We start from the raw sequence: 144,179 nt of genomic DNA, 5'->3' as shown, positions 1-144,179 counted from the left end.
ATATTAAACCTAAACTTAAAGTCGGTGATTATGTCAGAAATGCTGATAAACGTAATATCTTTTCAAAAAGGATACACTTCTAATTGGAAAAGAGAATTGTTTGAAGTTAATGAAGTAAAAAAACCCAACCACCAACATATAAGATAGAAGACGTGAATGGAGAGATAATAGAAGGCAAATATTAACAGGCGTTATTAAAATCCGAGTTTGATTTTGAATCTATTAATATATTTATAGAATCACTTTGAAACTTTCTCAATATAATAATAATAAGAAATAGATTTAACCAAGCCAAACAACAAACTAGAACAACAATCAGTTCACCCAACCATCTAACAATTAGTAAAGCTCATCAATTATTCTTAGAAGGTGGTAAAAATATTGATATGAGAAAATATATAATCAAAAACTTACATCCACCAATTGATATGAAAGATGCTGTTAATAAAGAATATTGTGATAATAACTTATTATCATCTAATAATAAGACGGAATATAACTGAATTAAGGAAAGGTGAATTTGAAGAAGTTACAACTGGTCAACTAAATGCAAACATTATCCGACTACCATCATCTACAACCAATGGTGGCTCTGTATCGATTGATGATCAGACAGTTGAACTAGTTCCTCTTAACTTAGAAAATTTAGGCACATTAGCCAATAAGATAACTGAAACTAATATTGTTCGATTTGGTAATAAAATTTTCGCTGATACAATTTCTAGATATAATGAATTTAAACTAGAGTTTGATAACCATAAGTATGATCAGACAATTACTAATATTCACATAGGTGAAGCATGTGTTGATAGATGGAGAAGTTTAAGGAAAAATCACATATTATGATAAAGATTGTTATAAAATAAATAATTGCTAGATAACTTGAGTGTGAGTTACTTGATAATAAAGAACAAGCAAGACTAGAGATGCATTATGATTTTAATCAAGAAGATATAATGAAAGAAATAAAGTTATTTTACTAATGAAAATGAGTCAACCAACAGCACCGAGTGAGAGATTACTATATCCAAACTTATCGGCGGAGTCGCCGTTTCGCGGATCAACTGTTAATGAAAACAAAATTTCTATTAAGAAATAAAATTATCAAGTATTCGCAAATGTATATTTTAAGTAAACAGTTTAGTGAAAAGTTTAGTAAACTATACACTTAATCAATTAATGATAAAAAATAGATAATGATGAATATAATGAATTAGTCAATGTATATGAAAAATATAAGAACCAGAAAAATAAGTTAAGTGTTTTTTTAAACTGAAGTTAATGGTGATAGTGATAATACTATATTTAGTAATAATAATAGTAGTATTAATATTTGTCGGGGAACCTGCTTCGCAGATAAATAGATCTAGATATAGAGTTTTAACTAAAGCATTAGTTATAACCATAGCTACCACTAAACTATCTTTTCTTAGTACCTAAGTATAACCCTCTTCCTTTTTGTACTACTCTTATACCTTCACCAATAGTTGCAAATTTAATTAAATCGGGTGTGACTGATAAAGCAGCTCTACCTGCAGCTGCACTTCCTATTTTACTTGCTAATTCTAATGCTCTTACTGGATTATTAGCAGCTTTCTTTACAAAGTTAACTGTAGCCTTACCTACACTCTTTCAATCCCTCAGCTTCTATTGTTGCATCACTGACCGTCAATGACTTATTCCTTCTACACATTGTACAGGAACCCCTTAACTTCTTAGTTCCTTTATTAGTAATAATCCCTTGAATATTAAAAGTACCACTAAAATGTCTACCACCAACACAAAATGAATTGGTTTTAAACTTATTAAAGTTACTCATATTTCTATATATAAAAAATAATGGAAGTTAAAAAATATAATCGCTTTGTTGTTAAACCTAAACCCAAACCCAAAATTAAACCTACAGCCAAACCACTACACAAGCCTAAACCTAAACCCAAGACTAAGCTTCAAGCAAAAGGTTTGGGAACCAAGGGCGAAGCCCCTTTGTCTCTAGAGAATAAAAAAGAAATTAGATATTATTTATGCTGAGGGCTTTGTTAAGACTAGTAGGAAATAGATTAGAGCTAGAACTATAGCATTGACCATAACGATTACTCTAACTGTAACTAAGATATGATATCAACCATCTTATTACCATCACAATAAACATTAATAAGCTTTCTAGTTAATACTAATGCATGACATAACATCTGCTACTGCAGCACTGAAATTAAAATAAAATTGTATTGCTTGTGGATCTATATGATCATTTTGATATCTAGTATCAAATATATATACTCTAAAACAACGTTTGAATGTTTAAATTTATAATCTTTATCAAAATTAATAATCTCTTTAAAAGCCTCATTATAATTATTAGTACCAAAAGTAATATTCATTCGGGATAAAGCTCGCTACCAATCTTACAATAACATTCAGTAACATTCATTATATCAAATGTACTTGCATCATGAGATCGTTCATTATTATTATTATTTTCAAAACCAATTATTATACATTGTGGTCTTTCCATGCCACTTTCCATACCAAGATCAAATAAAAAGTTAGTAGCATTGGGTACGTTCTTATAAAATGTCTTTCATTCATAATAACTAAAATCAATATTCTTTTTATTTAATCCTTTCTGTACAATAATTTTATTGTCATTACTAGGATCAAAACTAGGTACACAACATATATCTCTAATATCTATAATACCATCATTTGCAACTGCGCCAGGATTAGCATTAACTCTAAATAGAGCTCTAACATTATTGTTTCTTTTTAATATTAGTTCAAATCCTAAACCATATATAAACTTTTCTAAATCATTTACAAACCCAAATAGATCACTCATCTTAACCATCATATACGTATGACTTCGTTCTGCAGCAATATGATCGCTCTTAAGTTGACTATCTATATTACCTTGATTTCTACCAAAACCACTCTCATATCATCAGTACTAGTTAATAACTTATATATTAATAGATTAGGATGGCAATGATCTATAAATTCAACAGTCCTACCACCACTAGTTTTAAGCTTAACTGAACAAAAATAATGGCATCATACTATAATGAAATAATCTAATATTAGCATCGTTAGCAAAAACAACAACAGCATTAACTGATATAACAAACTTAATCTCTAGATATCAATCACGCAAATTTAAATGATTCTCTTCTCTATTGAGAATGATATTAATATTAGTATTAACCGTATTCATATAAGCTAGATTATTAGGTATATATTTTATAATCTTACTCTTATGTTTATCATTATTATAACCATATGTCGTATCCAAAAAAGTCAATTTTTATAGTTAAAATATAGATATATATCTAGATATTTATCTTAACAAAATGACTAACCACAACCTCATCTTATGGGAACTACAAAAGATAATTACGAGTTAACCAAAACTAAAGATGAACATAATCTTAACTTTAGAATGAAAAGACCAACAGAACGATTTCATTTCAAAGAACCTATACTTAAAATATCGAAGTTAGGTTTACTTAGTATATCTGTTTATAATTCTGTTTTAAAATAACAAAGAAATAATAATTTTATATTTAGTAACATTGGTTTTATACCACCTGGTGCATATGAGTTAGTTGATATAGCAGATATATAGTAAAACAAGAAACAAATTATAATGTTTAAATACAGGCGGACAAAAATAGAAATGTGAAACAGAAGTGTTACAAGACGTAATTAGCTTTGATGTAGATAACTCAGTATGATCATTACTAGGATTTGATAGACAAATATATTCAACAGGTATGCATTTAGCAACTAAGATTGCTGATATTATGGGTTTTATTACTAATAACATTCACTTTAATATTATATCTGGTGTTAAAGATAATGGTAATGACACAGACATACTATATACTTTTAATCTAGTAGAACCACCAGGTTACATGATAAACATTATACCAAATGATGTACTATATCAAAAAGTTACAAAAGATAATAGAATGCAATGAATTTCGTATTAAAGATGAGTATGGAAGACCTATAGACTTAAATGGCGATGTAATGAGTTTTACTTTACATCTGATTTAATCCCTATCTATAATAATAGTTTTAATCATAGATATAGGTATAGCTTTAGATATATACATAGATATAGACTTAGATTGAGTCAAAGATATAGATTTGGTCATAGATGTAGATATAGACTTAGACTTAGTCATAGTCATAGACTTAGACTTAACCATAGTCATAGTCATAGATATAGACTTAGATTTAGTTATAAACATAGACTTAGTGATAGACCTAGACTTAGAGATAGACCTAGACTTTGTGATAGACCTAGACTTAATGATAGACTTAGACTTAGTTATAGACATAGAATTAGTCAAAAATATAATTGGACTACAAAACTCTCCGATCCCAATTAATTCTTAGTTTACCATTAACATTTTTATTTTTAGATATACCAATGACTGTAATTATAAGGCTCTTTCCATACCTTATTACATACATTAGCAAAATCATTATAGCTAAGTTCAACATTATTAAAGAAATCTTTATTATTAATTAGAGGACTTTACCTCTGTGTTCAAACAAAATAAATAGATTACAATTCTCTCTAACATTCTGTCTATCTATTGTGAACAGATTTTGAATAAGATATATCATATTACAATTATTATGTCTACCGCTACAAAAGTATTCATAAATAACTGGTTCCTTAGCTCTAACTTCATCAAATATCATTAGTTTCTTTAGGTAGTTTATCAGGAGGGTAAATATTTTAATCAACTCAAAATCTGCTTTATCATTAATTCTCTCTACCCCCCTCATATTGATTACCAGTACGACCAATGATGTATAGCTTATCAAAGTATACTCTAGCCATAAATAATCTTTAATAAGAATGTCTTACCACATTCACTAGGGCCAGATATTATACATCTAAAGTTTTCTGGGAGTGTAGCTTCGATAATTATATTCTCATCATCTAACCATGATAGTAGATCTTCAATTATATTAATGGCAATAGGTTTTGTTTGGATTATACTATTTCTGGGGGTGATATATCCCCCTGATCATAACTACTTCGTAGATAAGGGAACGTGCTTTGCTGATCAGTGAAACCGCTTCGCGGATCATAACTACTTCGTAGATTAGGACTACTACTCTGATTATAACTACTTTCCTGATTACAACTACTTCTCCTATCAAAACTGCTTCGCTGATAGGCAATCTTATCATTCTCAGTAACATTATCACTGCCATTGGCATTATCATTGCCATTGACATTATCATTGTCATTGTCATTATCAACGTCATTGTCATTAACTTTAACTTTATTAACATTAACTTTATTTTTACAACCACAACACAAACACTCATCATACAATCCTGGATATTTACATTCAATAACTAGAATATTGTAAGCACTCCTTATTCTAAATCCTCTATCAATTAGATAGATCATATATAAACAATAATCCCCACAATAAGATTCATCATGTTGTTGTAATCCCTCATTACAGCCTGGATCAACATATTCTTCTAGGAATATTGCAGGAGTCTCAACACCAAAACTATCAAAGTAATACACAGGACCACCTTCTCTTCTTATAACTAAAACCCAATGTGTAACATCAGTTGGATGTAGATTTACAATGATGTTGAAGTTAAGTTCACGGATCTGCGAAGCAGGTTCCCAGATGCTATCAGGTGTCTGATCTCTCATTACTATTTCTATTGGTATTAGACTTATATCTCTACCTATATCTTCTATTTTGATATTACTCATAGCTTTATTATCAAAAACAAATTTATTATTGAATTCCTCAAAAATTAAGACAAGCATTTTTATATGATAAAAAATGGAGACGGGTTGTGCAATTTTTATATTTATTTTCGTAATTATGTTATGTTATATGATATATAAATCAATACCAAGTAAACATACAAAACTAAAGTTTTGGTGGATTTATAAATGGAAGTCTAATTAGATTTGAATATGAAAAGTCACCATTACATACTATTGTTTATGGTGGAACTGGTACGGGTAAAACAAATTTTGTTAGAAAATGCTTGAAGTTATACCAAGACCGAGATCAAGATCAGCACCAAGATCAAGATCAAAATCAAGATAAAAAAATCTAATCATTGTATGCAAGGATGATAGGGATTGGATCGATCCTGAGACTGGTGAATTTTATACTGGATTTAATACATGTGATATATCTTCGTAAATGACTTGCCAGACTCTGTCTTTGCAAACCGCTCATATTTGCAAAAGACCTAAAAACTCTCTCAATCAATAGTTTCTACGAAACACAGAATGACTTAGATGCCATTGAAACTTGTGTCCGAAGCAACAAGTTGGAACCAGCGAAGGACAAATGTGCAAAATTAGTTTTCAGAGACGATCACACTTTGACCCTGATGAGAACAACCCTAAAAATGAAAGTTTTAAGGACCTAAGAGTTCACAAAACTAGGGACCTATCATGGCGAACTCACATTGAAGAGGTCAAAGAAAGCAAACAAAGTATTCTACACGCTCAAGAGAAATGTTGCGTACCGAGCAAGAACAGTAACCAAATTGGGCCTCTACAGTTCTCTAATTTTAGCTGTACTTCTTAACGGTTTTTCATGTGTGGAAACAACACGATCAGTCATGCAAACGCGTGAAAGCTTCCGAAAAAAGACTGTTAGATGGATAACCGGCAACAAAGCGTCATCCTAAATTAGTCAATTAAGGTTGTTAAACATCCTTCCCCTTCCAATGTTGCCGCAGCTAAATAGTTTGCTTTACGTTATAAATCAAATGAGCCAGCAAGAAGAGCTCCTACCCGGACGTACAATTGGGATACGCCAGCATCAGAGACACGTCAATGAATATTGAGATAGGTCAGCATAACAAGTTCAAAGGGTCGAAAAAACCGTTTGTTAATTTTATAAGGAAATTTGTCAAGTCAATATTTCATGAACAAAATCTCTGCTCGTGGAAATTGTTCTGCGACTGTCATCTGTACACAAAAACAGGCATAAGTCTTTAAACAAAGACGACAGCTACTTACTTATCCCTGGCAACTGCAAAAAACACCAACAACTTAGTGTTGTGCAAAAAACACCAACAAATTATTTTGATTTCAGGGACATAATCTTTGTAATTTTTATTAAACATTTGCGTTTTGCCTGCATTCTTTCTGTAGTCTTATGGCTTAGTCTGGTTAATTTAAAGTGCAACTAGCTTCATAAAGAGGATGAACTGAACCTATCTAAAAATTTGTATGCATACCTAATAGCTGTTAAGACAATGGAAGTACCAATGGAAGTACCCATACACAACTGAAGCGTTACCCGCTTAATACGCTCATTTCTGTGACCCTTGAGGTCAGTCCCACTAATCAGAGGTCCCATATTCTTAATATTGGATCAAAATAGTCTGGATTGCGGTTTTATTTCTCAATATTGGGTTCTATGAAGATGCAATGAATTTATAATTTCTTCTGATTTTTATATTTTTATTCAAATTTTGTTCTCTCTAAGTCTTTAACCATTTTCACTTATCTATTTAATGAAAGAATACAAATAATAATTGAAACATTAATCTATAATATTCAGATAATAGCTGATGATTTCTTTGTATTTTGTTTGTAAACTTTACTCTTTCTGTATCTGTAATTATTTTGCAGCCCTCTCGTATGGCTTCGTCTTGCCAGCGACAACGCCCATTGGTTTCGTACGGACTTATAGATTAAATTATCCAGAATTTGTTCACTTGAAATTTTTATGACTTGTGAGATTATTTAATTTAAAATTCGACAAATTTGTGAACTTTGCGCCAATACTTTGGCCATACCATCAAACGAAAAGTCATCTATTCCTGTCGGAAAAACCTCTCACATCGTCAAAGGTAAGAATAAATTATTAACAGAGTTAAAACTTAATTAGTCTTAAAACAGTTTACATTTGTAACTTACATTTGGGTCAATCCATGAAAATGGCTGCAACCAACACAATTATTTCAAAAGTACAAAATGAACAGGTCTGAGCTCCATTTTATGACAATTCAAAGATTGTCATAAAATGGAGCTCACTGTTTGCAGAAACAGCAATTGGTTGTTCTTGAAGGAAATAGGAGGAGCGATTCAAAACAATTGATCACTATGCTTGTCAAAAAATACCGAGCAAATCAAAAGAGATCTGTATAAAAGCACACTTAACTGATTTGTTCTGGCAGATAGGTTATTGATCAATTTCTCTTAAAAAGTTATCTTCAAAAAGTAGTTAAGAGAACTGAAGCTTTTCGGCTTTACAAATAGGAAAACTTGTATGCTGAATTAAAGCATTTCCAAGCATTTCCTTTTGTGCTATATCTGTTTTCTTTCGTTTCTTTTTGTTAAAACGCTGATCAATTTGAAGACTTTTTAAAAGCCAAACCCGCTTTTCAATCTAATGAACTTTCTGAAAGTTTAGGATTGAAAGTTTCAGTCAGCAAAAATTAATACATAAAACTTTGCATATTTGAGCGGAATTGAAAAACTCTAAGACTGGCAACCAACAATTATATACTTTAATTTTGAAAATATTACGATATGAAACCCGCATTTTTCTGATAGTTTTGCAGTACTTTTTAACTACAATTTGGTAAATTTAGGCTACCACTTTGATAAAGAACCCCAGAACGGAGCTTAAAAATCCCACAGATACCAATAATGTGTCCACAAGGTTCATAAAGGGGGAAAATCAAATGCTGGTGCTTAAATTGTCAACAATTCTCCCAATAGCGAGCTAGAATTCTAGAAAGGATTTTTAAAAAACGATGGTGGAAGTACGTTGATCAACGAAAACCCTTCTGCTCTCTAAAAGCTAAAATAAAGACATGACTGTCCAATTAAACGGAAATCACGACCTTAACTTCATACGACAATTTTTAAACTTATTGAAAATGTCGCTAAAAATGAAATCTAATGAGAAAAAACAAAATTAAAAATTTAATTACACGAAAAAAATTGAAAAAATTTGTCAGCTTTATCGGCATCATACCTCTTATTCCTAAAAAACGTCTTGTCAATAGTCACGAGCGTTCATCATTACTTCTCTTTCAAAAAAGAGCTTATTATGACTGCCGAATAGGCGGCACAGTTGCTTCAAAATCAAACACAAGGCTTTCCGATATTTTCAATTGAACAATTTCCATAGAAAGGAGTCCACTTCTTGCCAAAAATATTATCTGGTTGTTCTCGAAAGAAATAACAGACAATCAAAATAATTGATCCTTATGGTTCTCAACAATTACCAGCCATTTCAAGAGATCCGTTTGAAAGCACGCTTAACCGATTTGTGCCGGCCAAAAATCTTATTGACAAAAAATTTTGGTTTGAAAGTGATCTTTAGAAAGAAGTAAGAATACTAATAATCTTGTCTAATTTTCAGCCTGAGCTCTTAAGGCTCTTCGGAGTGGTGGATCACGGTTTTCTTCTCTTTAAAACAACCAACTATTCTCAAGACTTTATTCTCTGTCTCTATTATAATTCAATGGCTTTCAGTAAGTTACATTTGCTATGTATATTCATTAAATATTTATCCGGATTCAACAGAGGCATATAAGGGCATTGAGTACAGTAGTTTACAGCATAGTAAATTTAACAACAAATATACTTGTATAATTTAAATGTACCGGTTAAGAAATGTAAATTAAGACAACCAAATGTTTATTAACTCTATGATCATCAAAACAATCCTTTTTAGGACTACTTGATATCCAAGGATATCACACTAGCTCCCTCTTTTTTTGCTTTCAGCATATTATTTTTTTAAAAAAAATTTAAGAATATACGGCTACAGATATGTCATTACACCAATTTACCACAGCTTAATTGAGTCCAAATTTTTTGAAATATTAATGAATGATTTAGAGAAAGTTTCAAATATAGAAGGATAGATTTTATAAATGAATAATTTACACATTGACTTCTTCGAAGTCGTTTATGGAGTCACCTTTTGTATATACCGAGCATAGACTTTTTCTCCGCTCCGTAAGCTCTTCCTCCCTTTCATTGTCAGGGGCTCTAAGGCTGTTTTCCGATTTAGACTTTTTCATGACAACATGTGCACGCTTTTCCCACTTATCTCTCTCTCTCCTGCTATTTTTCGAAAGTGAGTTCTGTCCACTACGACCATTGGTTTGACTGGAACCTTTTGTTTACCGACCTTCATAAAGTTCGGGACTAAACGGCGTACAGAGCTAAATCTGTGATAAAGATACATGCATAGTAAGTGCAAGGCCAATGAAACTAGGAATGATACCACTCCCATAAGGAGCGCGTATTTAAACGGCATGTAGCTCTCAAAGGTGTTACTCAAGACAGGTTTCAAATGTGTCATTTGAATGGCGATTGGCTTGGCTATCTGTGCAAGGTTTTCTGTTTTTCTCATTGACGGCATTTTTATTAATTTTTCTTACACTTGTCTAATAAGAGTAAGACTGGCCTGATCTTTATTGTTGAAATATGGGAGTTGGTCTATTTCTGGCACTTCAGTCAATAAATGCTTGAGGGTCAGAAAGTTCTACTTGAATTTTAATTGCTGGAATCTTGTGACAGCTTCCTAGGTCAGATCTAATTTTCAAGTGCGGAGTCGTAATTTGCTTACCACATTCCAATGTGATAATACATATTTGGCAACCAGGGTAAGTTCTGACTTGGAGAGCGTTTGAACTATCCATGGAAGACTCTCGCATGGTAAATGTGTCCGTCGCTGACAAGATTACCCAGATACCATATCCTAGGTTTTCTGCTGCCTCTATCACTGGTAAAACAACATTTTCGGTTGGACACGTTACTAAGGCGTCCATAGTCGTTCCGAAAAAAAAGTGTGGCTAGACATGAGGAGTGTCCCAACTCCGTTGGAATTGTCTCATGACAAATTCTGTAGTCGGAAGATCCTAAACATTTTCCTAGTTGATCTTTGCTTAGCACTGCTGTTTCCATAGAGTCCTCTGATACGGCTAAGTATGGAGCTTCTAGTTTCCATCTAATTGCACTTCCAGTGTCTTTTTGTGGCATTGGTACAATTTTTGCAGTAAAAACTGTGAAAACTGTTTGACGAGAAGCCAACGGGATCGCAAGGGTTAAAAGTAGCCCTTCCTTAATCGATAGTGCATCCGTCAACAGTTCTGCATTATAGTAAGACAGGAGATCATCCATGGGAATTGCTAGGGTCAGTCGGTCACGAGCGTTCATCTGTTCGCGTGCAACATAGTCTAGAATTTTCATTAGGGAATCTCGAGGTACTAAGGACATCGGTAATCTTTTCTGTAACAGTGTTGGTATTGAATTGAGTAGATTCATGCGATATCCTGTAAGTGCAGCTCTATAGCTTTTGACATCTGAGTATATCATATTGAGTAACGATGCCGCAGTGTCAAAATTAAAGTTTATCTGCTGATTTGAAAAAAGTAATTGATCACAATCTTGGAGCAATCTAATGTTTTTCTCGAAAACTTTGAACTGCTTTTGAATTATTTCCCAGTTTCTGTTCTGGTTCTCAATAAGTTCATTTTGAATCTTGTGCAGAGTGGCCAGTTCATTCGAAATGAGAAAGAATTTGTCGTCTGTCTCTGATTTAACAAGTGAGACGTAGGTCGCTATCTGTTCTGTATAGTCGGCCAGTTTTTGAATGTTTTCTGCATTTTTCTTCGCTTTATCGTGACATCCTCCAAATACTCCAATAATTCCACAGCTGCCTGATGATCCGAATGCAATTCCTCCTCCAAAAAGTCCGATTGCTGCCAAACCTGCTAGAACTACTGGCGCTGCTCGTTTTTTGCGATTAGGAACTGTGTTTTTCAATGCTTCCAAAAAGTGCTGTGTCTCATTATGCAGGTAGCTAACCTCTGTTCTAGCAATTGCCACCTCATTTTCAATTTTTTGCAGAATCCAGTCTACGTTGAAATCAGTTGTATTAGATTGAAAATTGGAGGAAATGTTAAGAGGACAATTATAAGTCGGTTGTTGCCACATATTTTTGAGATCTCGTAGGAGCTTACGAAGCTCGGCCTTCATTGTAAAGTTGTATTTTGGAAATGGAAATCACAAGAATTTAAGCTTTTTCGCCTTCGTGAACAGGAAAACTTGCCTACTGTATTGGAGCGTTTTGCTTCAGTGCAATTAACTTTCAGATTTTCCCCCCAAAATAGTAATCAGTTTGAAGTCTTTTTGATGGCCACATCTGCTTTTCAATCCATTGAATTTTCGAAATAAAACCTGTGATTTAAATTGTCTTAATCCGGCGTAATTAATTAACAGAAATATCCCAGAAAAGCTTCTCACGAGCAATGAGCATACCAAAGAATTACGGAAACCCAGAGAGTCGTCTCTGCAAAAATTACTTGTCCTTTCAAAAACTAGTACCTACTAGTATCTAACAAAACCACTATTGCGAACTTGAAAAATGTAAGTCACTTCATGAAAATAAGATCTTAAAAACAACTTGAAATTGGAACAAGAAAAACTAAAAAATTTTCAATATTAGACGGGCAAATGAAGCCAAACACATACTTTCAACCAACAAAAATGCCCCCATTGGAAAGCTCGCAAAACAATAAGCAAGTAATAAAAGGCTAGGAAACTTTTCTAAGATCAGAGAAAAACAAAAAATTCAGAAATGTTTAAAACTTCACAATTTTTGCCATTTGTCACAAAAAGTCTTAATATCAACAAAATTGTAACTAAACAAAACCACTATAGAAAAATTATTCTGGTACATGTTAATTCAAAATTTTGTCAACCCCGACAACTAAAATATAAGACAAGATAGGAATGAGAGTAAAAACTCCTTTTCAGGAAAGGAAAATACCCGCAAATTTCAAACTCAGTAATAAAGATGTATTAAATGTAAATAAAATGTTGTCAATGTAATTTTACTGCAAATAATTTGAAAAAATCGTTGTTACTTTAACTCATTTCGTAGAACTCGATAGATAAAGTCAATGACAAGTATATATAGTTTGTAAATAATTTTCGATTGTGAATCAGTTTTAAGTAAAATTGATGATGAACGCAAGGTTCGAAAACGTTCGTTTTGTTAAAAATCGAATTAACTTTTAATTAAAAAAACTCAGTTTCTCAACAAAATTGTAATTATTTCGTATCTAAAGACTCCTCAAATAATAACCGTGTTTTAAAATCCGACTGAAGGCAGTAAAACAAAACAATGAGCGGAAAATGGCTCAACTTCGCATAAAAACCATAAAAACAGGAGGACAACCTCTAAATTAGCACAGAATTCATATTATTACCAGAAACATTCGAATCACGATCCAAATCAGGCAAAAATTAATACAATATCATAATCGAACCTCTTCACGAAAAATGAAGAAAAAAAACTGCCTCACAAAGCAACATGGACAAAAAAATATTGCGCGCTCATACTTTTTTTGCTCGCTTATCGAAAGCTTGAAAAAATAGCCTTTCAAAAAACAAGTATCTACTGACGATGCATGATAACAGAGAAAACAACAATATTAAGTCAAAACAATATAAAAATAGGCCAAAGTAAATTAGAGTGAAGAATTATAGAAATTCAATTTCTTTTCCATAAAGTAGGAGCAATAAGAAGTATATAGCAATAGTAAGTCAAAAAAATCTCTAATTTCGTAAAAGGAACAGTAAAAATGGAAAGAAATTGACAAAGTCCCATTTTTTTCGAAAAAAACTTTGTAGAAAAAAACTGCTTTGAACCAAAATAATTTCCTTCAATTCGTACAAGAAAATAAGAAGGAGCGATCGGCATCAATTCAACTAGGAGCGTTCGGCATCAATCAATTAAATTTTATGCCTTCGGAATAACAATAAAATAAAACAATTCAATGGCAAAAGCAGCCTAAAAATCCGCAAAATAGTTTAAAAAGATCCAAATTAAGGTAAAACCCCTGTTAATTACCGACGGACCTCAAAATACCATGAGAGCAACCAAAATATTATTCCTGAAATATATAACCGTTTAGACAAAATTGAAAAAGTAGAAAAACAGCTCGAAAAAGCCGCACGTGAACAAATATCGGCTCGCTTAACGGAAGGAAACTTTTTCACGCCTACATTTGTTGCTCTGATTTAAAAACAATCTTTTCTCCACTCTCAAAACTTATTTGCCAAAACAACTTTTTTCTTTTCTCCACTCTCAAAAATTTGTTTGCCAAAATAACTTTTAAAACTTCATTCACTCCCTGAACTTCCGATTTTTTCGCTTGCTCATGTCGATTTGAACTAGTCTCTTTTACATGAAAAAAGAGAAAACCATAACTCCTCTTCGAGTGCTAAAAAACAGCAAATCATAACTCCTCTTCGAGTCGTAAAAAGAAACTTCTCCAATACTCTTCTTCCAGTCGTAATAATCAAATGCTGTTTCCGAATGTGTAAATAATAGCAGTCAAGATAGATTGGATGGATTTCCATTTTTTTAACTTCCATCTTTTAGAAATTTACAAATCTATCCCCTTTTTAAGCTGTTTGCTATGGCTAACAGTCCCTGTAATAGTTCAGAGATGTTTCAGAGACTGATAACTAATACAGAAGTTTGTATAAACAGTAACCACAAAAGAAAAACCAAAAACTCAAAAGTTTCACCATTGGACTTGAAACTGCGGAAACTGGTGTCGTAATTTCATTTTTCAAAGATAAGAACTAGACCAACAGGGACATCGTCAGGCTCAGGGGCATGGAATAGGGGTATTTTATGTTAAGTGCGGTCTCGTTGGAGAGATATTATACCCATACTACCTTTTCACATCGTTCCCTCGGCCATGTTATCTTAATGTCTATCGCATTTTCAATAAAACTGAAGATGCAGCTCACATCATAAGGTGATGATGTTTCATATTTTGAAAGCAGTTTTCAACATCATCAACAATACCAATCCGACTCAAGCTATCAGCAGTGGCACTATCCTGCTCTAAATTCTGCCAGGATGCGAGCAGTGGGTGGCACTGTTATTTTCACGCGTCACAAATCTCGGTTTTTTCCCCTTCTATTAATTATCTTCCTCGCTTGCTTCATTTTATTACTAATTATTCAACTGAAGCTTCTAAAGTTCATCGCTAGAAGGCCTCTGATATTCCAAAGAAACCTCAAATGAAATTCTAGCAGCTGTAGCCAACTTTGGGGCCTAAAGTTTACCTAATACTCTTTATTATATGAATGCACTGTTTTCCATTTACTTTTAAAACTAATTTATTTTCTAATTTTCTATTTTCATTAGTATTAATTTCCATTAGTCAAAAGTTATTTCTGTTAGGAGCACCAAGTTATCGACAAAAAATTGTGCTCAAACGCGAAGATTGAAAAATTAACAACGCATAATGTACATCTCTAGGACATTAGAACTTGTTGTATTCTGCTTTTGATCGACCGACAATTTTGATGCCCACTGCTAAAAAACCTCGGACCTTCTCAAGAGTGAAACAAAACAAGCTTTTACGGTTCTATGAAAAAAATTTGAGCAACAAGATTTCACGTAAATCAATGTTATCGTTGGATGCGCATTAGCTGATAGACGCATCAGTTTCGCCTATATATCTTTTAATCGAAATAAAATAAGCAATGAAATATTTTAAAATATTAGAAAAAGCACCATTGCTTTTGAAAACGATATGCTGTTTTAAGCAGAGAGCTAAAATCGATACTTTTTAAAGTTCTGAAAATGACTGAGAAGATTAAGTCTTTAGATCTTTAAATCAAGTCCAAATGATATTCTAAAGCCATAGAGAATGAAATTCTCAAATTCTAGAATAGTTTTCCAGAAAGATGCCATTTAGATGTGAAAACGGAACACTGTATTCCTCCTAATATCTGTAAAATTGCAGTCATAGCAAAAATTATGAGATAGTCAGTGTAGATAACTAATTGTTCCGACCCCTCTTGAGGGGGGAGGAACTATATACTCAACTGAGTTTTTTTTTATTCAGTCAATTTTGGCCGATCGATATATTCATCGTAGAGAGTTGAGACTGATATCATTAGAAGGCCTGTCCAGCGCAGAATATGAAATTAAAAAGATTTTTTCGATTTTCGTTTTTGACAGGGAGATATCGAGGTTTAAACTTTCGAGAAAATAAGAGTGAATTCCGTTGATTTCATTCACCTTTTTTCGGAATTTTTGACTAAAATTTTGCCAATTTTGATAAAAATTTTTAAAAAAATTCATGAAACTGTTGTTGATTTTACGTTAAAAGACAAAATACATTTTCGGCTATTTTCATTGAATTTTTTTGTCAAAAATTCCGGCTAAAAACAAAATTCAGACTTTTTCATCAAAAACAGCACGAAATAAGTTTCTTTAGTCCACTCTGATTAAATTAGCAGGAAGTGCACACCCAAACACCACTAACACAATCTTTTTAGAATGAAAAGGAGGCTAATTCCACTTCATCTTCCGTTGACAGTGCTCTGTAAATAAAACTTTGCCGTTTTTTGGTAACTTTATTCGTTGATTATCAAAAACGCAGCATTTACTTTTGATTTTTTTAACAAACAAAACATCTATATCAATGACATTCCAAAAATTAAATATTCCTAATGGACAATCAACATTAGCAGAACTAGTTCTGAACCAATCTTGGACCGTTACAATCCAAAAATAATTCGGATTGTCATCAGTCGGTTTTTTATTAAAAAAAAATCGATATTTTTTATATTAATTAAACAACAGAACATTTCAAATCAAAGCTCACTAGTGATAGGTCCTATTGGCTTCCTAATAAGCTTGAAATTAGTTTATCTAGTTGATTGCTTGAAAGCTTATGGTCGTTTTGACTTTTGAAATATTTGATTTTTGTATAAAAAATGGCTTATTGAACTTTGCCTCCATTTTTCTCTTACTTTGGTCACCTTGTAGCTTAGTGTCAGCAATCAAAAAGTGCTCCTTTTTTCTGAATTCAAATTTAGTCTTTATTGCAGTTTTACGCCTTAAGTTATTGTGTTCTGGCACTGATACTACTAGATTTCGCAAATTTTTTAAATTTTTAGGTATTTGCCCATATTTCATGTTTTCTAATTTTGTCAGATTATCACGTTATTGTCAATTCATATATCACATTTTTCGCGTTCAAATTAACCCACAATTAAAAATATTTAAATCCTCAAAGATATAGATTGTGGTTCTTTACCGCTTCGACAATACTTTTGCGAAGAATTTAATTGAATTTTTTAATTTTGTCTTTAACTGTCGTTTTTACTGTCTTTCTAGTCGTATCTAATTTCCTGTACAATGACCCGGTTTGATTGGTTTTTCCTGGAACATTGGATGAGCCGACGTTCTGATATTAGAAGATAGATAATGACTTTCATGACTTTGAAAACAATTGTTTTCCAAAAAGAAAAAAAAATATTTCAACATCGCAATTTTGTTCCTTTTATTGTCTGTTTGTTACCTGGTCTCGTTAATTAAAGGCTAAAAATGACATTATTTTTGTCAAAGGAAGGTGTCAAAAGGGATTGGTGTCACAAAATCTAATGTTTTTAAAGAATTCGTTATGAATTTACTGGCTTCGACACTGGTTTTTCACAGAAAGTGAATTAATTTTTGATTTTCGTCATATTTGACGTTCTTTTTGTAGAAGTAAGACAGATTCTGGATAATTGCAGGTCTCAAGGGCTTCCTTTGGAAGAATGGACGAACCTATTCAACTTTTTCATTTTGTAATTAATGGCTTTCATGTCTTTGGAAATTAATTTTTTTCGAAAGAAAACAAGTATCACATAATTTTGCATTTTTTCTTTTTTTTCTAATTTTTGCTTATTTTCATTAATGAGCGGCCACATAATACAGTATCCGTGTTCGACGAAAGTGCAATCGAACATACTTTGGGGGCCAAAGTATGGCTTTACGGCTACCAAAGCATTTTCTAGCGGGTTTTAATTGATTTTTTGTTTGTTGTCTATTTGTTGCTCTTTTTGTACCTGCATAAAAAATTGAATACCAAGAGCTCTTAATTCCCTACTATAGAAGCATTGGTAATTGTAAACCTATGGGATATCTTAGTTGATTCCTAATGGTTTTCATTACTTTGTAATTGTTTTTTTTTAAATTCAGCGAATTTTCTAACTTTAAAGTTTTTGTTCTTTTTTGTCCAATTGTAACCAAGCTTTATTATGAACTGGTGAATAAGCATGTTTTTCTGGTGAACTAAAAGTTATTTGGTTTATTTTCAGTTTTATCTGACGCTATTTTGACTTTGTTATTAAGTTTTGTTTTTTAAAACGGACATAAATTCTTTAATTAATGTTTGCTGTTGTTGTTTGATTCTGCCGTTCGTCTTCGCTCGCTTTCTTAATATCGGAATATCTCATCAATCGAATGCATCATTTTTTACTCCAATGAGTTATTTGCTTTGGAGGCTATCTTTTCGTTCATACACCAGCTTTTTTTAAAAAAAAATACTTGAGATTTTTTTGTGTTTTTCTGTTTGTTCCTCATTTGGTAGACAATTATGCAAAAATTGTGGATGAGTGGGATCGGAACCTTATGTGCGACCGCACATTACCGAGCCGCCTTGGTTAGTATAAACAAAGAAAACGAGCAAAGAAATACGAGCATTGGGTAGTAGATATTGTCCCCCTATTTCTTCATATCACAAAAAGCCTGGATTCCAATCCTTTCTTCCATCAAAATTAAGTAAACATTTGCAACCTTATTATCTGGAAAGCCAAAAGTCTACGAGAGTTAAAATCAGAAGAAAATCTTCAATCCATTCAAGTTTTCAAGGGCTTTTTTCTACTGACAACACCTTTGTATCTCTCCTCAAAACATATCGAAGAAAATTGGTTAAACAAAAAAGGGCTGGCATAAAGTTCCTATACCCGGTTTCATGGAGGGTTGGAGCAATCATCAATTTCTTACCTGATCTTCGTCCCGTCGACGTAGCTTATCTTGAAAGTTTTTGATCGTGAACATGATTCACTCACATCTCGTCTGAAAAGATTCCCTTCAAAAGAATTCAGACTAATTTTTGCCGGATGTCATCAATAATGGCATAATTGATGCCGTGTAGATAGATTATTTACCACATGCGCGTTGTTTTGGATAGTCAAGTTGTCATAATATATCGAGAAAATTATCAAGAACTGCTGATTTTATACAAAGATGAAAACAGCAAAACTGAAAAGTGATTAATTTAATATAAACCAATCTACTTCATTTTAAATCCATTCAATCAAATCAATCTCCCAAAGCTTTTCAGGCGACCAACGCAAGTATAACTAAAAATAACGTGAATAAGTCGTAAGTTTTACAGCCGATTATAGCTAACTCGAAAGAGAAGCACCGTAAAATTTTGAAACCCTAAGTTTAGTGGCACAGAGGCTAAACACTTCCGTACAATTCCCTCGTAGAAAGATGGCATTCTAAACTGCACTTTAAGAAACCGAAGAGCATCGTGAGCCAATAAAAATCTTCCAAACCAAGTTGGATTATTTTTGATCCATCATCAAGTAATCACGGTCGTCTCCACTTGACAATTACTTCAAACTCAAAACACTAAACAATTTAAATCTGATAATGCCTGATTAGAGGAACATTAACTCGACTAAAAGAAAGAACAAACAACATAATCAGATAAAAGCAACAAGCATCAGTAACTATATAAAAAAACTTAAAAGCAAAGTCAACATAGCGTCCGATAAAACCTATACTAAACTAACTTGCATTTCAACAGAAAAGATCTGGGACCTGTCTTTAGTGAAAATTATTAAGTAGAAAAAAAAACAAAAATGCCAAAGTTACAAAATAAATTATTACGTTTAAAGTTATCACCGTTCAAAGTCATATGAAAACCAATAGATATCAGCTAAAATCAGCAAGTAGCGTCATTAAAGCCTCCCTAGGAAGACATTAAGGTCTGCCAATATCCAGAATGTCATATTACAACAAAAAGAAATAATACAGGCATAATCAAGTCAATTACAATTTACTTTTAAGTTTTTGTTCTTTTTTGTCCAATTGTAACCAAGCTTTATTATGAACTGGTGAATAACCATGTTTTTCTGGTGAATTACAAGTTATTTTGTTTATTTTCAGTTTTATCTGACGCTATTTGACTTTGTTATTAAGATTTGTTTTTTTAAAACGGACATTAATTCTTTAATTAATGTTTGTTGTTGTTTGATTCTGCCGTTCGTCTTCGCTCGCTTTCTTAATATCGGAATATCTCATCAATCGAATGCATCATTTTTCACTCCAATGAGTTATTTGCTTTGGAGGCTATCTTTTCGTTCATACACCAGCTTTTTTTTAAAAAAAATACTTGAGATTTTTTTGTGTTTTTCTGTTTGTTCCTCATTTGGTAGACAATTATGCAAAAATTGTGGATGAGTGGGATCGGAACCTTATGTGCGACCGCACATTACCGAGCCGCCTTGGTTAGTATAAACAAAGAAAACGAGCAAAGAAATACGAGCATTGGGTAGTAGATATTGTCCCCCTATTTCTTCATATCACAAAAAGCCTGGATTCCAATCCTTTCTTCCATCAAAATTAAGTAGACATTTGCAACCTTATTATCTGGAAAGACAAAAGTCTACGAGAGTTAAAATCTGAAGAAAATCTTCAATCCATTTAAGTTTTCAAGGGCTTTTTTCTAATGACAAAAAAAACTATTTAAAAAAAACTAATTTAAATCTATTTAAAAAAACTTAAAAGCAAAGTCAACATAGCGTCCGATAAAACCTATACTAAACTAACTTGCATTTCAACAGAAAAGATCTGGGACCTGTCTTTAGTGAAAATGATTAAGTAGAAAAAAAAACAAAAATGCCAAAGATACAAAATAAATTATTACGTTTAAAGTTATCACCGTTCAAAGTCATATGAAAACCAATAGACATCAGCTAAAATCAGCAAGTAGCGTCATTAAAGCCTCCCTAGGAAGACATTAAGGTCTGCCAATATCCAGAATGTCATATTACAACAAAAAATAATACAGGCATAATCAAGTCAATTACAATTTGCGAGAAAACGGTGTCGCAGCCGTTTATATCAATATCCATTGAATAAAAACATAACAAATAACCAATTGCACCTTCTTTCAATGACACTAGTGTGATATTGGACCAAACATTAATGTTAAGTGACACAACAAAGATGAAGAAACCAAAAAATATGAAAAACACGTAGTATCAAAACCAGAAACAACAATAAGATGAAAAATAGAACAGCAAGAAAAAATTCTCATGGCTGACTACACGTCAAGGTGAGAAAAATAAGAAAAAAGTGCCCCGAGCTGAGAAAAAACTTTGATTTTTAGAAAACGGATTTTTAAAAAAAAAATTTCAACTAAAAATACTAAACAGATTATAATTGTAACTTTATTGTCAAATTATCAACGCTAAGTCAAACCAATTTGTTATCAATTAAATAGGATAAAAGATCAAATTAGGCAAAAATTGATGCAAGTTTACAGGAATTTTTCCAGTTACCAGCATATAAAGTGATTGATTTCTTTTGAAGTTGCAGTTTTGGAATATTAATCTTTAAGAATTGTTGATTGTTTTGATGGAGATCCATTTTTCGGTAATTCAATTTTGTATCTGTCAAAAAAGTTTAAATTTCAAATTAACGCTAAAAGCTGTCTCATAACTGGAAAGTTTCGATTATAAAAAATTTTAGATTGTAAAAATCCAGGATTAGAGCAAAACTATTATCCTTTTATTGCTGCTCATCAAATAAAAGAAATAATTCCTCCAAAATTTTGCGAAACAGTTAAATTGAAACAGAAAAAGTCTAAATCAAAATCAAATTAATGATTTTGGATAATATTCGAGTTAGATTAGCAAGAAATCATTAGGTGTCAACAGAAAGCGTTAGATAATTTCAGCAATAGATCCCTAGATAGGGATCTGACCTTTGATTATTTAGACTGAATACATTCTATCTCTCATCGATTGAATATGTAAATGAGAAAGACTACATGAAATTGTTTGCAATTGGGAGGAAAAATTTTAAAACATTTCAAAAAACATTTCAAAAAGAACAGAACCAAAATAAAATCCAACACTTACACTTTTTAATTGCAAAATTTAAGGATGAGACCAAAACTTGCTTTGATATCACTGCTCGGCCCTCAAAAGAACTTAACTGTTCCAAACAGTTGCGTAATAGATTGTTTGGCAAACGATAATTTTAATATTAAAAAAATAAATCATGCATTTTTGATAAATATCGAAATCAGCCAAATTGTTGGTTCCAGAAAGCATTCTTAGGAACTGGAGGTAAAAAAGCCCTAGTATGAGAACAAGATTACTGTGTTAGCAGTTTTCATCTGCATAAAGCGGGCTAGTGAAACATATTTGGTGCCATTTTTCAATAAAAACGAAAAAGCTGAATTTTAAAAATTATTTACCCGAAAGAAACCGTTCAAACAATTCAGTAACTCTGTTTTCAAAAGTAAACCCAATTAGAGGATCATTATCAATCTTATCATAATTTTTTTCAAAATTGATCAAAATTCCTGACAAATTACGAAACATTTGAACAAAACAACGGAAGTCTAACATTCAGAAAACTCAATGACTAATCAGAAAAAGCAAAATTCAAAAAAAAAAAATTTAATTTGATATTCTACGCTTGGTAAGATGTCTAATGATACCACTCACAGTTGAGCATATAGATTCCTCCCCCACTAAAGCGGGTCGGAACAAAAATTGGAGACACCCCTAGCCAAAGACGACGCTCAAATTCTGCCCTCCGCCCCGCCCCACTTATATAAACACATAGAACTCCATTTCCACAAAAATCTAAAGTACCAGTTTGCTAAAAAAAGATGATACCAAATAAATGCATAGTTGTTATTTGCGCGCCAACATTGCATCCGGAAATTTTTCTGAAATGCTTTTTGGAGATTAAATTAAACAAAAGTACAAAACTAAAATATCACAAAAATCGAACTTCTCGCACGAAAAACTGCCGATTATAGTTAAAAAAACTAGCAGAGTGATAGGTCAAAAATAGAAAGAAAACAATATGACCTTTTGTATATCACCCTCATCATTGATGATACAAATCAAAAATGAATGTGCTACATATCAATATTTTTGAAGGAGAGAGACAACGAAAATTGGTTTAGAAAATTTTAAATTACAGAGCCAAAACTGAACTCACGTAGTTGTGCGTTCAACCTACGTTGTATAAAATTATGTTCGTGCAGCATTCTTGACGACTCCACTCATGAGAAAAAGTAACGCCAGTGAAGTTAATTCTCGTCTAAACTTTAAAGTAAAATATAATTTAATTGCCTCTTCTTTTCACGACTTTCTGTTTCATAATAGAGCGCTTATTCCAGCCTTGTCCATTAATGATATGCATCATGTTGGAAATTTTTGTACATGAAAAGACATACAGTTGGCTTCTTTGAAGAAACAAAATTGAGAATTTCATAGAGTAACTGTAGTTGAAAAATAAATGCGCTTCATATTATGTTGAATTCAATATTGTCTATGTCGTTTTCAGTCACGAGGTTAATTGAATCCTAATTCCACCACAGAAACTTTTGCACACAGTTTTAATAAAATCTTGTCGAAAACATAAATACGCAAAATACCCAAGCCTCAAAAATGTCACATTAAATATTCATTTTTAATGCTGTATCTGTTTCTATTACGAAACTACATTTACATAGAATACCATTAAACATCCTTAACAAATTTGAGACAGAAAGAAAGAAAATCAAAGACCAATGAATAGCGCTAAGCTATCGCTATACCAACTGTTGCTATTACCCAACGAATTATTTTCTGATACTCATAATCTAGTAATTGATTTGAAAGTTTGATGTTAAAGGGTTCAGCAATGAACGATTCTCAAATCCCAGCACTTATCGCCAGCGCCACGAAAAAAATACTTTAAGCAAAGTTGACAAATCGTTTTTCTGCTCGAATTTCTGATCATAAGTTTTCGACGACAATTTATCTTAAACGCAGGACTTAGTCTGTGATATTATTCAACAATAGTGCTTTCGAAGGGACAGATACATTATAGGTACTAACAACAACTTTCTTCAATCTCTAAATCAGGTCAGCGCGGATCAATGACAGCGCATCCCATACCAAACTCCAACGTTTATCAGTACGAGGGACGTCTAAACGCAAGAATTAATTTGTTTTTCAGTTTTGGGGAAGTCTTACAAGTCTTGACTAAGACTTAAGTAACAATTGCAAGTTGATTTCCAAATCCAAATTTCAATTGAAGGTTTAATAACGTCCCACGCTTTCGGGACTACATTTCACCATTTTCCGGGATCCTTGCAAACTGCTATCAAAAGCTTAAAGAGGACAGCGAGAAGTTAAATAAGCACAGATTGCGTTCTTGTGATGTGATTTCACTTGTTTGAGCCCAAAACGACCGAAATTTGCAGATAACCCAAATATCGATCCGAGGGAAAATTGATTAAAAGGGGACAACTGAGGGCCACTTTGATGCCCCGAGGCTCTGCCATCAGACACCTAGTCCACGTTTTTGCCAATTTCCAGGTCATTTTTGATTATTTCTCGACCAATTTCTGTAGATTTCTCGGCTAATTTTCACGAGCCATTTTAAACGTTTTGTCTCGTAATTTACGCGTTTCCGGACCTATTTTGGAGTTTTTTCAGACATGCCATGTCTTGGCCAAGACTTCAATTTAGACTTGCCAAGTCCTGGATTTAGATAATCATAGCTGAGATCGGTACAGAACTTGAGAGTTGCCCAGCACTGAAATTGACTAGGCAAGAAAAAGATTGCATCTCAAAATTTTGCAAAAATGGTTACCCCAATTTGTATGCATTTAGCTAATACTATCATTTTGATGAATCCTGTACAGTTGCAGAAACTCGGCCTAGCACAGCTGTTTGGTAAATTGCTCAAATGTGGGGAAAATGGGCGACTTTTGCTACCGTCATATTACTTCTATTCCATTAATCCATGTCTGAAAAATTTGATTCGCGCTTCAAGATTGTTGTTCCAACTGTTTCATTATTAAAAATTATTTTGAAAAAGCTCAATATTTGCTACTGCAGTTAGCCTGTCTTTTACGAAAAAAATTCAGAACTTCCATTTTTCTTACCACAGTTTTCTCCTATAAGAGGAAAATGACGCGCTTTCTTTCAAAAAACGCAATTTTGGGTCCCCGCTCTATGGGTTCTTGCGAGAAAATATGAGCAATTTGGGGAGAAAAGCCAATATACCGGGCAGATTGCCGGAAAACAGCTCATATAACCCCGATTATAGAAAAAACAGAAAAATTAATTTTTGTACAAAAACATTTTAAAAAAGCAAATTATTTTGATGTCATTTCATAAATAGACGTACTCGAGTCTCCTAATGACAAAATAGTATTACCACCAATAACCATTTAAGATTGTAGCAATGAACGAAAAGTTCAAAGTTCAAGCGACGGGCATCGAAAATTTGGCTTTATCCCGTTTCTATTTTCATTTCGTTTTCAATACTGACTGTGTTGATTCTAGACAATTAATTCTGGAGCAACTGCTGCTTATAGGCACTTATGGGCAGAATGAGAGAAGAGTGAAATTAGCTTAGAGAAGACGAATGATTTCAGGCAAAATGTTGATGAAGTGCAGAACTAGGGTAGAGCAAAATAATGTAAAGAATAGAATAAGGACCTGACAATCAACATCATAATCTGATATTAAACACAACATGATCTTAAATGCGCAAAAAAATCCTGAAAACAATTGATTTTTTTGCTAAAACTAGAAAAATAAAACATCAATTGAAACAACACATCATATAACTATTGACACTACACGCCCTTAGAATGTGTACACAAAACAACAGTAATAGAGAAATCAATAGCAAACAGTGCGAGAAAACTCTAATTAATCAGACTAAAAGCTAAAACAACAAAAATAACTACAACACTGGGCAAACTGAAACAAAACTTGAACTCATTTGAAAACAAGTTTCACAAATTATTAAAAACCTCTAGATGTCAATTGAAACTATTAAACAGCATCTAAAACGCGTCATTAGAGACCCATTGAGACCAAGAAACCGGTTAAAAGTACAAAAAAATTGCAAATATTTTTCAACTGAACTGTGTCTAGGTCAAAAACAGCATTGACTGCACTTTGATGACATTAAAAAGTCAAAAACGTGTGAATAAGCCTTAGGAAAACATAGCAGGACAAGTCCTAAAATACAATTAAAAGTATTTTAGCATACTAAACAACAAAAAAGACCTAAAAAAGAATAGGACTGGATTTAAAATAACCGTTTAGATAAACCGATAAAAAAGCCGGACAAAAAGTAAAAATTGAAACCAAATTGCCATACGTGCGCAAAAACGCGCAATCGAGAAAGCAAATTTTTGTTCAAACGTCAATTTCTCACTTTACTTTCAAATTAGTGTGAACAAATTTCACGCCGCAAAACTACTCGATTTTTCGCTCCAATTCCAGTTTCAATATGTCTCCAATCAGTTCTCCAATTTGTCTACAAGGATCACGACAAAACTACAGATCTTAAAAAAATAGCCCGAAGCACTCCAGAAAAAGTCAAAGTCGTCTGCGCTAAAAAATCTAACTTTCAAATATTTATCATTTAAAAAAATAGCGAGAAGCATTCCAGAAAAAAATCAAAGTCGTCTGCGCCAAAAAATCTGACTTTCAAATAATTATTATTCAATAAAATAACGAGAAGCATTCCACGAACAAATCAAAGTCGTCTGCGCCAATAAAATCTAACATTCAAATCAAGTCGAAATTCAATATTATTTGTATGTAGTATTTTTTTACATATAGAAATGAAAAACCTTCGTTCATGCTATGGAGACCAAAGCAAATGACACATAATATGAGGCAAGCCATAGTAAGCTCACAAGTATCTCTCATTTTGAAAAAAGATCTGTAGAAATTGAGAAGGAAAATTAAAAACAAAATTTTCTAATTTTTTTGACAGAATTCTCAGAAAAAAATGATTTCTTACAAAAATTTAGAAAATCAGTTACCACTGGAGCATCTATCACGCCTCATTAGAGAACCATTGAGACCAAGAAGCCGGACACAAAACCAAGAAAGAGAAAAAAAATCGCAGAAATTTTTTTTTATTAAACTGTGTCTGAGTCAAAACAGCATTGACTGCACTTTGATGGCATAAATGACTGGATTAAAAACAACCATTTAGGTAACCCAATAAAAGAAGCCGGACAAACAGTAAAAATCAAAGTCAAATTGAGATACGTGCGCAAAAACGCGCAATCGAGAAAGCAAATTTTTGTTCAAACGTCAATTTCTCACTTTACTTTCAAATTAGTGTGAACAAATTTCACGCCGCAAAACTACTCGATTTTTCGCTCCAATTCCAGTTTCAATATGTCTCCAATCAGTTCTCCAATTTGTCTACAAGGATCACGACAAAACTACAGATCTTAAAAAAATAGCCCGAAGCACTCCAGAAAAAGTCAAAGTCGTCTGCGCTAAAAAATCTAACTTTCAAATATTTATCATTTAAAAAAATAGCGAGAAGCATTCCAGAAAAAAATCAAAGTCGTCTGCGCCAAAAAATCTGACTTTCAAATAATTATTATTCAATAAAATAACGAGAAGCATTCCACGAACAAATCAAAGTCGTCTGCGCCAATAAAATCTAACATTCAAATCAAGTCGAAATTCAATATTATTTGTATGTAGTATTTTTTTACATATAGAAATGAAAAACCTTCGTTCATGCTATGGAGACCAAAGCAAATGACACATAATATGAGGCAAGCCATAGTAAGCTCACAAGTATCTCTCATTTTGAAAAAAGATCTGTAGAAATTGAGAAGGAAAATTAAAAACAAAATTTTCTAATTTTTTTGACAGAATTCTCAGAAAAAAATGATTTCTTACAAAAATTTAGAAAATCAGTTACCACTGGAGCATCTATCACGCCTCATTAGAGAACCATTGAGACCAAGAAGCCGGACACAAAACCAAGAAAGAGAAAAAAAATCGCAGAAATTTTTTTTTATTAAACTGTGTCTGAGTCAAAACAGCATTGACTGCACTTTGATGGCATAAATGACTGGATTAAAAACAACCATTTAGGTAACCCAATAAAAGAAGCCGGACAAACAGTAAAAATCAAAGTCAAATTGAGATACGTGCGCAAAAACGCGCAATCGAGAAAGCAAATTTTGTTCAAACGTCAATTTCTCACTTTACTTTCAAATTAGTGTGAACAAATTTCACGCCGCAAAACTGCTCGCTTTTTCGCTCCAATTCCAGTTTCAACATGACTCCAGTCAGTTCTCCAATTTGACTAAAAGGATCATGAAAAAAGTAGATCTTAAAAAATAGCCCGAAGCATTCCAGAAAAAAAATCAAAATCGTCTGCGCTAAAAATCTAACTTTCAAATAATTCTCATTTTTAAAAAAAGCGAGAAGCATTCCAGAAACAAATCCAAGTCATCTGCGTGAAAAAAATTAACTTTCAAATAATTATTATCTAAAAAATAGCCAGAATCATTCCAGAAACAAATCAAAGTCGTCTGCACCAAAAATCTAACTTTCAAATAATTTTCATTTAAAGAAATAGCGAGAACCATTCCAGAAACTAATCAAAGTCGTCTGCGCCAAACAAAATCTAATTATCAAATAATTATTATCTTATGAGAGAACGCATCAGAGGAGAAAAACGACCATTGTAATGCAAAGAAGAAGGGAAGCACCGAAAAGCAAATTAACATAAAGTAGGAGAAATTCAATATTATTTGCATGTAGTAATTATATGTAGAATATATTTTGTACATATAGAAAAGAAAAAACTTCGTTCATGCTATGGAAACAAAGCAAATGACACATAATATGAGGCAAGCCATACTAAGCTCACAAGTATCTCTCGTTTTGAAAAAAAAAGATCTGGAGAAATCGAAAAAAATTAAAACCAAACTTTTTTGTCAAAATTCTTAGCAAAAAAACAGTTTTATTGAAATAATATATTTAGAAAATAAATTACTGCTAGAGTTAGCTTTCGGTCCACTTGACAGTAAATGTATACAAAACTAACAACGGACAACAAAAATTGATAAAGCATCTCCAATGAATTTCCTTACAAGTTACCACCCAAAAAAAAGAAATGCGAAAGACCTTGCAATACGGTCAGAGTTTGTTCGACAACCAATTGACAGCATGACAAACAAAAAAAAAACTCATATACAGAACATCGATGAAAAGTAAACGAAATGAAGGACAAAATCAAAAAAAATTGCTGCAAAGTTATCGGACAGAATTATCCACAAAATGCTTAAATGCTATCAGCCAGCCATTCTTTGAAAAAAGTTCTTAATCCTCATGCTCAAGCATTCCAACCACCCAACTACATGCAGAAACATATTGTTATACAAAGGAGGAAAATTAGAAATGTATAATTTAATTCATTTAAAAGTACGCTGTCAATTTTCGAATGGCACCTTTTAGAAGGAAAATCTATAGAATAGGAATGATATAGAAAACATTATAGCGAGAAGCATAAAAATAGGCAGAAATAGAAAAATATTGAAAAACATGCCATACACACTGAAACATAACCGACTAACGTCGGAAGAACTGCTCTCGAACGATTAGGTGGAGCTCTAACTTATTGCACTGGAACATAAATCACTATGAGGGCTTCAAATGACGTCCATAGAGGTTATTATATACCACTATAGTAACTAATAAAAATTAAAGTTGAAAAATTACACCCTTTTCGGCACACTTTTCATTTGACTTTTAGTAAAGAACTGCCGCCACTTGAAATCAGCTGCTGAAAATTGCGAATGAGAGAGAATTTTAAGTAACGCAAAAAAGTCAAGGTCGCAGAATTCACTCGAAAACTCAAATCGATCAAGCGAAAATTTTGTATAAAAAAGAACCAACACGTTTACAATAATTAACTCAAACTTGGTTCGAGAGCAATTAGAAAAAGCAACTCAAAATTAAAAACGCAATCTTAAAAAAACAACTCAGAATTACTATCAATTAAATCGAAAGGCAGCCAAAACAGCTATAGCTACTAATTTTAGCAAAAGAACTCCCCAAAAGCTATAAAAATTCAGAAGAAGTACACAAAAACTGCTAGGAAGAGTCCAACATGGCAAAATGGTAACAACAGCTCAAAACAATCCAAAAGTGAATTATTTGCATCAGATAATCAAAACGGCCTGCAAACTCACTATTAGAATTTTAGATCACTGACAAACAGTTTTAACCGAAATAACTGAAGTATAAACTAAAGAACTTTAAAAATGCCGAACGCAAGGACAAAATGCAATTAAAAACTACTCACAGAGAAATAGGCAGTCTTTCCAGGGTCACAAACTTCTCTATTTGAAGAAACAATTTTATCGGAACATGCTTCAAATTATTATTACAGCATGCTCAAACCTCGTTTAACTCAAACTCTCAAAACGTTTAAAAAACTGATTGAAGAAGCCGCACGTTAGCAAAAACTGTCTATCGCATACAGAAAAATTTTTAAAAACGAGTTTCCCGCTCTCTCAAAAATAGCGATAAAAACTCTTTTCGCTCCACTAACTATTTTTTTCAACAATTAAACCACTTAAATTTTGCACGGGTTCCTTTCCGGCTCCAAAATTCACTCCAAAATCATTGCTTAAAAAACTTCTCAAATAATCCTCTTCGAGCTGTAAAAAGACAACCCCCTAATACAAATCAAATTCTTTGGACGGTAAAAAAAATAGACCGCTATAATAGCCGGCTAAGATTAGGGAGGCTATTTAAAAAGGCAGGAAAAATTGAGGGGCTCTGACAGCTGTTCACGCAAGTAAAGGTAACTTGCAATTAAAGCAAGTTGAAGAGCAAAAAAGTGCCGTTTGATTAAAACAGGCGAACACGACTATTTGTTCACATTCCAAATTGTTACGCTTTTTATTCGAACATAATCCGCCAAATCATTCGTTAAAAATTCATCTGAATTAAAATGTATCAGGAAAAAAGGGTTGAAAAAGATTTTTAACTTATACAAGATTAAATTTACACCAACTAATTTCATAACTGAATTAAATTAAATATCAATAGAAACTACATTGGAAAAATCTCCTTTCCTTTGAAAAGAGTCAACGCCTCTAATAACGAAGGAAACTTTCCCAGGTGTCAAGTTTGTCAACATGCACTGCATTGGAAGCACTAAAGCATTAATTGTTTCCACGAGTAACCATGTTCGATTTCCATTTGAACTATTGTAGGCAAGTAATTCGTATTTCTCTACTTTGTAATTATGCAACTTTTGAGAGCTAAGAAAGTAGCTCCACGTTAAAGTCGCCCCTTTCATTTTCTTATCGGCCGTTTTCTCAGCCTTCAATTCCAGTCTGGGTGGTAAACTGTATTTGAGAGATGCAGGGTTCTTTGAGATCTTTTCCCTTCCTTGGGTCACGGGCGCGGGCGGAAGATCCGAGGCGCTGTTGGACCTGGGAATCCTGGAGGAGCTTGAGGCCGTTGAGTGGTTCGGAAGTCGAGACAATTCCAACCTTGAATTCCGGACTGCCGATGCCATCTTTGTAGATTGGACACTCGGACGAGTGGCGGGGTATAGGTGATGTTGTTGTTGGGGTCTAATCGAGCGACCAGAGGAGGCTGACACGATGGCATCTTTAACAGAACTAAAACACTTGGCAAACGGCTCAAAAACGTTTTCGAACCGAACCCTAACCACTGTGATATATCGAGACGTTTAGATCTCAGTCTTAAAGTTACTCCTTCCAAATGACACTTTTTTACCTGACAAACTCTGACGAACTAAAAACTCAATTCTAACCCACAGAAACCGATTCTAACATCCATTGACCTCAAACTGATGAATTCGCTCTAACTAAGCCGATTATAATTCTCATGATGAATGCAAAATAACGTCCACTAGGACAAGGCCCAAATCTTCTTAACCCAATCACGTAATAAAAATATTTTTAGTTAATCCAAAATTCTTAGTATATTTTCACATATTAAGTTTTATATATACTATCTCAAATTTGTATTTTTTCCATTCAAAAATTAATTCAAAATTCAGCTTATTGAATTCTTTTGACTCGTGCTCGAGACCACGACAACTACTCCAAAAAATATTCTGTAAATACAATCAATACAGGGAGACCATCAAAATTGGGAACTATGTTCAAACAAACATTTACATTTAGATTCTATTACCTGAATTTGCCTTTATGTGGATTCACTAGGTCATTAACAGTGAAGGTATGCACTAGGCTTCGATGAGGTTATGTTTGCTGCTCACAGATCAGGGTATAAATGTACATGTGAAAAACGGATTAAAATTTTGAAAAACGCTAATTTCATCAAATTACTAAGAAACGACGGATCTATTCTATCTCCACCTCCCCGGGGAATAGATCCGAAAGGACATTCGCACACGCAATTTATTGTGAGGACTGAATTTTTGTTCCCACCCCCTTGTTAGTGGGGTTTTTCCCGTTATAGCCCCTCAGCTTAGTGGTCAGATAACGTATAGCCCCCACCTCCATCCCCCGCGGCATGGCAATTACACCATAATGGGCATTATAATTTCGTTGGGGGCTATAATGGGAAATACCCTTCATTGGGAGGGAGTAACTATATGCACAACTTCTTTATGTTCAGTCAAGTTTGGCCGATTGATATAATTATCAAAGAATTTTAAGTGGTATCACTAGAAAGCTCGTCAAGCGTAGAGTATTGAGTTGAAAAGTTTTTTCTTTATCAAATTTTGGGATTTTTCGGCGAGATATTATGGTTTAAATTTTGGATCCTTTCCGTTTGTGCCTCCCAGTACGTTATGCAAACCCGAGCTACAGAGCACGTGCCATTAAATAGTAATTCATCATGTGAAAATATGACACGTGCGTCTGGGGGGGGGGGGGCACCAACGGAAAATATCCCGAATTTGTTTGTGAACATTTGAAATTTAAGTGGTTTTGTCTACATTTATGATAATTTTAGGTGATTTTGTTAATTTTTACCTCATTATGTTAGCATTTTTAGAAGCTTTTCCAAGCCTCTCAAAGGCTTTTAATTATCCGCTCTTCTTTTTGCAATCAAAAGAATCCGAATTGTATTGGTGCTCTGTCGCGATTTTTCGCAAGATATGTTAGATTGATTATGTTATCTATAATTTTGAGCTCAAAAAAAGGGATAAACAGGCAAATGCCAGTGCGCAATTTCAATAGCAGACATCAGCTGTCTTTAGAAGCCTTTGAATTGCGCTAAAGCCTTTGAATTGAACCAAAGCCTTTGAATGTGCTAAAGCTGCTGTGAATTCCTAAATTCAATGTAAAAACGTCTTTTTCTCCAGCTTTTCGCGCCCAAAACTGTGCAGATTTCAACTTTTTTCTAGTTTTTTTGTTAAATGGGACTTGATTTGAAGCGGCGCAAATTTCATAAGGTGATGTGTATAATTTTGAATTTGTTGACGTCTGTTTCAATTTTTGACGAGGTATTTTCATTGGTAATGTTAACTTAAAAAAAAACTTGTGAATTTGGCAACGTTTCCAATAAGAATTTTTTATTACTTGTTGAGTCCATTTTAGTTTCTCCAAAGCTTGTGTTTGCATTATTGGGTCAATTTTCACAGTATCTATTGGCATTTGAGGACATTAGGTTCGAGAACTTACGCAACCTTTCAGTGATTTTTTACCAATTTTCCAAAAGAGTTTTAAATTTCTATTGTTCGTGGTTTCCATTTTCTCTTAGGTTTAATAGGTTTCTGATAGTTTGCAAGTCAAATGTTTTCTTGTTAATAGTTCGACAAAATGTATCTTTTATGCCTCAAATAAAAAAAAATTGACATATTTGGAATGTTTTCAATCTTTTTTCAAGTCTTTTCCATTTACTGGTTACTTTCATGCCATCCGAGTTCAAGTCGTCAATTAAATTTGTTTTTGAGCACAATTTGACGCGGAGATTTTTGTTATGAAGACATTTGCACCAAAAAGATCTATCGAAAATTTGGTATTTTTTATTCAAATTTATGTTTCCGCCTCCGCTGGCATCTTCGTACAGGTATGCAAGTAGTTCCAATGTGATCTGCTTTTGCACTCTGAGATTTAATTTTCAAAAACTTTGAAATCAACACCTGTTCTAAAAATTGCCCACAACTTTAGATCATATTTCTTTTATTTGTCAAAATTTGTTGTACTGTTTTTGTCTGATTATCTTGTTTAATTGATCTGCAGGGCAGACAAAGACCATTTGTTTTTAATTAATGCTTCGGAATGTGTTTCCTTTTCCTGTTTTTTCCTGTTGTTCTTTGAAGTTCAAAGAAATCTACTTTTATTAGTGCACAGTCCTTATTTGAGATCCGTTCAGTTTTTCCACTTTATGTTGTCAATGAATAAAAAAAATTAAAGTAGTCATTAAAGTCTAACTGCTTTAGTAAGAATATCAAAGAAGTTAAGTAATTTACGTACTGGCATTTTAAAAAGAACATCTGATTGGAATGAGAAAATGATGCTTGAACTTAATTTTCGCTCAATAAAAACAAAACATTTAAAGTGCCGAACTCGACTCACAATTTCGCTGTTTGTTCTCCTCAATCTCTTAACCAATAACACAAAATTGTCAAACCCGACGTGTTCTCCGAGTTATAGTTGTATCTTTCAAATTTATAACATAACCGACTAACGTTGGCCGAATTGCTCTCAAACAACGGGCAAGCGGTTGGCTTCGTCAGTAGCTAGCCACACTTTAGTGAAGCTAGCTTTAGCTTGATTCGACTATTTCTAGCCTTTTTAGTAAATAAATCAAAAACTGATATTTTAAAAAACTGCAAAATATTGCAAAGTTTTTTTTAAAAAGCTTCCAAAATTTGAAGAGAAAATGTTCAAAACTATTTTTTCTCTGGATTTATGTCAAGTAACTCATCTGCTTGACTTGAAAAGCATCGTTGGCCAGTAATGATCGTAGAAGGACAAAAATATTCAAAAATTTTGAAAATCGCAAATTTTACCAAAATCTTGCTGAAATTCAATACATTAAAATCTTTAGAACAATTTCATTTTCTCGAGAGACAATGCAGTATCCTATTTTAAGCTTTAAATAGTTTCACTGGCTCATAAAGATTCATAAACTGGGAAAAAAAATAATTTTCCGAAAATTTGACAAAAATTAAATTGCTAGAGAATTGCTAAAGCTGGAGTCATTAAAATATTGAAGATCATTCCATTAGCTCTGGAAACTATGTAACAGCCTATCATCAAACCTTGGAGGAGAACTAGGAGCCTGATGCCGGAAAAATGATAAAAAATTCAAAAAGATTAAAAAAACTTGAAAAAATTGCAAATATTGTAAAATTGTTGATATTAAAATCTTGAAAAACATTCAATGACATCTAAAAGCTATTTAGTAATATTCAAACGCTCGAGGAGGTTCGCTGACCCTTCAGATTGGAGAAACCTAAAAAAATGACAAAGTTTCAAAAAACTTGAAAAAATTGCAGATTTTGTCAAAAAAATTGCTAAAATTCGTGACAGTAAAATATTGAAAAACCATTCCATTACCACTAGAAACAATGCAGTAACCTATGATCTAACCCGGGTGGAGGTTGGCTGGCCCTTGAGGTTGGAGAAACCTAAAAATGACAAAACATTTAAAAAAAATTTGAAAAAAATTGCAAGTTTCATAATAAAATTGCTAAAATTCGTGATGTTAAAATATTGAATACTCTTCTATTACCACTAGAACATATGCAGTAACATATTATCAAACCCTGCAGGAGGTTCGTTGGCCCTTGAGGTTGGAGAAACCTAAAAACTGACAAAAACTTCAGAAAAATTGCAAGTTTAATCAAAATCTTAATAAAATTTGTAAAAATAAAATGATGAAAACCATTCCATGGCCAATAAAAATTTTTAATACCCTATTATCAAACGCTATAGGAGACTTTCTGGCTCCTGGGTCTCGGAAAACTTAGATAATGACAATAAATTTTATAAATTTGAAAAAAAAAATTGCAAGTTTCATTAAAAAAATTGCCAAAGTTCGTGATGTTAAAACGCTGAATACCATTCTATTACCACTAGAAGCAATGCAGTAGCCTTTTCCCAAACCCTGCAGGATGTTCGCTGGCTCTTGAGACCTGAAAACATGAAATGCTGGCTCTTTAAAAACATAAAAAGCAAGTTTTATAAAAAAAAAACTGCTCAAATTTGTCATATTAAAAAATTGAAAGCTATTACATGGCAAAAAAATTTTCAGTAACTTATTTTCAAATCCTTAAGGAAGTTTTCTGCCGCCTGCATCCGAAAAGACGTGAATTATGGAAAATGAATGGAAAAAATTAAATTTGCACGTTTTGTCAAATGCTAAAATTCGTGATGTTAAAATTGTTGAAACAATTGCATTACCATTAGAAACAATGCAGTAACCTATTATAAAACCCTAGAAGAGGTTTCTTGACACCCAGGGCTGAAAGAACTCAAAAACCGACAAAAATTTTCAAAAAGCTTGAAAAAAATTGCAAAAATTAGTATAAAATTGCATGTTTTAAGCGATAGGTTGTTCGTCAGTAGCCACCGGGGGGGGGGGGGGGGGGGTGCACTGGGGGCTGAAGGGGAGGGAGGGGGGTTGGGCAACAGTGATATGGGGGGCAACAGCGCCGGTGGGGGGCGGGGGCAATAGTGGGGGTCAACAGTGGGGGTGGGGTGTCTTCAACCTCTAAGAACCGCTCTTCACACCATAAGTATAAGTCTCCAAAACCGTTTGAGCTGAAAGGCTCTAAGAGCACTTAATGCCCGCTGGGCGCTAACTGTTTATCCCGTTTTTGAGGACGAAAAGACAAAAGCGTCAGACGAAAAATCGGTCAGGCGAAAAATCGACGCACATAAAAAAGACCGACAGGACTAATATAATTGCTACAAACTTCGTTTGAGAGCAATTAACAAGAGCAGATAGTCGTTTTTATGAATTACACGCCGTTTGTTTTCTTAAAATGTAACTTTCTGTTGGCTTTCATGATATTGTTTCCCGCCTGTTTTCTAATCCAAAAGATTCCTAGCCTTTTTAATAGGCTGTAATTATAGCTATTTAATGATTTCAACTGAATTCTATAATGTCATTAATTACTTTGTCACAAACGTTTTTGAAAAAATATTAGTGATTTTTTTGGATCTCACTAAATTCTTTAGCTCTTTTTGTTGCCCTGTCCTTAAGTCTTTTTATTGAGAGGTCTCAACAGGCTATCTAATGTTGCATCGTTCCAGTTATTTACTGACTTCAGTTCATACCAAATGACTTTACTATTTGGACCCTACATCTCTTCAAAAAAATATACGTCACTTTCAGTTTCGCCCTTTTCGATTCTTTTTGTTGTGCTGTCAGTTAATCTGGTTAAATAGTTTTTCACGTCACTCTAACGAAATTTAATAGACGCTTTTTCAGAGCTTCATTCGATAACAAAAGGTTTTAACAAACTTGTCAAATGAGTTTTAGATTTTTGCGCGAAGTGATTATTTTATTGACTTCTCATATGAATCTAGTCTCCTTTATAAATCTAAAGAGAAAATCAATGATCTGATTGTGATTGATTTCTGTATCTATTTTGTCTGGTAAAATTAATTGTTACATGAATTGAAAACTGTTTTTTTTAATTGTCAAAATTTCATTAGAGTTGTTTTTTTGTCTTTCGTTTTGTTTGTACTAACGTTTATTCTAGTGAACTAAACAACTTTGATTTTACTTATCGTATATTAAACCGTTTTTGTATGCACGTCAGTTCTTTTTATGAATCTGTCAAAATGTAGGTAAAAAATTTTTAACTACTTTCTTTATATTTTATAGTGGTCTGCCTCTGCCTTATTTGACAGACAATTACGCCACGAATGTCGATTTGAGGGGTCGCAATATTATGTGGCAATACACATTAGTGGCCCTCCTTTTTATATTTTAAACCTTCATTAGATGTATAGAAGTCAAATGAACTAACATGGCCTGAAAAATTTTAGAAGTCAAAGCAGAGAAAACTTAAATCACAATCCAAAGAAAGATGGCTGGCAGATAGCCGAATACTAGCAGCGAAACAAACCTTCCGTTGAAACGAAGTGATCAAAGAGAAAACAAACGATTAAATCCAAAGAAATTAAGTTGGTAATACCATTTCTGCCATTGAATTCAGATATTTCAAACGTCTCAAACTCGTAAGTATTAAAGCATACAATGTTGGGCTCAATTTAGGTGCAGCGCTGTATTGGAATTCAATTAGTTTGTATTTATTTTAAACTCAACCAAGTGAGAGCAGAACTCCATTGCTTTAAAATGTACAAACCATATAAACAACCGGCTAACAAACTCGAGGCACCCCCTTCACACCATGATTTTATGTCTCCAAAAGCGTTTTGGTGAATCGCATACTTGGAGTATAGTAAGCCGAAAGGCTTTTAGGGAACTTAATACACTTCGGGTGCTTTTATCTAGTTTTTAAGGAAAAAGTCAAAAGGGTCAGACGAAAAATTGGTCAGGCGTAAAATCGCATAAAAAAGATCAAAGGACTAAAATAATTGCTAAACTTCGCTCGAGAGCAATTAAAAAGCCACGAAAAATAGCGTTCAAATGCATTCAAGCACAGAAACTCGTTTGCTGGGCGGCAGAAGTAACTGAACAGGATTGTTTAGCATTATTAATCGCGATCAAATGGTAAACTTAAAGCGGGTTAAGTCCCGTATGTAAGTTCAGAGAAGTACCTGAGCAGAACATAGTCGAAGAAATTTTGGAATACTTTTGAAAACAAACAAAAAAAATAGGAAACATAACCGACTAAACGTCGGCAGAATTGCTCTCGAACGACTAGTGGGAGCTCTAATCAATTGCAGCCTGCTTCAGTCGGGGGGGGGGGGGGGGGGGTGGAAGGGGAGGAGGGAGGGAGGGGGAGCCTAAATAGGACTAAGAAGTTCAATAGTCAAATAACCACATTAAGAGGTTAACATATACCACTGTTAAGATTTAAAGTGAAAATGGCACCAGTTTCGGCGCACATTTCAGTTGACTTTTAGTATTAAATTGCCGCCAATTGAGTTCAGCTGCTTGAAATTTTGATTGGAGGAAATTTTAGATCACGCGAAACGCAAAAATTCAAGGACGTGAAAGCCACTCGAAAAGTCAAAACTGTCCAGCAAAAATTTTGCATAAAAAGACACACGTTTACAATAATTTCTATGAACTTCGTTCAAGAGCAATTAAAAACCGGTTTTTCAAACATCTGATAAACTATATGCCTAGAAACAATCGATAAAAAGCGTTGTTAGAAAATACACACAACTTTCCATTCACTTCGATTAGAAAAAAAACAGCGAAACCGAATTCAATCCGATACACGTGAGCGAAAAATACTTGAAAATTGAAACCCAAGCTGCTTTTTTAAAACTCCTTTATTAATGTACTTGCTATGTCGCTCCCTTTACGATTAGGACAAGAGTAAACGAATCACTCAAACCGGACTGCCGATGTATTTCAAACATACCCGGCAGATTGCCGGAAAACAGCCGCCGTTGATTCCAATAAGCATGATTGTGATCGAAAGAATAGATATTGAAAAAAAAAAAGATTTTGGTACAAAAACAGTTTTTAAGTCCGAATTACTTTGATGGCATTTCGTAGTTGAACATACTTCTGTTTCTTAGAGAGAGGCTACAGGGGCTACTATCAACACCAATAAGCATTAGAGGTGGTAACTAAGACTTATAGGAACGACGTTCAAATAGCGGGCATCTAAAATTGGGCTTTATGGGTTTATCCCGTTTCTATTTCTGACTTCAATTTTTATACCGACTCTGTTCATTTTGAATTGCTTTGCTTAGCAACTGATGTTCAAATTCACTTTTAGCAGAATGAGAGAAGAGAGAAACTAGCCTAGAGAAGTCAAAAAGATTTCACGCAAAATGTCGAAAAAGCGGCAAAATGGTAAAGCGAAAAAAAGTTTGACGAAGTAAAAAAAAAAATACGAGCGCAATAATAGCCGGCTGAGAAGATGAGGGCGGCTATTAAAAAGAACCTATAAGTGAGTACCCAAATGTTGTATGCAAGGTAAATTCTTTGGATTCTCATCTGTTATACGAGTAATTATAGCCCTCACTATTGCTATGCGGCTATTTATTATATATGGGCCTATTAATTTTGAAACCGATCAGCCGACCAAATGTTGTTGCTTTTATAAAACATTGCTTTAAAAAGAAGCCCAAAGACAATAAGAAGGATAAAAGTCGCTAAATGTTTTTGTTTCAAAGCTTTGTACACCGATTTTGGATCCTGTTAAACATTGTGATGTCTCTCACATACTGATTCAGTGCATAATTGTTGCATCTCATACACGTTGACATTAGTTACACGGAAAAAATTCTTGATAGAACCTGGTGCAATTCTGAAAAATATCCGGCAGATTACCGGAAAATAGCCGTCGCTGATTCCTAAAATCAGAGTTTTTATATAATTTCGTGGTTAGACATACTCCTGTTCCTTAATGAGAGGATACAGGGGATAGTATCAATACCAATAAGCATTAGAGATGGTTTCGGCTAGCTTTAGCTTCTTTGAGGGGAATTGGGATGAGCGGTGGGGGGGGGCACAGAGTGGAAGCTTACAGGGGTAGGCGGTTTCGAGCGCCCTGAATTACATGTAGAACATATGCAGGGGTTGGGGATTGTGCAGGGGTTTAACATATGCAGTTGAAATTCATGGTCAAAAGGTTAATTTGAAATGTTTTCTTTGCATAACAGTCCAACCCTATTCAAACAACAGACAACCTCACCTACATCCCCCCAAACTGCCTACTCCTCCCCCACCAAGACCCCCCAGCCAGCCAACCTCACCTACATCCCCCAACCTACCTAATCCTCCCCCAACAAGACCCCCAGCCAGCCAGCCAACCCCACCCCCCACCAGTCACCTAACCACGCCCTTAAACTGAAATCTGTTGCTACAGTTTGTAAAACGCGTTCTTTTCTACAGCTTCACTTAGCAATTGGTTGAACTTAACTTTCATTATCCGGTTACTTAAAAAACACTGCTCAAAATTCATACAGTCAACTTTCAAACATTAAACATAGCCGGCAGATTGCCGGAAAATAGCCTCGATAGACGCTTGTGGCCTACCATGAACTGAAATAACTAAAGAAATAAGATTGACAGATCGACCACCAACTTTTTAATAGACCACGAGACTTTTTGGGTTAGATTCGGACTGTCATTTTTATGAGACACATTTGCTCTACAAGGAAAAAGCCCTAATGGATCTTTTTTAAGAACATACCCGGCAGATTGCCGGAAAACAGCCGCCGTTGATTCCAATAAGCATGATTGTGATCGAAAGAATAGATATTGAAAAAAAAAAGATTTTGGTACAAAAACAGTTTTTAAGTCCGAATTACTTTGATGGCATTTCGTAGTTGAACATACTTCTGTTTCTAAGAGAGAGGCTACAGGGGCTACTATCAATACCAATAAGCATTAGAGATGGTAACTAAGACTTATAGGAACGACGTTCAAATAGCGGTTTATACCGTTTCTATTTCTGACTCAATTTCTAATTCAACTGACTGTTCATTTTGAATTGCTTTGCTGAGCAACTGATGTTCAAAATCACTTTTAGCAGAATGAGCGAAGAGAGAAACTAGCCTAGAGAAGTCAAAAAAATTTCACTCAAAATGTTGAAACAGCGGCAAAATGAGGTAAAGCGAAACATTTGTGTTCGACGAAGTAAAAAAACGTAGCAGGACAAGTCCTGACGCACAATTCAAAGAATTTTCATTGAATAAACAAAAAACAAGACCTAGAACGGACTATGAATGGATTGGGAAAACCATTTAGAAATAATCCAATCAAAAAAATTGAAAAAGTAAAAATCAAAGTGAAATTGCCGCATGTGAACAAAAAAACCACCAGCGAGAAAGCAAATTTCTGTTCAAACTACGTTTTCTCACTCTACTTTAAAATAAGAGCAAAAAAATTTCACGCCGCCTAACCACTCGCTTTTTCGCTCCACTTCATGTTTCGTGACCAAAATCACGACTCCAATTTGACTTCAAAAATAATGAAAATGTGTGAACAGATCTTAAAAAAAACATAGCCGGAATAATTCCGGAAACAACTCGAAGGAAAAAATTGCCCATACTTCTGACTACACAACTAGAACAACTATTGTGAACGCTGAACATCCACAAACGCCATAAAAAAATAAGGAAGAATAGAAACGGCACTCAAAAACAAATTGAATAAAAAAATTAGAAAAACTTAATGAGTTTTTTTAATAGTACAAGGAAACATAGAGCCGAGTAAAATTCCTTTCAAATAAGGGCAATGGAAAGCTCGCAAAACAATGGGCAACGCATAATAGGCTAAAAAACTTGTCTAAGACTAAGAAAAACTGCAAAAAATGAAAAAAATGGTTTAAAATTTCTCAATTTTTCTGTCAATTTTCCGAAGAAAAGAATGATTTCAACCAAAAAAAATTTAGTCAATTGTTAGCTGAATATTCCTTAAGTAACAAGCAAGCTTCCATTCAAATCCCACTTACAGCATTAATACAAAAAACAGGCAAAAAATCATTAAATTTCATCTAAAAATCAGCAAAACTGATCAAAACCCTCCAAATTAGCATTAATCTCAGAATTAACTACTTGAAACCTTCAATTCCTATCAAAACAAGCCTAAAACTAATACAGTATCAAACTGATTGCCAGAAAATAGACGCCGTTGTCCTGCCCTTGACTGTCAACTTGACTGAAACATTTGTCACAAGGAAAAGTATAAAATAAAAATCGAAAAAAATTAAGTTTCCTATTTGTTCCGACCCACTTGTGGGCGAGGAACTATATACTCAAATGGGTTTTTTTTGTTCAGACAATTTTGGCCGATCGATATATTCATCGTAGAGAGTTGAGACTGGTATTATTAGAAAGCTACTCTAGCTTAGAACAGGGAATTAAAAAGATTTACTCAATTTTCGTTTTTTACAGGGAGTTAGGGAGGTTTAAACTTTTGAGAAAAGTAGAGTGAATTCCGTTGTTTTTATTCCCATTTTTTGTCAATTTGCACCAAATTTTCTTCAATTTTGCTTGTTTATTAAATAAGTTAGATTGAAATTGATACCCTACCCTCGTATGCCATAGTAAACGAGAAATAAAACACCTTTTTTGTTCCGACCCCCACTTTAGCGGGGAGGGAGGAATATATACTCAAATGGGTTATTTTGTTCAGTGAATTTTGGCTGATCGATATATTCATCGTAGAGTTGTGAGTGGTATCAATAAAACTACCTATATCGTAGAATATGAAATTAAAAAGAGTTTTTCGATTTTCTTCTTTTACAGGGAGTTATCGAGGTTTAAATTTTATGAATATTCGACAGTTTTTACTCAAATTTTCAGTAATTTAGCTAAAATTTGAAACAAATCTGCTAATATAACTTAAATTAAGTTAAAGTTTTCAACGGTAGAGTGTTATTGTTACAGTAAAAGATGGAAGAGTGTTGCTGAAAGTTGGAAAGCAGTTTCTTTAGCTAAATATTTTGATAAAACTTTCAAAATTCTGACTTTTTTCATCAAAAGTTGCACAAAATATGATTTCTTGGTCCACTTTTTTTAACGCGTTCCATTTCCCGCTTCGAAAATCACTCCAATAAAATTGATTTAAAAAAAGGACTTCTCCAATACTCCTCTTCGGGTCGTAAAAAGACAGCGCCCCAATACAATTCAAATTCTTTGAATTGTAAAAAATTAGGAGCACTATAATAGCCGGCTGAGATGATTAGGGCGGCTATTAATTAATATTCGATATTAAAATTCAAGACTATTACTCAGGAATTAGGGCATATAAGTTTAGCACTACTTAGATGCACACTATTGACCGTTAATTAGTAAATGTTCATGAGATTTCAAGTTCCATTAAGTGAGTTCAGAAGTCATTTTTTGAGTGAGGTAAGTCACGCAATTGACCTAAAAGCAGAAATGACGTCACGAGCACAAATTTCAACTGCAAAGCAGTAGAAGTCACCGAAGTCATTGGAAAGGTCAATTCCAAGAAGTCAGGGTAAGACGAAACAAAATCTGTTAGACAATAAAAAAATTAGGAGCGCAATAATAGCCGACTGAAATTGCTGACGCGGCTATTAATCAAAGCATAGTAAAAATTGACGTGAATCAGACCTGGATTAATTTGATTCCTGGGTGCAAACTGTCGATATCCTTGCTGGCTTTGTGCAAACTGACTTGGAATAGCTGCCGCTCGAGTACTTCCATTCATGGCAGAAGGTTCCTCGTCATCCGAAGCCAGGTCAATCAACTCGGCACCAGCGACTGCTTCTTGTTGCGGTAACTGCATACCATTCTGGCTCATCAACACAGCTTGCTGCTTTTGTGCAGGGTCCAAGAACATCTGCCCCGTATTACTTTGTGTTGGGTTATAAGCATTTGAGGAGCCGTTTTGCAGGTAAGAAGATTGCGGTACAAGAGTTTCCATTGGAATGCTAGGACTTAATATGCTCGGCTGGTTAGCAAATTGCTTTAATTGTTCATTCGGTCTTACAGAATTTGTTGTCCGATTATCAACGGGGATTAACCTTGGCACGACAGCGCTTTGATTGACATTGGGCTTAGAATTTCCAGTTGTCTGAGGCGCAATGCTAACGGGTACTAAACTGTACTGTGGAATTCTCGGAGGACCATTACCATTGTTGGAGACCTGCGATGATGAGCTTCCCCTGTTGAGAGTCTTCTGAAACACGCAGCACAAGCCGTTCAAACTAGACAAAAGTTATTCAAAGTATGGACCTAAAAAGTACATACACAAAAGGTCTGAAAATTGAAAATATATCGACTTATCGTTAAATATAATAAGTAGGAAGAAATGAGTAAGAAGGAAGACATGAGTTGGAAGAAACGATACTTCCTCGGTTTTCGAGAAGACACAGCCCATAGGCTTCCAAATATCAGCGGCAAAAAATGCATGACGTTGAAATTAGAACAAACACAAAAATAAACTAAATGCATCGATATCGCTAAGAAAACTTTAATAAACTTGAAGCGAAAATTTTCTTGTACGTTGAACCCACCCCCTTAAAAACCTTAGCACTACAGATTTTTATTTAACAAAATTAGATAAAATTACAGAGTGCAGAAGTCATCTTGTGAGTAAGATAAGTCCTGTACGATCAACGTGTTGACCAAATAGTGATAACGCAAATGAGCTAAAATCGAGAAAGAGAGAGAGAGAGAGAGAGAGAGAGAGAGAGAGCGAACGGGAGTGCGAGTATTTTTAAACATAGCTGGCATATTTCCAGCAAATAGCCACCATAGCTTCGTAGATCTGCAGTTTCAAAAAGATAGTAAAAGAAACAGACCAAATAAGAAACCTTTTTTAAAATACTGAGATGCTATTTTTGAATTAAGAATCTGTTTAACTTATTGCTGCTTCTATTAGCTGCCCTCAATTACCCTTCAATTAGAGTGACACGCAAATACCCTTATCTCTTTGAATTAAAATGAGGAAAAGTCAATTTCAGAGTGAGGACGTCATTGAGTGAGGTCGTGTCGTCATATGGTCGTAACAATAATCGTGTTGACGAAATTAAAAACACAACAGGACAAGTCCTGAAATACAATTCAAAGAATTGAATTAACTAATGACCCGACAATTAGAATTCTTAGAGCTATATCAAGGTAAGACATGCAACAATGCCCCTTACCCTATATGCGCAAAAAAATCTAAAAACAAGATTTAGTGTTCTAAAAGTCCCTAAAGATAACAATTTATGAAGTAAAGTCTCCATGCGTCCTTAGTATCATTAAACAAAAACCTTCTGAGAATAGGGCAGATGAAACAAAAAACTGGCAAATGAAATTGGCAAAAATCGACTTGGCAAAGATTACTCGTGGAAGTAAGTGGCGTCAAAGTAAGAAAAACAGATAACTAAATGCCAATATTTTTAACTACAACATAACATAAAACTTTAGAAATCAGAAATACCTTTAAGGGGATCTAATGTCTGAAAAACTAGCAATAGAACAAATGAAGACTCAAAATCACAAACATTTCGAAAACTAATGGCATCTCTGTAAAATGTTGGCAGAAAGTTGGAGTCAATAAATTGAATAAGCTGACGCCGTACAACAAGGTCAATAAGAAGTTACCGTTTTTTCAGACTAATCAATCAGACCAAAAAAAACAAAGACGTAAGACCAAAGAACCAACTAATATTTTTGATACCACGTGTAAAAAGTGTTTGCTACAGGTGCCAAAAACGATTGCTACAAACTCAAGAGACTAACTAGATTCACCTATCACTTAATAGCAACAATTAAATTGGCCATTAATGAGATGAAGAGATAATAAAGCAGTAAGTACAATAAAACTGGAAAATCAGTAAAGTTTTCTGGAAACGAAAAGCGTAAAAGTAAACAAAAAACAGCAAACTGACGCGATATATTGAATTAATTTAGGAAGCCCTAGCAAAAACGAGCCCTGTCATTAAGGAGACTAGACAACAAAGAGAGAGAGAGAGAGAGAGAGAGAGAGAGAGAGAGAGAAAGTTAATTTATCCTCGCTTGTAAAGTATAAATACAGAACAGCATCGATTTAGTAGAAAAAAAGAACAACGAAGTTTACAATAGAATAGCAAAGTACAGCAGAACGATCAGCATAGTATTATTTATCTTCAAGCAAGGAAAGGACACGCAACGAGGTCGTTTGACCTACTTCACAGCGTGCCCAGATGTATACAACATAGATGATAAACTTATTAACAACTTCAAAATTTTTTTCTTTTTCATTTCTTAACAATGATGCAAAAACATAACACAGAACTTAAATGGTAACTTTGAACAATTAACTACTAGATGCCCTCTTCTATGGCATACTTTTGCATGCTCACGCGAACATCCAGACTTCGCCAACTTTGAAAAAAGAAGAGAAAAATAAGTTCTTTATATAAAAAAAAAACTCGAATTGAAGAAACATTGTTAAAACTATCTTTAGAATTTAGAAAAATCAAATTTTGACAGCAAAAAATGAATCGCGCTGCCTTCTACAAAGGCAACGCCACAATTTTCGCGTAGATTTTCGTTATTTTGTAAAGAAAGCATCTAGAATTACAGGGTTTTGGAAATTTTGCAGAAAAACACCTTTCGAATGAGTTCCTCATTTCCAAAAATATAAGATTCTTTTAAATTATGATAGGTCATTGATATTTGGCTATAAGTTGAGCTCCCAATAGAGTCAGGCAAGAGTCCTTGAATTTTCAAAACATTGAATAATGTTGAAGCCCGACGACTTATCGAATTTTGCTCCAATTTAGATCTGCATAACGGCACTTTTAGTAACATGTGTTTTGCTCGTCTTGTTGTTAAAATATGTCTTTCAAAATGAAATATACTGTTTAGATAGTCTTCGGCATGGAAACTGTTAATCGATTTTAAAACAAACTTAAGCAGCTCATATACATGTAATTCAAAAACTGTTAGAATTTTTTTTGCACAGAATAGATGTTCGCTTTATCGAACCGACTCTTAAAGTAAATTAATTTAAGAATTTTCTTCTGTAGCAGATGGACTGGAGCTAAAGACATGAAACTAGAGCATCCATACACCAAAATTCCATAATGTATGATAGGACATATGACACTCTTGTAATATTCTATTAACTGGTACCTTGGAGCGAAGTGTCTTAATTTTGATATTATACCACATTGCCTACTAAGTCTTCCTATGACAAGATCTATATGAGAACTAAACAACAACTTTGAATCAACTATTATGCCTAAATATTTACATGATGGTTCCAATTTAATTTCTTCTGATGCGATGTGGAATCGCTCACTGGAAGCACTTGTTTTTAAATTTAATTGAACCGTTTTTAGCATATTGAGCTTAAGTTTATTTGCATTTAACCAAGCGGCTACACTATCTAAGTCATCTTGGATAGCTATTCTTGAGCAACCTAAACTGCAAAGGTTGGTGTCGTCAGCAAAAAGATGGACACTAAGTTGATTACACACTCTTGGTAAATCGTTTATACAAAATTAAAAACAACAGTGGTCCAAGTATAGAGCCCTGATGGACACCACAAGTTTTATTTAACAAAGTTGATGTCACACCGGCCACAAAAACTCTCTGAGTTCTATTAGATAAATAGCTTTTAAACCATTCTAGGCGCTTATGACGAATACCATAACTTTCTAGCCTACAGAGCAAAATTTGATGATCTAGTGTATCAAATTCCTTCTGTAGATCCAGAAAAAAGTTGACAACTTTGAATTGGCTTACTCTTATTCTTTCAGTTAATTCTGCCAATGCATCTATGGTGGAATGCATTTTTGCGAAAACCAAATTGCTTGCGATAGAGAAGATTAAAATGTTCCAGGTGTTCGTAAATTCTAGAGAACATTGCCCGCTCGTATATTTTACTCCAAACATTTAACAGAAAAATTGGCCTATAATTGTTCTCTTCTAGTCTTGATCCCTCTTTATGCAATGGAATGACTTTTGCTTTTTTGAGCTCAGTGGGAAAAACTCCTTCACGAAATCATTGATTAATTAACGATGTGGGGTATTTCGTGACAACAAATTTTGCTGTCTTCACTACAATATTACTAATCTCATCTTCACCGGATGAAGATTTGTCCGGAAATGAATCAATAATTGCACTCATTTCAGTATCAGAAACTGGATATACTTTCAATGACATATTAACATCAGCCAGGGGTGTGCCTGCCGCGGAAGGAATACTACGCTGAATATTTTTGCCAATACTAGAAAAAAACTCATTAAATTTCTCAGCTACTTGAAGATTAGATGAGTTAGGTGCAGTATCCGACATGCATGAGGAAAGCTTTGGAACTGCAATATTTACCAAATGTTTTCCTGACAGCTCATTTAGAAGTTTAAATGTTTGTCTTGAGTCTCCGATACATCTTTCGAACATGTTTCGATAAAAAACCTTTTTCGCCGTTTTAATACTTTTTTCTAATTAAAGTCTAATATCTGTAAACTTCTTGCGCAGAGAGCCATTTGACTTGTCTGCTTTCCATTTCCTGTGAATAAAATTCCGCTGCGTACGTATGTTTTTTATTTTGTTGTCGAACCATTTATGTGTAGAATTTCGATTGTGCGGGGTGATACGTTTTAGTGGAGCGTACTGCTCAGTAACCGTAGAGAAAAGACAACAAATAGAGCAATAAAATCTCAACCCCAAAAATTCGATAATTCTTGTAAACAATGAATGTCAAAGGCAAATAAACAATTAGCTTTGAACTGAACGAAACTTAATCCGTTTGAAATGAAAGAAATTAAAATAGTCCATATTATCAACCTAGGAGACATGTCCTTAATCAGATTAATCAATAAGAGCTCAAAAAGTACGACAAATGCTCCCATAACTCGAACAAATAGTGTAGAAGTCTAGAAAACCATCCAGAATAAACTCGAAAAGAAAACTTAATTAGCTTCATTTATTCCTCATTAGCTATCACTGATACTGTCATTTAAGACAAGGTGGTACGACAATAATAAAAAAGGGGGCGAACATCAAATTTTCAATAATATTTTATGACAACAAATAGTGTCAAAGTAAAAAAATCATTAGACCGTCGATGAGTTCAATCAAATGCAAATAGGCGCCATTAGAATAAATAATATCATACTAGGAACAGTCAAGAGAATAAACGCTGAAAAAAGTAGTCAAATTGACGCACGTTAACAAAATTTCGCTTCCAAAAGCATAACATTTGTTCAAATACCAAATTCTGACTCCACTCTATAAAGTTACTTCGAAAAAAAAATCACTCTTCAAATCTACTCGCTTTTTCGTTTCCTTTACTACTACAAAGGTGGTACGACAAAATATGCAAAAAACCAAGAGAAGGCAAATAATAGCCTCAGCTATTGCTTTCCGGTTATTAATATAAGATAAGTTTTCAACAATTTTCTTTATATTTGGACAACCGTACATCATAAGTACTGTCTGCGCGTAGGTACAGTAATTCAGCAAAAAAGTTCCAGGTCAGCATGGCGTTTGACAGATGAACACAACGGTGTATGAGCAAATAGTTAGATATTGAATAAAATTTACTGCCTGATTGGTAACCAGTGAAGCCGTTTTCAGCAGACCGATGTCGGTGTGCACCGTGCCAGATCAAAAATCAAGCAGTCTCCAGACTTCTTTGTTCTCGGAGGCGTCGACAGCAAACTATTTGGCAAGCCATAATACAAAAGAGTTGCAAAAATCAAGACACAAATACCATAACTCAAGGCCAATTCTCAATTTTTTTGCTTTGATTTGCCTCTCAATTAAATTTACGTCGTTAAGAATAAGAGCTAAAAAAGCTAATTCAGTTTAAATAGAAACAAGGTAATGACCAAGACCACAAAAACAGTTACAAGGTACCACAAAAACAACTACGACAATAGTCAGAAACCATACAAAAAATCCGCACATAACTCAAAATTTCATTTAAAAAAAACATCTGTTAAGGTTAAAAACGGCCAAAACTCTTAAGATGGACAAGTACAGATAGCCTTAAAACCCCTACCGCCCTGAAAATTGTGCCATGATGTGAAAAAACATCAAAGACATCAAAAAACTAACAGGTAAAAAATTTTTCATGGCAGGTCAATAATCATGGCGTACAGAAACATGTCACTCAAAATTTTCAAAAATAAGACCAAAAAATTCTCAGTGCTGCACTATGTTGAATTAAATCAACTGCAAATAATGAAAAAAAAACAAAAAATAAATATAGTTATTCAATTTTGACCAACTAATAAATATAGAGTAAATAAAAATATTCTTAAACGATGCAGGCTAGAATAAGGAGAGACAAAGTGTAGTAAAACAGAACATAACCGACTAATTCCGGGCGCGAATTCAATTCGCGCCCGGACTAATTCAAACGACCGGTTGGCTCCGGTAGTAGCCAGCTTAGGAGGGATGCTAGCATTAGGGGGGGGGGGGTGACCGGTGTATGTGTGTGTGGGTGTGTGTGGGGTCAATGAGAGGGGGTTCAAATCGACAGGTGAGAATTGGGACTGTTGGGGGAGGGGGGCTGATGGCGGGTGACTGCGAGGTCAAACTTCTAATATTAGGAACCGCCCTTCAAACTAAGAAACTGTTTCCTCAAAACAGTTTTGATGAATCGCATTCTTAGAGTATAGTAACGCTTAGGAGAACTTAATGGCCTCCGAGCGCTACCAGTTTATCCAGTATTTTGAGGACGAAAAGTCAAATGGGTCAGACAGAAAATCGGTCAAGCGAAAATCGCATAAAAAGACCACAGGACAAATATTATTGCTACAAACTTTGTTTGAGAGCAATTAAACATCCACCGACGGACGAATTGCGCTCGAAAAACTGTTGTGGCGATGTAATTTAGAGGGGGAACAGGCTACATAACTTTATGCGCTCAAAAACTTCTGACACTAAAATCAAACTGCCGGCTTCTAAAAGCAATGAAAAATGTTCTCGACGAAAACGATCGAGCAAAACTTTGCATAAAAACACACGTATATTTACAATACTTAAAACTTCGTTAGAGAGCAATTAATTAAAAGACTACCTCGTAATTGAAAATATTGAAGCAGAATAAAGACTTTTAATTTTTTAGCATCCGAGTCGCAAAGAAAAATCGTTCTGTCTAAATGAAAGAAATTAAAAACAGCGTTAAGAGGTTCGAAACAATCAAATTTTGCAAATAAACAGCAAAAAAAATTAAATTTCTAATGAAACAAACATTCACGGAATTGCAAAGTCTTATCGTGAAAAATTACTAATACCGCAAAAATTAAATTTCTGACAGTGCGCAGAAACACCTTTTCTAGTATTTAAACACAAAAAATACAAACATCAGAAACAGCAAATTTTGGACAAAAACAGCCAAAATCGGAATAGTATGTGTAATAGAAACTTTATAAAAACACAGAAAACTCACGTCAAAAAGAGACGTTCATTGCACGAATTATCAAAGGGAAAATGCCGTTAAAAAATCCGTTAAACTATAGAAAACAAAAAAAAACATAGCCGGCAGATTGCCGGAAAATAGCCGCGATAGACGCTTGGGGTCTTCCATGAATTGAAACAAATAAAGAGATTAGATAGACAGATCGACCACCAGTCCTTTAATAGACCACTAGACTTTTTGGGTTAGCTTTGGACTGTTGGGTCAGCTTAGTGGGCGCATAGGCTAGAACGGACTATGAATGGATTGGGAAAACCATTTAGAAAAAAAATCCGAGAAAACAGTAAAAATCAAATTGAAATTGCCGCATGTGAACAAAAAACCACTAGCGAGAAAGCGAATTTTTGTTCAAGCACCGTTTTCTCACTCTGCTTTAAATTTAGAGCGAAAAAAATTCAAGCCGCAAAACCACTAGCTTTTTCGCTCCACTTCCTGTTTCGGCGTGACCAAAACCACTACTCCAATTTGACTTCAAAAATCATAAAAATGTGTGAACAGATCTTAAAAAACAGACAGCGCCCCAATACAATTCAAATTCTTTGAATTGTAAAAATTTAGGAGCGCGATAATAGCCGCCTAGAATTGAGGACGCGGCTATTAATGACAATAAGATAGTGAAATATGTTCAGTATTTGCCCTTGAGATGAATTATCCAGCTCTCAAAAATACTGCCGCATCATTTTCAGAGGTTTACATATTAATGCAGTATCGATCAAGAACAATTTTTACACAAAACCAAATTATAAACAAAAGAAATAGAGCCAAATGGACAAAAAAAACGTCTAGAAACGGTAAGCTATATGCGCCATTCTCCCAAATACGCTTTTTAAAATGGATAAGTAGTTCCCTGAACGCAGTGCGCCATCAAAAAATTTTCTCGGTCAGCACTGCAATTTTACCAACTTTTGCTCTTAGGTCAACATGCCGTATGAAAAGTACTTCCGGTTTTAAAAAAACCTCAAGAAAACCAATGCTTCTCTTCGAGTCGTAAAAAGACAGCACCCCAGAACGAATCAAAATATTTGAATAGTAAAAAAGGAAATCGCTTAAATAACAGCTGTTGAGAGGCTGATGTCGGCTATTAATAAAATGTACCGCGTTCAAGAAAACTATGATCTCGAAATCCTTCACTTAAAATAGTCCACTCACAATGGGCTTTGTATTATATCATACTAGTCATATCTCATCTTTATGTGAAATACATAAATCGGTCATAAGTGGGAAACAAAAATAACCGTACTCAACTAAAGTGTGGTGAAACGACAGCACTCCAGAGCAATTTAAAAACATTTGAATTGTAAAAAAGGAGAGCGCTTAAATAAAAGCTGTTGAGAGGATGACAGCGGCTAAATATATAAATCGGTCAAAAGTGGGTAACAAAAACAACCGAAACCAAAACGACCGGCGAGCGTCTGCCTTCGTTAGCCAGCTGGGGCTCAGGGATTCTAGCACTAGGGAGGGGGATTGAAGCGTTGGGGCGAAAAGCATTGACTACACTGTCTAGAACTTAGGGAATCATGCAATGTTTACTTTGTTCCACGAGCTAACAAACGAACCTTTGGCGCAACTCCAAGAGCAAAGTTTGGCCTAATTATTGGCTGAGGTACTGGACTGTTAGATGTTCCTCTGCCGGAATTGGGAGGCCGTCCTCGCCTTTTCTGACCAATTTGCCCGGGCGCCAGGTTCGCGGTTCCGTTTGTAACCATTTCACTATGGCTAATATGGTTCTGGTGGTTGTATGACACACTTGGGGTGGGCAAGGGAAAATTTGATTGAACAGAGTTTGCAAGTGATGCTGCAGTTTGAACAGATCCATTCTGACCCGTCATATTCGCCACTAATTCACTTTGGCTTACACCCATGGCGGCAAAATTTTGCTGCGATGTTAAATTCACTCCTGTTCCCACTCGATTGATTTCTGCAGCTTTGGACACAAATTGAGGGTTGTTTATTTGGCTTGCAGCATTTAGCGAATTGTAATCAGAGGGTTGCTGAACAATTGAAGCTGGTGAAGAAATAAACGGCGAGCTATTAGAGTCGACCTGGTTAGCACCAATGTTAGGCAACTGATTGTTCGATCGGGCTTGGAACTGTTTGAATGCTGTAATTAGATTTCCCTCCTGAAAGAAAAGACAGTTTTACACTGTTCACAAGAAAAAGATCTGACCACTCTAATCATCAAACTACAATAAACTCGTAACACTTAGAGAATCTTCAATGTTCGACGAAGGTCATCTAACACAATATTTTGACCGAATTTCGCGTTCATAGTGAAACTTTTTTATGACAATTTCGCGTTCATAGTAAAATATTTTATGGCAATAAGCTCCTGTTATATTGACTAATTGATAGGTACATTTACTAATCAACAATGATAGTTTCTTTTTTAGGTCGACATTTGACGTCATAATTTGAATCTTGAGAAAAAATAGCCAGACAAAAAACTGCGTTTAAAAGAACGCGGTTGTAGAAATCGAGTAAATAACTTCATCATTTATCATTAATCAATAAAACTTTGCAACCAACATCAGAAAATAGCAAAAAACTAAATTTTGAATTTGGTTATAATGAAAGAATTAAGGTATAGAAAAATGAGCCTCCTTCATACATACAAAACTAAAAAACTCTATATTATCGAGTTACACAATAAAGCACATATACCTTTTGGTTTTTGTTGAAATTCAGTAATTCTTAGAATAGTTTTATAAGTTCAAAACTCTATATTATCGAGTTACACAATAAAGCACATACACCTTTTGGTTTTTGTTGAAATTCAGTAATTCTTAGAATAATTTTATAAGTTCAAAACTCTATATTATCGAGTTACACAATAAAGCACATATACCTTTTGGTTTTTGTTGAAATTCAGTAATTCTTAGAATAATTTTATTAGTTAACTTTCTCCGCTTTCTCCATCAAGTTTTTAATGTTCCTTAGGATATACTGATACTTGGCTCTAGTCTAACGTTTATTGTCCTTCAATTTGAGGCTGAATTCACCATATTTATGGAATCTAATGAAACTGCGGGACAAATTAGAACACTTTTGACACTTGTCTCAATTTTTTCGTTTTTTTTTGTGTGTTTTCAATCACAAAATCGGCAGTGGGGTCAGCAGCCGCTATTTTCCGGCTATTTTGTCGGCTATGTTTAGCTTACCAACAAAGTGGAGAAAGTTTACGTATTAATTATTTGGAGAATAATTGTTTCAAAAGTAAAGTTTCTCCACTTTGCTGGTTAGTTAAAGATAGCACAGAAAATGACGGAAATAGCCGCCGCTGACCCCATTGCCCTCGTTGTGATTGAAGCCATTCAAACAATAACGATAGAAATGACGACGGCATATTTTTTTGTAAACACGGCATATTTTTTGTGAACACTTTTGACTATGTCAAAAGTGTTCTAATTTGTCCCGCAGTTTCATTAGATTCCATAAATATGGTGAATTCAGCCTCAAATTGAAGGACAATAAACGTTAGACTAGAGCCAAGTATCAGTATATGCTAAAAAACATTGATAACTCGATGCAGTTTTCAACCCTTAGAACTTCTTGCCCGTGCTTCATCCCATTTCTACTGAAATCGCATTCTGACGTTGACCGTGTTTACAAAAAATGCCTAAATTCCATTCAGTTGAAACAGAATGAGTTAACTCAAAACTCAAACTTGAAAGTGTTGACTTATGAAAAAAAGGTGAAGCACATAAAACATAGGCGGCCTGTAGACTGTACCAAAATTAGCCATCCTCACAGACCAAATGCACCTCCAACCCAATTATACCAGAATTGAGTAAAAGGAAAGAAGATGAAGAAGAAAACATAGCTGGCAGATTGCCAGAAAATAGCCGCAATAGATTCGTAGATCGGCAGTCTAAAAAACAGTAAAAAAGACAGACCAAAAAAATTCGTCTTTTCATTGAAGGCTGATCTGTTATATTTTGATTAAAAATCTGTATAAGTTATTGCTGCCTCTATTAGCTGATCTCAAATAACCTTCATTTAGAGTGATACATACCCATTTGACCTTATCTCTTTGAATTAAAGTAAATAAAAACCAATTTCAAAGTGAGGAAATCATTTTTGAGAGTGAGGTAAGTCAAGTGTGACCAAAAATTTAATCACGCGCATGAACAAAAAAACTCGCTCCACTAAGAGCGAAAAATGACGTCACACATGCAATTCAGTTGAAATTGCATGAACGAATGAACAAAAAATGGCTGTGACGTCATATGGTCGTAACAAAAATCATGACGACGAAACAAAAAAAAATAGCCGGAAGAATTCCGGAAGCGACTCGAAGCACCACAAAAACTTCACGAAAAGCTGAAGCCATTACCTTTTGTATTAAACCATTAACTCATTACCTCACCCCGGGTCTGATCTATAAATCGGTGAAATTTAAACCACTGTCACCAAGAGAGAAAAAATGCAGCAAAATTTTATTATTGAAAACGTTTGGTAACGTTAAAAAAGTCTGAAATTTTTAGGATGGTCAAAAAACTGATAGCCTGACAAAGCTGAGAGGGCCATCAATTGCCCTCAGATAATTAATGATTCTAATCTCAAAGATCGCGAAAGCAAACGCCAGATAACTTTTCAAAAAAGACAGAAAAGTCAAAATTATACAAAAAAAGTGCTTAAAATTAAGAATCAGAGAACCACTCGGCTGATAGCCTGACAAAGCTGAGAGGGCCATCAATTGCCCTCAGATAATTAATGATTCTAATCTCAAAGATCGCGAAAGCAAACGGCAGATAAAAACTTTTCAAAAAAGACAGGAAAGTCAAAATTATTCAAAAAAGTGCTTAAAATTAAGAATCAGAGAACCACTACAATTAGATTTCTAGTCACGGCAATTAAGATAAAAATAATACATAATTCTTCCTTGTTGTATATATGCTAGACAACGTGATTTCATGCTAATTCAAAAATTAAATTAATCAGAAAAAAAAAGCAACAGAGTAATATTCAAAGGCAAAAAATCGTCTAAAAACAATACCAAGCCCGGAAGAAAATTGAAATGAATAGTAATAAGTAAGATGTTGGAAAAGACTTTCTAGCAAAGTCCCAGTGCTGCCTTATTTTGAATTAAATCAATTGCAAACCGAAGAAACCAAGATCTAAGAAAAAACTGAATTCATTCAATTTTTTAACAACTGAAAAAATCAATATAACGAATAAAAAAGTAGGTGCCAGGACAAAACTAGAATGACATAAACGAGAATGTGAAGAATATGGACACAATGTTAGGAACACCGTAACAAAAAGACCAATTCTTGATTTTTGAAAGTTAAAAATCAAATTTAAAAAAATCAAGAAAACGAGTACATTTCATTGATCAGCATTCGAGACATAGAAAAGACAACGAGTCATTCGAGACCAAATCCAACTTGCTGAACAGAATAAAACAAGAAAAAGCAGAATTCAGACATACGAAACAATGAAACATTTTGCAAAAAAAGTCGACAAAAAATATTTAAGACTGCATTTATGAAAAAAATTTATCTGTTTTTTCAAAACTTTAACATCACAAAAACGATTGAAATTTTATTGAAACGAAATTAAAGTCCCTCATGTTCCCCAAAATACTATTTCTAGTAATTAAAAGCAAAATACAAACAAAAAACTGAAAAAAATTGCCAAAAAACTACGAAAATCGGATTAGCAAATGTACAATTTTATGAAACCAAATTACATCCAGGTAGAAAGAGGCATTGAGTATATGAATTATCAAAGGGAAGTTGCCATATTAACTGATTTTTGACAAAACACAGCTAAAAGATCCAAAAATGAAGAAATTAATAGAAAAAAAGCCAAAAATTAACTAAAAAATCAAGAAATATGTGCCAATTTCGCATTTGAAACGCAATTTCAGGCTATGCAAAACACTGTGCTATTAATTTCCAAGGTTTACATTTCAATATAGCATCGAATAAAAATCATTTCTACAAAAAACAAATTACAAGCAAAAAAAATGTGCCACTTAGACGAAAAAACGGCTAAAAACCGTTATCTACATGTGCCATTCAGTCAAAAACTTTTCAATGTCAAAAAGTCATTCACTAAACGCAGCGCATGATCAAAAAACTTCTCTCGCTCAGAAAAAATTAGTTCACACTGCAATTTTACTCGCTTTCGCTTTTAGGTCAAAACATCGTCTGAACGAATAGTACTTCCGGTAAAAAAAACATAGACGGAAGAATTCCGGAAGCGACTCGAAGCGTAAAAACTTGACAAAAACCGTAATTGCAGCTGAAACCACTACCTTTTTTAATAAACCATAAACTCATTCCCCCCCCCCCCCGGGCTGATCTAAAAATTGGTGAAATTTAAATCACTGTCACCAAGAGAAACAAAATGCCGCTAAAATATTTATTATTGAAAACGTTTGGTAAGGATAAGTGCAAAATAATTAGGATAGTCAAAACACTGATAGTCTCAAAAAGCTGACAGGGCTATCAAATGCCCTCAAATAATTCAAGATTCTAATCTCAAAAAGATCGCTAAAGCAAACGGCAGATAATAATAACTTAGAAACAAAATTAAATTTTTCAAAAAATAATGCTCAAAGTTAAGAATCAGAAAACTACTACAGTTTGATTTCTCATCACCGCAATTAAGACAAAAACAACATATACTTTTTTCTTCTCGTATATATGCTAGACAACATCATTTCAAACTAATTCAAAAATTATAATAATCATAGAAAAGCAACCGAGTAAAATTTGAAGGCAAAAAATGTTTAAGAACAATACCAAGGTCGGAAAAAAATACAATAAAAAGTAATAAACAGCTTTTCTGGAAAAGGCTTTCTAGTAAACTCTTAGTACTGCCTTATAATGAATGAAACTAATTGCAACCCAAAGAAATGACGAAAATCTAAGAAAAAGCCGAAATCATTCAATTTGTTAATAAATGAAAAAAAAAATAAAACCAGTATAAACGTAGGTGCCAGGACAGAGCTAGAATGATACAAGCTAGAATGTGAACAATATGGACACAATGTAAGGAACACCGTAACAAAGATTAATTCTTGATTTTTGAATGTTCAAATCAAAGTTTAAAAGTTTTGAAAGTTTAAAAATCAAATTAAAAAAAAACAAGAAAAACTAACACCATTTCATTTTTCAGCATTCAATACATAAAAAAACAACGATACATCCGAGACAAAAATCTATCCTCCTGAACAGATCAAAAAAAGTAAAAGCAGAAATCAAACAAACGAAACATCGAAACATTTTGCAAAAAAAGGTCAAAAAATTTTTAGGACTGCATTTATAAAAAAAATTTAACTAATTTTCAAAAATTTAACGCTAAAAAATTATTGACGTTTTTATTGAAACGAAATTAAAGCCCCTCATGTTGCACAAAAAGATTATTTCTAGTAATTAAAACCAAAATACAGACAAATCTGAGAAAGATAGGAAAAAAACTACCAAAATCGGATTAGCATATGTACAATTTTATAAAACAAAATTACATCGAGGTAAAAAGAGGCATTGAGTATATGAATTCTCAACGGGAAGTTGTCATATTGACTGATTTTTGACAAAAAGACGGCTAAAAGATCCAAAAATGAAGAAAATAATAGGAAAAAAGCCAAAAATTAATTAAAAAATCAAGAAATTTATGCCAATTTTGAACTTGAAACCCGTTTTCAGGCTCTGCAAAACACTGTGCTATTAATTTCCAAGGTTTACATTTCAATATAGCATCGAATAAAAATCATTTCTACAAAAAACAAATTACAAGCAAAAAAAATGTGCCACTTAGACGAAAAAACGGCTAAAAACGGTTATCTATATGTGCCATTCAGTCAAAAACTACTTTTCAAAGTCAAAAAGTCATTCACTAAACGCAGCGCATGATCAAAAAACTTCTCTCGCTCAGAAAAAATTAGTTCACACGGCAATTTTTCTCACTTTCGCTTTTAGGTCAAAACAGCGTCTGAACGAATAGTACTTCCGGTAAAAAAAAAAAAAACCTTAAGAAAACCAATACTCCTCTTCGAGTCGTAAAAACCTTAAGAAAACCAATACTCCTCTTCGAGTCGTAAAAACCTTAAGAAAACCAATACTCCTCTTCGAGTCGTAAAAAAACCAAGAGAAGGCCAATAATAGCCTCAGCTATCGCTGTGCGGCTATTAAAAACCTAATATTCTCTCGAAAAATCGTGACGAAACGCAAAAATGCAACCTTTACTCTCAGAAAAATCTACATCGAAATCAAAAGAGAAAAACAAAAAGCCTGAAAATATAAGTATCACTTAATTCACTAAAAACTGCCATGCCTAGCCCTCAAGTGTCACGAGATAGCTCTTAAGTGAGAGCTGAACAAGGAAAACTACATGAAGCACAAACAAAATACAGGCAAAAACATAAAAACCTAACGTCGATAGAATTGCTAGCTGCGGCTCTAATATACTGCAGCCTGCATCAGTCGGGGGTGTGCTTCCAAAATCACTAATGGGCCTTCAAATGACCTCATTGGAGGTCATTATATAATAAAATAACCCTAATAAAACAAAAAAAAATCACGTTTTGTCAAAGAAAGCTAAAATTATCAAACACTAGAGGAGGTTCCTTGGCTCTTTAGGCTGGAAAAACCTAAAAAAAGATAAATTAAAAATTGAGAAAAACTAGAAAATTTTATCAAAAGTTTTATCAAAAAATTGCTAAAATTTGGGATATCAAAAAGTTGGAAACTAATAAATGGCCAATAAAAAGTTCCCAGTAACTTATTATCAATCCCTAAAGGAGATTTTCTGACCCCTGAGGCTGAAAAACACCTGCAGAATGACAATAAATGTCAAAGGAAATTGAAAAAAAAACAGCAAACTTTGTCAAGAAATGCTAAACTCGTGACGTTAAAATCTTGAAAAACATTTCATTACATCTAGATATTATGCAGTAACTTATTATCAAACCCTAGAGGAGGTTCCTTGGCTGAAGAGGCTGGAGCAACCTAAATAACAAATATTCAAAAAATTGCAAGTTTTATCAAAAAAGTGCTAAAATTTGTGATATTAAAAACTATTCCACGGCCAATAAAAATTTTCAAATAACTTATCAGACCCTAAGGAAATTTTCTAGCCTCTAGGCTGGAAAAACTTGATGAATGAGAATAAATGCTGAAAAAACTGCAATTTTTTTCAAAAAGCTACTAAAATTCGTGATATTAAAATCTTGAAAAACATTCCATTACATCTAGAAACTACGCAGTAAGCTATTATCAAACTTTAGAGGAGTTTCCGTGGCTCTTGGGGCTGGAGAAACCTAAAAAAAGACAAAAAAATTAATTTGATATAAAGTTGAAAACTCTTCCATGGCCAATAAAAACTTTCCAGTAACTTATTGTTACACCCTAAAGGGAGATATATTGACTATGGGGCTGCAAAATTGAAAAATGACAAAAAATGTCAACAAATGGAAGAAATTGCAAGTTTTGTCCAAAAAGGAAAAAATCGTGATGTTATAATGTTGAAAACAATTCCTTTACCACAAAAAACGATGCAGTAACCTATAAAACGATGCAGTAACCTATTACCAACCCCTAGAGGAAGTTCCTTGACACTTAGGGCTGAAAAAAGTCAAAAAATGACAAAGAATTTCAACAAACTTCAAAAAATTGTGAAAATTAGTTAAGACACTCGAAAGTTAAGGCACAAAAGACACTCGAAAAGTCAAAACGGTAAAGCAAAAAAATTTGCATAAACAAGAGCCCAATACGCTTACAATACTTGCTTCAAATTTCGTTCACGACGAAAAAAATCTTTAAACAGCTCACAGATCAGCGGAAAAGCTGCGAAATAGACTTACGTGCTGTATAATATCGATAGAGATAAAAGTCAAAAAAATAATTGGCGCCGCTCATAAAGCTGTGCAAAAAACATCAAGCCAGAAATTATCAAAGCCTGTTAAAATTCATACCGCAGAATCCTTTTAATAGGGACCTTTGACCTTAAACTAATTCAAAATCAATTTACAATTAACCAAGTTAATTAAATCAAGTTTAAAAGTGCAAAAGTCAGTTTAGTGAGTAAAAAAGTCACAAATGGTCAAAATCTAATTACGCAAATGATCTAAAAATCTTCGCCATCCCAAGTGAGAAATGATGTCACGCGCCCAAAACCCCATTAGTCGAGGAAGTCATTCAGAAAATTGACTTTTTCAGCTTCGCTGTGTGTGAACAAATGTAAAATGAAAAAAGAGCGTCACATGACAAAACCCAGTTCACCGAAACATAGCTACGCTCAGCTTAGAGCTTTGCAGCCATAAAAACAGATATATCGTCAATAAAAACAGATATATCGTCAAAAGTTGTTCAAGTTCACAAAAAACTTAAAAAATGGGCAAAACTTGTTCAAAATTGTTAATTTTTTTCAACAAAAAGCCACTCACTCTAGATATAATCAAATTGAAAATACTGCCAGAATAACTAATTTCAACCACACAAATGCTATTAAAAATTGAAGAGGAATACAGAAAGTGTTCAAAAAAACACCTCAAAAAGAATGAAAAACGGAAATAAGTATATCTAAAACTGTAATATTTGCTATAATCACTAAAGGGGCTTCAAATGACGACATTAGAGGTCATTATATACCGCAATAACCATTATAAAAGCAAATAAAAATTGAAGTTAAAAAATTACACCAATTTCGGCGTACTTCTCAAGTGACTTATTAGTGAATTTCAGCCACTCGAATTTAATGGCTGAAAACTGAAATTCTCCGAGACGCCAATGAGACAACAAACTAGTTAAAAAACCAGAAGTCACGGCGCAAGAGTCAGTCGAAAAATCAAAACGGTCAAGCAATTAATTTGCATTAAAAAGAGTACAACAGTTTTAAAATAATTGCTTCAAACTTCATTCGAGACAATTGAAAAACTTAAAACGGTTAAAAAATTGGCGGAATATCTGCGAAAAAGACTTACGTGCCGCTCAATGTATATACAAACACAGATAAGTCACAAAATTATTTGCACAGCTCAAAAAGCTGAGTAAAAATACATTCAACAATGAATTACTTAAGCCTGAAAAAAATTTATTGCTCAGAAATATTCCATTAGAAACCTTTATTATACATAAAACTTCGCTTGGCCTCAAATTAATTGAAATTAAACTTAAGTTTAGAAGTGCAAAAGTCAATTTACTGAGGGAGTAAGTCACGCATGATCAAGATCTAATCACGCAAATGACACAAAAAAGCCTTGGCTAGAGAGAGAGAGAGAATGACGTTACGCGAACAAACGCCTTTAGAGGAAGTCATTCAGAAAATTGAAGTTTCCAGCTTTGCTGCGTGAACAAATGTAGAACCAAGAGAGCGTCAGATGACGAAACCAAGTTCACTGCAATATAGCTCCGTTCAGCTTACAGCTTTGCAGCTATAAACAGATATATCGGCAAAACTTATTAAAACTTACAAAAGTTTACAAAAATCGGGAAAAAATTTTGTAAAATTTCTAACAGGCAAAAAAATTTAATGTTTTTACAATCACTAAGGGGGTTTCAAATGACGTCATTAGAGGTCACTATATACCACAACAACTCTAAAAAATCAACAATAAAAATTGAAGTTAAAGAATTATACCAATTTCGGCGTACTTTTCAATTGACTTTTAGTAGTGAATTTGAATCAGTTGAACTTAACTGCTGAAAACTGAAATTCTCAGACACATGAGAGAAAACTATATAAAAAAAACCCGGAAGTCAAGAGTGCGACAGTCAGTCCAAAAAGTCAAAAAGGTCAAGCAATAAATTTGCGTATACAAGTCCAACACACTTACAATAATTGCTTCAAACTTCGTTCGAGACAAACGGAAAAGTTAAACAGCTGACAGATTGCCGGAATAGGTGAGACATACTTATGTACCGTATAATGTAGAAAGAAACAGATATAAGTTTAAAAAATTATTAGCGCCGCTCAAAAAGCTATGTAAAAAACATTCAGAGATAAAATAATAAAGCCTGTTAAACTTCATTCCTCAGAATAATTTCATTAGGGACCTTTATTAAACTTAAGTTTACAAGTGCAAAAGTCAATTTACTGAGTGAGGTAAGACAACCATGATCAAAATCTAATCACGCAAATGATAAAAAACCTTTGCTAGAGAGAGAGAAAGAGAGAGAGAGAGAGAGAGAGAGAGAGAGAGAGAGAGAGAGAGAAATGACGTCACGCGCACAAACGCCTTTAGAGGAAGTAGCCATTCAGAAAATTGAAATTTTCAGCTCTGCTGGGTGAACAAATGTAAAACAAAAAAGGAGCGTCAGATTACGAAACCAAGTTCACTGCAATATAGCTCCGCTCAGCTTACAGCTTCGCAGCTATAAACAGATATATCGGCAAAACTTATTAAAACTTACAAAAGTTTACAAAAATCGGGAAAGTTTTTAAACAGGCAAATTTCCAACAGGCAAAAAACTTTAATGTTTTTACAATCACTAAGGGGGCTTCGAATGACGTCAATAGAGGTCATTACATACAACAACAACCCTAATAAAACCAACAAAAAATGAAGTTAAGGATTTACATCAATTTCGTCGTACTTTTCAATTGACTTTGTAGTGAATTTGGAACCACTTGAAATTTAAAGCTGAAAACTAAAATTCTCAGAGCCCAAAACGTTCAGAATAATTGCTTCAAACGTCGTTGACACAAATGAGAAAGTTAAAAAAAACAGCTGACAGATTGACGGAATAGCTGCGAAAGACTTACGTGTTGAAGGACTCGAATGATGTAGTTACAGACATAAATTGAAAAATTATTGGCTCCAATCAAAAAGCTATGTAAAAAACGTTTATCGAAAAATTAATAGAGCTTGTTAGAATTCATACCGCAGAATCCTTTTACTAGAGACATTTGACCTTAAAGTACTTCAAAATCAACTATATTTAATCAAATTAATTCAATCAAGTTTAAAATTGCAAGTCATTTTATTGAGTAAGGTAAGTCACGCATGATCAAAATGAAATCACGCAAAGGATCTAAAAACCTTTGCCAGAGATAATGAGAAATGACGTCACGCTCAAAAACGTCGTTAATGAGAGGAAGAAGTCATTCAGAAAATTGACATTGAGCTTTGCTGTTTGAACAAATGTAAAACAAAAAAGGAGCGTCAGATTACGAAACCAAATTCACTGCTATATAGCTCCACTCAGCTTACAACTTCGCAACTATAAAAACAGATATATCGGCAAAACTTGTTAAAACTCACAAAACATACCCGGTAGATTGCCGGAAAATAGCCACCGTTGATTCCAATAAGCATGATTGGGATTGAAAGAATAGAAGACACTGAAAAAAAAGATTTTTGTACAAAAACATTTTTTAAGTCCCATTTATTTTGAAGGCAATTCGTAGTTGAACATACCTCTGTTTCTTAGATAGAGGCTGCAGGGGCTACTATCAATACCAATAAGCATCAGAGATGGTAACTAAGACTTACAGGAACGACGTTCAAATAGCGGGCATCTAAAATTTCTTCTTCATTTCAAATTGCTTTGCTGAGCAACTGCTGTCTAAAAACACTTATAGCAGAATGAGAGAAGAGAGAAACTAGCCTAGAGAAGTCAAAAAGATTTCACGCAAAATATTGAAAAAGCGGCAAAATGAGGTAAAGCGAATCATTTTTCGTTCGACGAAGTGAAAAAACATAGCAGGACAAGTCCTGACGTACAATTCAAAAAATTTTCATTGACTAAACAGAAAAAACTAGACCTAGAACGGACTAAGAATTAATTGAGAAAATAATTTTTTTTAAAATCAGATAAAAAATAAGAAAAAAAAAAACAGAAAATCAATCTCAAAATGCAGCATGTGAACACAAAAAACCACTAGCGAGAAATGAAAATTTAATTCAAACAAAAAACAAGGCCTAGAATGGCTGTGAATGTATTTGGAAAACCATTTAGAAAAAAATCCGATTCGAAAAATCGAAAAACAGTAAAAATTAGAGTGAAATTGCCGCATGTGAACAAAAAACCACAACCGAGAAACCGAATTTTTGTTCAAACACCGTTTTCTCACTCTACTTTAAAATAAGAGCAAATAAAATTCACGCCGCAAAACCACTCGCTTTTTCGCTCCATTTCCTGTTTCGGCGTGACCAAAATAACTACTCCAATTTGACTTCAAAAATCATGAAAATGTGTTAACAGATCTTAAAAACATAGCCGGAAGAATTCCGGAAACGACTCGAAGTGAAAATCCATTTAAACGGCACCCAACTACTCACCAAACAAAACGTGCCTTCACTAATTTATGATTATCTTGAAACAAAGTCAAGAAACTAAAAAGTAAAAACAATAAAATCAAATCTGTCAAAATATGATAAAAAATCTAATCAAATTTTGTTATAAGTTGAGATCCCTAAAAAACTATCTCTGCCAAAATAACGTCATCAAAACAACTAGTACTTACAATAACCACTTATGGAAATTTTGAAAAAATACTTCAGGCTAAAATTATGAAAAAAAAGCCCTTAAAAAATACTTTCACTAAAAAACTGGAAAAAGTTACAAAATTTTTTAATATTTCAAAAACATATGAATCCAAAGAAAAATTACCTTCCGCCAAAAGGGTATCCAGATGCTCGCAAAACAATAGGCAAGTCATAATAGGCAAAGAAACTTAGCTAAAAACAGAAAAAAGACGAAAAACTGCAAAAAATTAAGAAAAATAGTTCCACTTTTCGACAATTTTTGTTATTCTTCTGAACAAAAAAATGATTCTTACCTACAAAACTGTAACCAATTGTTATCAAAAAATTGCTCAAGTAGAAGGGGTTTCTTCAATACCCATTTAAGCCAGTAAAACAAAATAATCGTCAAAAAAACGCAAAATTTAGCCCGAAAATCAACAAAATACATTAAAAACCTCCGACTTATCATAAAAATCATATTAATTTCCAGAAACCTTCAAACTACTACAAAACCAGCCTAAAATCAAAACAAAATCATAACCAAACCTCTTAACCAAAATAAATGAAAAAACTGCTTTAAAATGCCGCACGTGAACAAAAAAAATTTCGCTCGCTTAGAAAATTTTTTCACACATCAATTTCTCGCTCTCTCAAAAACAGCGGTATGAACAAAAACCACTCTCTTTTCGCTCCGCTCTTCACTTTTGTTCAGCACCAAAATCACTCCAAATTTTTTCACGCGTTTCATTTCCCGCTTCAAAAATCACTCCATTAAAATTGATTAAAAAAAAGGACTTCTCCAATACTCCTCTTCGAGTCGTAAAAAAGACAGCGCCCCAATACAATTCAAATTCTTTGAATTGTAAAAATAGGAGCGCTATAATAGCCGGCTGAGAAAATATTAATCAAATTTGAAACAGTGCTAGAACAACTAATTTCAACCACTCAACTCCCCAAAAGCTATAAAAAATCTAAGAATAAAAAAACTGCTAGAGTTCAAACGCGCCATTACAAGTTTAGTAAATGAGAGAAACACCTTTGACTGAAAAGGTTGGGATTAAAACGAGGAAAACTGCTGTGAAAAAGTCGCACGTAATAAAAAAAATTGCACGCTTAGCGAAGAAGATGCGTCACCAGTACTCTTCTTCGAGTCGAACGAAGGGAGATAGCCTAAATAATAACCGTTTACAGGCTGACGGCGGCTATTAAAGTATATGAAATGGATTTCCCCGATGTCGAGCGACATCTAATTAATTAATTTTTCCTGATCACTCGTCCATTTGACTTGCTTATTAAGGTGTATTTGATGATGACTGTCACGAACATTTTTCAATTGTTATATATGAACTGACTTGTAGCCCCAGCGTTGATCAATACTTTTTTAGGAGAGGGGCTTTCTTTTACAATTGACCTTTTAATTAAAAAATAGGGAGGCAGATTGATTTTATGGGGAAAGAAATGGCTGGACTGGCCAAAAAAAACAGGACAAAACTTGGAGTTAAACAACAAAAGCAAGTTTGTCTGTAATAACGTTTAAGTTTCAAAACGTAAAATTAATTAGCCCATAAAATAACAAGAGTCAAATCGGTCTGATAAAACTTCGGATAAAAATACCAACAAGTTTACGAGAGCAATTGAGCAAATTCAAATGCATTAACCGCAGATCTACATTATTCAGACGTACCGATGATAAGAACTGAGACAGCAAGCCATCACTGGCAGACCGGGAAGACTGCAGATTTTGTATATCCTTTCGCATTGATTGGGATGTCTCATATCCTTTACTCAGCCATGTTTCTCGGTACTGACGCATCACAAATTTGACTCGGTCCACTGTCATCTGAAGTGTCAGATAGGCCTTATAGAAGTTATAACACTCTTGCAGCTTTTGATTGGCTGACAAATATAGAAAATGAAAAATGCAGCATGCAGTGAAATTTCATATATTCAATTGCTACAACCAACGCATTAAAATACAGAACGTGCAAGTTTGATATTATAATTTGATAAAACCTGAAAACCCTCGAAAAATATGTTAGCAAATTCATTAAAATATTGAAAAGTGGAGAGAGTAAATCTATTTGAAATGTTTGCAGATACTCAATTGCTTCGTCAATTAGGTATCGTTTCAATTTAGAACGCTCTCATTTCCTGCATCTGAATTAATCTCTCTCAATGGCCCACAGTTATTCTTGTATCGAAGGTAGCATTCAAAATTATTTTGCATTAGCAGCAATAGATAAGGATCCAAGTTCATAAAGTTACTGCAAACATTTTAGAATTCTCAAAACCATCAACATAGCTGGCAGATCGCTAAAAAAGCTGCAATAGCTTCATACACCAGCGGACTCAAAAGATAATGAAAAAAATCAGACAGAAGAGGATTTTCAGTATATTTAAATCTCTGAGATGTCATATTTTGACTCAGTTTTTAATATCTGCCCTGAAAAAACCCTCAATTAGATTGAAAAAAGCTGTTGAAGATAATTTTTGAGAGTCAGATAAGCCACGCGTGATCAATAATTTGATCACGTAATAGAACAAAAACTTGCCCCACTAAAAAAAGAAAAACGTCACGAACGCAATTCAGTCGAAAATGCAGGAATGAACGAACAAAAAGCAGATTTGAAGTGAGTATGTTCATAACAAAAATCTTGACAACGACAAAACATAGATGGAAGACTCCGGAACCGACCCCACAACTCGTCACTAAATGATCATTTATCTTCATTATACTGATCATTTTCAAACAGAAAGAGGGACATTTGAGAAAAGCCAGAACTGATATCAATTTCCAAAAATTTGTAACAGGTTGCCACTCCAAAACAGCCTTTTGAAGCCGACCTTGCAATATATAAACTTTCGTTAATCAACGGTCAGCAGTAGATTGAACAACAAAAAACGGGGAAAACATTTTTTAAACAAAATTCCCAAAAAACAGCAAAATGCTATGCCATCAAACAATTTTTCTGGAAAAACCCTCTAATATAACTTATGTACATAAAATGACCCTCCGAATACCCGGCAGAGACATAATAAACAAATAAAAACGGCCAAGACTCAAAATCTGGAATAAAAATTGATTCTGTTCCGGCCGTCAGCTGAGTGGGCATATAACTATTATGCCAAATTAGCCATTTTTTTGCACAGCGCATTTAATATAGCAACATAAAAGTTGGCACATGAAAACACTCGGGCCGAAACAGAGTAGATCCAAATTTCAAGCGTTTTTGCAAGCGTTTTAGTAATAACTGCCCTGTTTTACAAAATGTTCATCTTTGGTACTAACAGCCATTGAATAGCATTGAAACTATTGTAAAAAGCAAAGAAGCAGAGGAAATAGGCAAAAAGAATTTAGAAAGGCAAAAATGGGCCAAAATTGTGCAATTTAAATATTTTTTTTACCAAACCACAACTCAAAATTAACACCAATCAAATCAAACTTTACCAGAACTACTAAAACGACTATCTCATCAATAAATATCCCCGAACAAAAAAAATAAATATCCCCGCTACAAAAAATACAGAACGAGCTATAAGAATACAAAAAACGCCGAAAAATTAAAGAAGGCAGAATGAAAAATAGGTGAAAACTGCAGATAAAAGTCTAATATTTGCTTCAGATGGCCAAAAATGTACCTATTAGCGACTATAAGTGAGAGAAAACTAACACTGAAAAAGTGCTTTAAAATGCTTAGCAAAAATTAACTACACCAATTTTTCTCGTTTTCTCAGAACGATGTAAGAACAAAAACTATTTTTTTCTCTCTTCGTTGCTTTTGTTCAGACAACTGACCTAGACACTTGTTTTCACGTGCGGAATGTTTCAGTGACACTAAACCTCAGTCGGAAGAACTCCGGAAACGACATTCAAATAGCTGCCACAACGCGTCGAAGCAGTGCAAATAACAATTTTAAGTCAAAGAAAAATTTAGACAAAAACAAACAAAATTTTTTTTAGCGCAATCGAGACTAAAAAATTGCTGACACATCAGAGAAGCCAAAATTAGCTCACAAAATATCTAATTTTGTCGAGCAAACCTGCGTTGTACCATAAAAACTCAATTCGCAATAAAAAATTCCTAGGAGCATTAGGCTTCCACTTAGCAAATGCAATGAAACAAAAAAAGTTCAAAACACATTCAAAACAACCTAAATACTTTGATGTTTCGAAAGGTATGAAAAAATAATCTCTTTTGCACCCTCTCCGAATTTGTCAAAAAACGGAAACCACAACTCTTCTTAACACCTCTTCTTAACCAAAATCATAACACCTCTTCCAGTCGTAAAAACCAAGAGAAGGCCAATTATAGCTCAATGGCAGCTAATAAAACATTAAAAGGGGAATTGAATAGCTCTGTTGCACTTTGAAACGGAAGCAGACGATCTAAAACCATTAAACATTAGAGAGGTATTAATGAGCACATTTTCCCTCCCATTTACATATCCGGGTTGCTTCACTCCTTTGAAACTTAACCAAAATTAATATTTTCAGAACTTTCACCTTTGCCCAGCAGTTTCTAAACGTTCCCTTGCATCCAATAAGACATACTGTACATAAAAAAATTTACCTCAGCCATCGATTGCTCTGATATATCGCCATGTTCTTCCTCATGCGATAGTTCGGTTGTACACGACATCGATTGATCTGCGGGTTGAGCATTGCTTGTTTCTTGGCTCTGAACCGTTGCTGTTTGATTTTCGAGACCATCATTTGATGATTCTGGAACGCTCGGTACAGATCTTACGATAGCATTTGACCTATGGACATTTTCCTCTGAGCTCTGATTTAGTGATGCTGTCACACCAAACCTTTCCATTTGAACAACGCCTTCTTGATCCAATGGTTCGTCCTTGATTCTTACAACCGATTGGCTACTACTATCGCTGTTAGCTGGAGCAGAAACAGGAATCTGAGATAATGTCGGTTCAACTGATGCAATTGAATTCGTTAGAACTACCGATGATATGACCGAACTCAATAGAGTGGTACAGCTGCTAGAGGAGCTATTGCTGACAGTTCCAGAACTAAGGACGGGTACATGATAAGTATTCGAAGACTGTTGCGTATTTGATAATCTGCTAATTAAAGCGTTGCTAGCATTAAATCCTAACGATTCCGATTGAATTGCAGATTGATTTTGCTCACTAATTGCTGGTGTAGTAGTAACACTACTTGGCTGAGAACTGCCATTTGAATTTGAAACGTGAGGTAGATAGCTGGTAAATTCGATCAAATTGTTTCTAACAGAACTGACCGGAACCGACGCTGAAAACGTAACAGCATCAGGTCGATCATTAACACTCGCTGAATGAGATGCTACGGGTATAGGAGTTACTGGTTCTTCAGGAGCCCAGAGAGCGAAAGGATTACTCGCCGACATGTCCACCGCCGGATCCGTGAGTTCACGCTGCGCTTCCTCCGATATATCGGATGTGATCGAAGTCCGAGGAACAGAAAACTCATCTGGTGCCCGAAGAACATCGTCTTCTTCTTCAGTCATAGGCGGGAAAATGGGAACATCGCAAGATTCAGGCATTGGTTTGCCAAGTCTGCTGTAATAAGTTTCATAGGTTCTCAATGATTCAAAGTTTCGAGCTACGTTTGTCACCGTAGACTCTATATCATTCCTCCTGCGCTGCTCAACTTCTGGATCATCAGGGTCCACAGAATTCCAATATCTCCAACTTACTAGCACACTGTTTGAAGAAACTGGATAGCGGTCGATTGCAGATGTCGAGGTTGTACAAACTGGTGTAGTTTCACAGGCTGTAGAGATACCGAATGACTCCGCTTGATTCAACAAATGCGCTCCTGATTTAGCGACTAGGTGGGCAGTGCCAGTCAATGACTCTACAGCAACTGCTTTTAAACGAGCGGCTTCTTCTGCTTTCAGACGCGCGGTATCCTCTTGCTGTTGCCGCTTTTCATTCGCTAATCTGGCGTAAGTTGTCTGTGCCTTATCAACTACCAGTTGGGTAGTGCTCTCTAATGACTCAACCGCGACTGCTTTCAGACGTGAAGCCTCTTCTTGTTCTCGACGTTTTTCATTTGCCACATCCACGTGGCGTGTCTCAGCTAAATTTAATACTGTCGTGGCAAACGAACTTTCAGAACCTTCAGAACTATCGATATGACCTGCTGCAGATAATGCGATCGGATTTGATTCATCATTAGCCCAAGAATCTTCCGCGGTGGCTTCTGATGACTGACTACAAGGTTCTGTTACCGCTTGGACAGCTTCGACAATCGTATCCGAAATTTCGACGATTTTATCTGGTTCATTTGAAGCCACCTCAGGTACAACTTCTTCCGAATCAGCTGATACTGCCGATTCCTCTTCAACTATAGCGGACGACACAATTTCAGGGTTCACGAGGTCAGTTCGAGGGCACTCCGTATTTAGAGCAACTTCAGAAGAACAAGTAGACACTTCAGAAATATCAACAGGTTCCGGGGGTTCCAGGTTGGAGACTACAAAACCTTCCCCAGAAACCAGAGACGATGAAACCGAGCTTTCATTGTCCACATTCTCTTTCGTAGCACCATTAATCTGATTATCAATTATTGCACCATTTTCTGATTGCGTAGTATCCGTTGTCACACTTGATGTGACACTGGAGGAATCTTTTCCAGAATTAGTCTCCATTACCGGCTTCGAACACTCACTTTGTTTTCGGATGTCATCAGAAGCCGATTCCTCTGTAACAGAAGATTCCCTTTCCGGAGCTTCCAGCTTGATATTCCGCACTGAATTTGTTGTATTGATTTCTTCGTCGTTGGGGTGGTCCTCGACCATTGAACCCCAAAATGTTTTCTTATCTGCAAGTCCATTTCGTGAAGCTTCAATTTTTTTAGACAACCTATTGATCGCAATATCGGAGGAATCGCCAATATTTTCTAGCTTCACCTTCTTTGTCGGTGGTGTTTCTTCGTTTGCCAAGAAATCATCTCGCTCCAGTGTCGCGAAAATACCCGATCGTGTCGTTCCAGAAGATGACGAATGTTCCGACTTTGTCATTTCGATATTCGGATGTCCCTCTGTCAAAATCACTTTCGCCTAAAATCACCGAAACAAGGTAAAACGGTGCTACGAATAGTTTCCGACAGGGGGTTTAACCTGCAAACTAAAATGAATGTAGCAGACATCTTACTTTTCATTGGACAAATATTATTCAAAATATCAGTTCTCCGTAGGACTATTAACTTTGATATGCGCTTAGTTAAATGAAAAGTGGTACGCATTTCGTCACTAAAATGGAGAGATAGGGACTAATATTGGCCAATTATAGATAGATAAACCACCCATTTTTTCCTATTAAAATCTTTCGGCAGAAGTTGATGACCAATAACCGCCGTTAAAATAGGAGTAAAATGATTAGTAGTCTTCTATCAGAACTAACGATGCAATATATACAATACAAACGCTCGACTGTCGATAGATCTGATGCAATCACGGGTATTGGAAATGAGGCGGCAGCCTGTTAGGAAAAAATATGAATTTTTGAAATGATGCGAATATCATAAAAATACTTCAAGTTTGTGATAATCGCAAATAACGAATGACAACTGATAATGAATCCTCGGGAAAACCAGAAAAGTTTATCAAAATACCGAATGGAGACATGTTTTTTGTGATATTCGCGGAAAATGTGTCAACCAGTCGGTGTTCCATCGTTTTGATTTGATAACGGGGTAAAAAAAGTTTCATTTTAACGAGTGGTAAAAGTGTTCTATTTCAGTTAAGAGCTTGTAATAATTTAAAAGATGAAAAATACTATTTTATTGCAGAACATCAGATCAATCTATAAAAATTTAAATCATTTAGAGGTTTTTTTGGCGCAACAAGAAACACAGCCATTGGCTATATGCCTAACCGAAACGTGGCTCAAAGATGACAGCAACATCAAATGTTTATCGCTTAGTAGTTACCAGCTGCTTGATACAAGCAACCGGCAAAGAGGAAAAGGAGGAGTTGCAATATTTGTGAGGGAAGGCGTGGTGAAAACGGTTCTGCAGAAATTTTCAAGTAGGAACTGTCAATTGCTAACAATCAAATTTGAACCCAAAAATTACGAAAACGATCTCGTTTTGACTGTTGTATATCTCAAACCAAATACAAGTTTAGCAGAATTGTCAAAAACATTCGAGGAATAAGCCAAAACAGATGCATCTAATGTGCGGAGATTTAAATATTGGTCACTCAAAAACAAATGCAAAATCTTAGACTTTAGAAAATGTTCTCGGAGAGTATGATCTGAACAAAATGTCTCTAACAGGATTCACAAACAAGAAGAAGACCATTAATTCTCAAACAAGAATTGATATAGTATATTGCTCACAGGAAGTGAAAGTTGAAGTTCTAAAATCTACAATAACTGATCACTACACTGTTCAAACAGGTTTAAAAATGCAACAGTACTACAGACATTGGGCTATTCAAGAAAACAATTCTGTGTTAGAAAAACTAGTGTTCAAACTGAAACACAAAAAACAAGATAATTTTTGTCTCTTGGACTGCGACTCATTTTGAAAAATTTCAACAAACTACTATTGATGAAATAAAACATTATGTGCCAGATAAGAAATCAAAGGCTCTCAGACATAAGTCATGGATTGATAACTCAATTAAAAACATTGCAGCAAAAAAGCAAAAACTTTATCAAAGATACATGCAACAGAAAACAAATGATAATAAAAAGAGATTTAATAGAATTAGGAATTTGCTACAGAAAAGAGTGCTCGAAAAAAGGAGAAACTTTTATCAAACGTTTTTAGTTAGGAACGCCAAGCGTGCTACCAAAACATTCTTTAATACTATCAAAAGTTTAGGAGACACACAAAAAAACATTAAGCTACTTTAACGAACGAGAAGACTAAAAATTTCAACAAATTTTTCACCACCATCGGAAAAACGTTAGCTGATAAGCTGGTTAGAAGGAAAAAACAACACAAAAAACGGAAGCCTCAATAGCATGTTTCCACACAAAATCAGCGAAAAAGAGCTATCCGTGTCAATCAGAAACCTGAAAAAAAATACAGCTGAGATTTCGATGGACTCAACAATTTTCTACTCAAGAAAATACAGTTTTGCTATTGTCCCGACTCTTACCTATTTGGTCAACAAATGTTTTGAAAACAGCGTTTTCCCGAACTGCTTAAAGAAAGCCGTAATTATTCCATTATAAAAATAAGGAGATCCTAAAGTTGCTGAAAATTAAAGACCAATCAGTTTGCTGCCAACAATAGGAAAACTGATTGAGAAATTGGTTCAGAAAAGAATGCTAAATTTTTTTGGAAAAATTCAAACTTCTAAACAAAAATCAATTTGGATTTAGGCCAAAAAAGTGCACTGTTGAAGCCCTAGTATCTTTTATTGAGAGCGTCAGGCAAAATTGGGAGGATGTTATTACAGAAACTAAAGCTGTGTTCATCGATCTCAAAAAAAGCATTTGATACAGTTAAACATAGTATTCTTTCGGACAAACTAAACAACTTGGGATTGAGGGGTCACACGCAAAGTTTTTTGAAATCTTATCTGAGCAAAAGGCAGCAATGTGTAAATTCAGGAAATGTATACTCAATTTTGCAGAAGTCGATTATGGGGTACCAAGGGTCGGTACTTGGACCACTTCTTTTTCTTGTGTATATAAACGACTTAGATGATTACTGTAGTCAGAACTGTTTGACCTTATACGCAGACGATACTGTTGTTATACAAAAAGGGGAATCAACAAATATAGTTTTCAGCCAATCTTTGAACCTGGTTAGTGATCACCTCATAAAAAACAAACTGACTATGAACTACGAAAAACTTATTTTATGAACATGAAAATCAGACGAAAAAGTTCACAGCAACAAATAAAGATGAAAGACATAAATCTAGGACAGAGATCATCACTGAAATACTTAGGTATAGAATTGGATGACAACTGAATTTCGGCGATCATATTAAAAACCTTTGCTCAAAACTGAACAAATTCTCAGGACTTTTTTACCGGCTCAGATCGATTTTAACTGTTAAACAACTGTTATTAACATACAAAGTTTATGTCCAGCCTGTTGTGAGCTATGGCGTACTAGTCTACGGATCAAGTAACAAAACATTAATTTTGCCACTTGAGTCGAAAATAAAACAAATTACACGAATTTTTTTTAATAAACCTAAATCAACCTCCACTTGTCTGGAACGCGAATCAAATCACATTTATTCGATTACTCATGCACCTTTTTGAACTGTTGAAAAAATTAGCTGAAATTTTGAGAGCAGAATGCAATATTGATTGTCTCAAAAACGTAATTACTAGAAAAGAAATCGAAACATTGCAAGCAAAAATAATCCAATCAAAGCAACTTAAAACTGCAAACAAAGGCAGCGGCCTAAGTCCTAAAAGATTAGGAGTAAGAATACGAAAATTGCTTAACTTCATTTTAAAATTATATCCTAATTTTGTTTTAGAAGTGCAACATCTGAGAGCAAGAGAAGCAATTCTTATCTAGTTGCAGGGACAATTTTTTCGTAGACAACTTAGAACTTTTTGCTTTGTTTTATTAACAAAAACTCCATAGATCTCAAAATTCAGAATAAGGTTTTGAGGTTTCCCCCTATTTTCTCTTAACATGATACGCCACGCATTCACACCTTGATCATAGTAATGGTACTAGTCATCGCTAGACTAGGAACTTTTGGACCTATTGATGACCTGACGAGTAGATTTGTTATTTGGGTACATAATTTATACCTTGTGTTGCAAACGAGTGTATATCCTACTCGAGAACAATTTATTATTATATCAAGTTTTGCATATAATGCACACAGGAGGCCAAATAAGTTTCCATAGCTTACAAGACTGTCTTCCAAACTGTGTTCATGTCGTCATCGGTTAACGGACGAAATACGAATGCTAATTCCATCAAAGAATATGCCAATTTTTTGCAAAAACTGCTTAAACATTACGAGTTAAATTATACAATTCAACTGATTCCAAGCTGACTTTAAATCTCGGATTGAGAGCAATTTAGGCAACAAAGAAACGTTTGCCGATAAAAACAAAATCAGCGGCCTAAGAGCTAACAAACCAAATGCTTAAATTACACTTCAAGTGATACATTCCAGGTCAAATCAATCAGCTAAACACATTTTTCTATACCAATCAAACGCAAATTAGCAAACATTGCCGTAAAATTCACATACCTTGATAATTGGGGGCCTTAAAAACAAGAAGTTTAAAAAGATCCCAATTGAAAATTTACGCGAGGAGGCTCACATATATAAACTTTGACAGCTTCTCTTCGAATTTCAGTATTTTTTTTCAAATCAGGAAAAAAGAAAGTATAAATCGGGTAACATCAGCAATTTTAGAGCGACAGGCGGTGCTCAATTAAATTTAACGCAAGCGGTACTATCTTGGAACAAAATCATAAAAAGGCGTCAAATGGTGGCATTAAATTTAAAGTGAAAAAGGAACCAGATTTAGCATCTTCATTTAAACTATCAGTAATGTTTAGCATTGACTTCGATAAAATTTTAGTGAATTTATCTCAATCTTAACCACAATCTTGAAGCTATTTTGATCTTTCCAAGTGCAATTATGGCACATACTATTTTAAACTTCATACCTTTGTTTTGAGCGGTTTCCTATGAGATGTCAAGGACACTGTGACTTCTCGTTAACAAAAGCCCGCCATTTCACAACAATCATAATCATCAAACTGGACGGAAGTAGCTGACTTCCAAAAACTGTAGCAACAAAATCAAGCGAAACAAAACATAACTGAATTACATTATTAATCAAAAGAGTTCTGAAATCATAAGATCTAATTAACCCCCTCCTTCCCTTATTCAATAACATTTTGGCACCCAACCCAACAGCTTCGAAACCACACCTAAAGCTAAGTATTGTTTTCAAAAAATACATTCTCCAATGAGCTAAGCCGATGTGCACCATGATTTTTTTTCAATGTTTCAGAATATCAAAAGATCAGAAATTAGACTTGTTTAATAACAATCAAACTATGGTGGGGTAATTACACAAAAAGACACAAAAAGACAAAGAAAAAGATTGCAACATTCAACATATTATCGATATTTAATTTCACCTATTGCTTTTCGGTTCTTCAGGGGTTTTACCCACCCCAAGGACCCCTTCTGGTTGGTCGTTTCCCCAGCCCCCCACTTGCTTTTCGGTTCTTCAGGGGTTTTACCCACCCCGAGGACCCCCTTCTGGTTGGTCGTTTCGCCAACCCCCACTTGCTTTTCGGTTCTTCTGGGGTTTTACCCACCACGAGGACCTCCCTTCTGGTTGGTCGTTTTCCCAACCCCCCACTTGCTTTTAGGTTCTTCTGGGGTTTTACCCACCCCGAGGACCCCCCTTTTGGTTGGTCGTTTCCCCAACCCCCCACTTGCTTTTCGGTTCTTCTGGGGTTTTATCCACCCCGAGGACCCCCCTTTTGGTTGGTCGTTTCCCCAACCCCCACTTGCTTTTCGGTTCTTCTGGGGTTTTACCCACCCCGAGGACCCCCCTTTTGGTTGGTCTTTTCCCCAACCCCCACTTGCTTTTCGGTTCTTCCGGGGTTTTACCCAACCCGAGGACCCCCCTTTTGGTTGGTCGTTTCCCCAACCCCCCACTTGCTTTTCGGTTCTTCTGGGGTTTTACCCGCCCCCGAAGACACCCTTCTGGTTGGTCGTCTCCCCAACCCCTGGCCTTCTTTCCGGTCTTTTTGGGGGTTTTACCCGCCCCAAGGACCCCTTCTGGTCGGCCGTATTGATAAATTCCGGCTTTCGGTAGGTATTGGTAGATTCGGGCTTTTGGTAGGTATTGGTAGGCTCCGGTATTTGGTAGGTATTGGTAAGTTCCGGCCTTTGGTAGGTATTGGTAGGCTCCGGTATTTGGTAGGTATTGGTTTTGGTAGGTATTGGTAAGTTCCGGCCTTTGGTAGGTATTGGTAGGCTCCGGTATTTGGTAGGTATTGGTTTTGGTAGGTATTGGTAAGTTCCGGCCTTTGGTAGGCATAGGTAGGCTCCGGTATTTGGTAGGTATTTGTTTAAGTAGGTATTGGTAGGTTACGGCTTTTGGTAGGTATAGGTAGGCTCAGGTATTTGGTAGGTATTGGTTTTAGTAGGTACTGGTAGGTTACGGTTTTCGGTAGGTATTGGTAGGCTCCGGTATTTGGTAGGTATTGTTTTGGTAGGTATTGGTAGGTTCTAACACTCGTAGGGCATTGATATCGATAGGTTTCAGTAGGTTCTGGCGGTAAAAACTACTACTGTTACCACCAAACATTCCTGATTTTACTCGGTTTGTCTGAACTACTCTGACTTCTCATTAATGGTTGAGACGCGGTCAACCTCAAACATTACAGTGCCCAAAATGAGTACCAGTTCATCCGATTCCCCAGATGGAGCAATGTTAACTCAACAATCCATTGGTACCTCAACAGCAACCAAGTCAAACGAACAGAAGCGTTTGGAAACCTCTAAACTTATGATCGAAAATGACATCAAACTACATACTGACTACCTGATCGCTGCTATAGAGTCCTCAGAAGATATCGACACTTTAGAGGAAACAGTTAATGAAATTAGGGAAATGCAGCAGAAGCTTGAACCAGTTGTCATTGACCTAATCAGTGGCTTGGAGCCTGATGAACAAGATATTATGTCCAGAGAACACAGTCGTTTGAAGATAGAAATAAAACAGACTCTGACACTATTCCGAAAACACGTTAAAGAGACAAAGAGGGCTCTCCAGCAAACCTCATCTGGTGGATTATCCTTGAACTCCAATGAGAACATAGAAACACATGACAACACCTTGTCACATTTACAACATCGCCGGCCCCATGGAGGTATTTTGGTTAATATTTCCGATTATTGATTTCGTTGGCTCGTTTTTACGAACCACCAGCTTTAATTTGTACCCTTATATTTCATTACAGTCAATTTTTATTTTACTTCTTGTTTCAACTTTACGGATGATTCAACACGCTGCAATCCGACAGTTTTATTCTTTCATTGCAATCCTGCAAATGGGGCCGGCGATGTCAAGGACACTGTGACTTCTCGTTAACAAAAGCCCGGCATTTCACAACAATCATAATCATCAAACTGGACGGAAGTAGCTGACATCCAAAAACTGTAGCAACAAAATCAAGCGAAACAAAACATAACTTAATTACATTATTAATCAAAACAGTTCCGAAATCATAAGATCTAATTAACCCCCTCCTTCCCTTATTCAATAACATGAGTGTTACCATTAAAGTTAAAAATTACTATTCCAACTTATGGCAAACTTTTCAAAAAGAACTCATTCTATTATGCAAATAGGAGACTTCTATAAAACTTTTGTCAATTTCGATGACAGATTTAGTTTCAGCATTAAATAGAGGGAGTTTCAATACGAATAGTTCTAGAACTTCATTTGATCTTTGAGGCCATTCTCCTGCGTTGTGGTAATAGCATTTTCGTAGATCTGTACATCGTTCATTAGTGTTCCTCTATAAATATTTGCTGATCTTTAGCGCGGGACTATATCCAGTTTGCACATCATGAAGTTGATTGCAGTTACAAAAAATATTGCAGTTACAAATCAGGAAATTGAGTACAGTTACAAAAGACATTGATCACTATAATTACTTCGCAAAGTGCTTCACATGTTTTCACAAAATTACCGATTCTATAGAGCTTTTCCGAAATTCTATAGAGCTTTTGAGTCACACTTCTTGTACAAAATCTTTTCATTCGCTTGTTTTAGATAAAACAAAAAATTAAGGGCCTCTTCCAGGATGTATTCCCCAATTCCATAGGCAGGAAAGATCATTAGCATAGGGATCAATGAATCAAGAACTATTCACGATATTTGACTTATAGTTGGTGTCATATCACACCCACGACTGAAATCGCCTAGAAGATCCTATCTTACAACCAGTTTTGTTATAGCAACAGACACAATAAGAGAAAAATCACGAAAAATTAAAGTCACTCGAGTGGTGAAATCGAACTAATGTTCCAGAAGAAAATAAACAACAGTTGCGACACAAATGTGACAATAATTCGTTCGAGAGCAATTAATAATAATAAAAGTAACAACAACAAGAAGGCTCGGTAATGTGAGTACGCACACAAGGTTCCGATCCGGCATCTACATTCTTGACTTAATTGGCTACCAAATGATGAAGAGAAAACTTTCAAAAACATGCATATCACTCCATAAACAACAAGTGGAATACAATAATGCCACCATAGAGGGCCAATCAAAACCAAATCGAACTCGCAAAGAGGTGTGAAGTTCAAAAATACGTTTCTATTTTTGAAAAAAAAAGGAATTTCAAAAAGAAAAAAAAATCCTATAAAAATTACAAATCTGAAAATCTCAAAAATTTTATGAAATCTCGTAGAAACAGTCATAACAAAGCCCAGAAACAAATGTTTGAAGCTAAAACCGTTATGGAGATAAAAATATAGTTCACTGGAAACGGGTTGTGACCTGTGTTTACAGAGACTGAGCTACAAATCGACCGAAGAACTATTTAAAAAAATAACGATTTCAAACTGATGTTTTTGAAAACAAATACTTTCAAAAGACGAAACAGACTTAAAATTTCAACAAACAAAAATGGAGTAATGGATTAACTTGCAATACCTCAGGAAGCCAATTGAGCCTGTTAATAGGGAGAATAAGTTCCGACCCCAAAATAACAACAATTATATAGAGAAGCCAAAACTTCAAAAAAAAATTTACGAGATCACACTGTTCAAGGCACTAAAATTATCAGATGCTACCTCCAAAAATTACAAATCGTCACTTTCTCACCATTTTAACATCAAAGAGTCTGCCTTATAAAAAGGACTATGTAGACATAATAAAAAGGAACCCAAAAATCGAACAGTATAGAAATCTCGAAAACTTTTTTTATCAAATTAATGGTCGAAGCAATCAGTCATAACATATAACCAAGCACGAAAAAAATGTTTGAATCAAAAAAAGTAATTGAGACTTCTAATTAGTGAGATTGAGTTACATGGTTACGAAAATGAAAGCAAATGGATACAGTTGAAAATTTTTTTTTTCTATTTTAAAGTCATTAAAACAAACAGATATAAACTGAAATCTTTATCTAGGTTGAGGTAAACATCCTGATAAAGCAATCGAGACCTATCGTTATCAAGCATATGGTGTACAACAACAAAATGAAAGACAAACATAGGCAAAAACAAAAATCCAAAAAATTAGGCAAGATAACTGTGTCTCAGTCCAAGAAGCCTAAAACTATATATCCAAAGCAATTAAAAGATACGCCATTCCTTTTCCAACGCTGTGCATTATCCCTAATATCCTTTGTTTCAATTGGACTTATTAGTAATGTGATAATTGGACAAAGAAAAAGCAACTCATAAATGCTATAATGCTCAAAAATAAAAAAATTGAAAACGCGTGGTGTCAAATAAAGAGACCATTAGTTGAACATAAACTCGTTACGGGTATTCCTTTATGAACCACAGCAAATCGGTTTCTGTATATTTTTACGGAGATTGCGCCTGAAGTTGAGAGAAATAAGATAAAATAGTGGCAAAGTTCAAAAATTAACCGACATTTTCTTAAAAACAATATTCAAAGTCATAACAGACAATAGGTAACAACTGAAAGAATGGTCCAACTTCATTTAAAGCTCCTGAAAAATAACTGAATCTTTGTCTGGGGATAATAAGTCATTGGGCTACAAAAAAGATTTAAACCTAAAGCAAAAATTCAAGAAGTACATAAAAAATTTTTTACGAAAACAATTGGTCATAGCCATAAAATCCATGAGCTTAACTCTAAAACTGTAATATAATTTCTTTGGGTCTTGTTTTGTGTAATTAACTTTCGAGTTTAAATTTGCAAAAAAAACAGGCAAAATCAAAATTCCAGAAGACTCTCAAAACCAGCGGGTGTACAACTTTGGTCCCAACCTTGGTTCCGAAAGAAGTCGAATTTTGAAAAATTGGGTATAAACTTTAGCCAAAAAACTCGCATCGAACAATTCAGAAACCCTCCTCCATCTTTAGAGTTAAAATCAATAACACTACAATTAACAATTTGAACAAATTTTAGCAAAATTGGCGAAAATAGGCCAAAAACACCGAAAATGTGAATAGAAACAGCTGAATTACGTCTAATATTCACAAAACTTTAAACCTCAATAACTCCCTATAAAAAGCAAAAATTGAAAAAATCTTCTTATTTCCATATTTTACGCTGGACGGGTTTTAATGATACCACTCAACTGTCTACGATGATTATATCGATCGGCCAAAATTGTCTGAACAAAAAAAACCCAATTGAGTATATAGTTCCTCCCCCACTAAAGTGGTTCGGAACAAAAACAACAAAGTATTAAAAAGAATGATAACAATAATCAAAACAATAAAGGCGGCTGCAAAGGCAAAATAAATACAATCACCCGAAATTGGTTAAATAAAAACAATCACATTTTATTTCCAGAAAAATAATCTCATCGAATCTAAAAACCAGCTATCAGCAGAGTTTCTACCAACGGAAAACAAGATCATTGCGACTGAAGCCATTGACAAAGATCAAACTTCGGCGGCAAAGTTGGCTAAGGTAAGGACGTCAAAACAAGGGCTGAGTGAAAAGGGTAGAACAAAATTATTTATTGTCTCGCCATTTCCTTATAAAAGCACAGCATTGAGGAACATAAGACAAACACCCAAGGATATACAAGTAAAAATAACTAACTGCAAAAAAATTGAATGAAATTTTAGCCGCAGCCCCGTTTTCTCAATGCTGTATCGAAGAAATAAAAGCAACTTTGTTATTACATAAAAAGTAGAGTTCAGAAATCAGCAAGTTTTTGTAATGATAAGTATAACGGCAAACCATTAGATTCTGTACTGGGAATCTCAGAGCAAGAAAAGCACCTCATGGCAAATTCGAGGAGCAAAGGCTTCTTGATTCGTGATCTGATACCTACCAAATAACTTGAAAATTATTGACGTTTTGCTTTAATATGGGAGTCACATCCGCTTATTTTTGTCGTCTAGAAGTCATGTCCGATTTCCTCCGTCCCAATTGAAAGGTTACATTATGATAATTAAGCACAACCATACAAGGATATCAACCGCAAATATAACGATCAGATAAGGAAACTCGGTTAACATAAAGCTATAAGAAACTGTTGTTTCGTCAACGAGCCAACGCAAAATACACAAAAATTACTTCAAAAATCAAATGAGGAAACGGAAATCAAGCAACACCTGGTAATTGGATAGCAAAAACGAGACAATTAAAATTGTCTGGTTTAGAACAATACGATGAACAGGGGGATAGCCAGTCAGCAATGACGAGCTGATCAAGTGATTCCTTTTCAAATGACCAGCTCGTCATTGCTGACGAGCTGATCAAATGATTCAAATGAGCGAGCGAGATATCAATTCGTGCCGGCGAAGCTACAGGTCAGACTTGCTATTTACTATTTGAAATAAACGCAGTTGATCGATCAGCAGAGATTGTCAGTTCGTAAAAACGCATAAAAACATTCTGACTAGATGACGCCGTACAGTGTTAAAACGGTGTCCCAATTTTTCACCCCTATTCATTTAACCCCTCTATCATTTCACCCCGATTTAAATCTTTCTATAAAATAAGGATAATTAAATTAGCAATATAATCATTTGGTCATGCCTCGCGGGCCATGACCATGCCTCAGCGGCCCGTGGGACTCGATATGAAACTATCACAACCAAACGTGGGATTAATTTATCCACTTAATTATGACAAAACATGCCTTTAATGTCGACTTCTAAGTGACGGGATGAAATGATAGAGGGAAGAAATGATAGAGGGGTTAAATGATAGAGGGGTAAAAAAATCGGGGTTAAATGATAGGGGGTTAAATGAATAGGGGTGAAAAGAAGTAGAACCGTTAAAACTGTTGGCAAACTGCAATAATTAATGCTCTTTAATAGGAGAACTTTATTGCCTTTGATTTTTTCTTTTTCAAGTGGGACGTGAAACTTGAAAACTTTGTACTCGATATGATATTATTCCGCTGGTTCGTAAACACGAGCCAACAATTAAATTAAATGATGAGTAGAGAGGCACTTAAGGCGCTGAAAACAGCTAGCTGAGACTTCACTTAGCTTATCTACTGGTATAACTTTGTACCCATGCCAAAATGAAAAATCGTTCAATTGTTTAAGCTTGTCATGGTCATAGTTATGAGTAAGATTTTTAATTATTTATTTGAATTCTGATTATATTGATTGGTTTTTGAATTGCAGCTACTTCGAATAGGTAAAATTTCCGGTTACATGACAATTTCCCCAATTCCATTATCCAATGCCATTTTACCCAACCTGCCATTTTACCCAATACCAACTTACCCAATGCTCTTTGATCTTTTCGTTCAATTATCCGATTACAAATTAGCAGTCGCTATTAGAAGGACGATTTAAAATATTTGTGGACAATATAATCCCATGTTCGGTTGTGATAGTTTCATATCAAGTCCCACGGGCCATTTATTTTAGTCGGCTAAATAGTCGTTCTGGTTAATTTAGCAATGGGGTAAATTGGGTTAGTTGGCATTGGGTAAAATGGCAGGTTGGGTAAAATGGCATTGGGTATACTGGCATTGGGTAAAATGGAATTTGTTAAATTGTCATGACACCAAATTTTCCTTTGCTCTGATTTGGCAAAGGAGCCACATCCGTTTGTTTGTCACCTAAAAGTCATGTCAAGGACAACAGAGTTGATTGACAGGGTTTGACAACAGAGTTTGATTAAACATCAAATAAATGAAAAAACTTATTGCTCAGAAAAAATTGAAACTTTAGCGCCAAAGTCGACTTGAGCGCTAAAAAAAGTGTTCCAACTGACAAATATTTTTGAAAAGTTAGGAAAAAGATACGGCGTTAGTAATCAACTACTACTGAACAAAAATAACCCACGAACGTCGGAAGAACTGCACTCGAACGCATAAATTCACTACGGGGCTTCAAATGACGTCATTAGAGGTTATTATATCCAGCAATAACAACTAATAAAACTGGTCACTAGAGGTTATTATATACCAATATTCAGCTGCGGACACTTGTGAATGAAAGAGAAATTTAGGTCACGAATAACGAAAAAGTCAAGGGCGCAAAAGACACTCGATAACTCAATAGGGTAACATATTAACAATAATTGCTTCAAACTTCTTTCGAGAGGAATTAACTCTTTAAATTATCCAAAATGTGGCGTAAGGTAAAGACTGCATCATGAGGACTTTGGGAGATAGAAAAAATTTTAATAAAATTTTGCAGTTGATTCTTGATGCCAAATTATCGACGAAAAGCGCTCAGCTGAAAATCTAACAATTGTAAGAAAAACATAGCCAGCAGATTGTAGGAAAATAGCCGCGCTTGATGCATATCGGGATTGCAACAGAAAAAGAAAAAAATTGACCAAATTTTTTTCTATTTCTTTTCAGTGTCAGAAAGTGTTCCAATTCGGCGTGCAGTTTCGGTTGGATTTTAAAATTATACTTAATTCAACTTCTAAACTGAATGCTAATAAGCTTAATACCAATGTCAGTTAGCAAGCACTCTAATGAACTCTGATAACCTAATTCTCAATGACTTGATAACCTAATTCTCAATGACTTAATGACCAGGCTTTATCGGTTTATCCAGTCTCTTTTGATTTTGCTCTTTTGACCTTGACTATATTCATTATCTTGCGCAAGTCATTCAGTGAATGGATTTAAAAACCATTGTGAGTAAGATAAGTGATAAGTCAAAAATGAAACTCGTGACTTATGTAAAACGAAAAACGTAAGGTATCGAAAGGTAACGCGAATTAAAAAAACATAGCAGGACAAGTCCTGAATTACAATCCGAAGAATTGAATGAAAAACTTAGAAGTACTCTAACTGACCAGCAGATTAATTGGACAAGGCAAGCCAAAACACAAAAAAAATCATCCCAAAAAAGTTGAAACTAAAACAATCAAATAAATTAAACAAAAATTCACCCATTGCCAAAACTTTCATCCCCAAAGCAAACTTTGATTCCTTTAAATAGAACTATTACAAAAATATGTAGCAAATCAAATTTTGTCTCTCACATTGGTCCAGTATTAAATCTACAAGAAATGAAAAAAATTAATGACAGAAAAACTAAGAAAATTGAAATCAATTGCAAATTTTAATGAGATGTTGCTGAAAATTGTGAAATTAACATCTTCAGAACAATTTCCCTTTTCAAGAGGACATCCAGTTAACTAATTCCAAGCCATAAAAATATCATTGGCTCAAAGATCGATAAACTATGAAAGAAAATAATTTACAGAAAAAAAACTGAATAGAATAGAATTTCGTTCTATTAAAACGTCGAAAATGTTATTCAGTTGGCCCTATCAGCAATGTAATAACATAATATCAAATCATGGAGGAGGTTACCTGGCTACTGACACAAACAAAACGAATAAAAAAGGAGAAAAGTTAAAAAATTGGAAACAGTTTCATTGACACTAACTACCATGCAGTAATTTTTTATCAGACTATGGAACATGTTTTCTGCCTCTTGAGGCTGGACTAAAATCAAAAATTGACAAAAGATTTTTGGGAAAATTTGAAAAAATTGCAGGTTTTATTAAACAAATGCTAAAATTCGAGATATTGAAATATGTAAAATGATTCCATTGTTACCAGAAACTACGCAATGCCCTATTAGCAAACCTTACAGGAGATTCCCTGGCCCCTGAGTCTGGAAAAAGTCAACAAATGACAAAATTTCGAAAAAAAATTGCGAGAAAAAGAAATTTGTTTCAAACAAAAAGAAAAGACCTAGAATTAAATATGAAAGGATCGGTAAAAACATTTAGAAATCCGATCTCAAATTTGAAAAAAAAACCAGTAAAAATCAAAATTACTACTTCAAAATCAGAATTTAAAAACTTCAAGACGCAAAACCAATCAATTTTTCGCTCCACTTCCTGTTTCGGCGCGACCAAAATCACTACTCCATCTTAACTTGAAAAATCATGAAAATGTGTGAACGGATCTCAAAAAAAAACATAGCCGAAAGCATTCTGTAAACGACTCGAAGTGCAAATCCACTTAAACGCCATCCAACTACTCATCAGACAAAACGCGTCTCTACTATACTTCGATTATCTTGAAAAAAAACCATAAAACAAAAGTAAAAACAAAAAACCAAATCTGTTAAAATATGATAAAATATCTGAACAAATTTTGTCATAAAATGAGATCCCGAAATAAATATCTCTGGAAAATTACTTAATCAAAACACTTAGTACCTACTAAAAACACTCATTATAATAACACACATTTTTTTCAAATACACGAAGCCAAATAATAAAAAGCTCTTACAAACAGCTTGGACTAAAAAAAACTGGAAAAAGTTAAAAAAAATTTTAATATTAAAAAGCACATAAATCCACATAAAACTCCTTTCAGCCAATAGGGTATCCAGATTGTCGCAGAGCAATCGGAAAGGAATAATAGTAGACCTTTGTCCAAAAACAGAAAAAAAGAAAGGCAAAAAGATTAAAAATTGTTTCAATTCTCGCAATTTTTTGTCATATTTCTAAACAAAAAAGCTTGATATCTACAAAACCCTAGACACTGGTTATCTAAAAACTGCTACAATAATAGAGTTCTTCTCAATACCCATTTAGAGAAAAAGGCAGAAAAAAAACAATCGTCAAAAAATCAAAAAATTAGCCCAAAAATCAGCAAAATACTAAAAAAACACAGAAATAGCCCAAAATTCATTTCAACTTCCAGAAACCCTCCAACTTCAAACCACTACTAAAGCCAGAGAAACAAAATCATAACCAAACCTCCAAAACAAACTGCGTTAAAAAGCACGTGAAACAAAAAAATTTCGCTCGCTTACAGAATTTTTTTCACACCTCAATTTCTCGCTCTCTAGAAGACAGCGATATGAACAAAAAACCAATCTCTCCGCTCCACTCTTCATTTTGTTCAGCAACAAAATCACTCCAAATTTTTTCACGTGTTTCATTTCCTGCTTCAAAATTCACTCCAATAAAATTGATTAAAAACATAACCGGAAGAATACCAGAAACGATTCGAAGTGGAAATCCACTTTAACGCCATCCAAATACTCATCAAACAAAACGTACCTCCACTGATTTACGATAATCTTGAAACAAAACCATAAAACAAAAATAAATACAAGAAAATCAAATCTGTTAAAATATTATAAAAAATCTGATCAAATTTTGTCATGTCAAATAACTAACTCTGTCAAAATTACTTCATCAAAATATCTAGTACCTACTAAAACCAAATATGAAAATTTTTTAAAAAAAAAACTTCAAGCCAAATCATGATAAAATTAGCTCTTACAAACAACTTGGACTGAAAAACTGGAAAAAGTTAATAAATTTCCTTATATGAAAAAAGCACATAAATCCACATTGAACACCTTTCAGCCGATAGGTTATCCAGATTCTCACAGAACAATCGGCAAGGAATAATAGAAGTAGAAATTTGTCCAAAAACAGAATATATATATAACACCATTTACTCAATCTACTTTAAAATTCAAGCTAAAAAATTTAATACCGCAAAACCACTTGCTTTTTTGCTCCACTTTCTGTTTCGGCGTGACCGAAATCAGTACTCCATTTTAACTTGAAAAATCATGAAAATATGTGAACAGATCTCAATAAATAAAAACATAGCCGGAAGCATTCTGTAAACGACTCGAAGTGCAAATCCACTTAAACGCCAACCAACTACTCATCAGACAAAACGCGTCTCTACTATACTTTGATTATCTTGAAAAAAAAACCATAAAACAAAATTAAAAACAAAACCAAATCTGTTAAAAAATGATAAAATATCTGGACAGATTTTGTCATGAGATCCCGAAATAAACATCTCTGGAAAAATACTTCATCAAAACACTTAGTACCTACTAAAACCACTCATTATAATAACACCACACAATTTTTTTCAAATACACGAAGCTAAACAATAAAAAGCTCTTACAAACAACTTGGACTAAAAAACTAGAAAAAGTTAATAAATTTTTTAATATTAAAAAACACATAAATCCACATAAAACTCCTTTCAGTCAATAAGGTATCCAGATTCTCGTAGAGCAATTGGAAAGGAATAATAGGAGTAGACCTTTGTCCAAAAACAGAAAAAAAAGAAAGGCAAAAAGATTAAGAAAAATAGTTTCAATTCTCGCAATTTTTTGTCATATTTCTAAACAAAAAAGCTTCATATCTACAAAACCCTTATCACTGGTTATCTAAAAACTGCTACAATAATAGAGTTCTTCTCAATACCCATTTAGAGAAAAAGGCAGAAAAAAAACAATCGTCAAAAAATCAAAAAATTAGCCCAAAAATCAGCAAAATACTAAAAAAACACAGAAATAGCCCAAAATTCATTTCAACTTCCAGAAACCCTCCAACTTCAAACCACTACTAAAGCCAGAGAAACAAAATCATAACCAAACCTCCAAAACAAACTGCGTTAAAAAGCACGTGAAACAAAAAAATTTCGCTCGCTTACAGAATTTTTTTGCACACCTCAATTTCTCGCTCACTAGAAGACAGCGATATGAACAAAAAACCAATCTCTCCGCTCCACTCTTCATTTTGTTCAGCAACAAAATCACTCCAAATTTTTTCACGTGTTTCATTTCCTGCTTCAAAATTCACTCCAATAAAATTGATTAAAAACATAACCGGAAGAATACCAGAAACGATTCGAAGTGGAAATCCACTTTAACGCCATCCAAATACTCATCAAACAAAACGTACCTCCACTGATTTACGATAATCTTGAAACAAAACCATAAAACAAAAATAAATACAAGAAAATCAAATCTGTTAAAATATTATAAAAAATCTGATCAAATTTTGTCATGTCAAATAACTAACTCTGTCAAAATTACTTCATCAAAACATCTAGTACCTACTAAAACCACCTATAAAAAATTTTTTAAAAAAAACTTCAAGCCAAATCATGAAAAAATTAGCTCTTACAAACAACTTGGACTGAAAAACTGAAAATTAATAAACTTTTTATATTAAAAAAGCACATAAATACACATAAAACACCTTTCAGCTGATAGGTTATCCATTCTCACAGAACAATCGTCAAGGAATAATAGAAGTAGAAATTTGTCCAAAAATAGAATATATATAACAATATTTACTCAATCTACTTTAAAATTCGAGTTAAAAAATTTAATGCCGCAAAACCATTCGCTTTTTTGGTGGACTTTCTGTTTCGGCGTGACCAAAATCACTACTCCATTTTTACTTGCAAAATCATAAAAATGTGTGAACAGATCTCAAAAAAACACAGCCGGAAGCATTCTGTAAACGACTCGAAGTGCAAATCCACTTAAACGCCATCCAACTACTCATCAGACAAAACGCGTCTCTACTATAATTTGATTATCTTGAAAAAAAACCAAAAAACAAAAGTAAAAACAAAACCAAATATGTTAAAATATGATAAAATATCTGGACAAATTTTGTCATAAAATGAGATCCCGAAAAAATATCTCTGGAAAATTACTTCATCAAAACACTTAGTACCTACTAAAACCACTCATTATAATAAAACCACACAATTTTTTTCAAATACACGAAGCCAAATAATAAAAAGCTCTTACAAACAACTTGGACTAAAAAACTGGAAAAGGTTAATAAATTTTTCAATATTAAAAAAGCACATAAATCCACATAAAACACCTTTCAGCCGATAGGTTATCCAGATTCTCACAGAACAATCGGCAAGGAAAAATAGTAGAAATTTGTCCAAAAACAGAAAAAAGGTAAAACTGCGAAAAGGTTAAGAAAAATAGTTTCAATTTTCGCGACTTTTGGTCATATTTCTCAACAAAAAAAGCTTCATACCCACAAAACGAAATCCACTGGTTATCTAAACACTACTCAAATAATAGGGGTCTTTTAAATACCCATTTGAGGCAGTAAAAAAACAATCGTCAAAAAATCGCAAATTAAGCACAAAAATCAGCAAAATACAATTAAACACCAAATCAGCCTAAAAATCATATGGATTTCCAGAAACCTTCAAACCACTACCAAAGCCGGCCTAAAAGTGAACCAAAATCAAAACCAAACCTTTTAACCAAAAAAATTGAAAATAACTGCTTTAAAATGCCACATGTGAACAAAAAATTTTGCTCTCTTACAGAAATTTTTTCACACCTCAATTTCTCGCTCTGTAGAAAACAGCGATAAGAACAAAAAATTAGTCTCTTTCCACTCCACTCTCCATTTTGCTCAGCAACAAAATCACTCCAAAATTTTTTACGTTTCGTGTTTCATCTGCTTCAAAATTCACAAAAATTTATTATAAAAACATAGCCAGAAGAATTCCAGAAACGATTCGAAGTAGAAATCCACTTAAACGCCATCCAAATACTCATCAGACAAAATGTACCTCCACTAATGTATGATAACCTTGAAACAAAACCATGAAACAAAAGTAAAAACAAGAAAATCAAATCTGTTAACATATAAAAAATCTGATCAAATTCTGTCATGTCAAATTGAGATCCAGAAATAACTATCTCTGTCAAAATTACTTCATCAAAACATCTAGTACCTACTAAAACCACCTATGAAATTTTTTTAAGAAAATACTTCAAGCAAAATCATGAAAAAATAAGCTCCTACAAACAACTTGGACTGGAAAAACTGGAAAAAAATAAATTTTTTTATATTAAAAAAGCACATAAATCCGCATAAAACACCTTTCAGCTGATAGGTTATCCAGATTCTCACAGAACAATCGGCAAGGAATAATAGAAGTAGAAATTTGTCCAAAAACAGAATATATATAACACCATTTACTCAATCTACTTTAAAATTCGAGTTGAAAAATTTAATGCCGCAAAACCACTCGCTTTTTTGCTCCACTTTCTGTTTCGGCGTGACCAAAATCCCTATTCCATTTTAACTTGAAAAATCATGAAAATGTGTGAACATATCTAAAAAAACATAGCCGGAAGCAGTCTGTAAACGAATCGAAGTGCAAATCCACTTAAACGCCATCCAACTACTCATCAGACAAAACGCGTCTCTACTATAATTTGATTATCTTGAAAAAAAACCATAAAACAAAAGTAAAAACAAAACCAAATCTGTTAAAATATGATAAAATATCTGGACAAATTTTGTCATAAAATGAGATCCCGAAATAAATATCTCTGGAAAATTACTTTATCAAAACACTTAATACCTACTAAAACCACTCATTAGTATAACACCACACAATTTTTTTCAAATACACGATGCCAAATTATGAAAAGCTCTTACAAACAGCTTGGACTAAAAAACTGGAAAAAATTTTAAAAAATTTTAATATTAAAAAGCACACAAATCCACATAAAACTCCTTTCAGCCAATAGGTTATCCAGATTCTCACAGAACAATCGTCAAGAAATAATAGAAGTAGAAATTTGTCCAAAAACAGAAAATATATAACAATATTTATTCAATCTACTTTAAAATTCGAGTTACAAAAAATTTAATGCCGCAAAACCACGCGCTTTTTTGCTCCACTTTCTGTTTCGGCTTGACCAAAATCACTATTCCATTTCATCTTGAAAAATCATGAAAATGTGTAAACAAATCTTAAAAAAACATAGCCGGAAGCAGTCTGTAAACGACTCGAAGTGCAAATCCACTTAAACGCCATCCAACTACTCAAAAGACAAAACGCGTCTCTACTGTACTTTGATTATCTTGAAAAAAACCATAAAACCGAAGTAAAACAAAACCAAATCTGTTAAAATAATATAAAAAATCTGATCAAATTGTGTCATGTCAAATTGAGATCCAGAAATAACTATCTCTGTCAAAATTACTTCATCAAAACATCTAGTACCTACTAAAACCACCTATGAAAATTTTTTAAGAAAATACTTCAAGCAAAATCATGAAAAAATAAGCTCCTACAAACAACTTGGACTGGAAAAACTGGAAAAAATTAAATTTTTTTATATTAAAAAAGCACATAAATCCGCATAAAACACCTTTCAGCTGATAGGTTATCCAGATTCTCACAGAACAATCGGCAAGGAATAATAGAAGTAGAAATTTGTCCAAAAACAGAATACATATAACACCATTTACTCAATCTACTTTAAAATTCGAGTTGAAAAATTTAATGCCGCAAAACCACTCGCTTTTTTGCTCCACTTTCTGTTTCGGCGTGACCAAAATCCCTATTCCATTTTAACTTGAAAAATCATGAAAATGTGTGAACATATCTAAAAAAACATAGCCGGAAGCAGTCTGTAAACGACTCGAAGTGCAAATCCACTTAAACGCCATCCAACTACTCATAAGACAAAACCCGTCTCTACTGTACTTTGATTATCTTGAAAAAAACCATAAAACCGAAGTAAAAACAAAACCAAATCTGTTAAAATAATATAAAAAATCTGATCAAATTCTTTCATGTCAAATTGAGATCCAGAAATAACTATCTCTGTCAAAATTACTTCATCAAAACATCTAGTACCTACTAAAACCACCTATGAAAATTTTTTAAGAAAATACTTCAAGCAAAATCATGAAAAAATAAGCTCCTACAAACAACTTGGACTGGAAAAACTGGAAAAAGTTAAATTTTTTTATATTAAAAAAGCACATAAATCCGCATAAAACACCTTTCAGCTGATAGGTTATCCAGATTCTCACAGAACAATCGGCAAGGAATAATAGAAGTAGAAATTTGTCCAAAAACAGAAAATATATAACAATATTTATTCAATCTACTTTAAAATTCGAGTTACAAAAAATTTAATGCCGCAAAACCACGCGCTTTTTTGCTCCACTTTCTGTTTCGGCGTGACCAAAATCACTATTCCATTTTATCTTGAAAAATCATGAAAATGTGTAAACAGATCTTAAAAAAACATAGCCGGAAGCAGTCTGTAAACGACTCGAAGTGCAAATCCACTTAAACGCCATCCAACTACTCATCAGACAAAACGCGTCTCTACTATAATTTGATTATCTTGAAAAAAAACCATAAAACAAAAGTAAAAACAAAACCAAATCTGTTAAAATATGATAAAATATCTGGACAAATTTTGTCATAAAATGAGATCCCGAAATAAATATCTCTGGAAAATTACTTTATCAAAACACTTAATACCTACTAAAACCACTCATTAGTATAACACCACACAATTTTTTTCAAATACACGATGCCAAATTATGAAAAGCTCTTACAAACAGCTTGGACTAAAAAACTGGAAAAAATTTTAAAAAATTTTAATATTAAAAAGCACACAAATCCACATAAAACTCCTTTCAGCCAATAGGTTATCCAGATTCTCACAGAACAATCGTCAAGAAATAATAGAAGTAGAAATTTGTCCAAAAACAGAAAATATATAACAATATTTATTCAATCTACTTTAAAATTCGAGTTACAAAAAATTTAACGCCGCAAAACCACGCGCTTTTTTGCTCCACTTTCTGTTTCGGCGTGACCAAAATCACTATTCCATTTCATCTTGAAAAATCATGAAAATGTGTAAACAAATCTTAAAAAAACATAGCCGGAAGCAGTCTGTAAACGACTCGAAGTGCAAATCCACTTAAACGCCATCCAACTACTCATAAGACAAAACGCGTCTCTACTGTACTTTGATTATCTTGAAAAAAACCATAAAACCGAAGTAAAACAAAACCAAATCTGTTAAAATAATATAAAAAATCTGATCAAATTGTGTCATGTCAAATTGAGATCCAGAAATAACTATCTCTGTCAAAATTACTTCATCAAAACATCTAGTACCTACTAAAACCACCTATGAAAATTTTTTAAGAAAATACTTCAAGCAAAATCATGAAAAAATAAGCTCCTACAAACAACTTGGACTGGAAAAACTGGAAAAAATTAAATTTTTTTATATTAAAAAAGCACATAAATCCGCATAAAACACCTTTCAGCTGATAGGTTATCCAGATTCTCACAGAACAATCGGCAAGGAATAATAGAAGTAGAAATTTGTCCAAAAACAGAATACATATAACACCATTTACTCAATCTACTTTAAAATTCGAGTTGAAAAATTTAATGCCGCAAAACCACTCGCTTTTTTGCTCCACTTTCTGTTTCGGCGTGACCAAAATCCCTATTCCATTTTAACTTGAAAAATCATGAAAATGTGTGAACATATCTAAAAAAACATAGCCGGAAGCAGTCTGTAAACGACTCGAAGTGCAAATCCACTTAAACGCCATCCAACTACTCATAAGACAAAACCCGTCTCTACTGTACTTTGATTATCTTGAAAAAAACCATAAAACCGAAGTAAAAACAAAACCAAATCTGTTAAAATAATATAAAAAATCTGATCAAATTCTTTCATGTCAAATTGAGATCCAGAAATAACTATCTCTGTCAAAATTACTTCATCAAAACATCTAGTACCTACTAAAACCACCTATGAAAATTTTTTAAGAAAATACTTCAAGCAAAATCATGAAAAAATAAGCTCCTACAAACAACTTGGACTGGAAAAACTGGAAAAAGTTAAATTTTTTTATATTAAAAAAGCACATAAATCCGCATAAAACACCTTTCAGCTGATAGGTTATCCAGATTCTCACAGAACAATCGGCAAGGAATAATAGAAGTAGAAATTTGTCCAAAAACAGAAAATATATAACAATATTTATTCAATCTACTTTAAAATTCGAGTTACAAAAAATTTAATGCCGCAAAACCACGCGCTTTTTTGCTCCACTTTCTGTTTCGGCGTGACCAAAATCACTATTCCATTTTATCTTGAAAAATCATGAAAATGTGTAAACAGATCTTAAAAAAACATAGCCGGAAGCAGTCTGTAAACGACTCGAAGTGCAAATCCACTTAAACGCCATCCAACTACTCATAAGACAAAACGCGTCTCTACTGTACTTTGATTATCTTGAAAAAAACCATAAAACCGAAGTAAAAACAAAACCAAATCTGTTAAAATAATATAAAAAATCTGATCAAATTCTGTCATGTCAAATTGAGATCCAGAAATAACTATCTCTGTCAAAATTACTTCATCAAAACATCTAGTACCTACTAAAACCACCTATGAAAATTTTTTAAGAAAATACTTCAAGCAAAATCATGAAAAAATAAGCTCCTACAAACAACTTGGACTGGAAAAACTGGAAAAAGTTAAAATTTTTTTATATTAAAAAAGCACATAAATCCGCATAAAACACCTTTCAGCTGATAGGTTATCCAGATTCTCACAGAACAATCGGCAAGGAATAATAGAAGTAGAAATTTTTCCAAAAACAGAATACATATAACACCATTTACTCAATCTACTTTAAAATTCGAGTTGAAAAATTTAATGCCGCAAAACCACTCGCTTTTTTGCTCCACTTTCTGTTTCGGCGTGACCAAAATCCCTATTCCATTTTAACTTGAAAAATCATGAAAATGTGTGAACATATCTAAAAAAACATAGCCGGAAGCAGTCTGTAAACGACTCGAAGTGCAAATCCACTTAAACGCCATCCAACTACTCATAAGACAAAACCCGTCTCTACTGTACTTTGATTATCTTGAAAAAAACCATAAAACCGAAGTAAAACAAAACCAAATCTGTTAAAATAATATAAAAAATCTGATCAAATTGTGTCATGTCAAATTGAGATCCAGAAATAACTATCTCTGTCAAAATTACTTCATCAAAACATCTAGTACCTACTAAAACCACCTATGAAAATTTTTTAAGAAAATACTTCAAGCAAAATCATGAAAAAATAAGCTCCTACAAACAACTTGGACTGGAAAAACTGGAAAAAGTTAAATTTTTTTATATTAAAAAAGCACATAAATCCGCATAAAACACCTTTCAGCTGATAGGTTATCCAGATTCTCACAGAACAATCGGCAAGGAATAATAGAAGTAGAAATTTGTCCAAAAACAGAAAATATATAACAATATTTATTCAATCTACTTTAAAATTCGAGTTAAAAAATTTAATGCCGCAAAACCACTCGCTTTTTTGCTCCACTTTCTGTTTCGGCGTGACCAAAATCACTATTCCATTTTATCTTGAAAAATCATGAAAATGTGTAAACAGATCTTAAAAAAACATAGCCGGAAGCAGTCTGTAAACGACTCGAAGTGCAAATCCACTTAAACGCCATCCAACTACTCATCAGACAAAACGCGTCTCTACTATAATTTGATTATCTTGAAAAAAACCATAAAACCGAAGTAAAAACAAAACCAAATCTGTTAAAATAATATAAAAAATCTGATCAAATTCTGTCATGTCAAATTGAGATCCAGAAATAACTATCTCTGTCAAAATTACTTCATCAAAACATCTAGTACCTACTAAAACCACCTATGAAAATTTTTTAAGAAAATACTTCAAGCAAAATCATGAAAAAATAAGCTCCTACAATCAACTTGGACTGGAAAAACTGGAAAAAGTTAAATTTTTTTATATTAAAAAAGCACATAAATCCGCATAAAACACCTTTCAGCTGATAGGTTATCCAGATTCTCACAGAACAATCGGCAAGGAATAATAGAAGTAGAAATTTGTCCAAAAACAGAATACATATAACACCATTTACTCAATCTACTTTAAAATTCGAGTTGAAAAATTTAATGCCGCAAAACCACTCGCTTTTTTGCTCCACTTTCTGTTTCGGCGTGACCAAAATCCCTATTCCATTTTAACTTGAAAAATCATGAAAATGTGTGAACATATCTAAAAAAACATAGCCGGAAGCAGTCTGTAAACGACTCGAAGTGCAAATCCACTTAAACGCCATCCAACTACTCATCGGACAAAACGCGTCTCTACTATAATTTGATTATCTTGAAAAAAAAACCATAAAACAAAAGTAAAAACAAAACCAAATCTGTTAAAATATGATAAAATATCTGGACAAATTTTGTCATAAAATGAGATCCCGAAATAAATATCTCTGGAAAATTACTTCATCAAAACACTTAATACCTTCTAAAACCACTCATTAGTATAACACCACACAATTTTTTTCAAATACACGATGCCAAATTATGAAAAGCTCTTACAAACAGCTTGGACTAAAAAACTGAAAAAAATTAAAAAAATTTTAATATTAAAAAGCACACAAATCCACATAAAACTCCTTTCAGCCAATAGGTTATCCAGATTCTCACAGAACAATCGTCAAGAAATAATAGAAGTAGAAATTTGTCCAAAAACAGAAAATATATAACAATATTTATTCAATCTACTTTAAAATTCGAGTTACAAAAAATTTAACGCCGCAAAACCACGCGCTTTTTTGCTCCACTTTCTGTTTCGGCGTGACCAAAATCACTATTCCATTTCATCTTGAAAAATCATGAAAATGTGTAAACAAATCTTAAAAAAACATAGCCGGAAGCAGTCTGTAAACGACTCGAAGTGCAAATCCACTTAAACGCCATCCAACTACTCATCGGACAAAACGCGTCTCTACTATAATTTGATTATCTTGAAAAAAAAACCATAAAACAAAAGTAAAAACAAAACCAAATCTGTTAAAATATGATAAAATATCTGGACAAATTTTGTCATAAAATGAGATCCCGAAATAAATATCTCTGGAAAATTACTTCATCAAAACACTTAATACCTTCTAAAACCACTCATTAGTATAACACCACACAATTTTTTTCAAATACACGATGCCAAATTATGAAAAGCTCTTACAAACAGCTTGGACTAAAAAACTGAAAAAAATTAAAAAAATTTTAATATTAAAAAGCACACAAATCCACATAAAACTCCTTTCAGCCAATAGGTTATCCAGATTCTCACAGAACAATCGTCAAGAAATAATAGAAGTAGAAATTTGTCCAAAAACAGAAAATATATGACAATATTTATTCAATCTACTTTAAATTCGAGTTACAAAAAATTTAATGCCGCAAAACCACTCGCTTTTTTGCTCCACTTTCTGTCTCGGCGTGACCAAAATCACTATTCCATTTTATCTTGAAAAATCATGAAAATGTGTAAACAGATCTTAAAAAAACATAGCCGGAAGCAGTCTGTACACGACTCGAAGTGCAAATCCACTTAAACGCCATCCAACTACTCATAAGACAAAACGCGTCTCTACTGTACTTTGATTATCTTGAAAAAAACCATAAAACCGAAGTAAAAACAAAACCAAATCTGTTAAAATATTATAAAAAATCTGATCAAATTCTGTCATGTCAAATTGAGATCCAGAAGTAACTATCTCTGTCAAAATTACTTCATCAAAACATCTAGTACCTACTAAAACCACCTATGAAAATTTTTTAAGAAAATACTTCAAGCAAAATCATGAAAAAATAAGCTCCTACAAACAACTTGGACTGGAAAACCTGGAAAAAATTAAATTTTTTTATATTAAAAAAGCACATAAATCCGCATAAAACACCTTTCAGCTGATAGGTTATCCAGATTCTCACAGAACAATCGGCAAGGAAAAATAGTAGTAGAAATTTGTCCAAAAACAGAAAAAAGGTAAAACTGCGAAAAGGTTAAGAAAAATAGTTTCAATTTTCGCGATTTTTTGTCATATTTCTCAACAAAAAAAGCTTCATATCCACAAAACGAAATCCACTGGTTATCTAAACACTACTCAAATAATAGGGGTCTTTTCAATACCCATTTGAGGCAAAAAAAACAATCGTCAAAAAATCGCAAATTAATCACAAAAATCAGCAAAACACAATTAAACACCAAATCAACCTAAAACTCATATGAATTTCTAGAAAGCTTCAAACCACTACCAAAGCCAGCCTAAAAGTGAACCAAAATCAAAACCAAACCTTTTAACCAAAAAAAATTAAAATAACTGCTTAAAAATGCCACACGTGAACAAAAAATTTTGCTCTCTTACAGAAATTTTTTCACACCTCAATTTCTCGCTCTCTAGAAAACAGCGATATGAACAAAAAATTAGTCTCTTTCCACTCCACTCTCCATTTTGCTCAGCAACAAAATCACTCCAAAATTTTTTACGTTTCGTGTTTCATCTCCTGCTTCAAAATTCACAACAAAAAATTGATTAAAAAAACATAGCCAGAAGAATTCCAGAAACGATTCGAAGTAGAAATCCACCTAAACGCCATCCAAATACTCATCAGACAAAATGTACCTCCACAAATGTATGATAACCTTGAAACAAAACCATGAAACAAAAGTAAAAACAAGAAAATCAAATCTGTTAACATATTATAAAAAATCTGATCAAATTCTCTCATGTCAAATTGAGATCCAGAAATAACTATCTCTGTCAAAATTACTTCATCAAAACATCTAGTACCTACTAAAACCACCTATGAAATATTTTTAAGAAAATACTTCAAGCAAAATCATGAAAAAATAAGCTGCTACAAACAACTTGGACTGGAAAAACTGGAAAAAGTTAAATTTTTTTATTTTAAAAAAAGCACATAAATCCGCATAAAACACCTTTCAGCTGATAGGTTATCCAGATTCTCACAGAACAATCGGCAAGGAATAATAGAAGTAGAAATTTGTCCAAAAACAGAATATATATAACACCATTTACTCAATCTACTTTAAAATTCGAGTTGAAAAATTTAATGCCGCAAAACCACTCGCTTTTTTGCTCCACTTTCTGTTTCGGCGTGACCAAAATCCCTATTCCATTTTAACTTGAAAAATCATGAAAATGTGTGAACATATCTAAAAAAAACATAGCCGGAAGCAGTCTGTAAACGACTCGAAGTGCAAATCCACTTAAACGCCATCCAACTACTCATCAGACAAAACGCGTCTCTACTATATTTTGATTATCTTGAAAAAAACCATAAAACAAAAGTAAAAACAAAACCAAATCTGTTAAAATATGATAAAATATCTGGACAAATTTTGTCATAAAACGAGATCCCGAAATAAATATCTCTGGAAAATTACTTCATCAAAACACTTAATACCTACTAAAACCACTCATTAGTATAACACCACACAGTTTTTTTCAAATACACGATGCCAAATTATGAAAAGCCCTTACAAACAGCTTGGACTAAAAAACTGAAAATTAAAAAATTTTTAATATTAAAAAGCACACAAATCCACATAAAACTCCTTTCAGCCAATAGGTTATCCAGATTCTCACAGAACAATCGTCAAGAAATAATAGAAGTAGAAATTTGTCCAAAAACAGAAAATATATAACAATATTTATTCAATCTACTTCAAAATTCGAGTTACAAAAAATTTAATGCCGCAAAACCACTCGCTTTTTTGCTCCACTTTCTGTTTCGGCGTGACCAAAATCACTATTCCATTTTATCTTAAAAAAATCATGAAAATGTGTAAACAGATCTTAAAAAAACATAGCCGGAAGCAGTCTGTAAACGACTCGAAGTGCAAATCCACTTAAACGCCATCCAACTACTCATAAGACAAAACGCGTCTCTACTGTACTTTGATTATCTTGAAAAAAAAACATAAAACCGAAGTAAAAACAAAACCAAATCTGTTAAAATATGATAAGATATCTGGACAAATTTTGTCATAAAATGAGATCCCGAAATAAATATCTCTGGAAAATTACTTCATCAAAACAATTAATACCTACTAATACCACTCATTAGTATAACACCACACAATTTTTTTCAAATTTACGACGCCAAATCATGAAAAGCTCTTACAAACAGCTTGGACTAAAAAACTGAAAAAAATTAAAAAAATTTTAATATTAAAAAGCACACAAATCCACATAAAACTCCTTTCAGCCAATAGGTTATCCAGATTCTCACAGAACAATCGTCAAGAAATAATAGAAGTAGAAATTTGTCCAAAAACAGAAAATATATAACAATATTTATTCAATCTACTTTAAAATTCGAGTTACAAAAAATTTAATGCCGCAAAACCACGCGCTTTTTTGCTCCACTTTCTGTTTCGGCGTGACCAAAATCACTATTCCATTTTATCTTAAAAAAATCATGAAAATAGGTAAACAGATCTTAAAAAAACATAGCCGGAAGCAGTCTGTAAACGACTCGAAGTGCAAATCCACTTAAACGCCATCCAACTACTCATCAGACAAAACGCGTCTCTACTATAATTTGATTATCTTGAAAAAAACCATAAAACAAAAGTAAAAACAAAACCAAATCTGTTAAAATATGATAAAATATCTGGACAAATTTTGTCATAAAACGAGATCCCGAAATAAATATCTCTGGAAAATTACTTCATCAAAACACTTAATACCTACTAAAACCACTCATTAGTATAACACCACACAATTTTTTTCAAATACACGATGCCAAATTATGAAAAGCCCTTACAAACAGCTTGGACTAAAAAACTGAAAATTAAAAAATTTTTAATATTAAAAAGCACACAAATCCACATAAAACTCCTTTCAGCCAATAGGTTATCCAGATTCTCACAGAACAATCGTCAAGAAATAATAGAAGTAGAAATTTGTCCAAAAACAGAAAATATATAACAATATTTATTCAATCTACTTCAAAATTCGAGTTCCAAAAAATTTACTGCCGCAAAACCACTCGCTTTTTTGCTCCACTTTCTGTTTCGGCGTGACCAAAATCACTATTCCATTTTATCTTAAAAAAATCATGAAAATGTGTAAACAGATCTTAAAAAAACATAGCCGGAAGCAGTCTGTAAACGACTCGAAGTGCAAATCCACTTAAACGCCATCCAACTACTCATAAGACAAAACGCGTCTCTACTGTACTTTGATTATCTTGAAAAAAAAACATAAAACCGAAGTAAAAACAAAACCAAATCTGTTAAAATATGATAAGATATCTGGACAAATTTTGTCATAAAATGAGATCCCGAAATAAATATCTCTGGAAAATTACTTCATCAAAACACTTAATACCTTCTAAAACCACTCATTAGTATAACACCACACAATTTTTTTCAAATTTACGACGCCAAATCATGAAAAGCTCTTACAAACAGCTTGGACTAAAAAACTGAAAAAAATTAAAAAAATTTTAATATTAAAAAGCACACAAATCCACATAAAACTCCTTTCAGCCAATAGGTTATCCAGATTCTCACAGAACAATCGTCAAGAAATAATAGAAGTAGAAATTTGTCCAAAAACAGAAAATATATAACAATATTTATTCAATCTACTTTAAAATTCGAGTTACAAAAAATTTAATGCCGCAAAACCACGCGCTTTTTTGCTCCACTTTCTGTTTCGGCTTGACCAAAATCACTATTCCATTTTATCTTAAAAAAATCATGAAAATAGGTAAACAGATCTTAAAAAAACATAGCCGGAAGCAGTCTGTAAACGACTCGAAGTGCAAATCCACTTAAACGCCATCCAACTACTCATCAGACAAAACGCGTCTCTACTATAATTTGATTATCTTGAAAAAAACCATAAAACAAAAGTAAAAACAAAACCAAATCTGTTAAAATATGATAAAATATCTGGACAAATTTTGTCATAAAACGAGATCCCGAAATAAATATCTCTGGAAAATTACTTCATCAAAACACTTAATACCTACTAAAACCACTCATTAGTATAACACCACACAATTTTTTTCAAATACACGATGCCAAATTATGAAAAGCCCTTACAAACAGCTTGGACTAAAAAACTGAAAATTAAAAAATTTTTAATATTAAAAAGCACACAAATCCACATAAAACTCCTTTCAGCCAATAGGTTATCCAGATTCTCACAGAACAATCGTCAAGAAATAATAGAAGTAGAAATTTGTCCAAAAACAGAAAATATATAACAATATTTATTCAATCTACTTCAAAATTCGAGTTCCAAAAAATTTACTGCCGCAAAACCACTCGCTTTTTTGCTCCACTTTCTGTTTCGGCGTGACCAAAATCACTATTCCATTTTATCTTAAAAAAATCATGAAAATGTGTAAACAGATCTTAAAAAAACATAGCCGGAAGCAGTCTGTAAACGACTCGAAGTGCAAATCCACTTAAACGCCATCCAACTACTCATAAGACAAAACGCGTCTCTACTGTACTTTGATTATCTTGAAAAAAAAACATAAAACCGAAGTAAAAACAAAACCAAATCTGTTAAAATATGATAAGATATCTGGACAAATTTTGTCATAAAATGAGATCCCGAAATAAATATCTCTGGAAAATTACTTCATCAAAACAATTAATACCTACTAATACCACTCATTAGTATAACACCACACAATTTTTTTCAAATTCACGATGCCAAATCATGAAAAGCTCTTACAAACAGCTTGGACTAAAAAACTGAAAAAAATTAAAAAAATTTTAATATTAAAAAGCACACAAATCCACATAAAACTCCTTTCAGCCAATAGGTTATCCAGATTCTCACAGAACAATCGTCAAGAAATAATAGAAGTAGAAATTTGTCCAAAAACAAAATATATAACAATATTTATTCAATCTACTTCAAAATTCGAGTTACAAAAAATTTAATGCCGCAAAACCACTCGCTTTTTTGCTCCACTTTCTGTTTCGGCGTGACCAAAATCACTATTCCATTTTATCTTAAAAAAATCATGAAAATGTGTAAACAGATCTTAAAAAAACATAGCCGGAAGCAGTCTGTAAACGACTCGAAGTGCAAATCCACTTAAACGCCATCCAACTACTCATAAGACAAAACGCGTCTCTACTGTACTTTGATTATCTTGAAAAAAAAACATAAAACCGAAGTAAAAACAAAACCAAATCTGTTAAAATATGATAAGATATCTGGACAAATTTTGTCATAAAATGAGATCCCGAAATAAATATCTCTGGAAAATTACTTCATCAAAACAATTAATACCTACTAATACCACTCATTAGTATAACACCACACAATTTTTTTTCAAATTCACGATGCCAAATCATGAAAAGCTCTTACAAACAGCTTGGACTAAAACACTGAAAAAAATTATTAAATTTTTTAATATTAAAAAACACATAAATCCACATAAAAATCCTTTCAGCCGATAGGTTATCCAGATTCTCACAGAACAATCGTCAAGAAATAATAAAAGAACTTTGTCCAAAAACAGAATATTTATAACAATATCTACTCAATCTACTTTAAAATTCGAGTAAAAAATTTAATGCCCAAAAGCCACTCGCTTTTTTGCTCCACTTTCTGTTTCGGCGTGACCAAAATCCCTATTCCATTTTATCTTGAAAAATCATGAAAATGTGTAAACAGATCTTAAAAAAACATAGCCGGAAGCAGTCTGTAAACGACTCGAAGTGCAAATCCACTTAAACGCCATCCAACTACTCATAAGACAAAACGCGTCTCTACTGTACTTTGATTATCTTGAAAAAAAACATAAAACCGAAGTAAAAACAAAACCAAATCTGTTAAAATATGATAAAATATCTGGACAAACTTTGTCATAAAATGAGATCCCGAAAAAAATATCTCTGGAAAATTACTTCATCAAAACACTTAATACCTACTAAAACCACTCATTAGTATAACACCACACAATTTTTTTCAAATTCACGATGCCAAATCATGAAAAGCTCTTAAAAACAGCTTGGACTAAAACACTGAAAAAAATTATCAAATTTTTTAATATTAAAAAACACATAAATCCTCATAAAAATCCTTTCAGCCGATAGGTTATCCAGATTCTCACAGAACAATCGTCAAGAAATAATAGAACTTTGTCCAAAAACAGAATATTTATAACAATATTTACTCAATCTACTTTAAAATTCGAGTAAAAAATTTAATGCCCAAAAACCACTCGCTTTTTTGCTCCACTTTCTGTTTCGGCGTGACCAAAATCACTATTCCATTTTATCTTGAAAAATCATGAAAATGTGTAAACAGATCTTAAAAAAACATAGCCGGAAGCAGTCTGTAAACGACTCGAAGTGCAAATCCACTTAAACGCCATCCAACTACTCATAAGACAAAACGCGTCTCTACTGTACTTTGATTATCTTGAAAAAAAAAACATAAAACCGAAGTAAAAACAAAACCAAATCTGTTAAAATATGATAAAATATTTGGACAAATTGTGTCATAAAATGAGATCCCGAAATAAATATCTCTGGAAAATTACTTCATCAAAACACTTAATACCTACTAAAACCACTCATTAGTATAACACCACACAATTTTTTTCAAATTCACGATGCCAAATCATGAAAAGCTCTTAAAAACAGCTTGGACTAAAACACTGAAAAAAATTATTAAATTTTTTAATATTAAAAAACACATAAATCCTCATAAAAATCCTTTCAGCCGATAGGTTATCCAGATTCTCACAGAACAATCGTCAAGAAATAATAGAACTTTGTCCAAAAACAGAATATTTATAACAATATTTACTCAATCTACTTTAAAATTCGAGTGAAAAATTTAATGCCCAAAAACCACTCGCTTTTTTGCTCCACTTTCTGTTTCGGCGTGACCAAAATCACTATTCCATTTTATCTTGAAAAATCATGAAAATGTGTAAACAGATCTTAAAAAAACATAGCCGGAAGCAGTCTGTAAACGACTCGAAGTGCAAATCCACTTAAACGCCATCCAACTACTCATAAGACAAAACGCGTCTCTACTGTACTTTGATTATCTTGAAAAAAAAACATAAAACCGAAGTAAAAACAAAACCAAATCTGTTAAAATATGATAAAATATCTGGACAAATTTTGTCATAAAATGAGATCCCGAAATAAATATCTCTGGAAAATTACTTCATCAAAACACTTAGTACCTACTAAAACCACTCATTAGTATAACACCACACAATGTTTTTCAAATAAACGTAGCCAAATCATAAAAAAAAGCTCTTACAAACAGCTTGGACTAAAAAACTGGAAAAAGTTAAAAAAAATTTTAATATTAAGAAGCACATAAATCCACATAAAACTCCTTTCAGCCAATAGGGTATTCAGATTCTCGCAGAGCAATCAAAAAGGAATAAAAGGAGTAGACCTTTGTCCAAAAACAAAAAAAAAAGGAAAAAGGCAAAAAGATTCAGAAGAATAGTTTCAATTTATGCCTGTTTTTGTCATATTTCTAAACAAAAAAAGCTTCAAATCCACAAGACTGTAACCATTGGTTATCTAAAAACTGCTACAATAGTAGGGGTCTTGTCAACACCCATTTGCGGCAGAAAAACAATCGTCAAAAAATCAAAAAATTAGCCAAAAAATCAGCAAAATACAAAAAAACACCGAATTAGCCAAAATTCATATGAATTTCTAGAAGCCTTCAAACTTCGAAGCACCACTAAAGCCAGCCTAAAGTTGAAACAAAATCATAACCAAACCTCAAAAAAATTAAAAAAAAAACTGCGTTAAAATGCCGCAGGTGAAAAAAAAATTTTGCTCGCTTACAGAATTTTTTTCACACCTCAATTTCTTGCTCTATAGAAGACAGCGATATGAACAAAAAGCCACTCTCTTTCCGCTCCACTCTTCATTTTGTTCAGCAACAAAATCACACCAAATTTTTTCACGTGTTTCATTTCCTGCTTCAAAATTCACTGCAATAAAATTGATTAAAAAAAACTAGCCCGAAGAATTCCAGAAACGATTCGAAGTGGAAATCCACTTCAACGCCTTCCAAAAACTCATCAAACAAAACGTACCTCAACTAATTTATGATAATCTTGAAACAAAACCATAAAACAAAAGTAAAAAAAAACCAGAAAATCAAATCTGTTAAAATATGATAAATATCTGATCAAAATTTGTCATTTCAAAAATTGAGATCCCGAAATAACTATCTCTGTCAAAATTACTTTATCATAACATCTAGTACCTACTAAAAACAACTACGAAAATGTTTTTGAAAAATACTTGAAGCCAAATCATGAAAAAATAAGCTCCTACAAACAACTTGAACTAAAAAATTGGAAGTTAATAAATTTTTTAATATTAAAAAATCAAATTAATCCACATAAAACACCTTTCAGCCGATAGGTTATCCAGATTCTCACAGAGCAATCGGCAAGAAAAAATGGGAGTAGAAATTTGTCCAAAAACAGAAAAAGGTAAAACTTTGAGAAGATTAAGAAAAAAATAGTTTCAATTTTCGCCATTTTTTTCAGATTTCTCAACAGAATAACCTTCATATCCACAAAACTGTAACCACTGGTTATCTAAAAACTAATCAAATAATGGGGGTCTTTTCAATACCCATTTGAGGCAGTAAAAAAACAATCGTCAAAAAATCGCTAATTAAGCACAAAAATCAGCAAAATACAAAAAAACACCGAATTAGCCTCAAAATCATATGAATTTTCAGAAACCTTCAAAACACTACCAAAGCCAGCCTAAAATTGAAGCAAGATCATAACAAAACCTTTTAACGAAAAAACTAAAAAACTGCTTTAAAATGCCACACATGAACAAAAAATTTTGCTCTCTTACAGAATTTTCTTCACACCTCAATTTCTCGCTCTCTAGAAAACAGCGATATGAACAAAAAATTACTCTCTTTCCACTCTACTCTCCATTTTGTTCAGCAACAAAATCACTCCAAATCTTTTTACGTTTCGTGTTTCATTTGCTGCTTCAAAATTCACTCCAATAAAATTGATTTAAAAAAACAGCCAGAAGAATTCCAGAAACGATTCGAAGTGGAAATCCACTTCAACGCCATCCAAATACTCAACAAACAAAACGTATCTCCACTAATTTATGATACTCTTGGAACAAAACCATAAAACAAAAATAAAAACAAGAAAATCAAATCTGTTAAATTATAAAAAATCTGATCAAATTTTGTCATGTCAAATTGAGATCCAGAAATAACTATCTCTGTCAAAATTATTTCATCAAAACATCTAGTACCTACTAAAACCACCTATAAATTTTTTTTTAAAAAAAAACTTCAAGCCAAATCATGAAAAAATTAGCTCTTACAAACAACTTGGATTGAAAAAATGAAAATTAATAAATTTCTTATATTAAAAAAGCACATAAAAAAAAACACCTTTCAGCTGATAGGTTATCCAGATTCTCACAGAAAAATCGTCAAGGAATAATGGAAGTAGAAATTTGTCCAAAAACAGAATATATATAACAATATTTACTCAATCTACTTTAAAATTCGAGTTACAAAAAATTTAATGCCGCAAAACCACTCGCTTTTTTGCTCCACTTTCTGTTTCGGCGTGACCAAAATCACTATTCCATTTTATCTTGAAAAATCATGAAAATGTGTAAACAGATCTTAAAAAAACATAGCCGGAAGCAGTCTGTACACGACTCGAAGTGCAAATCCACTTAAACGCCATCCAACTACTCATAAGACAAAACGCGTCTCTACTGTACTTTGATTATCTTGAAAAAAACCATAAAACCGAAGTAAAAACAAAATCAAATCTGTTAAAATATTATAAAAAATCTGATCAAATTCTGTCATGTCAAATTGAGATCCAGAAATAACTATCTCTGTCAAAATTACTTCATCAAAACATCTAGTACCTACTAAAACCACCTATGAAAATTTTTTAAGAAAATACTTCAAGCAAAATCATGAAAAAATAAGCTCCTACAAACAACTTGGACTGGAAAAACTGGAAAAAGTTAAATTTTTTATATTAAAAAAGCACATAAATCCGCATAAAACACCTTTCAGCTGATAGGTTATCCAGATTCTCACAGAACAATCGGCAAGGAAAAACAGTAGTAGAAATTTGTCCAAAAACAGAAAAAAAGGTAAAACTGCGAAAAGGTTAAGAAAAATAGTTTCAATTTTCGCGATTTTTTGTCATATTTCTCAACAAAAAAAGCTTCATATCCACAAAACGAAATCCACTGGTTATCTAAACACTACTCAAATAATAGGGGTCTTTTCAATACCCATTTGAGGCAGTAAAAAAACAATCGTCAAAAAATCGCTAATTAAGCACAAAAAACAGCAAAATACAATTAAACACCAAATCAGCCTAAAACTCATATGAATTTCCAGAAAGCTTCAAACCACTACCAAAGCCAGCCTAAAAGTGAACTAAAATCAAAACCAAACCTTTTAACCAAAAAAATTTAAAATAACTGCTTTAAAATGCCACACGTGAACAAAAAATTTTGCTCTGACAGAAATTTTTTCACACCTCAATTTCTCGCTCTCTAGAAAACGGCGATATGAACAAAAAATTACTCTCTTTCCGCTCCACTCTCCATTTTGTTCAGCAACAAAATTACGCCAAATCTTTTTACGTTTCGTGTTTCATTTCCTGCTTCAAAATTCACAACAAAAAAATTGATTAAAAAAACATAGCCAGAAGAATTCCAGAAACGATTCGAAGTAGAATTCCACTTAAACGCCATCCAAATACTCATCAGACAAAATGTACCTCAACTAATTTATGATAATCTTGAAACAAAACCATAAAACAAAAGTAAAAACCAGAAAATCAAATCTGTTAAAATATGATAAATATCTGATCAAAATTTGTCATTTCAAAAATTGAGATCCCGAAATAACTATCTCTGTCAAAATTACTTTATCATAACATCTAGTACCTACTAAAAACAACTATGAAAATTTTTTTGAAAAATACTTGAAGCCAAATCATGAAAAAATAAGCTCCTACAAACAACTTGAACTAAAAAATTGGAAGTTAACAAATTTTTTAATATTAAAAAATCAAATTAATCCACATAAAACACCTTTCAGCCGATAGGTTATCCAGATTCTCACAGAACAATCGGCAAGAAAAAATGGGAGTAGAAATTTGTCCAAAAACAGCAAAAAAAGGTAAAACTGCGAAAAGATTAAGAAAAATAGTTTCAATTTTCGCCATTTTTTTCATATTTCTCAACAGAATAAGCTTCATATCCATAAAACTGTAACCACTGGTTATCTAAAAACTACTCAAAAAATGGGGGTCTTTTCAATACCCATTTGAGGCAGTAAAAAAACAATCGTCAAAAAATCGCTAATTAAGCACAAAAATCAGCAAAATACAAAAAAACACCGAATTAGCTTCAAAATCATATGAATTTTCAGAAACCTTCAAAACACTACCAAAGCCAGCCTAAAATTGAAGCAAGATCATAACAAAACCTTTTAACGAAAAAACTAAAAAAACTGCTTTAAAATGCCACACGTGAACAAAAAATTTCGCTCTCTTACAGAATTTTTTTCACACCTCAATTTCTCGCTCTCTAGAAAACAGCGATATGAACAAAAAATTACTCTCTTTCCACTCTACTCTCCATTTTGTTCAGCAACAAAATCACTCCAAATCTTTTTACGTTTCGTGTTTCATTTGCTGCTTCAAAATTCACTCCAATAAAATTGATTTTAAAAAAAAGGACTTCTCCAATATTCCTCTTCGAATCGTAAAAAAGACAGCGCCCCAATACAATTCAAATTCTTTGAATTGTACAAAAGGAGAGCGCCTAAATAATAGCCGTCTGAGAGGCTGACGGCGCTATTAAAAAGTTTACAAAAACTTTTAATTAACGGGATGAGTGAATTAAAAGGTGAGTGAACTAAAACTAGACTAGATTTTTTTTCAATGACGGCTTCACATATGTGGAGCATAAACTGAGCAATGCTATCTATGTCAGCAATGCACTACCATGATTGATTTCGAATATTAATTGGATGAGATAAGGGCATATCGATGAAGACGACCGAACTGAATGAAGGGCGAAAGAATATACAAAGTCCACCTTTTAAGTTTTGGTTTATCAGCAAGACATTCAGAAGCAGTTACAAAATTGATTTGAGGCATTGGTGGGCTCTTCTTCGCCCAAAGATGTCATGCTAAAGATTACGTGGCAATCAATTTATTTTTGGGGTAATTTTAGGGTGAAAACATCCGTCAGCCGGCTGATTGCCTTTTTCTACATTGCTTTGGATTGTTATAAAGATGTCAATCCAACTTCAAAGACCTTTTCGTGCACCCAAGGTTCGATCAACAATTTGAAATTATGTAGGTATCACATTGAACCCGTAGAAACATTTTATAAACCCCTAAATCCCAGTTACGTTTCCACAGTTTATGCTGAAGCCTGCTGATTATTCGGGAACAGCCGTTTGACTGAACGCGTATTTATGAGCCAGATTATTAAAGCAAACCTTTTCAACAACTTTTGTTTCTGAAAATGTTTAACTCAGTGCTCAGGATTTATCCGAGGCCCTAAAACGGTCCCGCTTCCGTTGAAGTTTATCTTTAACGCCTCATCGTTCTTTGCTCTCAGTACTGGCGTCTTAAACATTCTTCAGCAAAATCTTTTGTTTCTGTGCGCCCATTACTAATTCCATTTTAACTTGAATTTAATCGCATTTGAACGTGGAGTGGGATTCTCTTTCTTTTTGGCTAAATTGTTATCAAGGTAAATGAAATTGAAATTTGTTCAAATCAATGCCCGGACGGTAAGGCCTCTAAGCTAAGATTTTTTTTGCAGAGCTGAGGTAACGAAATCGAAAAAAACCGTCTTGTGTTATATAAAATATTACCCAAACATGTATGCGCGTTCTGGGAAGATACTTTGCGCTCTTTTAGCACACGGAGCATTTATGTAATTCGAAAAACCAACTGGTATCTACCGGGAGTGGTCAAGATAGTATGCAGAACCACAGTATAATCTTGAGAGCGCATACATCAAAAAGCGATTATACTTCAAGAACCCGGGTTTCTCGACCGAAACATACCTCTGCTGCGAGAAACGAAAAATGGGGCGTTCACTTCAATTAATAAGTTTGAAATATGTGATGCATCAATCGATCAGAATACCCTATACAAGGTTGTTGAACAAGATTTTTGCAAGACATCTTGTAAGATCTGAAAAGTTTGGGGAGCAAAATCTTGCATATCATTCATAATGTTCCATGAGTCTGCCAGATTATTGAGAGACAAACTTTTGAAAACGATAAAGTACAACAACAGACACATATAACCAACCATTTCTTTTTAACAAGCTTTTAGTCAAATAACACTACCCAGATAAAAAAATGGTTAAACGAACACAAAATACCTGTTTTCATTGGAAGAATCGGACATCGTTCGAATTTCAATTGACCTTCACTACAGCCCAGTTGTCTCACGTGTACAAGGAACAGATCAATATCAACATCACATCTGAAAATTGCTTCACGTCATAATGAAACAATTTTTAAAATCCATATGAAACTTGGATTGAATCCCATTAAATGCTCACACAGACCCTATAATCTCTCTTAGCCAACCCCATATTCGAACAAAACATTAGAATATTGAACAAATTTACACTTCACTTGTGCCAGGAAAATACTCAAATTACTTATCGCTCTTAGTTTACCAGCTTAAATGAATAGGATTACACTAATGGCCACATGACTATAAGCCCGGATCTGACTCAGTTAAAGTCAGTTAAAATCAGCACTAATTCATTCGTTTTTCAGCATGGTTTTTTTAACTGGCAATTATTCTGGACATGTCCCACTTCAATTTACAACCTGGTTTATAGGCACTCTAGTGACTCATACACATTCTTCGCTTTGTCTGAGAAGCTCTACTTGCCGAATGCCCTCAATCTGAACATGGCTAATTTCCCAAATTCAATAGCGCTGAGCAGAGTCAATTGGTGACCGGACAATAGATCGAAAGGACAACAGATCGAAAACAGAAAATTTGGGACAATAGATCGAAAATTAATCTCTGTTCTTATTGGTTGAGATTAAGCATTATTTGCGAGCTGCAATATGATTACCACATTTTGGCCATGCCTCGCGAGCCATGGCCATGCCATAGCGGCTCGTGGGACTTGATATGAAACTATCACAACCGAACAAAATATCACAACAGAACATGTTATATGCTGTATAATAAATGAGCGCTCAAATCTGATTGGCCAATACTCAACTTGAATAATTTAATTTTCGATCTATTGTCCCAATTTTCGCTTTCGATCTGTTGTCTTTCGATCTATTGTCCTAGCACCGAGTCAATTACCAGACTCTATTTACCCGCCAAATTACTACTTCGCGCTGCAATTAAATTAGAGATGCAATTATTACTTAGCGCTGCCTTGGGCCACTTAAATGCGTAGCATGAAATGCAAACTTAATGCAAATTTGATGTTCTAATAAAAAAGCATATATACCTGTCAACTTTGGTTAACGGTTTAAATTGCGAAAAATTGTAATAAAAACGTAATATTTGAAAAGACAACTGAATCAAGACTGATGCATTATACTTTCATGGAATCAGGTATCACAGGCTTGGAATAGTTTAACAGTTTGCTTCTCGCAGTTTGTTTTGTATTATAGCTGTGTGTACACAGTTCGCGGGATCTGGATGTTCTTTTGACGAGTTCGGGGACAGTCTTATTCACATTTGAGGTACTGGCAGATCACGTCACGCACGCTGTGATCATCGTCCACCTTCCGGTACCTGTGGACAACTGCGGAGGTGGAGGATGCTGGCAGCGTGCGTGACGTGATCGGCCATTGCCTGAAACGTGCACAAGACTGTCCCCGACGTCATCAATTGCACAGCGAGATGTATAAAGAGGACAACACAGATAAAGAGGACATAGATGACTACCAAATAATATACAGGATAATAGGATTTGATGAATGGGAGGTTGTTGGTGGGCTTGTTGCACGGGGGAGGGGTGGGAGCGGTGAGTGATTGAATGGGTGGTAGGTGGTTGTTGCAGGCACAACAGAGATTATCAATTTGAAGAAAGTTGAGCCGTCGGGTAGCTAATTTAAATAAAGATAATTTTATTATCTGGTCTGAAATTTTTCTGAACTTGTCTAGCGTTCGAAAATTTCTGACTACAATTATTCGATGCTGAATTTCGCTGGATATCATGTTGTAGTACTATTCGAAGTGTCAGTCTGACCATAGCTGACGAAGTCTGATACTCGACACTTGTCAGCTCGATTGAAGTATGTTATTAGCCATGTTCAGATTGAGGCCAGCCAGTAAGTAGAACTGTTCAGAATGCTGTATTGTATGTTAAACTGTTTGCTCTCTGCGAAGACTAAATAACGCTTATGTTCTTGAATAACACTGGTCCAGTTCCGTTTACAATTCAAAGTCAGTTATTCAGCCCTGAAACTCTATGCCACTCAACCCCGGGAGGTTCTGACTTCAGCTGTTGTATTTCATCTCTCCCGCGATGAAGGAGGTGACGCTTTACTGCTATAAAACTTTAACCAAACTGCTCTCTTTATAATTTGACTCAGCCGTTTAGGAAAGCAAACATGAAATCTGTCTATGACCTCAACCATTTCAGAACCATAATCAGAAAACTTTTTAATGTTAACGGTCATTACGATCACGACTGTTTATTTCTTTTACTACTTGCACACATGCGACTACAGCTAAGCATAAAAGACTCGACTATGAGGTATTTCAGCAACAGATTTGACGAAAAGGTTTGCTAACAGCTATTTTTTACTGTAAGTTCTCCAAGTACCTAGGCCTCTACTGCAAGCCATAAGTCTCAAAAGCGCATTTCTCGGTAAACCTGAACCTATTTCGTCTGTCCACAGCTCGAGCTGCCAGAATAATGCGCAAACATCATTCTCAAGCTCATGAGACAACAACAGAATAGCAATCTGTTTTAATGCTGTTTTCTCTCAGAGCAACTTTCCGTGGTTAACAATAAAAAAATTAAGCAGCTACTTTTTCCATTTGTTGATATTATTCCGGTTAATAAATTTCATAATGAACACAAAATTGAAACATTTGAGTAAATCAAGTTTTCCCTGTGCTCAATGTAACAAAATTCCAAAATCTTGCCCCTATTATATCAAGCCAAAAAATGAAAATGTATTACTTTAAAAACCTAATTTCGCAGACGTACTACACTTATCAAATTAGTGTCCTGACTTTTACTAACTACCTTTGTTTCGTGTGAATTACAATTTTACTGTCGGTAGAAGATAATTCACTGTCGGTAGAAACACTTTTTTTAAAAAAAAAATAACACAATTTGAGTTGCGTTGATGAAAACTGTGCAGACTCAATTTGTTTATGAATTGTAACTTTAATTCGAATGTGTAAAGCTTTTTTGAAGTCTTCCTCCATGAGTTGGAAGACACTGCGCCAGGCAGAACCTTTAAGTTGTCCTGACTTTTGTGTCAGAGTTTGTATCAACTTGGGCGTATACGGAGGCCATAGAAACAAGATTTAAGATAATGATCAATCAACGCCAGACGAACTGCTGAAGAAATACTCGCCGTCTGTGGTTCAATTGTAACCTGCTTTAGGGTAGTTGATTGAAATTGAGGCATGTAATTACTAGGGGGATTCATCGGCCTATATCAGAAACTAATATGCAGTAGTTCATCAAGTAAACAAGTTTAGGAAAGTGCTACCAACTGATTTCAGCGTCTAATGAATTAGATAACGCTCAACAAAAAGTCAAGGGGAAAACCCGAGGGCAAACGAGTCAAATCAGTCAGATATAAAATGATCTTGAAAAATGTGAAAATATAGCAGAGCACATACAAATCCTAAAGAATTGAATGAGAAACTAAAAACCAAATTTCAGATTTTACTATTCTACCAAAAAAACCTTTACAAAATCATGAAAAACTGCAGAATTTTAAGCTCACAAACTTTAATACCTTTTCACCTTCAATTTAGCCTGCCAAGCAACTTCAGTACACTAAGCACTTGAACCATTATTAAAGCAATCTTATGGCCTCCAATGAATGCTCAGGGCCTGAGTGGGCGTGTGAGTATGAGAGGGGGTCAAAGTCTAACTATTAAGAACCACCCCTAACACCATGAATTTATGCCTCCACAGTTTCGGCTAGTCGCAAACTCAGAAACTAGAAAGCTCAGGCCTCTAAGCTACGCGACATCTCAGTGACTTAATTTATCATATCTATTTATCACGTCTTTGAGCACAAGTTAAAAACATAATCAGACGAAAAGTCTGTAGTGCGAAAAATCGCATTAGAAAAGACCAGCAGGACTAATACAACTGCTACAAACTTCTTAAATGTCCTTTTTACTTTCCAATTTACGCTTCAGAAACACGGCAGGAGAACTTTTGATACTCAACACGCAACATTCAAAATATATTACAAGATTAGTAATGACAGAAAAATAAACACTCGCATTCGGTTTTTACAAATTTATGAGAAACAAACAAAACATGTGTGCCAAAAAATAGCTCAAGTTATTTCTCTTAAAAAATCTATTTGGAGATAATTTAATTTGGTATTCTGTTCAGATTTAGAGGAAATAGAGGAAGGACGTAGAACTGTTACAGCAAAGCGACTTCGGCTATTCAGGATGTGTTGTTGACCAGATCATATTGTAATATAATCTAGGAAGAAAACTAAGTGGCCCGTTAGGGAGTAACTAATGTGGTACAGAATGCAATATTTATAAGCAAACAGTCGCAACTTGCAATGCCATTGTGAATTTCGATAAAAAGTGCCTTCAGATTTCTTGTCACTTTTCCAAAATTTAAAACTTATTTAAAAAGCTTTTGTTTCCACAGATCATCATTTTAAATTAAACTTACAACTTTGTGGTTAGGTCTTCTTAAATATATCTAAAGTAATCAGTGCTATAAAACTGATTTTCACTGTTTCCGATTTTGAAAATGAACTACATAAAACAATAATAAACATTCATTTTTGCAATTTTTTGAAATGTTTCCACTTGTTTTCTCAGTAAGTTGTTTTAGTCACCAACAGCCTCGTTAATTCATATGAGGTAAATTTTGGCTTCCAGCGACAAAACTCTTTTCACACAGAAATTACTTCTATAATCGCGTTTTTACAGCAACTATTCAGTTAAAGGGCAACTGTTTTTGATGGTTATAGTTTAAAACATCTAGCTTGATCTCGATAATTTCAAAGATTCTAACTTAAATATTTCATTTCAGCAAAATTAAATGATCTCATCATCTTAACCTTACGTTGTTTGATGGCCCGATTGTTTTTAAAACGGTTACTAATAATGTTCCAACCCTCCAAATAACTTGAGTGTTAGGAGCTTCATACCAGCGCCACGATTGATATCTTTTGCGGAGAGATACAACAAGGAGGCTCGGTAATGTGCGTACGCACATAATGTTCCCACCCCGCTCATCCACATTCTTAGCTACCAAATGATGAAGAGATCAAAAACTTAGATATCGTTCAATAGACAACCAATGGAATATAATAATGCTACGCTAGAGAGCCGATGACAGTTTTTGTTAATAGAACTACTAAAAAAGATCATTAAAAAATCAAAAAACAAACATTATTTACGTCCACAACTCGATGTCTACAATAAAAAAAATTATAAAATCAAACTTGTGTCAGATAAAATCTAAACAAAACAGTTTAACCTATACTTCATTAGAAAAGATATGGGACTGGTTCTCAATGCGACCGGTTAACAGGTCGACAAAAAAGTGAAAAAATAGCAAAGAGGAGCAAAGTTAAAATATACGTTTCAATTTTTGAAAACAATTAACTTCACACCTATTAATGTCCTTAGATATCACCTGAAATCACAGAAATCTTAATTATATCTCCATAGGAAGCAATTCAGACATGCCAGAATCCAATCTTCAATTGCGCAAAATTTTAAAGCCAATGGGACTTACGATTATTGTTATAAACAAAAAAGAAAACAAAAAGCCTCTAAAATGTACAAATATATAAAAATCTCAAACATTTTATGAAGTCTCGTAGTAAAAATGGTAAAAAAGCCGAGGACCGGAAGTTTGAAGCCTAAAATGTTACAGGGATTAATTTATAGCTCACTGCAGACGGGTTCTGACATGTGTTTACAACGACTGAACTTTAATTTGACCAAAAAACAATTTTAAAAAATGACAAAGCTCAAAAACCCAAATTTGTTTTGGAAACAAATATTTTCAAAAGTCACAACAGATTTAAGATTTCAACAAAAAGCGATGGATAAACTTGCAACACCCAGAGAGCCAATTGGGCCTATTAATAATGAGACCACGCCACGACCCCACAAAATAACGAATAAATAACAAATGCACAAAGAAGCCAAAACTTCGAACAATTTTACGACATCACACTATTCAAGGCACTATACTTATAAAATTTTACCTGCAAGAACTGTAAATCACCCTTTTCTCCTCATCCTAACATCAAGGAGCGTTCCCTATAAAACAGCAACGTAGACACGACAACAAAAAGAAACCCGAAAATTGAACAGTATATAAATCTCGAAAAAAATTTAAATGGTCGAAGCAATCAGTCACAACGTATAACAAAGCGCAATAAAATTGGATTAATCATCAAACAAAATTGAGACTTATAGTCAGTGAAATTGAGTTACATGGTGACCAAATTGAAAGCAAAAAGAGACAGTTCAAAAAAACTGTTTAAAAAAACCTTAATTTGAAAGTCATTAAAACAAACGGCTATAAACTGAAATCTTTAAATAGGTGGAGTTATACGTCCCGGGGAACCAACTGAGAACTATCGTTATCAGGTTTATGGCGGAAAACAACAAAAGGAAAGACAAACATAAAAAAAACAAAAAATCCACAAAATTTTGCGAGATAACTTGGTCTCAGCCCAAAAAAGCATAAACTATTCAACAAAAGCAATTACTATATTCAGATACACATTCTTCTAACGCTGTTCAAATTTCCTACTATGCTTCCTTTCAATTAGATTTGCCAACAATGTGATAATTGTTTAAGCAGGAAACGAAATGGACTCATAAAAAAATCAATTATTCTCAAAAATGATAATAAAAAAAATTAATTGAAAACGCGTAGTATCAAAACAAGGAGAACATAAGTTGATTATAAAACCGTTTCCGACAATAATGTATAACTCAAACGGAATTGTTTTTTGCCTGTTTTTACTGAGGCTGCAGCCGAAGTTGAAAAAAGATAAAATAGTGGCAAAGTTTAAAATTTCACAGATCTTTTCTTAAAACAAATATATTTGAAGTCATAAGGGACTTTATATAACAACTGAAATAATTGTCTAGGTTCATCTATACCTTCAAAAAAACTGACTGCATCTTTGATTGGGGACACTAAGTCGTTGGGCTACAAACAGCATAACAAATGAAAGCAAAACTCAAAGAAATCTATGAAATTTATACGAAAACAATTGGTCAAAGCCGTGAAAACCAAGAGTTTAACTCTTAAACCATTATATAATTTCCATGGACATCTTTCTTGCAAATAGTGTCTGTCATTAATTGAGCCCTGACTTGCGATTCTTGTCATTAATTTACATAAAAACATTTACATACCGGAAAAGCTTTGAAAAAAAGGTCGCGCCCTATTTAAATCTAAAAAATTTTTTATCGTAAGGATCCACGGTGAGATCAAGATCAGCTGTGCGTCTATAAAAACATTGAATATTGCTGTGCGTCTATAAAAACATTCAATTGTTCAAATTATTGCGAAATAGATCAATTTTTAAACAAAATTTTCAGTTTGTGAAAAAAAAATGCTTTTTTTTGTAATTATCGAGTTTAAATTTGCAAAAAACTTGCAAAATTATGACCCAGAAGACTTAAAAAGCCAGCGGGATCACAACTAGCTCCTTTCTGAGCTTAAGAAGAGTTCGACCGCAGTTCTAAGGTGTCTACCTCCGGCAAATTTAAAGCAAGTGAGCTAAAAAAAAAAGCAAATGTGGTCCTATTTTTCTCGAAAAAAGTCTGATTTTTGAAAAGTTTAGCCAAAATTCTAGCCATAAAACTCGGATCAAACAACCTCTTTTATCTTTAAAGATGAAATAAAGAGCAGTACAGTTAAAATTTTTACATTTTTAAGCAAAATTGACAAAAATTTGGTCAAAAATACTGAAAATGTGAATAAAAACTGCAATTAATCACAAAACTTTAAGCCTCGATAACTCCATATAAAAAGCGAAAAATGAATAGATCTTTTTGATTCCTTGTTCTACGCTGGACTGGCTTTCTAATGATACCACTCACAACTCTCTACGATGATTATATCGATCGGCCAAATTGACGGAACAAAAAAACCCATTTGAGTATATAGTTCCTCCCTCCCCACTAAGGTGGGGGTCGGAACAAAAATTGTATTACTAGAAAGCGCATCACAAAATAAATCGATTGTCGAAGGAACTTTTTGAGATTTTTGATCCGACCCACATTAGTGGGGGAGGAACTATATGCTCAACTGGGTGTTTTTTGTTCGGTCAATTTTCGCCGCCTGATATATTTATCGTATAGCGTTGAGTCGTATCATTAGAAAGCTTACCGAGCGTAGAATTTCAATATAAGATGTTTCTTTGAATTTCGTTTCGAGGAGTTACGGCGATTTTAAGTTTTATGAGCGTTAGCCTAACTTCCGTTGTTTTGTTCCCATTTTTCGTAAAATTTGCTCATTTTTTAACAATGTTTGATAATTTTTTTGCTAAAAATACGATAAAAATGTTAGCGAGAGTCTCATTGATTTTACGTTTAAAGATTAAGAAAGAATTTTTGAATGGTTTGAATCAATTGTTTTGCCTAAAAGTTTGGCCAAATTTTAAAAATTCAGCAAATTTTTTCTTCGTAAAAAATTGAATCAAATATGCTTACGTGGGCCACTTTATCCAGTTTGACTGCCAGTGAAGAGATAAAAACTGCGGACATAATCTTCTTTCATTCAGATAAGGGTTATTTTTACCACCGGTTCCTAAGAAAGTGTTCTGGAATTAGCGCTGTTAGGCTAATTAAAATCCATAGTTATTAAAAATGCATTATTTATTTTTAATGAATTAGTATTTTCGTTTACCAAAAAACGACTAAACAATTGATTGGAGAAATTGCATTCTTTAACAGAAGCCAGGATAGCTGCAAGGCATGTTTGATTTCATCGTTGAGTTTTGCATCGAAGAAGGATTCGGATTACATTTCGGGTCTGTCCTTTTAGAAATTTTACATTTTCATCCTAATTATAGGCATGTCCGTCTTCTTTCAAACTGCATTAAATAAGCAATCCCATTTACGTTCAAATGGGGCCCAACAAACAAATATTGTACGTATATAATAATGTTTTCTGGGTTATGTTTTCTGAATGGTTTTTATTTCTCCAAAAATTGTTTTCGGAAAATTTTAAGGATCTCTTTGCCACCAATGAGTTTTGCCACCATTTGATGTTCTCTTTGTAGTCTTTTGACAGAATCTAATTAATCAAATGATTAAGTTGGTATCTAAGGCGCTATTAAAGAAACTTGTAATGCATCATTTGATACAATGGTTTTTCGCTAATAAAACTCGATAAGTCTCAAAAATTCATCATTAATAAATTTTCAATTTTTCGATCATATTAGCTACTTTTATTTAAATCTTGGACCATGTTTTATTTTACTTGACAAGCAGCAACAGCAGGACCATATTAAATCCAGTTGTGGACTTTCACAATCGGAAAAACATTTGATTTTTAATGCGGCGTTCTTTTTTGAAAATACAGTTTTGCAATAATTGTTTCTTTTATGTTAGATACGGGCCAGAATGATTTTAAACAAAATCTCAATTCTTGACAGGTCAGAAACTAAATCAAAACGAGGCTCAACGCAAAATACAATTTTTCCAGCATAAAGTTCATGGCTTTGATTTCAACATTGTTGGCGTTAAGTTTCCGTAGAAATTTTGATTTCTGCTTATTTTGATTATTTTGTAGTTTTTTTTGCATGAATGTCACTGATGCCATGTCCAATTGGCTTCCTATACAGCAACAATTAATCAAATTATTAATTTCAGTTGAAAGCTCATCGTTGTTACTACGTAGTGTTTTAAATAACCTGTATTTTGGTCCTTGGATACTTGCCATTTTTACTCTTTTTTGTGCAAATTTAACAAAGTCAAGCTAATTAGAATTTAGTTTTTAGTGCTCCTTTATCATTTAAATACTGATTTTTTGGCGGCGAAACTACAAGTTTTCTTAATTTTTTAATGATTTTTTGGACATTTTTCAATTTTCGGGTTTCTTTTGCTGCCTTGTCCCATAATCACATTAAAGACAAGTCATACATTTTTGGCGCTGAGAGAGGTCAAAAATACTGAAAATGTGAATAAAAACTGCAATTAATCACAAAACTTTAAGCCTCGATAACTCCATATAAAAAGCGGAAAATGAATAGATCTTTTTGATTCCTTGTTCTACGCTGGACTGGCTTTCTAATGATACCACTCACAACTCTCTACGATGATTATATCGATCGGCCAAATTGACTGAACAAAAAAACCCATTTGAGTATATAGTTCCTCCCTCCCCACTAAGGTGGGGGTCGGAACAAAAATTGTATTACTAGAAAGCGCATCACAAAATAAATCGATTGTCGAAGGAACTTTTGAGATTTTTGATCCGACCCACATTAGTGGGGGAGGAACTATATGCTCAACTGGGTGTTTTTTGTTCGGTCAATTTTCGCCGCCTGATATATTTATCGTATAGCGTTGAGTCGTATCATTAGAAAGCTTGCCGAGCTCAGAATTTCAATATAAGATGTTTCTTTGAATTTCGTTTCGAGGAGTTACGGCGATTTTAAGTTTTATGAGCGTTAGCCTAACTTCCGTTGTTTTGTTCCCATTTTTCGTAAAATTTGCTCATTTTTTAACAATGTTTGATAATTTTTTTGCTAAAAATACGATAAAAATGTTAGCGAGAGTCTCATTGATTTTACGTTTAAAGATTAAGAAAGAATTTTTGAATGGTTTGAATCAATTGTTTTGCCTAAAAGTTTGGCCAAATTTTAAAAATTCAGCAAATTTTTTCTTCGTAAAAAATTGAATCAAATATGCTTACGTGGGCCACTTTATCCAGTTTGACTGCCAGTGAAGAGATAAAAACTGCGGACATAATCTTCTTTCATTCAGATAAGGGTTATTTTTACCACCGGTTTCTAAGAAAGTGTTCTGGAATTAGCGCTGTTAGGCTAATTAAAATCCATAGTTATTAAAACTACATTATTTATTTTTAATGAATTAGTATTTTCGTTTAACAAAAAACAACTAAACAATTGATTGGAGAAATTGCATTCTTTAACAGAAGCCAGGATAGCTGCAAGGCATGTTTGATTTCATCGTTGAGTTTTGCATCGAAGAAGGATTCGGATTACATTTCGGGTCTGTCCTTTTAGAAATTTTACATTTTCATCCTAATTATAGGCATGTCCGTCTTCTTTCAAACTGCATTAAATAAGCAATCCCATTTACGTTCAAATGGGGCCCAACAAACAAATATTGTACGTATTTAATAATGTTTTCTGAGTTATGTTTTCTGAATGGTTTTTATTTCTCCAAAAATTGTTTTCGGAAAATTTTAAGGATCTCTTTGCCACCAATGAGTTTTGCCACCATTTGATGTTCTTTTTGTAGTCTTATGACAGAATCTAATTAATCAAATGATTAAGTTGGTATCTAAGGCGCTATTAAAGAAACTTGTAATGCCTCATTTGATACAATGGTTTTTCGCTAATAAAACTCGATAAGTCTCAAAAATTCATCATTATTAAATTTTCAATTTTTCGATCATATTAGCTATTTTTATTTAAATCTTGGACCATGTTTTATTTTACTTGACAAGCAGCAACAGCAGGACCATATTAAATCCAGTTGTGGACTTTCACAATCGGAAAAACATTTGATTTTTAATGCGGCGTTCTTTTTTGAAAATACAGTTTTGCAATAATTGTTTCTTTTATGTTAGATACTGGCCAGAATAATTTTAAACAAAATCTCAATTCTTGACAGGTCAGAAACTAAATCAAAACGAGGCTCAACGCAAAATACAATTTTTCCAGCATAAAGTTTATGGCTTTGATTTCAACATTGTTGGCGTTAAGTTTCCGTAGAAATTTTGATTTCTGCTTATTTTGATTATTTTGTAGTTTTTTTTGCATGAATGTCACTGATGCCATGTCCAATTGGCTTCCTATACAGCAACAATTAATCAAATTATTAATTTCAGTTGAAAGCTCATCGTTGTTACTACGTAGTGTTTTAAATAACCTGTATTTTGGTCCTTGGATACTTGCCATTTTTACTCTTTTTTGTGCAAATTTAACAAAGTCAAGCTAATTAGAATTTAGTTTTTAGTGCTCCTTTATCATTTAAATACTGATTTTTTGGCGGCGAAACTACAAGTTTTCTTAATTTTTTAATGATTTTTTGGACATTTTTCAATTTTCGGGTTTCTTTTGCTGCCTTGTCCCATAATCACATTAAAGACAAGTCATACATTTTTGGCGCTGAGAGAAGGTTCAATTGGTTATATCTCAATAATTTTTGTGCATAGTTTATGGTTTTAAAGACTTCGACACCGTTTCAAGGCAAAACTGAATTGATTTTGTGATTTCTGCCAGCATTTGTTCTTTTTTGTCTTATGAGTTTCTGAATATCAAGAGGTCTCAATTGTCTTCATTCACTTTTATTAAAAAAAATAGACATTCAGTTTTGGTCGAAAAAATGCTTCTTAAAAAAAGAGAAAACCAAAAATCTGGATACCAAACTAGGAAAAAAATCTAACGAAAAAACTAAGGGAAAAATCACGGCGAAAGATCACATAATTTGTAACTTCACTACCTGTTTTCGCAAAAACAATTTGATTCTAGCTTCTATAAGGCCGCTAATTGTCAGTCAAGAGAACATTACTTTTCAAAGTATTTTTTGTTTCACCTCTCAATTTCAGCAAGCAAACAATAGATTGAGAAACTTTGTCCTGAAAAATCAATCTACCAAGAACGGAAAGCTGTTTGCAAGAACAGCAGCCTGCCTTTTCATGAAAATTCTGGAAACATCGCCAGCAAATTGCCCGACAATAGCCACAGGAGACGATCCAGCTTCGAAACCGCACCCTCTCAGATGGCAGACTGACATCTTGACGATTAACCGGCTTTGCCAATTCATTGCAAACAGTCGCTTTTAAGTTTACAGAAATCATTTTGAAAAGAGCAAATCAGATAAAGCAAAAATCCTTAAAAATCAAATATTAAAAATCTGAGATCAAGGAATGTCTCTCGAGAGCAAAATCTTCAAAAACGCAGAAATGTTCCATCAAGAAACCAATTTTTTTTAAATTTTTGCCGCTTCTAATCGTATTTCTGCCACATTTGAGCGTTGTCTCATCAAAAAAGAAAGTTGCCAATTTAAATTTTCCAATTTTTGAGTTGCTTTTGCTGCCTTGTTCTTTTTCAATTCTTATGAGTGAGTCTAATTAATCAAATGTCTAACTCTGTATCTAGAGAGCTATTGAAGAAACTTGGAAATGCTTTCAGTTGATACAATGGTTTTTCTCAGACAACTCAAAAACTAACCAAAATTCATCACTTAGTTTTGATATATTGACTTTCGATCACAATAGCTAGTTCATTAAAACTTGGAACAACTTGTTGTCCTAATTGACAAGCAGTAAAAGCAACACCATTTTAAGTCTAATTTTGGACCTTTACAGCCAAAAAAGCATTGGCATTGCGGCGCTGTATTATTTTAAATTTACCTTAATTGTTTTTGTTAGACGTTGGCCAGAATGAACTCAGATCAAGGCTCAAAATTTGACAGGTCAAAAACTACATCTAAAGGGGAACCCCATGCAAAACATGCTAACATCTGCCTAAAGTTTATGGTTTTTCGTTCCAACGCCGTTTACCTAAAAAATAGTGAAGTTTTGAGTTCTGCGTTTCCGTAGTTATTTTGCAGTGTTCTGGTTTAGTCTCACTGATTACATGTCCAATTGGCTTCCTAAACAGTAACAGGTTAAAGAAATTATTATTATCCGGTGAAAGCTTATGGTTGTAACAAATTATGGGTCAAAATAACATCGTTTTTGGTCTTTGGCCACATTTACTCTTTTTTTGTGCGACATTTTAGCAAAGTCTCAGCAAAATGAAAACTCTAAGAATTGAATTGATTTTAGGATTTTTGACTGTATTTGTCTTTTTTGTCTTATGAAACTTTGGATCATGAGAACTCTCAGGAAATTTTTATACGAAGACATAAAAGAAGCCAAGGCAAGATTTCAGTTGTGCGCTAATGGTTTTTATGACTTACTTGTTTTCAAAAAGCATAAACATAATTTTTAACTTTGCCCTTTTCGGTTTGGCCCACTTGTTAAGTATTCTCCATAAAGACGCTTCCCATAACTTTTCAGGAAAACCGCAAGAACATTTGCTGTGCTTAGCATTCATCTGATGACTTTCATTCAGTTTTTTAAGAAAAATAGACATTAAGTTTTGGTCCTACGTAATGTTTGTCGTTTTTAAATGTTATATACAGAAAAGAATTATCTCAAATCAAAGCTCAATTATTGACAGGTAAAAATTTACGTCCAGATAAGGCCAGGGAAATTACATAATATTCTCGGCCAAAGGCTTATGGTCTTTTGTCTTCAACACCATTTGCGTAAAAACGTTTGGGAAATTTTGAGTTCGGCCCGCTATGGTAATAATTGTTAAGGGTTCAACGCAATCCTACTTCTGCGGATTTGATGTAACTATCAAGTGCAGACAACTCTGCGGCGACACCAGTGGAAGGTTGATCTTTGTTTTCGTGGCGCCTTAGAAAAACTTGGCACACGCACTCTTCCAAAACCTGTTCAATGCATTGCACCAAATTCATGTGAAATTTCTGCAAAAACGCTACAAATTTCATAACGTTGATATTTCTTGGATAGAGGCTATAGAAAAAAAACCTAACCAACTAAAGCTGCATGAAAAATTTTCAGATAATCTGAGCTCAGGTATACAGTAACCGTATATCAAAATCTAAAACAAAAGCGCCAAAACGTTCAATCAAAAATCGTTTTTTTAATATTTGAAGCCTGTAATCTTATTTCTGTCACTTTTAAGCGTAGCTCCAGAAAAGAAAGAAGTTGCTTTCTCTTTCAAGTGAATTAGAATTTAGTTTTAGTTGTTATTTTATTATTTAATTGTTCATGGTTTTTGCGCTGATACCAAATTTCTGGCGTTGAAAGAAGACACAATTTATTCAACTTTTTTGTGGATAGATTATTGTTTTATAGACTTCGACACCGTCTAATCGAAAAAAATGAATTGAGTCTGAGACTTTTTCTGTATTTCTTCCTTCTTTAGTTGTATGAAATTTTAGATAATGACAGGTCTAGATGGTTTTTACATGAAGGTTTAAATGAAGCCATTGAATGATTTCAGTTGAATTTATCTGATGCGATTTAGACTAATTCAAGTTTTTAAGAAAAATAGACATTGAATTTTGGTCGTAAGTAATGCTTGTTGTTTTTTTATGTTAGATACAGATTGGAACAATTTCAATCCAAAGGTCAATTATAGACAGGTGAAAATAAGGCCAATGAAATTACATGATATTCTCATTCTCATTTTGATTTTTTTCATTCAGTTGTTCTTTTTAAGATAGACATTGAATTTTGATTGTAAGAAAAGCTTGTTTTTTAAAAAAAAAATTCCAGATGCAGATCAGAATGATTTCAAATGAGTTCTCAGTTATTGCTGAGCGTGAATAAACAAGAACACTTGATTTGTAACTTCACCTGTTTTGGCGAAAAGAATTTGATTCTAGCTTCTATAAGGTCGCTAATTTTCAGTCAAGAGAACGTTACCTTTTAAAACATTTTTTTTCAGCTCCACCAAGAATAGAACGCTGTTTGCAAGAACAGCAGCCTGCCTTATCATGAAAAATATGGAAACATCGCCAGCAGATTGCCTTACAATAGCCAAAAGAGACGATCTAGCTTCGAAACCGCACCATCTCAGAGGGCAGACTGACATCTTGACGATTAACCGGCTTTGCCAATTCTTTGCAAACAGTCGCTTTCAAGTTCACAGAATTCATTTTGAGAACAGCAAATCAGATCAAGCAAAATTTTTAAAAATCGAATATTAGAAATCTGAGATCAAAGAATGTCACTCGAGAGCAAAATCTAAAACAAAAGGGGAAAAAATGTTCCATCAAGCAATTTATTTTTTTATGTTTGTCGTTTCTAATCTTATTTCTGCCACATTTTTGCGTAGTCTCAGCAAAAAAGAAGTGGCAAATTTAGATTTTCCAATTTTTGAGTTTCCTTTGCTGCCTTGTTCTTTTTGAATTCTTATGAGTGAGTCTATTTATTCAAATGTCTAACTCGGTATCTATTGAGCTATTAAAGAAACTTGGATTAAAACTCGGATAAGTATTTCATAACTTTTCGACAACAATTGACCAGCAGCAACAGCAAGACCAATTTTAGTTTCGTTGTGGACCTTTAAAACCAAAAAAGATTGGCATTGTTGTGCGGCGATGTATTATTTTTTAAAATTTACCTTAATTGTTTTTGTTAGACACAGGCCAGAATGAATTCTGATCCAGGCCCAGTATTTGACAGGTCAAAAACTACATCCAAAGGGGAACCCCATGCAAAACATGCTAATATCCGCCTTAAGTTTATGTGCTTTTCGTTTCAACGCCGTTTACGTAAAAAATTGTTAAGTTTTGAGTTCTGCGTTTCCGTTGTTACTTTGTAGTTTTCTGGTTTAGTCTCACTGATTACATGTCCAATTGGCTTCCTAAACAGTAACAGGTTAATGAAATTATTAAAATCAGGTGAAACCTTATGGTTGTAACGAACTCTGGTTTTAAATAACCTCTTTTTTGGTCTTTGGCCACATTTACTCTTATTTGTGCCACATTTAGCAAATTCTCAGCAAAATGAAAACTCGAAAAATTGAAGTGATGTTAGGATTTTTGACTGTATTTGTCTTTTTGTCGCATGAAACTTTGGATAATGACAACTCTCAATGATTTTCTATACGAAGTCATAAAAGAAGCCCATACAAGATTTGTTACGCGCTAATGGTTTTCATGACTTTGAACTAATGTTTTGAAAAGTATCAACATAATTTTTAACTTTGCCCTTTTTGGTTGGGCCTACTTGTTCAGTATTCGCCATAAAGACGCTTCCCATAACTTTTCAGGAAAACTGCAAGAATATTGTTTGTGCTTAGCATTCATCTGATGACCTTTTCATTGTGTTTTTGAAAGAAAAATTGAGTTTTGGTTTTAAGTAATGCTTGTTGTTTTTTTGTTAGATATAGAACACAATTGTTTCAAATTAGGGTGCAATTATTGACAGGCAAAAATTTACGCGCAGATAAGTGCAAGGAAATTAGATAATATTCTCAACCAAAAGCTTACGTTTTTTATGACAGAACTATTGGCGTAAAAACGTTTGAAATTTTGAGTTCGGCCCGTTATCGTTGTTATTGTGAGGGGTTCAACGCAATCTAACTTGTGCGGAATTGATGTAACTCTATCACGTGCAGACAACTCTGCAGTAAAACCAGTTGATCTTTGTTTTCTTTGCGCCTCAAAAAGCTTGCTACTCGCACTCTTCCACAACCTGATCAGTGCACCGAAACAAATTCATGTTGAATTTCTGCAAATTCATGTTGCATTTCTGGAAAATTTCATAAAGTTGATATTTCTTGGATGCAGTCTATATGATAAGACTTTACCGACTAAAGCTGCATGTAAAAATTTTAGATAATCTGAGCTCAGATATACAATAATCTGATGTGGAAAAGCTGATCGGTGCCTAAAAACTAATTCATGTGGTTTCTACAATAAACGCAACAATTTTTTAATGTTGATATTTCTTGGATGGAGGCCATAAGAAATAAGTTAACCGCCTAATGCTGGAAGTAATATTTTCAGATAAAATCATTTTAGAAAGAGCAATTTATATCACGCAAACATCAAAAAATCAACCGTCAAACTAAAAATGAAACATCACGATCTGAAAAAACAATTCAGATCAAGGAATGTCACTTGAAAGCAAAATCTAAAACAAAAGCGCAAAAACGTTTAAGCAAAAACCTTTTTAAATTGAAGCTTTTAATCTTATTTCTTTCGCTTTTCAGCGTAGTCTCAGGAAAGAAAGAAGTCGCTTTCTCATTCAAGTGAATTAGTATTTAGTTTTAATTGCTATTTTATCATTTAAATCATGGTTTTTAGCATTGATAACAAATTTTTGGCGTTGAAAGAAGACGTTATTTATTATAATTAAAAATTTTAGTGGATAGATTATTGTTTTATAGACTTCGACACCGTGTACTCAAAAAAATGAATTGAGTGAGACTTTTTCTGTATTTATTCCTTCCTTCGTTTTATGAAATTTTAGATAAGCACAGGTCTAGATGAATTTTACATGAAGTATTAAAGGAAGCCCTTGAATGATTTCAGTTGGATTCATCTGATGCGATTTAGACTAATTCAATTTTTTAAGAAAAATAGACATTGAATTTTGGTCGTAAGTAATACTTGTTGTTTTTTAATGTTAGATACAGATTAGAACGATTTCAATGCAAAGGTCAATAATTGACAGGTAAAAATAAGGCAAATGAAATTAAATGATTCTCATTTTCATTTTTGACTTTCATTCAGTTCTTTTAAAAGATAGACATTGAATTTTGATCGTAAGGAAATCTTTTTTTAAAATTTCAGATGCAGAACAGAATGATTTCAAATAGTTCTCAGTTATTGAAGGTAATCGTTTACATGCAAATGAGGGCCAATGAAACTTTATGATATTATCAGCCAAATGCTTTAAGTTTCTTGCTTAAAACCATTTGAGTAAAAATGTATGAAGATTTAATTTCAGCCCGTTATCGTTGTTATTGTGAAGGGTTGAACTTGATCCAACTTCTGCGGAATTGACATAACTCTATCAAACGCAGACAGCTCTGCTGCGAAGCCAATAGAAAAGCTAATCCCTTCTTGGCACCTTAACAGTTAAAAAACATGGCAGGACACGTTGAATAAAATTTTCAGATAAAAAATTTTCAGAAAAAATCATTTTGGAAAGAGCAATTTATATCACGCAAAGATCAAAAAATCAACCGTCAAACTAAAAATGAAACATCACGATCTGAAAAATCAATTGAGATCAAGGAATGTCATTTGAAAGCAAAATCTAAAACAAAAGCGCAAACACGTTTAATCAAAAACCTTTTTTTAAAATTGAAGCCTTTAATCTTATTTCTTTCACTTCTCAGCGTAGTCTCAGGAAAGAAAGAAGTCGCTTTCTCTTTCAAGTGAATTAGAATTTAGTTTTAATTGCTATTTTATCATTTAAATCATGCTTTTTAGCGCTGATAACAATTTTTTGGCGTTGAAAGAAGACATTATTTATTATACTTAAAATTTTTAGTGGATAGATTATTGTTTTATAGACTTCGGCACCGTGTACTCCAAAAAAAACGAAATGAGTTTGAGACTTTTTCTGTATTTATTCCTTCCTTCGTTGTACGAAATTTTAGGTAAGCACAGGTCTAGATGATTTTTACATGAAGGATTAAATGAAGCCCTTGAATGATTTCAGTTGGATTCGTCTGATGCGATTTAGACTAATTCAATTTTTTAAGAAAAATAGACATTGAATTTTGGTCGTAAGTAATGCTTTTTGTTTTTTATGTTAGATACAGATTAGAACGATTTCAATTCAAAGGTCAATTATTCACAGCTAAAAATAAGGCCAATGAAATTACATGATATTCTCACTCATTTTGACTTGTTCATTCAGTGTTTCTTTTAAAAGATAGACGTTGAATTTTGATCGCAAGTTAAGCTTTTTTAAAAAGTTCAGATGCAGACCAGAATGATTTCAAATAGTTCTCAGTTACTGAAGGTAATCGTTTACATGCAAATGAGGGCCAATGAAATTAAAAGATATTCTCAGCCAAAGGCTTAAAGATTTTTTGCTTAAAACCATTTGAGTAAAAATGTTTGACGATTTGAGTTCAGCCCGTTATAGTTGTTATTGTGAAGGGTTGAACTTGATCCAACTTCTGCAGAATCGATGTAACTCTTTCAAACACAGACAGCTCTACTGCGAAGCCAGAAGAAAAGTTAATCCGATCGTGGCACCTCAACAGTTATAAAAACATGCCAGGACACGTCCCGAATATAATTTCCGAAAAATTTATTGAAAAAAACTCGATCCTAAAATAACAAAGAAATTTCAGAGCTGTTTTCAAAAACCAGCCAGGCAACTGGAAAAACTGAAAAAACCGGCGCGTGAAAATAAAACAACAAAATGAAGACGCAAGACCACCTAATTTCTAACTCCACTAACTCTTTCCGATTTGATTCCAGCTTTCGAAAAGAGGCTAATTGTCAGTCAAGATAACGTTATTTGACATCTTAATTCAAAATATCAGACACACTTACTGAAAATAAATTGAGGGATTCCAAAATTGAAAAAATGATTCTCCTGGGACCTACAAAAATTTTGAAAAGATGTGCAGGAATATTTTGAAGCACGCAGACCCTCTAACGCGATCTTAAAACCTGATCATTTTCTCGAAGCTAATTCATTTAGAATTTTTGCATAAAAACGCCAAAATTTTTATAAAGTTTTGGATGGAGGCTATAAAAATTACAATTTAATCGACGGGCGCTAGCAGTCATAATAATATCTTGAGCAGAAAAGAACTGCAATTATTGAACACATTACCGACCAGGAAACGTCAACAATCCAACAAAAAATTGAGGAACTCTGTCGTGAACAATCAGTCTGTCAAAAAAGGGAAACCTGTTTGCTATAAATGTTTGGTCATGGTAAATAATGAAAAAACCACCAGCAGATTGCCCGACAATAGCCACAAGAGACTATCGAGACCATCAACATCTTGACCATTAACCGGCTTTCCCACTTCATTGCTTATAGTCAACTTTAAGTTATGACTTTATTTTCAGAAGAGCAATATATATTACGCAAAAAATAAAAATCAAACATCAATTTAAAAAAATCAAAGCTCATTTGAGATCAAGAATGATGCCACTAGAGCAAAAACTAGAACGCTAGCGCAAAACCGTTTAAGCAAAAGGTTTGCACAAAAAACCATAACCGACTAACGTCGGGCGAATTGCTCTCAAACGACCGGCGAGCGTTTGGCTTTGTCAACACCTAGCCACGGTTTAGTGACCTCAGGGCACTACCTCTTTATCCCGTTTCGGAAGACGAAAATCAAATGGGTCAGACGAAAAATCGGCCAAGCGAAAAATTGCATAAAAGACAAACAGGAATAATATATTTGCTACAAATTGCTTTTGAGAGCAATTAACAATGGTTTCCTAAAAAGTACCTGTAAGATCATTTATGACAAAGAGAGAAAAAGAGAGAGAGAGAGAGATAAAACGTGAACGAGAAAGAGAAGGAAAGGCACCCTAACCGAAAGAGAGGGAAGGAGACAGGAATATCTTCCATGATTGATTCGACACAGCAACTTCTAGTTTTCTAACCCTGTTAATAAATGAACCATATAGAGAAAACTGAAAAAGGCAAAATTAAAAAAAAATTAACTTCAAAACCAAGTAACCCATCTCCGAGACTATGTTTTTATGGCCAGTAATGGTCGTTAAACAGCACGAAAAAGACAAAAAACATTGAAAAATCTTGCTAAAATCCAAGACATTAATATCTTAAGAACCATTTCATTGTCTCAAGTGACCATGCAGTATCCCTGCTTCAAGCCTGAAATAGTTTCAATGGCTAATAAAGATCTATACACTTGCAACATAAAATATTTCCAAAAATTCGAAACTAAATTTTATCCAAAAATTACTAAAACTGGAGTCATAAAAAAATGTTGATCACCATCCCATTAACTTTAGAAAATATGCAGCAGCTTATTATCAAACCTCTGAAGATGTCCTAGGGCCTTTGTAGCCGGAAAAAATTCAAAAACATGAAAATGCAAATTTTAAAAAAACTGCTTAAATTCGTGATATTAAAATCTTGAAGACCATTCAATTACATCTGTAAACTATGCAGTAATACATTATCAAACCCTAGAGGAAGTTCCGTGGTCCTTTAGGCTAAAGAAACCTAAGAAGTGACAAAATATTTCAAAAAAATAAGAAAAACGGCAAAATTTATATTAAAAAATTGCTAAAAAGTGTGATATTAGGAAGTTGAAGAATAATCCATGACCAACAAAAATTTTCCAGTAACTTATTATCAAACCCTAGCGGAAACTGTCTGACCTTTGAGGCTCAAAAAATCTGAATATGACTATAAAAAATGTCAAAAAATTGGGGCAAAAACGGCAAAAAATATCAAAAAAATGCTAAAATTTGTTAAATATGTTAAAATCTTGCAGGAAATTCCATTTTATCTAAAAATTATACAGTAACCTATTTTCAAACCCCAGAGGAGGTTACATTGCTCTTGAGGCTGAAAAAATCTACAAAACTACAAAAAATTGCAAAAACTGCAAGTTTAATCAAAAAATTGCTAAATTTTATGACATTAAAAAGTTAAAACACTATTCTATGGCCATTAAAAATTTGTAAGTAACTTATTATTAAAATCTTTAGGATATTTTTTGGCCCCTCGCTCTGAAAAGAACTGTATAAGGAAAAAAATTGAAAAATTGCACGTTTTGTCAAAAAAAATTGCTTAAATTCGTGACGTTAAAATGTTGAAACCATTCCATTACCACTAGAAACAATGAAGTAATCTATTATCAAACCCTAGAGGAGGTTCCTGGCACCTAGGGCTGATAAAAATTTCAAAAGTTCTCAAAAAGCTTATAAAAATTGCAAAAGTATAAATTTGCGTTTTTAGCAAGCGGTTGTTCGTCAGTAGCTAGCCCCGGGAAAGAGGGGGGGTGCATCGGGGGATGATTGGGAGGAGCAACACTGGGGTGGGGGCAACAGCGCGGTGGGGGGTTGGGGCAATAGGGGGGGGGTCAACAGTGGGGGGTGTCTTCAACCTCTAAGAAACGCCCTTCACACCATAACTATAAGCATAAGTCTCGAAAACAGTTTGAGCTGAAACAGAGCTGAAAGGCTCTAAGAGCACTTAAAGCCCGCTGGGCGCTACCTGTTTATCCCGTTTTAGAGGACGAAAAGTCAAAAGCGTCAGAAGAAAAATCGGTCAAGAGAAAAATCGCATAAAAAAGAATGACAGGACTAATGTTATTGCTACAGACTTCATTTGAGAGCAATTAATTACAATGATTGCTTCAAATTTCATTTGAGAGTAATAACGCAAGTCAAGCACAAATATTCCCGAGTTGTAAACGCCGCTAGAAAAATCTGACATAATTTGGTGCACTTAAAAAACAACCGACTAATTAGAAAAGATAGCAGGATAACTCATGGACTACAATCGTGAAAATTTTATTTTTGTCCAAACAAGCCACAAGATCTCAAACCACTGGGAACGCATTTCGAAAACTATTAAAAAACCGATCAGCACTCGGTCAAACAAGAGCCAAATCAAAAATCACGCCAAAAACCGCCAAATCACGCCTTTTCACTCCATTCAGCGCGATCAAAATCATCACGCCAATTTGCCATCAAAAAACCTCAAAATATGTGAACATATCTTCAAAAAGAAGACCGCGTCACATTGAAGTCGTTCGAATTGTGAAAAAAATAGGACGAGAACAATGATAACCTCGTTATCGCTTCGCTGCTCTTTATCATCACGGTTCTTTAGGTCCATCATTTCTATAGGCTTAGGTCCATTATTCAAACGATCTCAAGTAGATAGATTACTGAGATCAAAAAAAATTCAAATTGAAATTCTTACGAGCATTTTAGTAGGGTTTAAGTTTCAGTTTAGAAAGCTAGCTTATTTCACTTCCGGTGGATTGTATAAATACTTCTTTTTTACATCGAAGTCACTATATAAGTTTCAAGGCTTTGATGAGAAGCCAGTAAACTGACAGCACTTCACAGTTAATCATTGCACCCAGACTCAAAAATTGCTGGACTAGAATTGAAGTCCCAAACTGTAGCACAGTCAAAAAAATCGGTCACCTATCGACAGCTACAACTCAACACGCCTTTTCTCCCGATATTAAACGCCTTTATAGAATGAACCATTTTGATTTAGCTTGATATAATTCAGCTCTTGATTTGTTCAGGTTCTTAATTTGTTCAAATTCTGTGGCTTGCCCGTACAGAGCGCCTCAAAAAAATCGACAAGACATGCACAAAATTGCAAAACGCAAGGTTAAATGTTACTTACTTTGCGAGCAAAGAAGAAATTTTCAGTCTATAATATTTAAAGCATTAAAACGGCTCACAATATAAAACAGTGCATACTTTCACAGGAAATTTGGTACGGTTGATGTGAATAATATATGCAACGCAAAATGAGCACCAAAGTATATGTTATAGTACAAATGCACTTATATGCAAAAGCACAAGGCTATATTTCCACGTATATATATTTATAAATACACCAAAATACATGCTACAGTAATTCTACATTATAGCTTTTACTAAATACCTAGCATATACCTTCTCGGCTCCTCATAATTGTAGTAGTTACACTGTAATTGTTTCCATTTTTGGCCAACGAAAGCGCAGTACTAATATCAACCAATCAGATTCCGAGTATATGTTTACTTGAGTCATAAAAGTATATGCAGTCGTCACATTGTAGTTTATTAGCAAATGTAAAATACTCTCCCTCGTAGTCAAATGTGCAGCTTAGAAAGATAGACTTTAGAAAAGTAGCAAACGATTGGATGAAGAAGCATGCTTACTGATAGGACTCCTGGTTAACAAAATTATGCATGCATGCTCACTCTACATTTCTGTGGAAAAAAATACTTAACCAATCGGACCGCAATATGAAAAAACACGCCAGTATAGCATGACAAACAGCCTACAAATCAAGTATGATACGATCCAACTGCTACTATAACCTTTTTAGAAACTGTGAACTGAATTGTTTTTTTGGGATTAATACCCCTTGAGTTGTGATCTCTAAAGTCTGTATTATTAATATTATTATTATTTATATAGTTTTTTTCATGGTCCCTTAATGAAAACGTTTTTGGGAATTAATCAGAGGTTTGAACTTTATCTTTCCAATTTTGAAACGTACCATACAATGCTCAATTAGTCAGTAGCAACTTTTTGCTGTCTAGCTCAACTCTAATTTACCATTTCTATCAACAATTGCGTATAGACGTATTAGCGTCTTATTTATACGTTGCATCCATCAAGAAAATGATGAACCAAACCTTTTCGATATCTGGTAGCAGTCCCTCTTGCGGCGACCGGGCAATTGATTGAAAGGACAATACATCGAAAACAGTCAAAAATCTGTGCTCATTGGCTAAATTTAATTGAGAGCTTACATGATTACAACACATCTGGCAATTCCTCGAGAGCCATGCCTCAGCGGATTTAAACTGAATATACCAAAACATATATGCTGTCAATAGATTGTTTAAGAGCTGATGGTTGATCCATGAAGCTCTTTGAAGTATATTTCTCAATCCAAAAAACCGCCATTTAAGAAAAATTCCCTCATTATAAGGTAGTCGGTCACCTCGGGGGCAGCAAGTAAACTCCTTTCTACATATAGCTAAAGTCAGGGATAAGACACGAATTTATCAATCTAAATATTATTTGTTCTGATTATTAGGTATCTCTTTAACCGGGTTTACGACGTCAGTTCTGTTATGTTGCAATTATTATGCCCCAGATAATAGTCTTTATCATTGGTCTTTTGAACAACTAAAAAACTTTTTAAGTAGTTTGATAGAAGTCAGTGACGTCATGGAAAGCTGTGCAGTTCTATGTACACGGGATATTAACCTAAGTAGTGCAGATTGGTCAAGAATGTATTCTAGTAATGAGTTTGAAGCTCAATTCTTAGACAACCTCTTTGAATTAAGCTTTCAAACATTTCGCCAACACAACTTTATGTTATGCCATGTAAAGATCAAGAAATTGTAACGATCTGTACCATCAATCAGCATGTGCACAAAACCTACTCCATATATAGAAAACCTTCCTCAGACCATTATCCATTAACGGCACATATAAATTTCAAATGCAATGAACCTTGTACTAGAACCTCCAAGAAATAAGCATTCAAAAAAGGACTGGGAAGAGTTCAATCAATTCATCATCGATGAGCCACTTAACACCTTTTGTTATAGTAATGTAGATATTCCCATTGATCAATGATATCAATGATTAAACAAATAATTTAAAAATTTTCTTTACGTTTAACCTATCACCGATCAAAGTTGCAGCTATGGATCACCACAGCGCCCTCTAATGTTATCAAACGATTGAAAATGGTGAAAATATATAAAAGCAAATCAACCTGCTGAAGCTCTGACAAGCTAATAAATCTAAAGAAAGTAAATGGAAAAACCTTGAAAATGGCCATCAAATCAGACCTCCCAAGTTCGAATCTGAGGTTCTTTAAATTACAAGTTTCAGTAAATTACGAAAAAACCTGTCGTCAATTCGAAAAAAAACCCAGATCTTCCTTCGGTAATGCATTTCGGAACAAGAAAGATCTCTGCATTGTAAATTCGTTCAAAGATTTCTTTGTAAGCGTTTTCAGTAACAAATCAGAGATACTGGCAAAATTTGACGCATCAGAATTAAGTAAGATTGACTGCCCCCAATCAAAAAAGTTTTCAACCAACAAAAATTAGACAGCAACAAATGTTCCGGACCAGATGACATTAGAAACCTACTCCTTACAAAACTGACCATTTCAAAATCCTTCCTTTTTATATTTAAGACTATTGTCAACTAAAGTCGATATCCTACCCTGTGAAAATAAGCCAATTCAGCGCTATCATTAAGGAAGGGAACAAAATTTACGTGACATTTTACCGGCCAATAGGTCTACTAAACTGCACTCACAAGGTTCTCGCGAAACCAATTTTGACCAAATTTTTGAGCAGGTATGAAGCAAATTAAATCAGAATCAATATGGGTTCTCGAAACGCAGATTGGCCACGATTCAATTTCATGCCTTCCTTAGATCTATTTACCAACATTACGACAATTGTTTAGTTAGTGAACTAAGCGTTCTGTACCTAGATTTGGCTAAAGCCTTTGATGCTGTATATACATGAATTAGTGGTTGCCAAACTAAAAACGTAGGAAATTGATGTCCACCTTTTTAGCCCCTTATCTGACCGGTAGATGTGAATATGTTAGAGTAAATCCGCAACCTTTAGTATTTTTTCCCCAAGGGTCTATCCTGAAACCGCTGATCTTTTAATTTTTATTGATGATCTGCATGAAACTCTGAAAAGTGTAGAGTATTTTGGTTTTGCTGACATGATGTTTATTACCCTCAGTAAAACCACTCTTGATCAATGAAGTGCAAAAAAATCAACACGGTGCTCGCAGAACAAAATGAACATAAATGTGAAGAAATACACAGGTCTTAAATTTCAAAGCCTCGATGTCAACCAGTGTAAATAACGCAGCCCTTAACTGATACTGATGTGCAGCGTCATTTAGGACTTCATGTTAACAAAGGGTTCAGACGGAACAAAAATTTTCTGGTAAACGAAAATTGCTAGGTGTATTATTCGAATTTAAGCAAAATATGTCAAAAGAACGTCATTAAAAAACCAAATTAACTTCGTTTAAAGGTTAGGTTGTACCAATAGCAACACTTTGTTTCAAAACCTGGATACCGAGCAGAAAAAATATGTAACACATAGAGAAAATGCAGCTGACAGCAAGAAAATGGAGTTTTAGGGGGTTCAAAAATCGACTAGTCCAAATCCAGATTCTGAGTTTGTATATTGAAATACATGATCTCATGCTGTTCCTTGCGATAACTAGTGGTCAATACGACACACAGTGCAAGCAGCTTAAAAAAACATTCGAACCAAATAACGCTGTCGAACTTCAAACCAAGAAAATGAGATTAATCTGTGCAGGTGATAATTGCTTCAGTAGAACACGACAACTATTCAATTTTTCCAAGAAGATCCCTTTGAGATATGGCCCTGAAAAGAACAAAAGGAAAAATATGCTGGACATTTTTTACGAGCATGTACACAAAACTCAATAAATGAACTGAATATCCATTTGTGGAAATTTCATCTTTATGAGCAAAATAGACTCAAACTTACCTTCAATGGACGACAGGTGGGTATAAAAAAACCCTGGAGATGAACTCCAATATCTTATCTACTAATACTACTACAAATATAAATTTGGACAATATTTATACGTCAAAATTTTGTAGAAAAATACAGATAGCTCCTGTATAGTAAGGGAGGGTACAAACTGATTTCAACTCAAGATTTACATAAAGATTAAAGAAAACAACCGGCCCTATTCTACCATGGCTCCAATGGAGGTTTCAACAACGTGACCCTGGCGAATTGATCGCGCGCACGGCGGCAGGGTTCAGAGCAAAGCAAGAGCGCAAAGATAAGTTTTGTCATGTTGTATGTTTAAATACGAATCGTCCTTACTCTCCCTGATTCTCGCTTCAAACCTCTATATCAAAGATCACTGGCTAGCTCCCCTGTGCAGAATTTTAATGGACAGAAAGTGCCTTTCTCCACTTCAATTACTCTTTGTTCAAGCGTCATCTTATCGTCTCGTGATATTTATATGAATCCGGTATGATTTTAGGGAAACTCTAAAGAAACGGATTAAACATTGCCCCCAATTCGTTTGCCAAACAGAAACATGTTCTGCTTATGATTTTGGCGTGAGAATGTACTTTGATTCAAAATACACCGTATTAACCATGGCTAACATAGAATAGAACTCGTGTTGAGTTTTCATTCTTTAATTCAATCATGTCATTAGCAATGTGAAAAACTGCTCATCTCATAATTTCATATTTGCTGTTGAGTCAAAACCGCTAGTTAACCCAATCCTGTAATATATTTGTATATACCACCAAAATCAATCAATTATCGTCCGCAAAACGAAAGAAAAAATGTTTATAACAAAGAAGGTCATTGCAACAATTCATTGACGAAACCATTTTTACTGGCGTCTTCAGTGACCCCACTGTAAACCAGGCCCCGTTCACATCAACATCTTGTAATGATATAGAAATATTCCTCGACCGCTTAAAAGAAAATAATTTTCTGTAGATAATTAAGGATGGCAAACACAAAGTTGGTGATATGTTGGACATCTAATACGCTTATTTTGAGGATCTTTATCAACCCTTAAAGTTATTACAAAAATTGAATTTGAGCTTGGTGATAATTTTGGCCTTAAAAATTTTTTGATCTACCAGAGATCAAAAAGCACCCTAGCGAAACATTTCTATCTCGTGACCTCGCCTGTCATAATTTGTCATCTATTTTGTTTTCTCTAGCACTAGATAGAAAATTGTTGGATTTACTCTTATTCTGGAAATTTTTGGACAATTTTATTTTCCTAATAGTTTTGCGACTTTGAAATTATTGACAATGAACAATTTACCTTGATTCTATTTGTCCCTCACCACCCATTCTTTAAATGAACGCAACACTGCCCCTCAACATCATTAGAAGTTTCCTCCGCCGTTGTAATAACGACTTAGCAGAGAAGCAGTTTAGTCAAAAGAACATGGCATTGCAGTCTTTCTTGATCATTTTGCCTCAAATAAAACTGGAACATAAAGTTTTTTCGTCCTCTTAAAAAACTCAATAGTTAAAATGGGTATCCCTCCATTGCAAATGCCATTGATTATTATTTTGTGACAGCCTTTAAGCCTTGCAGTTACTGTTTTGGAAGATTTTGCACAACGGAAGTTAAAAAATCTGTGCTTTACGACAGAACATGCTCGAGCCATTTTGAACATGCTCGAGCCATTTTTTTTCAAGCTTCTTTTGGTAATCATTTTGTCAGAATATCGAGTGACTTTCATTTGATGAATACCAAAAATATAAATTGTCATGTCATGAATCTCTTACATACAGTTCTTAAACTTCAACGTATCGAAGGTTACGATGAACTTCAACCTATCTAATAGAACCTTGATTGTACTAACTCTTGAAACGGGCTCTAAATTTTATTTTCAGTCTACGCGTCCAATAGCAAATTTTATAAGTGGTCATCAGTGTTTACACAGCACGAGTGCTTTTTAATGCTTCATACCTTTTTGTAGTAAACAAAATCTCTGGT

At 33.7% G+C, this 144,179-nt stretch overlaps 2 protein-coding genes across 5 annotated transcripts in view; both read right to left on the bottom strand.

Moving 5' to 3' along the window:
* The window catches only part of LOC142344757 (uncharacterized), a 147,268-nt gene extending 127,655 nt beyond the window's left edge, over positions 1-19,613 (bottom strand). For 2 of the 3 annotated variants that reach the window (XM_075396657.1, XM_075396656.1), the window contains exon 1: positions 18,861-19,613. In XM_075396657.1, the coding sequence (XP_075252772.1) occupies positions 18,861-18,914 (54 nt within the window). In that variant the 5' untranslated portion in view covers positions 18,915-19,613. The remainder of the gene's footprint in view (positions 1-18,860) is intronic. The other variant, XM_075396658.1, reaches the window with a different exon arrangement.
* Positions 19,614-30,927: 11,314 nt separating this feature from the next.
* LOC142344756 (uncharacterized) lies at positions 30,928-138,960 on the bottom strand. Of its 2 annotated transcripts, none has more exons than XM_075396653.1 (7): positions 138,286-138,958; positions 114,349-114,452; positions 70,896-73,385; positions 68,009-68,164; positions 53,462-54,025; positions 44,107-44,674; positions 30,928-31,582 (listed from the first exon to the last, which is right to left on the bottom strand). In XM_075396653.1, exons 3-7 carry the CDS (start codon positions 73,344-73,346, stop codon positions 30,999-31,001), a joined length of 4,323 nt encoding a protein of 1,440 aa, XP_075252768.1. In that variant the 5' UTR covers positions 73,347-73,385; positions 114,349-114,452; positions 138,286-138,958; the 3' UTR covers positions 30,928-30,998. The 2 variants fall into 2 exon arrangements, with proteins under 2 accessions (XP_075252768.1, XP_075252769.1); XM_075396654.1 differs by having other exon boundaries at positions 31,245-31,593; positions 138,286-138,960.
* Positions 138,961-144,179: the final 5,219 nt, after the last annotated feature.

The sequence above is a fragment of the Convolutriloba macropyga genome, chromosome 8 (assembly GCF_964194025.1).
Source record: "Convolutriloba macropyga chromosome 8, txConMacr16.3, whole genome shotgun sequence".
Lineage (NCBI taxonomy): Eukaryota > Metazoa > Xenacoelomorpha > Acoela > Convolutidae > Convolutriloba > Convolutriloba macropyga.
Note: the sequence above shows the minus strand (reverse complement) of the source record. Positions and strands in the feature narration are given on the sequence as shown.

Coding starts and splice junctions, on each gene's coding strand:
- LOC142344756 (XM_075396653.1), bottom strand. CDS start 73,346: ATGACAAAGTCGGAACATTCGTCATCTTCTGGAACGACACGATCGGGT. Junction 68,165..70,895: donor CAGAGCAATCGATGGCTGAG/GTAAATTTTTTT, acceptor CTGACACTTCAG/ATGACAGTGGACCGAGTCAA. Junction 54,026..68,008: donor TGTCTCAGTTCTTATCATCG/GTACGTCTGAAT, acceptor CTTTTCTTTCAG/GAGGGAAATCTAATTACAGC.